This window comes from Hesperophylax consimilis, chromosome 18, assembly GCF_061612785.1.
Source record: "Hesperophylax consimilis isolate HC1 chromosome 18, BYU_Hcon_1.0, whole genome shotgun sequence".
Classification (NCBI taxonomy): Eukaryota; Metazoa; Arthropoda; class Insecta; order Trichoptera; family Limnephilidae; genus Hesperophylax; species Hesperophylax consimilis.
The window spans coordinates 22,338,736-22,482,914 of NC_142853.1; the positions used below are offsets into that span (position 1 = coordinate 22,338,736).

Below are 144,179 nucleotides of genomic sequence, written 5' to 3' on the forward strand. Positions count from 1 at the left end.
AAATCGCGATCTATTGATTCCGTCTCAGCCTGGAGAAACACAGGTTGTTAGTTATGACACGACTAAAGACCCGATGAACTAATTTACTCCCTTTTTAGTGTTAAAAAGTACAAGCGGACTGCCAATGTTTTAAAGTTATTATTTCAATTCGACACGGTCAGTTTTTTTTGCATGTTTAACTTTTACGTAGCCGACTGGAGCTTAGGAATATCAATTAATAGAAAATACCTCCAGTGTTGCCAGCGTTGTCGATTTACGATTTATTGCGTTATCAATATCGGTATGGCTATCAACAGCACGACCGTGCTCGGGAACTCAGTATAAAATCGTCGGTAGTTACGCCTATCGATCCGAAGTTATCGATTTCATAGTGTAAGACCCGCTGATCTCTTTAATTTGTTGACAAAAAAATAATCATACATTAAAGAAAATTAATAACATTTATTTTTGAAAGGCGATGAGCTAGTCATATAATGTTGATTTCTATCACACGAATTCGAATGTAACAAAGTTCACCACGATGTTAACATTTTTAAGCTTTTTAGTTTTATATCGTAAGGTGTAAGGGACAGTACTTTACTTGGCACTCGATGGGAAAACGAATGCAATATAAACCGTCCCAGTATTTATGACCGGTACAGATCACTTCTGACGGGAAGGTGAAAGATGTGACAGGTGATCTCAGAATATGGGGCTGATATCGCATCAATTCCTTTGGAGTGCTTTCGATAGAATTGTAAAACCAAAAAAATGTGATACCAATATGTTGCGTATTACGCACTGACATTTTCTATCGATTTGTCTAAGAAATTATTTAAAATGTTTCCGTTTCCATTGAAAATAGATATTTTATTTTTATTTTACTGCCTAAGAGTCTCAACTGCTCCCAACCATCCTGAGCCAATGAGACTAGGGAATGCTCACTTGGGGTATGTTGTGAGGCTGAAGATAATGGGGAGGGTAAGGAGACGGGAAGGAGGAAGATGGGGAATAACTGGCTATTCAAATGACATGATGTAACATAGCATAATTAATTTTATTTTTTTTATATTTTTCAATCATGTCTTTTGAATTGTAATTCAGTAAACACTGATTTTTTTTATTTTTTTTTTCAACTTTATTTTGTAATCTTCTACAAAGATAATGTATGTATGTGAGTAAAATTTTAACTGTTAATAAACACAAGTATACCCACGAACTGGCGATGCCTATGTTATATTTTTTTGATTAATCTGCTAAATGTATTATTCTTTAAATTTTAACTGTTTATATAAAAAAAAGTGTTTCCTTTATTGTAAAATTATACCAATGTATGTGCCAGAAAAATTATTAATAAAAAAAAATAAAAGAAATCACCAAATATGGCTAATGCCATTTCCAGCAACGTTTCAAATCCTTATCAGCAAATAAATAAATGATATCAGCAATGAACTTTCTATGTACTTCATGAGTTAGTCTCCTACTGGCGGCGATTCCGTTTTAGGAATGAATATTTTTTTATTATTAAAAGAAACACAAACATTCCCGGATTACGAATAACCTGACAATATTTGAAAATCTCCTACTACCACCACAGTAAGCTGAAAATGTTGCTTGTGTTGTGATGGAGGACTTAGCCAGCCGAGGAATTGAACACACTACGCCCGAATGGGACCCAAGCGCGATGTCAACTCGGCCACCGACCGGTCAAATATATTACAATAAGTGAAGAAAAGGTATTTTAAATAAGGGTTTAAGTAAGAACGTTGTTTGTTTTTGTTCGTGAATATGGCGTTGTTGACGTCGCACCGGCTAACTTCGTTGACATCCGTCTTATCAGCCAGTGGCCTTTTATACGTCATAATGACCTTGTACCCAGATGAAATGGTGCGGCTTTACATATTTTATTTTATTTTTATTTTATTTTATTGATTTATTGTGAAAAACAGTATAATCCATTTACATTTCACAAATAACAGTTTATAAATTACAGTTTATAATAAGTAAGTACATACATTTATTTGCATGGGTAAGTACATCAATACTATCTGATTAACCAGATTTGTTAAATAGTATGCTTATTGCCGTCTTAAATTCTCTTTGGTTCAAATTGAAAATGTCAATCACCGAAGAAATGTGATTTAACAAAGTAGTTATTCTCCCCAAAGGCATGATCATTGGTAGGTTGGTCCTGCCCCTTGGAAAAATAAATAATTTGTGCTGTCTAGCTCTGATGAAATTATCAGGGACATAAAAAAAAATTCGTTCCAGAATATCTGGATTGCAAATGTGCCCATTTAGCAGCTTGTGCGCCACTAACACCATTGCAATATTTCTCCTAACGTCTAGACGTTCTATCTCTATCCCCAGCATTCCGGCAAGAAAATCAGAGGGATACAAGCAATTTTTTAACAAGGGATTTTTTAGCACGATGACCAGAATCGGAAAAATAAAGTTTATACACGGTGTCCGGAAACTGGTAGTACAAGCGGGAAATTGGTGAATCTACATCACATTTGGAGTCGATTTTGTAGTATAATTGTTTTTTTTTTTGAGTTTTCGATTTCGAATAAATCGAGTTTCGAAGTTGATTTTTTTTATCAAATTCTTATAAATTATTACTGAAGATCAAAGTACCCAACTAATTAAAACTATTTAAAAGTAAAACAAATAAAGAAACCCGGATTTAAAACATTATTTTGAAATCATCCTTCATTTAATCCGGTGTAATCATAAAATATTTCTGCTCTGCAGGGTTAAAACATCTGTTGTTCTAAAATTCATACCTATCTCTGACATATTCGCAAAATATAGCTTTCTCTAGTATTCTGGGTTCAACTTACATATGAAGGAAAGAGACGCACGATAAGCAGATGTCACATTTCTGTTAAATCGTCAGTAGTAGGTAGGTCAGTTTTCGTTTATGGGTCGCCCCACGTGGCCGTATTTATGTTATTGTTTACATTGCATTTTGCTTTAAGAAGTTTTCTCGTTAATTTAAACATAAAAGCGAATTGTGGTCGAAATTTTTTCTGTTTTAATGCGCGTTGTTATTGTTTTGATAGTGATACTTTAAGATTTATCATCGACGTGTTTGAAAACAGTTGTACGTTTTTAATGTTTTGATTTTGAGACTTATCATCGATGCCTTCGACGAGGCAAAAATAAACTCCGACATGATTCAAATGTGCAATAATCAATCATCAGACGGACCCAACTGTGCTTGGAAGTTAACGGTGAACATTTAAAATAATTTATGTGACGTGTTTGTGTTTTGAATTGGAGATCGGAACATCGCTACATATTGTGAGTACCTACCTATGCTAATAATAATTCCTATCCGTTGCGTCGGTGTCTCAGATCGAATTACGAAAAAATTTTAACCCTGAAATAGCCGAAAAATATTTTTTTTTTGTTTTTTTTTTTTTTTGTGAAAATGCTCAAATCAAAATACTATATGTTTCTTTGGGTTCCCCATGTGGTGTAGATTCTCCAGTTTCCCGCTTGTACTACGAGTATCCGGACACCGTGTATAAAATAATCTAGCCTAATTTAAACTCATCGAAGTTTCATTTCTTTTTCAAAATTTTCTGGAGGCAGACTGGTAAAGAGTGCTGTGTGGAAGAGAAATGAAGCAGGATAGGAAGGCTCGAGGACTGGAGGTAAATGATTGATGAAGAACAATGGTTGTGGTGGAGAGTGGATAGTAAATGACTGTATATTCTTACCTTCTCCTCGTGGAGAGTTGTAGGGCCGGCTCTCTGGGCGGGGGCGCGCGCTGCATGCCCCCGCCAGCCCCCGCCTCCAGCAGCCCCGTGCTCCCCGCCCACTCCTCCCTCGGCCCCCCTGCCTCCCCGCCCAAGGGGCCCAACTCCGTTACACTGCGTTACAGGTAACGCCGCCCAACAGTAAGACAACTCTTCTTACTGTGGAGCTCGCTTGCTATGCTTTCTCAGTTTTCTGGTTAATCTAATGTGTTGAGATGATTTCTTAGGAAAGCATTTTCAGTAAATTGGTTGGTAACATATTTTAGGTTAATGCCAACCTTACTACAGTAACACCGCTCTCTTTGCTATGGTGACTGACTTAGATACTTTTCTTTCTGATTCTAGGCTAAATCTGATGCGTTGATATAATCGTTCAAAAAATCATTTTCAATATTCGACTAGTAGCGTCTGCCTCCGATTTCTGGAAAGAAAAAAAATTACACATAATATATTATAACGTATTAATAGCTGAAGCACCCGGCGATGGCCAGACTTGATTCTGTTTTAAGGGGGTGGGAAAAGGGGATGGGGTGGTTTTTAACATTCCTCTCGTTTTGAACGTCAAGTGTGCAAGATTTCATAAAATATCGGAATAAAACTGTAGATTTTATGAATAAAAAACCTGCGAACGCTCTTCTTTATTATAATATATACAAATACATGTAGATAGATTTGAAAAGATATTTATAAATAATATAATAAAATACGTATAAAGAATACAATAAGATATGTATATACAATATAATAAGATAAGTATAAATAATATAATAAAATATATATAAAGAATATAATTAGATTTGTATAAAGAATATAATAAGGTTTATATAACGACTATATTGAGATATGTACAAAGAATATAATAAGATTTATATCAAGAATATTATTAGATATGTATAAAGAATATTAAAAGATATGTATAAAGAATATATTAAGATATGTATGAAGAATACGAGTATAATAAGATATATATAAAGAATATAATAAGATATGTATAAAGAATATATTAAGATATCTATGAAGAATATAATAAGATATGTATAAAGAATATATTACGATATGTATGAAAAATACGAGTATAACAAGATATATATGTATAAAGAATTTATTAAGATATGTATGAAGAATATAATAAAATATGTATAAATAATATAATAAGTTATGAATAAAGAATATAATTAATATGTTTATATAGAATATAATAAGATATGTATAAAGAATATATTAAGATATGTATGAAGAATATACTTAATAAGTTATTTTTATTTTAAGTTTTTTTTATGTATTTATTTTTTTTAAATTAAACTTTTGAACATAATATTACAATTCAGGTTATAGCTTTTGTTTTCCATTTATACTACTTTTCCATTAAAAGCATTTACTTGTGGATGGAAGAGGAGTGTACATTTTCCAAAAAAATAATGCATTATTTGGTGAAATACGAAACATATTTTAAATTAAAGATTTATGTTACATTACAAAGTAAAAAATAATTACGAAATTAAAATCCATATAGATTGTTGTGTTTGGAAAGAAGAAATAAATATTATGGAGGATAAATAGAGTATTGCGATATTTTGTGGGATTTTAAAGTGAAACTAGGGGAAGCAGTTTTTTTGTTAATGATTTCAATAAAATATTTTTTTATATGGTTCAATATTTGTTTTTTATCATTAATGCTTCTGATTTATACTAAGAATATAATAAGATATGAAATACTAGTCCTTTTAAGGGTTAGTTCGAAGAAGTTAGTTGAAATATTAAATTTTTGCTGATTTTTTATTTACACTTGTCGGTTGGTGCACTAAGCAGAAAAAAGCTTCCAATGGCAAAAGTTTTTTTCGTCATGCGTAAAACTAATAAAATACAATATTAAACATAAAAATATTTTACGGTACCGGGAATCGAACCCGAGCCTCCTGGGTGAGAGCCAGGTATCCTAGCCACTAGACCATACCGGAGATAAGAACGAGTGTCAATGAGATAAATGAGTTAGTTGAAACCACTGGACAGAAACAGATAATTGACAGATACCTAATTTAGACGGTAATTTTTTATTTGAACACCGCACAAAAGTCCCAACAGCTCTCTTCCGTATGGAGTCAGTGAGACTATTGCATCCCCTTTTTTTACATTCACTGCACACAGGAGGCCTTGAGAAAAATAATTTCCCTTAGGGCCTATTTCATCTCTGAGGATGCTGTGTGAAGGGTCTTTTTGAGGAGAGGAACGAGTGCACATGGGTCTTGAAGAGATCCATGTTGTAGGAGGGAAGAAACACAGAGGCCGGCAAATCGTTCCACAGCCGAGCTGTTGAACTCAAGAACGAGCCGTAAAAGCGAGCCGTTCTCATGTGACAAATGTCAACCGTGTACAAATGTTGAGCGCCCGTTTGGCGTATTTCACGATTATGCACCGGTGCCGAAGGGGTCAATGACGCTAGTTCCTCGGAGCATCTTGCATTGTAATACCGGTAGAACAAGGACAGCATTCCTACCTGACGCCTGTGCACTAAAGATTGCAATCTGTTAAGATAGGAGAATCTATCAAACGGACCGCCTGTTTCTGCATAAGTCAAGGGTTTTTTCAGGAATTTTGGGGCTCCGGACCAGAGGTGGCTGCTTAATTCTACAAAGGTGCGAACTTGCGATTTGTACAGGGTCAGCAGTTGTGACGTTTATTTTATTTGTATTTTTTTATTTTCCGTTAATAAATTATAGAAATCTAAAATGACATTACTACCGTTTTTTTCTCGTAGAAAGATAAATATAATTATTATGAATCATTATTCCTATTTATGCTTGTTTTAGTGAGGAGTAATTAATAATAAAAGGTATTTATCATTTGACTGGAGTTGAACGTATTATTAATACTATAGCTTATTTGGTATTATCTACTCAGTGCCTAACCCTTAACATTTACCGGCTGCAAAAATCACACAATCCACAAAACTTATTATTATTATTTCGCATTATTAGCAATAATATTTCCCTCATATTGTGTATTTTTTTCTCCCTTGGGATTTGACCCCTTGCCCCTTTGCCCCCGAGGTCCCGAGGGCCCCACTAAATAACTTGCCCCTTTATCTGTTCACCCCTCGATGCATTTCGCGCCTGTCAATATTTTAGTGGAAATATCATTAATATTAAATCGATGTTTTATCGGCGCTGAATTTGCGAAAAAAATTCCGTGTTTTGGATGGAAATCTGAGAATTATGGAGAGATTTCTCATTGTGTGTTTGGTTTTATGGTAAGTGTATGAACACGTGGCAATATTCTCTATATGATACAATTATTAACCATTCATAAATTGCCAGTTAATCCTATTTCTGCGACCGTATAAAATATCTGAACTATACAAAGTAAAGAAAAAAATACACTCTTGCACAAGTTTTTGCTATTCTTTTCTTATTTAAGAAAAACATATTGAATAAACACTGTAATGGTAATGGTAACGGTAATGCATAAACACACTAATGGCCTTCTCTTAAATTCGATATTGAAAAATGTTCATAGGCCATGCACAAACAAACGTTGCGCCGACTTATCCATTGGTTTTATTTAAAAATATATATATATATATTTCAGATCGAATAGCTGCACTAATTTGATGACCCCAGCGATTATCGTTTTCTCACAGTTTTAAATAGGTACTTAGGTAGGTACTCAATTTGGGAAGCGGGTATGGGTACCGCCGCCCCGGGATCAATTTATTGGATAGCCAACAACTCTGCTATTGGTCACTCCAAGTGGTTCGCTACGTTTGGTGACTTAGCAGGGGTGCTCGGGTGCACGAAGTGAGGTTTTTCGAGGCGTCTGCCCATTTACTGCATGGCGGGACTGATCTGGAGAGGCTGGTTGAGATAGAGCCTTTGACCTCTCCAGCAGGACTCTCTTGACCCACTGGACACACTGACCCCAGATTCAAACCCACCGATCATACCTTTTTCCTTGGAAAGACCATTCACACAGCATCTTCAAAGATAATTCTTGTGCCTCCTGTGTGAAGCTAGAGTTAAAAAATGGTACTTCGTTAAATCAGATTTCTGCATTATTTTTATTTTTACGTCTTTTTTTTCTTCTTGCACAAAATAGTCACACTACAACAAAAAAACATCTCTCCAAAATAATAACATACAATCGATATGATGAAGATGCACAACTATTATTATTTAATTCCAAGTGTTTCTTGAACACCAATTTATTTGCACCCACACACATTTTAACCCACACAATGGCCAAAGTAAATACTCAAATACGCGCAAGGGTTGTTTATTACTTTCTGCCGACATTTATAACAAACTATATAACCACCTGTTTAAAGCAGAAGGGTGAAATAAATTAAGAGGAAACCCTGGCGCAGAGAAATTTTAGCGTTGGCGCTTTGCAGTAGCGCTATCGATGTTTGAGTGGGCTAACTAAGCGTGAGTTTCACTGCTTCATACATGTTGTGATATAGGTTAAAACTGACGATGAGTCGTTCTCGTGTTACAAGGCGGCGTAACAAGAGTCGTACGACAGTTCACGTGCTGGGAGCTGAGAGTCGTAGCGGGGGAGTCGTAGCGGGGGAGTCGTATCGGGCGAATCGTATCGGGCGAGTACAGCATTCTCATTGCTTATACGCTCTGAACACACGGCTCTCGTTCATTAGAGTTGACTTTTTGAGCCGTACAAAAATATTGAGCCGGTACAATGGCTCCCGCCCGTAGTTAAATGAGTTAGTTGAAACCGCTGGACAGAACCAGATACCTAATATAATGCACGTCTTATCGCCAGGCAGCATAGGCTCGGTGCATCTCGCCTTATTGTGGTTGTGTTTGTTTCATTTCTCGGCTGCTTCATTGAATTGAAACGAATACGGAACTCCAGTGAAAATAGTATATTAAAGTATAAGTGGGTAAACAGGTCTTTAAAACACGCGTGATTTTTCGAGCACGACGGCGTAGCCGAGTGCTCGAAATAAAGCAAGTGTTTTAAAGACCAGTTATCCACAAATACTTAACGCTATTTTTTTTTATTGGTACACTTTGAAAACATAAATATTGATATTATTATTAAAAATTTGGAAATAAGAACTATTAATGAATTCGTGATGTGACATCACAATATCTTGTTGTCATGGAAATGAAAAACACAAACATTAATTTGCAATCTGTCACATAAGATTAATAGTTGACATCACAGTTTTTACTAGTTATTGTGTGTTGTAAAATGAGTTCTAACATTCATAATTTATATACCAAAGCAGAATCAGACTTCACATTTTGTTGATTTGTTGATGTTGCCATGGTAACTTTAAAAAACGTGCGTTCCATAAAGTGCGATTTAAACACGCTAGAGCGTACTTTAAATGAGTAAAAAAGGGCACCAATAAAAAATAATATTATTACTTTAAAAAAATAAATTTCTATTTTGCACGCTGTTCTATTTTGGAACAACTTAGATATTTTGGATGACATTCGTTTTCAAATAGATTGCTGTATTTGAATGTATACCAAAATTAAATACTGTTTTTCTTATTTAAAGTAACTAAAATACTCTTTTAGATTTTAGGTTCAATGATATTTCATCAAAATGACAATTAAACACACATTTAAAAAGTGATACAGAGTCATTAAAAGTGATGAAACAAAAACTAGGTTAAATAGGTTACGTAGGTAGTTTTTGTTTCATCACTTTTCATGACTATATATCACTTTTTTTAGGTGTGTTTTGAATTGTCATTTTTATGAGATACCCGATCACCCCGTATACTATACTATACTATACTCGAAATGTGTCACCAAACAGAAGAAAATATTTTTACAAAAAAAAACACAGGTAACTCGGAACAAGACAACACTATAATATCGATACCGACTACATCACATCACTTCGCTGACTGTATACGTATTTAATAAAACTGAGAATACCTAAATAAAATCGTAAAAATCGAGGTTTTGTAATCCCCATTTTTCTTCTCCAAAACTGGACCGATTATTAAGATTTTTTTATCAACTGTATACTAGTCTGTAAACTTGTCTAGTTTGTATACTGAACGTTTTTTGATGGCGTTTAAACCAGGCAATTTTTAGGATTTTTGGAGGATCCAAATTCCCATATAAAGTAACTTATCAAAAATTCAAAACGGTCCGACATGCATTGGTCAATGTCTATATTATGATAAAGTCTATATCGTGTCAAAATCTGGAGAGGAAATTGAGGAATGCGTTCGTATGGACAAAACTGCGCCCGCTTTCCTCTTAAACGCTCTCCCGAGTCAACCCTTGGGGTGTTGGATTGGATTTGTATCTGAGGGGGGTGAGCCGCAGCGAATGGGTTAAATTAAGGGCGTTATGCTCCGGTGGATATAATTGTGTTAAACGGAATTAATCGGATTCTTTTTCAATTGACAAGGGTTCAATGTTAGGTACTTTTGACACATTTCTCATGCATTGTTAAGAGACTCTTTGACAAATTACATAAAGTTGAAATGGAAAGCAATTATTAGGTTACTTCTTCTTTAAAATAATCGCACAGTAAGATTGAACAATTTTAATTATTGAAGAACAAGATACTAATAAACCCAAACGAAACACGAAACTGAACAAGAGATTGAAATACAAAAAAGGGATCGATCCCAGGATCTTTATCTTACCGGGACAACGTCTTTATCCACACGACCATTGTAACATAATTATTATATGTCATTTTTGTCGATCTCATATTTAAAATTCAGAATCAACAATATTATTTTGCAACTAATTTTCCCACATTTTTGGCATATATCTTTTTGAATGATTATAAAGCTCTTAAGAATTGGTTTGTAACCTAAATAGTGACTAGGATTAACATGTCCGTTTTTTCATTTATATGTGATATCTATTGACAAAAATGACGTATAATAATTAGGTTTCAATGGTCGAGTTGTTATAGACGTTGTCCCTATAAGACAGAGATCCTGGGTTCGATTCCCAGTTGAGACCGTGGAAAAAATTCGGTTTATGGGCGAAATTCCTAAAAAATAAAACTAGTTATTTTTATACTAACTTTGGGCCGGGGAATCCGAATCTGGAAGAATTAGGTTGCGGCAAGCAATATTGACTGAATTACACGACTTTAAAATTTCGACGCACAAACAATTTAACTGGCCATTTTGAACGCTTTCTGACAATAAAACTAGTTATCTTTATACATCTTTATACTAACTTTGGGCCGGGAAATCCGAATCCGAAAGAATTAGGTTGGGGCAAGCAATATAAACTGAAATACACGACTTAAAAATTTTAGATGCAAACAATATACAACGCCATTTTCGATGCGCTTTTGACAATAAATCCATAGAAAAATAACCTGTATGTAATTGGGGATGCCATAGTCTCACTGGCTCCAGACGGGAGCAGTTGGGACTATTGTGAGGTATTCACTATAAAAAAAAAATCCAAGGCCCCGTGGATGACCAAACACCGTTGCACCAGATGTAGAAAGGCTATTTGTGGTCCACATAATGTTGACATGTGTGGTCACTGTGTAGACTGATATGTTGATATTAATTTGTTCATTATAAACCTTACTTTTGTGCCATGTAACAAGTTCCTATCTTAATTAAATATTTTTGATTTATTTCTAGTGTTTTATTGCGTAGTCCACTCGACGAAAGTGTAGTTACAATGAAACGATGAAAACAGTTTAGTTATCTAGGGTTAAGTAGGATAGTGAATTTATTGTAGACGTCAAACTACGGTCAACGCTGTTTTTGACTCCCTTTTTATGTTACATCTGTCAGATGCATAAAGTAGTTTTAGCGAATTCCTCCGAAAAATCAGATCTACTACACTAACATCTAACACCCCCCCCCACTCATCTTGGAAGCTGGCGTCGCCCCTGCTAGTATGTAAATAATATAAATAGAAAACAGAATCTATGTAAAACTTGAATGTTCAAAATTTTAATTAATAAATAAAAAAATATATTCGAATTCGCGAAGGTATATACAGAATACAAAAAAAATGAATAAAAAACCTTTTGCATCCAATTCCGGGAAACACTTACTTGCAAATAGAGTAGTAGATGTACGGAACAAACTTCCTCAACATGTCATCGATGCTACTAATATAAACTTACTTAAAGCTCGATTGGATTCTTATTTGGAGAGAAGGATTAAGTTATTTTAAATTAAAAAAAAAACTCAATGACAGTTCTTGTGAAATCAGATATGAGCGTATCAGCAGAATGCTGCCTGCTCATTAAACAATAATAATAATACAATGTAATATTTTATTTTATATTCTAACCATCTTACTAATTCGATTCTTACGCGCCCGTTCAAAGTTGGTGTGGTAAAGCCGGCCGTTAGCCTTGTTTAAGAGGAAGCTACAAGCCAAAAATGTGTATATTCTTGGTATACTTTATATCGTAGGTATTTGGCATTAAAATCGCTTGACAAACGGAGTCTAGAAACGTTCGATTTCAAGAAAAAAACTGGTTTTTATTTATTTTGTAAATAATTTTATAAGAAAGCAAAAAAGTTAATCTAGTGAAACTGTCACAGATAATCTTAGCTATAATACTGTATTTTTAAAAGTTGATCCTTTATGCGTTCATACATTTCTAACGAAAATTTTTTTTTATTATTTATTGGCATTTATATTTTTTATTGAGTAATTTATTTTTTATTTGTATTCTACTCAAGCGAAACGATAGGAAAACCTTCAAAGCATATTTTTTGGTATTCATAATGTACACCAATTCGTTCAATCAAAATCGTGATTTGGCATTAAGCTTCGCCTTAAGAAAAAAAATTTTCACTGTCCCGACCTTACGCGAGGCGTAATATTTACACTACATTTTTTCTAATAAGTCTGTAACCATGTATTTGTAATATTTTGACAATTGCAGTTACATTAAAGAGCGGGTACCACTGAAATTATTTTGTGATGGTAATACATTTACAAAGCGGCATAATATTAGTGATGCAACAGAGCTCTGCTTCCGCTTCCGCTTCTGCAGAAGTTCCGCAAGTTTTTCACCTCCGTTTCCGTTTCTGGTTCTGCAAACTTTATAACAGAACTCTAAACGGAGAATACAGCGAGGAGCGCGGAGGCGGGGGGCGCGGGGACGACTGGACAGGGGGCGGGACACAACGAGTTGGTTTGTTTATAGTTTATGTATTTTGGCAACACTGGGTTTATTTGCATTCTGCGCATCATCGCACCTCGTGACAGTCGTGACGTTTAGTAAATCTTCTGTTATTCTACTCTACTTATTAATGTTGTATTTAGTGCAATCGGAACTATTTCGTTGAGATTGATGACTCAAGTGCCAAATGCAAACTCTGTGAAAAAGTGTATTCGCAAAAAGGTCGCACGACTACGAGTCACCTAAAATCGATTCATGCCGAACAGTTTGCAGAGTATGAGAAGTTAGATGATGCTGTCAAACTTGGAAACAAATATTGGAATCGATGTTAAGTGTAAATGAAGACCAGAATGAGAACTCTTCTACAACTGACGATGGTGACAATTTATATTTAGAGATAAAGTCACATGTTCGTGATTACAAGAAAGAGAAGAGACTACCTCTCAATTAGGATCCCCTTATGTGGTGGAAAGTAAATGCGCACAAATACCCCCATCTGTTGCCAATAGTTCGCCAATACTTATCAGCTCCCCCCAGCAGTGTAGCCAGTGAGCAATTATTTAGTGCAGCTGGTTTAATATATGAAGAACACCGAAACAGACTCAAAGGTGAAAAGGCAGCCAAATTACTTTTTATAAAATATAATTTACCACTGTTTAATTTCGAGTACTAAAAGTACAAAATACAAATTTAATTAAACAAATCTTAAAATATAAAATTGTGCTTTTTCTTCATAGTATTAACACTTCCGCTTCTGCTTCCGCTTCCGCTTCCGCATCCGCTAAGATTTACTTTTGACATCTGTTTCCGTTTCTGCTTCCGTTAAGACACTTCCGTTGCATCACTACATAATATTTTAACAAGTTGATTCATATTTCGAGGGTATTAGTTTAAAAAAAAAACAACCAAAGTTAATAACAACTTAAACATCAAATGGGAGGATATTCTTTTATTCAACAATACAATTAAAAATACAGTTTAATACAATGAAAAAAAATGTAATAAAAAAATCCATGGAAAGGAGCATAATAAATGGAAAGCAATACAAACAAAATTAGTTGTAATTCGTTGGTTTGTTTTCTTCTACTCCTGCATATTTGTATTGCCTGTATACTAAATATATCTCAACAGTGTATAATATTCCGATAAATGTCATCACAGTAGTAGCTATATACAAGTAAACGAGTAAATCCACAGAGTCGATTACATGTTCGGAAAAGGCGAAATTACAGCCGATTTCGAAGCTGTTCCTCAAATTACAGGGCCGAGTGCGACAACAGGACTGGGTTAACCCAAATTCATAGTCTTTGGGACCTGTAAATCCACAACAAGATAAAGTTATTTCTGTGTGTATGACTTTCCTTACAGTAGCTTCGTCGTTTATTGTAAAAGCCATATTAAACGTATGCCTCAAGTGTCGCATAGCGATTATCGAAAATTTTGTAGTTAGATTTAAATTTATTTTCACAAACAGCAACACGATTATGGGCACTATTGTTAAAGTCGCGTAAAGATCCCAAGAATATCTTTTGTAATATGGTATTAAATACTTTCTCCAGTAAATTCCTAAGGTGAAAGCGAAGATGCACTTTGCAATAAGCAGGAATATATAATTCCAGAGGCGTGTTGCGAATATTGGAACGGAAACAAAACTATTCACTTCATAACAAGTGTTGAACATCTTTACGACGAGTGCCAAGGTGATGAGATGAATGCAACATAACGTTGCTATTTGTTTTTTAGCCAAGAACATGATTTTAATGAATTTTATGTAACTCGAAGAAGTAGCACTGTTCTTTATCTTTATCATTCTCGATCTGATATCAAATTTACGAATAATAAACAATAAAAATTGTCAGGTTCGTAGAGATCAATGAAGAAATCTTGAAAGAATATATTGTCACTATTTTTTATAGTTCTAGAAAATAAAAGAACTTCAATTATAATACTGTTTTTGAATAGATAACCTGGCAGAATAATGTTATTATCCAATAGGTAGCTACTACCTACCTAGGCATGAACGCAAATCAAACGGAATTTCTGTAGGATCTGTTCGAAGAATAATGTTATGCGGCCGGCATAGTCCAGTGGTAACGCATTGGACTGCCATTCCGAAGGTCATTCGGGAAGGACCCGGCGTGCGCAAATAAATTTTATTTGATTAATTTGTGTTATTTCACAATTAATTAATTAAAATAATATATAGTATATTTGCGGCACGTTCCAGAGTGGAAGATACTACCAGTATCGCCCTGGTGTGAGACCACCATTCAGAATTGAAACGTTGCTCCAAATGGCTTTAGCCGTGTTTAGTGACTAGATCTGAATAGCCAGGTACTTCCCCACCTTCCTCTTTCCCTTCCCCACTTACCTTCAGCCTCACAACATCCCCCAATCGGGGATGCCATAGTCTCACTGGCTCCAGACGGGAGCAGTTGGGACTCTTGTGAGGTATTCACTATAAAAAAAAAATATAAAAAAAGATACATGACTGGGGGCTAGTGCGGGACTAAGGGACGTTAGAAGTGAAGGGAATTGAGCTTTTAAATTGGAATAAGTACCCTGTTGACAGGGACAGGAAAATCAAAGAGAAAACCAAAAATTTCAATGTCCTAACCACGCGGGGTGAATATTTATCAAGGCGGTGCAAAAGATTGGACATATGTTGTTGAATGCCATGAATTATTCACGTGAAAACATCAGGTAAGGTGTGGAATTCTAAAATATATCGAGGGATCACAAAAAGAGTTTTTAAATTCTTAAAATAGATTCACAAGTCTGTAATTTATAGCTTTACTAGTGGATCCCCCGCAATGCTTCGCTATTGCTAATTTCTTTCTCGAGCGCCTCTGACTATTTCCACCATTCACTACTTTATACCACAATCTTGCTGTTAAAAAAAACTACATTATATCGGCTTTAATTCGACTCCGTATCTCATTACAGTGCAGAGATATTTCGTTAAGTATTCCTCGGGCGTCCCCAACTTTTTCTACTATTTACGCAACTCTAAACACTTCTGGCAGTAATAACAACAAACTTTGAAATCTTCAGCGATATCAGTGGAGTACTTTTCGAGTTTTTCGAGCACAAACATATGCAGGCTTAATTTTTATATATTAATATTAGAAATCAGTTAGAATTTAACTTAACTATTTGGAACGCATTTTATAATATACGACGTTGTCCTGACTGACATGTAGGGAAGTTAAAACTTGTGGTTGTAGATAAGTATTTTTGAATAAGAAATCTGAAAAAAAATAAAAAAATTTCGTTATTTTTTTTTTGGTTCCAAATTTATCTTATATTTCAAGCTGGAACCAACCATACACATTTACAAAATTTCATTGTAATCGGTTGGGTGGTTTCGGAGATAAGCGTGTACGAACACAGCGACACGTGATTTTTATATATTTTTAATCTACATTCAAAAGACAAGGCCAGAAAATTGGTTCATTGATGCCGATGCCTAATGAGGACCCGAAGTTTGAAGCAAGTACAATTTCATCGAACGCACAGAAGAGCGAGCAATTGTGGAATTGTTGGAAATTTATTCAATGGCTTAAAAGAATGTCACCACAATTGAGAAATGACAACTATCAAATCGACTTCAAGTCCGAAAAAATCGCACGTCGGGACAGATTTTTTGATTAATTTTTTAACATTCATGAAAACAGAAATCGTTCTGTTGCTACGTATCCCAGTGATAATGTCGGAAACTACAATACTATTCAAATGGCTTTAATTTCCGATTCGATTGGCATTCGCAATGACAATCAACAAATCACAATCGCAGACAATGTCCATTTGTTGTCTGGACATCAAAATTCAAATTTCTCACATGTCTAATTATACATTATATGCTCTCATTAACCATCGAATCTATTCAAATTAGCAAAAGATGGATTGACCAAAAATATTGTTCAACAAATCACACTACATTAAATTTTAATTAATTACTCTAATTTAAAACAAAAATATTGTTTAGACTTAAGGCGATGCCATACGTAGTAATACAAAATCATGTGTTTTTGGTTTGAAAATTTGGTCGCCTAGAAATGTTTCAGATGCTTTAATTAAATACTGCGAGTAGAATACATCTTGGCCTTTGAAATAGTCGAGCATTTTTTAGATAATTTTTTTTATAAGCCCAGAAAAAAATAATGTATAAGGCCTATGTTCAATTTTGCAGGCTACCGACATCTGTAGTCTAGAAATTTGAAGTTACTACGTTTAACCAAAATGGTGTGAGTCCTTGCTTAGAAAATAGTGTCAATTTGGTCGGTATAGCAGGTTTCATTTTTACTGCTAGACATCACAATGACAAGTGTTTTATTTACATGTAGTGGGTTTTGAAGTCTTTAAAAAGGCTCGCATTATGTATTTTTTCTTTTTTTTCTCAACAATAACTCGATAATAAACAAGCTCATAAGTCAGAGCGATCGTAGCAGTGTTATTCGCACAGTTTCCTTATAAATATTGTACCTGTTTCAACAGTTTGAAATAAATGTAAAGTGGTATCAAGAAAACCAGTTTTTATTCAAAAAGGATCATCCCCAATTTTTAACATTTGGTCCTTCGAGCCGGATTACGATCAGGAGATTGTATAAAAAAAAAAACAAAGAACCAGCAGCCAAAAGGATACAAAATTGATTGAAACTGGAAATCATTAAGGAAAGTGGACCACATCGCAAATCTGAGATAAGTATTCAGTGCTTTCCTTCCTATCATCCATTTTATGTTTATTCAGGTCTCATGTAATTTAAACGAGATTAATCTTAAATAGAGTCAATATTATAAATAAAATCACTACCCACTTGAAAATAAGAATATAATATTATTGAATAGTGTTCTCAAATAGTATTGTCAAGATTGTCGTGGTATTCTTTCAAACGGGTGTTTGCTAAAATAAAATAATTGTCAACCGATATTAACAAAATATAATTAAAAATGGAAAATATGAAGTCATTAATAAACAAACGCGGCGTAATCAAAGGAAAACTAACCCGATTCGCGGATTCCTTAAATGCATTGTCGGTAAATGAAATTAAATTAAGATATGAGCGGGTGAAATCATTGTTAGATGAATTCGAAGCAGTTCAACAGAAAATTGAAATGTTACCGGATTCAGACGAAATTGAAAATTATAGTCAACGAGAAGCTTTCGAAAACCAATATTTCTCAGTTTTGGCAACGGCCAAAGGCGCGATCGAATCCGTCGATCAAAGTAAGGTGGAAATTAAACTACCCAACCTCCAATTACGGGAATTTCATGGCGATCAGAAAAATTGGGTTAATTTCGTCGAAACCTTCAAGACTTTAGTCCATAGCAATAGTAATTTAAGCAACGTACAAAAATTCTTTTATTTGCAATCAACTTTAAAGGGAAACGCATTAAAGATAATTGCTAATCTAGAAATTTCTGAATTAAATTACATTTCCGCTTGGGAATTATTAAATGAACGTTATGCAAATTTAAGAACTACCGTTCATAAACACATCCAAGCTCTATTTTCATTAAAAGACATGAAACAAGAAGAGCCTGTAGCATTGAGGTATCTAATTGATGAAACAAACGTTAGTTTAAAGGCATTACAAAATATCGGGGTCAAGGTAGATCAATGGGATCCATTGGTTATTTATATAATATCAAATAAATTAGACGCAGCTACCCGAAAAAATTGGGAACAATATATATTACAAGACGAATTACCGACGTTAAAGGAATTCTTAAAATGTTTATCTGCTAGAGCCCAAGTATTGGAACTGATGAACGCTTCTGAGAAAAAATTTTCTAGCTTACATAAAACACAACTAGGCAACAATAATTGCAAAAAAGATTCATCAGTATTTTTAGCGGTAAAGGCTAACAACTGCATTTATTGTAACGAGAAAGGTCACCATATTTATTATTGTAAAAAATTTCTGAAATTAAAATTACATGAGAGGATTGATGCTACGAAATCAATCCAAGCTTGTTTTAAATGTTTAAAGGTGGGTCACCAGGCACAGAGTTGCAAGGCAACCTTTTCTTGCAGGCGTTGTGGCAAAGATAATCACAACACCTTACTACACAATGAGGTACCTCTGCGGGAGGCCTCCAATATGGATGCTGATAACGAGGTTTCAGTATCGAATTTTTCTGCATCGGATAAAGCAGAAAAAATAATATTATTGTCAACTGCCAACATAGGAGTTGTGGGTAGTAACAATAAAATTTTTAAAGCCCGCATTCTGATTGATTCAGGGGCCCAGTCAAATTTTATGAGAGCAGAATTTGCTAATAAATTAAATTTACCATGTGAATTGATAAACAAACCCGTTTCTGGGATCCATAATAACATCACTCACATAAAAAAGAGAATTTCAGTGGAGATGAATTCGCTTCATACTGATTATAAAAGTGAAATATCATGTCTGATTTTACAGGAGATTACAACAAATTTACCACAAGTGACAATGGCGAAAAAAGACTTCAAGTTACCACGAGGATTGGAGCTAGCTGACCCGAACTTCAATATAGCTGCACCCATCGACATCCTGTTGGGCGCGGAGAGTTTTTGGGAAATCCTAACCAACGATAGATTGAAACTCGAATCGGGACCAACACTTCAACGTACGCAACTGGGATGGATCATATCAGGACCAATCCACATGTACCCAAAGCAAAGGCCTGTATCAGATTGTTGTAATTTATCTATAAATAAAATAAGTCACCAAATAGAAAAATTTTGGAAATTGGAGGAGATTAATCCCACTAAGATTCTAAATCATGAAGAAAAGGCTTGTGAAGCCAGTTTTGCTAGTACTCATACTAGACAAGACGACGGTAGATACGTAGTAAGTTTACCGCGTCGAGCATGCATTGATCAGCTGGGAAGCTCATTGCTCACTGCTGAAAAAAGATTTAAAAATATAGAAAGAAAATTTGTGTCAAATCCCGAATTGAAGACACAATATATACAATTCATGCGTGAATATGAGGAATTAGGTCATATGGAGGTGTGTGACCAGTCAAAGGGGGATCGTGAATCCTATTTTTTACCTCATCACGCTGTAATAAAAGAATCAAGCACTACTACTAAAGTGAGGGTCGTTTTTGACGGCTCCGCCAAAACTTCAAATGGAATTTCTCTCAATGACGCCTTGATGACAGGACCTGTTATACAAAAGGACTTATACACCCAACTATTGCATTTCAGGAAACATCAAGTAGTACTGACGGCTGACATCGAGAAGATGTACCGCCAGATTAATGTGTGTGAAGCGGACCGTGACCTGCAGAAGATAGTGTGGCGCGAGTCGCCGCAGGAGGTGCTCAAGCATTACCGTCTGAAGACAGTCACATATGGTCTGGGGCCTTCCTCTTTCTTAGCCACTAGAAGTCTACGGCAAATTGGTATGGATAACAATATAAATTTTCCTAGAGCTAGTCAGGTCATAGAAAATGACTTCTATATGGATGACTTGTTAACCGGAGGAGATGACATGGAATCCTGTAGAGAATTAAAAGAGCAATTAATCAACATCTTTTTGTCTGCGGGGATGACCTTGAGGAAATGGAGGTCCAATGTCTTGGAGTTGTCAGCCGAGTCGGGCCAAGCTAAGATTGCCGAATCAGGCAATTCTGAAAAAATTATTACTGACAATCCAAAGACTGAGAAAATATTAGGATTAATATGGAATAATGAATCTGATTATTTTTCTTATGTAATAATGAAACCATCAAGTCGAACCGAGAGTAAAAGACAGATATTATCTTGCATCGCATCAACCTTCGATCCATTAGGTCTTCTAGGACCGATTATAGTTGTAGCCAAATTGATAATGCAGAAGTTATGGCAGTCTAAAGCAGCGTGGGATGATCCATTGCCTAATGAAATATTAGCACCCTGGAGGTCCTACCTTCAAGAATTAATTCAACTAAATGTGTTGAAAATACCAAGAAAAATTATTTGCAGGCAATCTACATATCTACAACTACACGGTTTTTGCGACTCATCTGAGAAAGCTTACGGAGCCTGCGTTTACATGGTGTCGGTGGACCATGTCGGTAAGCGGCATTCACATTTAATAACGTCCAAATCAAGAGTGGCGCCATTGAAGTGTATTTCCCTGCCCAAGTTGGAGCTTTGTAGTGCTGTGCTACTGGCTAAATTAATTAAAAACGTAAAACAAGCGTTAAATATAGTGGAGATCGACACACATTATTGGTGTGACTCCATGATAACGTTGTGCTGGCTGAAAGGTCAACCTACGAGATGGGCTACTTTCGTTGCAAACCGAGTAGCCGAAATACAAGAACTTAGTGATCCAGATCTATGGAGACATGTATCATCAGCCGACAATGCAGCAGATATACTTTCAAGAGGAACCACTACAGATAAATTGATAAATTCTGCAATATGGTGGAATGGACCAAGTTGGTTGACCGAGGGAGTCAACGCTTGGCCTATATCAAATATTTCGTGTTCAAACCCTCCTGAACTCAAAGGCAAAAATATTCTATTATCCACAGATATTCAAGAATGGGAGATATTTGAAAAATTCTCATCATTTATTAAATTGAAAAGAGTTACTGCGTATGTATTGCGATTTGTCAATAACTGCAGAAGTGTTAAGGGTAAAATTTCAGACAATTTAAGTGTGGCTGAATTGGAATCAGGCTTGAAATGTCTATTGAGATCAGCTCAAATACACGCCTTTCAAAAGGAATTGAAAGAATTAAAAAACCATGGCATCGTCAACAAGAAAAGTAATTTAAAATCTCTTAATCCCTTCTTACATGATGGTCTAATATATGTAGGCGGTAGGTTGAATTTGGCTACACATTTATCTTACCAACAAAAACACCCAGTTATCTTGCCGGCTAAACATAAGCTAACTGAATTGATAATACGTCACTACCATTATGTAAACCTACACGCAGGACCTCAAGCCTTGTTAGCTAAAATACGATTAAAATTTTGGCCCATCTTTGGTAAAAATACTATTAAAAAGATATTACATAAATGTGTTGTATGTTTTAGATGTCGTCCCCGAACCGGTCATCAAATCATGGGAAATTTGCCACCCGAAAGAATTACGCCGAGTCGTCCTTTTGCTATCACCGGAATAGATTACGCCGGACCAATTCTAATTAAAAGTGGGACGCTGAGGAAGGCTTCCCTCGCAAAATCGTATTTATGTATCTTTATTTGCTTCTCAACCAAGGCCGTTCACTTGGAATTAGTTTCGGATTTATCTAGCAATGCTTTTTTGAACAGTTTTAAAAGGTTTATATCCCGTAGGGGACAACCTGAAAAGATCTTTTCCGACAATGCTAGTAATTTTAAAGGAGCTAGCAGCAGACTCAAAGAGCTGTACACCAGCTTGAGGGAAAACAACGACAATATTCAAAATTATTTAGTGAACAGAGGTATTGAGTGGAAGTTCATAACCCCTCGAGCCCCTAATCAGGGAGGTTTGTGGGAAGCAGCAGTAAAATCAGCAAAATTCCATTTATATAGAATCACTAACAATTCTTCATTAACATTTGAACTCTTATATACCTTAATTTGTCAGATTGAGGCCTGTTTGAACTCCCGTCCATTAACTTCCTTATCCGACGACATCCATGATTACCAACCTCTTACCCCAAACCATTTCCTTATAGGCACTGAATCCTGTATCATTCCTGAGAGAGACGTCCGGGCGATACCGGACAACAGACTAACTCAATATCAGAGGATCAGTTCGCTAATTCAATCTTTTTGGTCTAGATGGAAGCAAGATTACCTGATGGAACTACAAAAGAGAACTAAATGGCAGACCAGCACTCAACGGGCACTGCAAAAAGACGATCTGGTGATTTTAAAGGAAGATCATTTACCTCCACCTTTATGGAAAATGGCCCGAATTCTGCATACACACCCTGGAGCGGATGGAGTAGTACGAGTTGTTACCCTAAAAACACCTCAAGGAGTCTTTGTGAGGCCCATCACAAAGATATGTCTGATGCCCCTGGATTCAGACACTAAACCTGTAATTGACGTCCCGGACCTTACCAAGGATTGATTATGTACATTACACTATGATGCTTATCTTCTCGACTCCACCTTGGATGGATCAAGCAGAAGACCTGAGAAGAAAGAAGAAAAAAAAGGAACAATAATTGTGTTGTGTTCAGTGTGAACTATATTATTTGTGTTATTGAACTATTTAAATATGTAAAAATTAGTATGCAGACGTGTGTAATTTAGTCATTTTTGAATTTTTTTTGGTTATTTAATAGGATTAATAATTTTCTAGTTATTTTTAGTTAATTAATAGAGTAATTCAACAGCATTTATACAGTTAAATTTATAAGTTTACCAGTAGGGCATAAAAAAAAAGGGGAGTTTTATTTTGTTAATTTCTGCTATTTTGAATTATTTTGTTAGTATTTTTGTGGTATATTTAGATTAAGAATTTTTAGTTTATTCTGTTTGGTTTATAGTTTATTTTTAAATAGATTATCATTCAAAAATTTAGTGCAATTTTTGAATCCCGCCCCCTGGCAATATGTTCAATTTTGCAGGCTACCGACATCTGTAGTCTAGAAATTTGAAGTTACTACGTTTAACCAAAATGGTGTGAGTCCTTGCTTAGAAAATAGTGTCAATTTGGTCGGTATAGCAGGTTTCATTTTTACTGCTAGACATCACAATGACAAGTGTTTTATTTACATGTAGTGGGTTTTGAAGTCTTTAAAAAGGCTCGCATTATGTATTTTTTCTTTTTTTTCTCAACAATAACTCGATAATAAACAAGCTCATAAGTCAGAGCGATCGTAGCAGTGTTATTCGCACAGTTTCCTTATAAATATTGTACCTGTTTCAACAGTTTGAAATAAATGTAAAGTGGTATCAAGAAAACCAGTTTTTATTCAAAAAGGATCATCCCCAATTTTTAACAGCCTATGAAAACTGCTTTAAAGTTCAAAATCTCCTACTTACGAACCCTTTTTCGGTTATGATTTTATTGTATGGCGTGGAAAATTATGTTATTTATAAAATGATTGAAAAAAAAAATATTTATGCCTGAACATCCACAAAATAAAATAAAATGCACTTTTTGGCCATGTTTTTTTCTTGCATAAATCAAAACAGGCTGATGGTGTTGAGCAGGAATTTAAACCTTATCGCCATCTACGTAACGGTTGTTATTGATAGCGGCTCAATTTAAAATATTACGTGACGTAGTGCATCGCCTTAATAATCACATTATAACAGGTATTTTGTATCCATTATCAATTAAGAATTTTCATTTTAGTTCACTTGAATATGAGATGAATAAAAAATGTATGTCTAAAGTGGTTTCTCTGGATCGTATTCGTACGGCAATCTGTTACACTGTCAATGACATATACTTCAAGGCAGTTTTAAAAGAATAGAACGGTCAGTACGCATTTTTACTTATTTTCCATCGCACTGAAAAATAATCACTGCTGAAATGATCGATACCAAATGAAACGGTAAAACAATATCTACGATGCAATTGACTTGCGCATGTATTCTATGTATGTCAAATGAATAAAATATCCGACAACTATATATTATACTAACAGTCTATATAAAATGCGGTCTGCATAGAAGGCGGTCTGTGGCAGGATATCGTCTACCCGGGCCCACTAGCCTATTAATAAAATACATTGTGTATAATTGACATTTACAATACATTGATACATTGAATCACCCTACTAGGCCTGCCAGTTACACGGTGACCAATACATTATAGTTACGTAATAATTTGTTATGTATAATCCGTTGGTTTTAAAACATGCTGATATTTACTATTGAAAACAGTTTTTTTTATCTATCTTATTTTATTTTATTTGGTTTTACGCCCAGCAAACTTTTTTACTTTTACAAAAACTTACTTTTAGTTTAAACATAGTTATTATTATTCAGTTTATTATCTAATGGTAGTCTACTATTTCTACATCTCTTTCTTATTTGAAATTAAAATATTACAATTTACACATATTAAAGTATATTTCATGTACAAAAAATTAAAACGTAGTTTTATCTAGTTTATAAAATGGGTTATTATTGAAGACAATATTAGCAATTTCTAAACGAAAATCTGAAACAGAAAAATCAGAAAAGGATACGGTCACATCTAGGACTCGAACCCAGGACCTTTGCCTTGCCGGGGCACAGAAGGCGATAGGGTCCCATTAGCTCAGTGGTAGAGCGTTGCCCCGGCAACGCTGGGTTCGAGTCCTAGATGTGACCGTATCCTTTTCTGATTTTTCTGTTTCAGATTTTCGTTTAGAAATTGCTAATATTGTCTTCAATAATTAAATATTACAATTTGAGGTTTTACTCAATAAAGTTATTCAAAAAAATTATAAAATGATTTTTTGTTTTTACGACGTGTTAAAATTAATAAATATACAGCACATTTAAAATACTTTGGAAATATTCCGAAATACGATGAGAAATTTCAATTTTATACAACAGATAAACAACCCTCTTTGGCTGGATAAATAATGTCCAAAAATCAAAAAAGTCAATTACTATTTTCATTTCAATTAGTGATTGTTTTGTGATTGTTAGTCTATAGTGACTCTAAGGTATTTTGTAATAATTATTATAAAAGGAAAATATAAAATTACCTTTACAAACGTCTTCACGTGCTTCTAAAATGAATAATACTAAAACACTTTTAATAAATTTGAGGCTTGGATAAAATCATATATTTAACTTCCTTGGTCGTAAGATATCATACTAACTTATCACAAGACACTGACTCAAACAAATACATTTATTTGTTAAAATTTTCACAGTGATTTGACACATCTCTTCAGGAAGGCTCGTGATGATGTCACGTGGACCACGAGATGAATACTGACGGGGGTGGGCGCAGCATCCGCCCTATTTATACGTGGGAAAATCCTCCCCTAGAAAGGGGAGGGTAACATGATAAAGGCTGCTGATATTTAAAAAAATATTAAATAAAGTTGAAAACATCACGGCTTTGAAATCATTACAAACACAAATAAAATAACACGTTTCAAAAAAATTCCAATACAGTGTTATTTTTTAATAAATCTACAAGGGCAATTTTTTCATGTTAGTAGGAATCTTCTTAGTTAGATATAAATTAATAAAATTTATCAGTTTCACGGCTCTGGTAGGGAAAAAAAAATTCTCGACACCAAAAAATTACTGATACAAAAAACTGTAAATTTATTAAAAATCTTATTATTCGTTTTCCTGTTGAAAACGAGACTGCAGGCCTTCATCGAATGAATTGACAGAGTTCCTAACAAAGTATCAGTTAAAAGCGAATGTTTTATGAGAACGGCGGAACACGTGTTCTACACATACTTATATTGATATTCTGATATGTCGCATTCATTATCATGTTGTTTATAGGAAAAGAACAAGTGTTCTCGATATATTCATCAATTTTTAACAGGATCATTTTTCTCCATCATAATGGTGATCTGACAAAAATAAATGTTAAGAATTCTGCCATGCGCGAATGCCATGTTGATGAAGAAGACTTCAATCACTTTTTTTAGTTGCCCTATAAACATTTCTTAAAAAAATTCATTCCTGACCTGCAGCGTTGTCAAATCAGCACCTTTAGAGATAGATCTAGCTCTAAATTGATGCCGTCAGCTCCAAGAAGTAGCTTAGCTTCCTAGTTCCTATTTTCAGAAAATCTAGCACCTTTTCAATACAAAATAGTGGAGAAAAATACTCAATTCGATATTTTTTCCCAAACTTTGTGGGAAATTATTTTTCCCTGAAATTCTCCAGCAAGCCCCCCCCCCCATCGATTCGGACAAAACATTGTGGGGATTCATACCTCATTCCTCGAAAGTCTTTTTGAAAATATTGTGGGGAATCATTTTATCTACCCAGACTTTTCGGGAGACGTCTCTGCGTTTATTTTGAAAATCGAATTGGCAACACTGCTGACCTGACCAGTTGGGTATTTTGCCCCCTACAACATGACATCTCTGTTGTCCTCTACCGACAAACGTGTACATAAAGTCTACTCTTCTTAAGATTAACGCTATCAATTTGTAATCGTAGTTGTGCATAGGTATTCATTTTTCCTCTAGTATTTTCTTGGTGTGTTTAGTTAAATGTATTTATTTTACTTGTTTTAAATGTACAATAAATTAAATCAACTTATTGACAAATTATTGCTTCAACTTATAAATAATGACAATTGTTATTAAAGCGATGCCATACGTACTAATGCAAAATCATGTGTTTTTGGTTTGAAAATTTGATGGCCTAGAAATGTTTCAGATGCTTTAATTAAATACTGCGAGTAGAATACATCTTGGCCTTTGAAATAATCGAGTATTTTTTATATTTTTTTATAAGCCCAGAAAAAAATAATGTAAAGGCCCATGAAAACTGCTTTACACTTTTTGGCCGTGTTTTTTTCTTGCATAAATCAAAACAGGTGGATGGTGAATTTAAACCTTATCGCCATCTACGTAAGGGTTGTTATTGATAGCGGCTCAATTTAAAATATTACACGACGTAGTGCATCGCCTTAATCGTAGAGATTTCCAAAATAAAAGTACTTTTACCTCTGTACTAAAAAAAATGACATATTGTATTTTGTGTGTTTTGCGTGTTTTATAAATATCGTCTAATGTAGGTATGTGTAATTAGTACAAAATTTTAACCGAAACTTACAAACCACCAACAATCATCTTACATAACTTGACACGGAACTAGAACATTCCTTATGGTGAAAAGACTGAAAAGGTTCTTCCTCGTTCTTTGTACTGATTACTCTTACTAAGGACGGGCTGTTTCGGAGAATTTTAACAATTCTTCAAATTTCAATGTTATTAATTAAAAAATTTATATTAACAAAAACATATCAGGGACTGTTTTTTGAACATTTATTATAAATTAAATTAAATCTATTTATATATTTTTCTCAATTACGATAATTTGTACTGAGCCATTTTAGTGAAAGATCACCTCAAGGGGTCTGTACAATATACCAGGAGCACAGAACTTTGACAAGGTGAAATTATAATAAAAATACATTTTGAACAATTCTTCAAATTTCAACGTTCATTTTCGGGTTCTGTGAAAGTCCTATTCAAGTCCTGTTTTTATATCATTATAGGCTAGTTGCTTGACAGAACTGAAATATTAACAGAACTTGAAAAAATCTTTCACAAAACTTTAAAATTAATTTTTAAATTTGAACAATTCATCAAATTTCAACGTTCATTTTCAAGTTCTGTGAAAGCTTTTTTCAAGTTCTGTTTTTATTTCAGTTTTGTCAAGCAACTAGCCTACAATGATATAATAACAGAACTTGAATAGGACTTTCACAGAACCCGAAAATGAACGTTGAAATTTGATGAATTGTTCAAATTCTCCGAAACAACCCGTCCTAAGTAAATTATGTCTTTTTATAATCGTGGCTAGGTAGGAATAGAATATATTTTTTATTTATTTATTGTTTTTGTGTAATTGAAGTTTTTTAAATAATTTTCTAAAATTGCAATTTTTAACTTGTGTTGGTAATAAATTCACGAAGCGACAAAATATTTTGGCCAGTTCATTCATATTTCGAGGCCATTATGGTATAAGATTTAAAAAAAAAAAAACTAATTTAAAAACAATAAATTTTATAAAATTAAACACGAATATTTGGGAGATTTGCTTTTATTCCACAATAAGATTATAAATATAGTTTGATTCGATGAAAAACAAATGTAATACGATAAATAAATAAATGAAAATGTTGCATAGGCAAAAATAAACAATATAAACTGAATCAGTTGTAATTCGTAAGATTGTTGTCTTCTGAATCTGCGTATTTGGATTGCTTATACGCTAAATATACCTCAACAGTGTATAAAAAACCGACAAGAGTCGACACAGTAGTAGCAATACCCAAGTAGAAGAGAAAATTCGCAGAGTCGAACACGTATTTAGAAAAAGCGTAATTACAGCCGAATTCGAATCTGAGATCACAGGGCCGAGTAAGGATACTGGAATCGTCAAGTCCAAATTCTATCCATAAATCTGGACTTTTAAAACCACAACAAGATAAAGTTTTTTCTGCGTACCCGAGATTTCTTACAGTCAGTTCGTCATGCATTGTAAGAGCCATATTAAATGTATGCTTCAAGTGACTTATAGCTATTATCAACAATTTTTCAGTTGTATTAAAACGCATTTTCACATACAGTAACACGATCACTGGTACTAGTGTTAAAGTTGCGTAAAGATCCCAAGTATATTTTTGGTAAAATGATATTAAGTTTCTTCTCCAGTATGTTCCTAAGGTGAAAACGAAGACTTTGATTGCAATATACAGTAGTATGTAATACCAAATGTTTATTGTGAATATTGGAACGGTAACATAACTGTTCACTTCATGACAAATGTTGAACATCTTTACGACGAGTGCGAAGGTCATCAGATGAATGCAACATAGTTTCGCTATTTGTTTTTTAGCCAAGTATATGATTTTTAAGAAATGTATGCAACTCGAAGAAATAACACAATACTTTCTATTTACCATTCTCGTTCTGATATCAAATTAGCGAATAAAAAGCAAACAGAATTGTCATATTTTTAGCAATCAATGCTAACCTTGAATATGTTATTATTTGTAGAAACTTCTCGAATAATAAAAGAACTTCAATTAAAATTATATTTTTGAATACATGAATAGGCAGAATAATATTATTATCTAATAGGTACCTACCTAGGTATGTGGTCAAATAAATCAACCGGAATTTCTGCAAGATCTGTTCGAAGAATAGCGTCTTAAATATTTTCCGGAAGGGTATTAAAAATGCAAACAAAATTAATAAAAATACTACAGTGAGCTTGTTTATAGTTGTTAAGCCTGATATATCATTCAGTTCTAAGCTCGGCTTGGTTTGAATATCGAGCTTAGCGTGACTTATATATATCAAGCGCATATTCCGTATATATATCGTAAGCATAGCTTTCACATATATTACACGTATTGTCTATGATATTTAATAGAGGAATGTGTTTTTTTCCTTCGGTAAACCAAACTACAGTCATCGCGATCTTTTAAAATTTCAACGACCGTAGTTAATTTTGTGCTATATACGAGGATACCAATCGTAGATAGTATTTTTTGCTGGAGTCAGTGCACTATTATATAAAGTTATGACGAAATAATCACTGAAAAAAAACCGTGTCACTGAAAAAAATATGTTCATAATGATAAAATTAAGCATTTTACGTATATTACGATGAGATCGAGATGAAAGTATTCAATGATTTACGTAAATGTCATTTTTACTTACAATTTTGACATGTGTCATTGCTAACGCCTCGGCGTCTAAAAAAAAACTGCTTTGCGGCTAATCTAGGATTGAACGATCGATTTAACCCGCTTAAACTTGAGCGAGGAATGTCGTTCATAGTGAGGTTACAGACCAACTGCTATACCGGGCCTTAGCAAAGTTGGATATTTAAAGTATTAAAAAAACAAAAATACTAATCAAATCGAAACGTCAAGCTTTAAAAACGTAAATAATAAAATATTATTTGATTATTTGATCCATCATTACGTACACCACTACACAAGCAAGAAACTCTCTAATCCGATTTACCTGTACCGATAAGGGTCACAATTGCCCCAAGCCAACAGAACTAAGGCACTTCCAATTTAGAAGAAAATAATAATATACCAACAATTTCATTTAGTTAAAAAATTTATCTGCATATTATCACAAACACTTTTAAATTACAGAAATTTAATATATTTTTTAGATGTCTATACATCCTGTATACAGATCATGGTCTAGGGTAGTGATGAGCAACCCGCGGACGTATGACAAATGCCGTAAAAAATATTCAACGTTTTTTGTTCTGTTTTGCAAAAGCGTTTCGTGGAATGCTTTTTTTAGCCTGTCTTTTTTTTGAACGCATATTAAAGATTTTCCGTTACATAAAATAAAAGTTTTTTTGAAAAAAAATTGTTTTGCATATTTTGACACTCTGAACGATAAAATCAACAGCATTCATAATATGTTTAACCTTAAACTTTTTCGAAATTTGACGCCTGCGGCGCTTTCTTTATGCAGGCTATGATTGATATTTTTAATGGATTTCGTTTTATAACAATGATGTTTCGGAAAAAAATATATGCAAAAGAAAAGAGTTTGATGTTAGCAACCGTTCGGATGCTGTGATCAAATACTCACCTTTTTAAAAAATATGTATTTGTATATTTTATGAAAGGGTTTCACGATAAACTTTTGTTTATCTATTTTGAATAACCCGTTTTTATTTTTAAATATTAATAATAATATTTCTGAAACACGGACAGCTTGAATCTATTTTTTTGGCCTTGGAGGTATCAAATATTCGCCTGCAGCTCTTTGTTTGAGGGTTCTATCATTGTTTTGTTAAAAAGTTTCCGTTTTAGAAAATACAAATAGATTTTCTAAAACGGAAAGCTCAATGAAAGCTCCCTGCAGCTCAATGAAAAAAATGGTCCTGCGACTAAAAAGGTTGATCATCACTGGTCTAGCGTCTCATCTGTTCTATTTTCGGATGCTGTGATTGTAGCAGGACCCGCCCTTCATCTCAGTCCGCCAATGCTGCGATGGGACGTCCATTTGCAGGACCCGCCCACCGATCGTTATAATTTCCATTTCACCAATTTCATACCAAAACATATACCTACTCAACTTAAACAATGTAAAATAATAGTAGTTATACGGTGCTTGCTAGAGAAATAGAAGAACGCCCTCTAAACGTGATGTTCTAAAAAAAATGTTAAAAATTGATTTTATGAAATGGGGTATTTTTACAAACTGTGAATACCGTTGAAAATGTGTTAAAGATTGTAAGTTTATTTTTCTGATTACGATTACCATACTAAAAATATGTTATTTAAATATTTTCATTAATAATTATTGATTTCATAAACCATCTAAAATCGCACAATCCTAAACGGTTCCAATTGGCAACAACATCATTATGATATAGAAACGCCAATATATGGCAAGACGGCTGTCACCAACGTCACGAATAAATACGAAAATGTTGTTTGGTCGGCAAATCGAAATTGCCACATTTTAAATCGTTACATAAAATTTATTCGTCAACACGAAAACAAAACAAAAATACTTTCACCAATCTAATTTTATTCGGGATTAATAAACACGGTGAAAAAAATTGTACTTATTTAGTTAACTTTATTCCCAAATTAATTAAGTCCTGTTTTAGCTCGACAATTTGTATCTTTATTTGATGTGTTCTGGTTACGGTATGAGATGGTTGCTGTTTTGAATACCTACTACCCTTTTTTCCATCGTGGTTCTGTCAAGTACCTACCGGCATAAAGAAATTTTGAAAAAGAATTGTCATTGCCTTTGGGACATCTCTTTGGACATATTACATAATTCCTTATTTGAAATTTTAAAAAAAGGTAATTAGATAGGTAGGTATTTAATGTAGGTGTTTGGTGACCATTTATGAATAGCCAGATACTTACCCCACCTTCCTTAACCCCGTCTCATTTCCCTCGCAACATACCCCAATTGGAAGCAGTCGGGACTCTTTTGCGGTACCCTTGCTGTTATTTTGTAGGTTACCGGGAAACGATATTAATAACGTGATTGTTATATCTTGTTTAACCTGATAACGATATTCGTGATTGATGAGAATCACTAATGCTTTCCTCGGTAATGAATTCAACTTAATTCGTTTAACGGTAACCGTTCGTGTAACAACATTATACTTATCCAAGTGACTGATGGCATTTGGCGATGAGTGAAAAGTTTTAGACACGACTCAGTACAATATAATTTACTAACAATTATAATTAAAATAAAACAAGAAAGGTATATACAATATACATAAACTTTGAATTATTATTATTTTGGACTTCTCATTGCTACGAGGGACGTTTCAATAAAATACAAATATACATAAACATTCTAAAACAAAGTCGTTATCCGCGTCTGTCTGTTTGTGCGTTTAGTTCTTCTAAACTAAGCAACGGATTTTGATAAGGTTTTTATCCATATATTTTATCTTTTCCGGAAGGTTTATTTATATGATACATGCACATTCACAGACATAGGAATTAATAGACGAGAAGATAATGGCGAGGGGTAAAATCAACTGTTGAAGAACGAAGGGGGTAAGGCTGACTGTGATTCGTCAATAAATCAATTTGACAGTAAATAGGCATCTCGCATTATAATATCACCATTTAGTTCTTAAAAGTAAAATCTGCTTTTGAATGAAAAGACATTTTTACATGGGAGCGCAAATTACTCGCCACGTTATGAACTAATTTGCGAAGTCCAAATTCGGCAAAGTAAATATCTTCTGTTTGCAGAGTCGTAGTTAGTTTCAGAGTATTTAGTTAAGACACTTTTACAAATGTTTCATAATTTACTTACCCCAGTAAACAACGATGAGCACACTTGAGAATCGCTACATTGTGATGTGATAGTATATGTTTCTAAAACTGATCCATATAATACGGTGTGAATAAGCTTAAAATAAAGTAAAATAATGCTTACTTATGGAATGTAATACGACAATTGGGTTTATTCTCTTTTTCACATCTATTTTTACAAGTTTTCATATCACAAGTCAACATTTTGCCGTGTTATTTCGTAAAATGAACCGATGATGCCTCGACCATAGTTCGCACAAGAATGATGACGTCACGTTTTCAAATTTCACTTGAGGCCATACGAGAGCCCAGCCGGCTCCAATGGAACCGGTATGGGGAGTGGGGATAATACGCTTTTAATCACTTGGGCAGGTCTACTAATATTCATATGTCTATGGTTTTATCTATATATTTTATCTTTTCCGGAAGGTTTATTTATATGATACATGCACATTATATTTATAGAAAGTAGAGAAGAGTCAATGGTTTAGTAATTAAGTCGTAAGAAAATATTTACGCGCGCTTACATTGCTAACGCTGGCTAAACCTTATAATATACATCAAAATAATGTACTACGGAATTGTATATCTTAAAAAGGCCTACAGAAAAGTCTACGATGGTATTTGTCTATCTCCTGAGGATAAACCCCAGTAACGCCGGGTAAATGTCAGCTAGTTTTAATATTATACAGAAATCGCTCTTTTTTATTATTCGTTTTTCGTTGAAGCAATGTGTCACTGATATATTTAGCATAACAAATGACTTCTTCCACGATTCTGTACGTGAAATGAATTTAAAATAATTTCGAGATTTTTAATAAACTCACTCCTTTGTATATAGTTGAAAATCTATTTCTGAACCTCACTAAATATCTCGAACAGGGAGTTCATGTGTAAAAAAAATTGTTCTGCTTGTTTTAAATTTGTAGATTTACTTAAATAAGATTTACCAAAATATCGACGAAAATGTAAAAAATAAGACAAAGCTTATTTATTTAATATCAATGGTATAAATATACCATAAGAATGGACAGAAACTCTGGAAGGATATAAAAGTAAGGGATTTAAATACATGTAAAACTTATGAGTAGAGTAATAGCGGGTTTTAGTTGATCAACAGAACTAGACACTTGCGATATGAACCTTCTTTCATCAAAGTCTCTCTAGTTTTTAGTTAGAAATTCTCACCATACATAAATCACGTTTTTTTTCATAAAAAATTAAGAAATGTAAAGTTGATCAACTTTACATTTTATCTAAAGTTGATCAACTAAAATTGAAACGTCTAAAGAAGGTATTTGGTTAAATTAATATTGATTGGAAATATTTGATAGAATGGCCTTCTTGTACCTATATCCCGTGCAGTTAAATAGATCCGCCACATTTGTGTACCTTCTTAACTTCTTGTAATATATATATATGAATTATTTTTTGTTCAATATGAACTAGTTGATACCACTAAAAACCCCAGTTAAGGGAGCTTTGTTGTTATGAAATTTGCTTTGATTAATTTATTTGTTCCTTAATAATAATAAAAATAATTCCAAAAAAAATTTTGAAACTCCTGCAAAGCCGGATAGTAACCACAAGCTGTTTATAAAAGTTGATCTTATCGATTTTCATTCACATATTCCTTTGTCATTTTTCCCGTTTGATTTGAACGGACGGTAAATTTATCCTGTAAGCTATTAAACCGGGAACTTCCTGCTAAAAGACTATTTTAGATTATTTGTCTGTAGCTTATATTATGGGGTAGTCATAGTTGCAAGTCCTGTTTGGCCGATACACGTGGAAAAGCTCGTTTATAATCCTTGTAGACGGAAAACCATTATTTAGTTCTCACTCAGTCCAGAAAACTGAAGCTTGAATATTGAACCATTATTTTCTCTGCGTGCAATTATTGAACATGCTAATTATTTATAACGTTTCAATATAGAACACGCAAATATTTTAAAACAAAAGAACGCTATTTTGCTGTCAGTTTTTTTTAAATAAAATCGTGCGTTGTGAGGTTTTACTATCGGAATAATTGAAATTAATTTTAAACGAATCATCGTTAAACGTTAAATGGAAATACACAGTTAAAGTATGATTTTATTCTTTGCTGATTGATGTTAATGGTACAATCTGTTTTTCTGTGATCACGAAGAATGTCGTATAACTTTCGTGCCGGTCAGGTGAGTTTATTTTTCAGTATTTATATTAAAAGAATGATTTTTTTTTAATCAGTTTGTTAGGTGAAATTTTTGGTAGGTACTACGTATCATTTGAATAAAGCGAAATTGTCAAAACCGTTTAAAGACGTATTGCAAACCATACGTTAAATTGTATTTAATTATTATTTCACATGGACTTCAACCAACTATTGATAAATTTAGACAAATTTTGGTTGGACAAGTTTACACACTAGACAAATAATGCAGTATTTTGAAATTTGAATTCAATTATATTTTAATTTATTTATATGCACTGTAGATGTAATGAAATTCTGCATACTTACCAAATTTTCGATAATACCTATAAATGAATCAGAATGTAATTGAATTTCAATTTCAAAATACTACATTATTTGTCTAATGTGTAAACTTGTCTAACCAAAATTTATCTAAACTGTAATAGTTGGTCGATGTCCCTTTGAAATATATAAATATAATGTACCGTAATATGGGGCAACATTTGAATCGGGAGTGACTTTGATCATAACGGATATTTGCATAATTCTCTCTACTTGATGCTTCGAAAATAAGTGCCACATTAATTGGTTTCTAGTTATATTCAAACATAGTGTCGGTTGAATTCGTTGTTTTTTAGACATTTTCAGATGACTATAATAGTTTTGCGTCATTTATATCGTAAAATATATCGGTGCCTATAAAATATATCGTTTTTGTTGGGATGGGCAAATCAATATAATTATATTGTTGGGATGGGAAAATCAATGTAATTATTTTGTTGGGATGGGCAAATCAATGTAATTATTTTGTTGGGATGGGCAAATCAATGTAATTATTTTGTTGGGATGGGCAAATCAATGTAATTACTATTTTTTTAAATGGCATGTAAAAGTTTCCCCTATCTGAAAGGTGACTTTCAAAAACTCAAAGTGTTTTTCTACACAAATAAGTACCTAATTTTTTTTTTAAATACGTTTATTAAAAAAAATAATCATATACATAAAATATGTTACAATTTACATAGTGATAATTTTACATATTGATATTTATAAGACATACCACTAAGGCCGCCCCTATGTGGGCACAATTGGAGCAGTCCGCTCCGGGCACCGAATTTCCAAGGCGCCAAGACGCTGAAAATACCTAAAACCGACAGTCTTAACACATCACCCTTGAGATTATTTTTCATAAAAATGGCGCTACACAAAAATACAAATCATCCAAATATTATTGATTATGGTGATCACCTACCTACTACCTACTATCCATATTACTTGCCCATACCCAACTATCAAAATATAAGTTTTAATGTAATAAAACATAACAAATTATTATAAGCAATAATTAGTATCCTGAAATATCCATACAAATTGAAAATATCTCCCGAGTAAAAATAAATGCCACCGACGGGAACACATCTAGTGGGAAATTTGGCACTAACAAAGCCTTTCCTACAAAAATAAAGTAGGTTGTTTACAGGTGAAAAAATATAATAAACAGTAATTGATGATTGTACTGGTACATATTGAATTATTTGGCGTGTTGGAAATAAGCCGACGTAACTCAGTGATCCAGAGCACCTGACCGGACATCAGAAGATGCGGGTTCAATTCTCAAATATATGTTGATAGTTGGATATGAGCAATAAAAAACAAATTCTCACAGAAATATTTTTATACGAAGTTTAGTTTCACTGTTCAAAATTGATAAAAAGTTACCCCATTTCACTGAATTAATTAGAACGAGGAATACAACTGAAATTATCCAACCCAATCTATTTATTTTAATTCAACCAGGTATAATTGGACATCAGAGAAAAATTGCTTCTACTTGAGTCTATACTAAAGAATATAGCTGTATGTTGATTATATTTTTAAACGCTTCAAACTGTGTCCTAGCTCAATATATATTTATTTATTATTGATACCCCAAACTAGGCAAATGAGCGTATTACGGTAATAACATAAATAAGAACATATAAAAATAAAAAATACAATGTTGGATATATATCGTAATACAAATGGTGAAAATATATATATGATAATAGGGATAAAGTGGGAATGATTTCACTTAAGGTTCAGACAATAATTTCAGTCAGACAATAATTTCATTCAGGAAGCTTTCCGATTTGGTTCTGCCACTTTCTATCAGCCATACGGTAATTTGCTTTTGAAGAGGGTCTGTTTTAACCTTACTGCATTGCTGCTTGAACCCATTATACACCTTAGGAGCCAGGAATACATGGAAACGTTGTTCAAACGATGTATTAATTTTTGGTACTATCATACTTTGTTCTGATCTTAGTTTTGTTGTGTATCTGTGATCTACAAGACTATGAAGCTTGGGATTTTTCGTATGGTACATTATTGCTTCATCCACATTCATAAATAATTTTATCATACATGCTACTGTATTATTGCTTGAAATAGTTTCATTTACTCATTTTACTTTAACTATTTCTACATTTATATGCGTGCATATCTAGTAACCGAATACGTAGGTATCTCCATAATAGACATAAAAAGTGAAACATGCAAAGTGCCCTCAAAATGCAAGTGGAGGTACTTGTGTATTGTATTTTTATTTGTTTGTCTATCAACTTGCGCAAAACATATTTTATGTCAAAGTTGCTTATAATCCGTGCGTAAAAGGTGTAATCCTTATAATAAATTATTTTCGTTTTGTTCAATGGAACACTTGTCTCGTTCAAATAGAGGGATGAATTGTATTTTTTTACATCGGGGAATATCTATTACGAACCGCCCAGTGGCAGGGTGGTTTTAAAATTTGTTCGAGGACTCATTTTTTCAGTCACAGGTTATCTGAAATTTCCCGATAGAATTAACTGGTAGACAGTTGATACATGGATTTGCCCGTGTTTCAATTTACAACAGTTACAACACCCTTTTTATAAATACAGAGATAAATACAGATGCAGCCGCAGAATCTGTCTGTTTTCCTGTAGCGGCAAAAGCTCTCGAATTGTGGGCTCTGGTATCGTGAAACTTGCACAGTTTTTTAGTTAATGGAATATCTAAGTTGATGTACGTAACTGGAACTTTCCCGCGTTGAAAATATATGTTATGGATAAAATTTTGCTGTATGTGATTCATTCAGACCACCATTTGCAATCGAAACTTTACTTGAAATGGCTCTGGTCGTGTTTGGTGTCGAGATCTGAATAACCATCCCAACCTTCCTCCTCTCCATCTCCTTCCCTTCTCCACTCCCTTCAGCTTCACAGCATACAACAATTATTAGGGATACCATAGATCCACGGCCTCAAAGTAGTAAAAATCAGTTGGGATTTTTTGCGGTATTTACATTTCAAAACGTTCGCGAGGCGCTTCTGATATTTGCATGATATCGACCCTAAAGTGTGACCCTCGGTTCCCAATTGTTAAAAAACTAAATGTTCCAGTAACAATACTTGTGGGATTAGTGACACTCGTAAATCATGACGTCTGCTCACATCACAACAGACACGGTGCGACATATTTACCATCATGTGTTGGTGTTGCGATCCTACTCTAATGGGGAACTTGTAAACATATCCATAATCCTGGATTAGTAGGTATTCTTTGACTAAAAACCTGCAGCGGCCATTAGCAAAGTATGCAAAAAATGTTTAAAGGTTGATTTATGATGTCAGATGGTATAAATTTAATATAACAATCAAAGCGATAGGTGCCACAGGGTTGTGGGCATGCATTATTGTTTTGAGATGCAAAACTACGTCATTTAATACGTCCTCTGTCAATGTTCCTCCGGATTATCAGTTCAAATTATCTAATTAACCCCTAAAGCCTTTAAATATTTTTGTTCAGTTTGCAATGATTTCGACGTATTTTGTGCACGATTACAATAATTTTTAAAATTAAATATGCCATAATCTTTTTTTTTTAATTTATCGTAAAAAAATTGTGTATATAATTAAAATAAACATAGTTTTTTCTAAATAATAAATTTCTGTTTCAAGCATGACACTCTTTTTTTACTCCAAATGTAGAAAAAATTGACAGAACACGATATTTCGAAAACGTTTTCCTTTTGGTTAGAGATTTTGTAAGACACTTTTTTATTTAATTTTTTATCGCGTTCATAGAATAAAAAAAAAAAATTTTTTTTAAGTTACAGAGATTGTTTATCAAAATAAAGTGATGTAAACAAAGTTTGTTAATTAATTAAATAAATAATACCCTCACAAAGAGAAAACCATTTAGAAGGACTTTTCTTCGAAAAATTAAATTATCATTAAAGTTTCCACTTTTCAAATGTTCTCATTTTTTAATGCAAAAATATTAAACGAAAGGATTATTATCATTTGCGTGTTTTTAAACGGTATGTAAGAAAATCTTGACGTAATCATATTTTACATATAAATGTATTGGTTAATTTAGTACGGAATGGACAGCAAACTCTTTTCTGATATTTTAATATTAGATAATATTTTCTTAGAAATTTAAGGAAAAATTCAACGGTTGACTTTTGACACGCACGCACGATTGTATTTTTTTATTGTCGAGATTTATATTTGTCGTATTTTTTAGCAATTTGCAGAATATTGAAAATTTCCGAAATGCGAATAGAAACGACAAGCGACGTTTTGTTTTAGACTTTGATATTTATGTCGAAAATACTTTGTATTGATGTTAATAATAGTCTGCATATAATATATATTCCAACCCATACAATACACTATTTTTCTTCAAGTAAAGTATGTCTTGACATAAATAATGGTATTTTGTAATTGTTGTTGAACAAGCCTTCAGAACTAACAAACACGATGCAGTAAATTAGTAGGTAGGTTTGCCTGATGTAAACATATTAAAAATGTTGTACAATATACAAGAAAGAAAAAAATAAAATTTAATGGGTACATGGTAGAAAGTAATTTAAAGTATCAATACAATTTGATATCTTCAGCCATTATGCGGGAAAAAACAGGTAAATGATGACCTAAATAAGTGATTTTCCTCGTTGGGTTAGGTTAGATTAGGTTAGGTTTCAGCCGTCAAAATAATGTTATAGTAGTTTTTTGTGACTTAGAAAACTTTGTAGTTAACGCTTTTATTATAAAACACTTGTTTTGTCGATTTAGTCGGGTCCTTCAAAAGAGCAGATGTTGATATTGTCAGGTCCATTGATGGCCAAGTGGACTCGAGTCATCTCCTCACAGTGTCCCGTGTGCACAGGGCTTTAAAGGGATTACAGGATTAGGGGTGAAATATGGCAGGGCGATACTGTAGTAGTGGGGCTCTGGAAGGACATGCTGAAAGGGGAGGGTAAACTATGCACTGGTACCAACAACCATCACCCCCCTCTTATTGCTATCAATGACAAGTTATTCAATTGTGTTTTTTGTATCGTTTGGCCTACAGTTATTGGGCATTGTTCGATTGTCATCGGAAAATAATGTGCTACGTATTTATGAATCTTCTTAACGTAATATAAAAATAATGTGCTATGTATATGAATCTTCTCAACGTAATATAAAAATAATGTGCCATGTATTTATGAATCTTCTCAACGGAATATAAAAATAATGTGCTATGTACATATGAATCTTCTCAACGTAATATAAAAATAATGTGCTATGTATATGAATCTTCTCAACGTAATATAAAAATAATGTGCCATGTATTTATGAATCTTCTCAACGGAATATAAAAATAATGTGCTATGTACATATGAATCTTCTCAACGTAATATAAAAATGATGTGTTAGGTATTTATGAATCTTCACAACGTAATATAAAAATAATGTGCTATGTATTTATGAATCTTGTCAACGTAATATAAAAATAATGTGCTATGTATTTTTGAATCTTTACAACGTAATATAAAAATAATGTGCTATGTATTTATGAATCTTCTTAACGTAATATAAAAATAATGTGTTAGGTATTTATGAATCTTCACAACGTAATATAAAAATAATGTGCTATGTATTTATGAATCTTCTCAACGTAATATAAAAATAAATAAAAAACGGAAAATTAAGACTATTTAAATTGCTCAAAACGCTAGTTTGATAATCACTGCTTTTCTCACAAATTTCATACATAATTCTTGTGATAATTCACGGTGATTGTGCATCGTGTGGGGATTAATACTTGCTCCGTTGATAAATTCATTTCGGTTGCAAAGAATTCAATTGTCCAACTAACTATTTAAATATAGTAAAATATAAAATAAATTAATTACAGCGTAAAAAGGCGTTTTCAGTTCGAAATTTTGTATGAAGGTGTATACGAAAAATTTGAGTTCCAATGCAAATCGGTCGTTTGTAATTAAAATTTAAACCTATCAAAATGCTTATTTATTTATTTATTTATTTATTCATTTTTGGGAAAATCAACAGTTTACATTTTTACAGATTGTACATAAGTAAAATAGCCAAAATAAAACCAATTACGGATTTCCTCCTTGTGATTTTACGTAAGACAGCATTAGAAGAAATAATTAAATTTATGAGAAATGTGAAGTTATAATTATATAAAATAAAAGAATTGTATAAAATAATAGAACAAAATAATACAACAAAAATAAAAATAAAGGGGAAAAAAAACTAAAATTTATATAAAATAAAAGATTATCGATACATTGGTAACCATAAGAATACAAACAATATTGTGCATATAAATCATATCATAACCATAACCATTTTGATTGAGGTTATGATAATCTCTATCTCGTCTGTAAATATGGTACCGTGGATCGAAAAGTTCCTCATTAAAGATTGAATTGTTAAGCCATGTTTCACTGAGACATATAATGTCATAGTTGTTTAATAATACATTTTGAAGAAAAATATGTGTCTTGGTTCTGAGACCTCTTAAGTTTTGATAGTATAATTCTAAAGATTCCATTGTATTAAGTATATAGTGCAGTTAATATAAAGTTGCTGGAAAGTTAGTTGATGGAAATATTGTATGTTTTTAGTTTTTCTAGATCATTATAATTATTTATGCAATGGTGATTTGTGTTTTCATTAAGTCTTACATAAATTTTACAATTTTTGATCCAACAGAATTTGAATTTATTAATTTTGGTAAACTCTCTGACCTTTTTGTAGAGTACTTTGTTTTTATGAGTTAAATGTTCATTTATATAGATCCGTTGTTTTCCATTAAAGTTAATATCCTCTGCTGTTAGGCCCCTTCTTGTCCGGATTGCTGCTATGATTTCGTCTTTCTGTTTCCTGCCCTTTAGTTTTACTATAATATTCCGCGGTCTTCCTTCAATCTTCTCCTTGGGGGTGACTCGGGTGGCGTATTCAATGTCGTCGCTTACTATATTTAATTCTGAATAGATCCTTTTGATAATCTCCGTCAGGTTCTCTTGTTTTTTTTCTGGTATCCCAATGATCTCTATGTTATTAATGCGTGCGTGTTGTTCGTTAGCATCCAATTGTTTTTGTAATTCTTTAAATTCACTTTGTATTACGGCGTTTTGTTCCAGAGTTTTTTCAAGGTTGTTGTTTTTTTTGTATGAATTTTTTTTTCTAGAGTTAATATTTTATTTTTTAATTCCTCGATTTCTTCTTTATACTCGTTTCTGATGATTTCCAGAAATTGTACCTTAAATTCTTCAAACTTTTTGTCAAGAAGTTGGAGGAGTTGGGTGTCCGTAGTATTTAGTGTTTTTGCAGTTGCTCGTGTAGTCATTTTGGCACGAAATATTAATTAGTATAACTTCACTTTACTATTAAAGCTATTAAAATATAGATATTTAGATTTTAGCTAGAATTTTTTATTTTATTTTGAGATATTTCAAGAGTGAAATAAAAACACGACAGCTGTCATTGAATGTTATTGTTGTATTTTTTTTATAATAAATTCTTAATAATGTGTTTTATTGTTATTTAATTAACTCACAAATAATTGCCGAAGTTACCTCTAAGATCGTGAAAAATCTGTTCAATTAATGACCTATATATAAATTGAAACACAAATAAAATATTGCTACACTTTTTGATAATAGCAAAAAGTATTCAGTTTGGTTAAGTATTTTGGCCTCAAATCCAAATGTAAGTTTTATACGAAAAAGGCCGCGAAACCGTTCATATATATCATAACAAATATCTTAAAAGCAACTACTATTCATGCAAGGCCCCGAAGTAAGCGTTCAAAGGTGGTTTGAAAGGGAGATATGTAAATGCGAATGTTAGAGGGAGCGCGCTAATATAAAAAAAACGATAATAAAATTAAGCATACATTGTGAAATTATTTAATAAAACACGACTCGTTTTAAATACAGCAAAAATCTCTCGAAAATGCTTTAGTTGCATTTAAAGATACACTGTGATTTTTTTTCATGCCAATAACATATTAAATAACAGAAAAAAACGTGTTTAATTGCGATTTTTTTCTATCAAAGGTTTTTCACAAAGATATTAAGAAGTTGGTTTTTCATATAATTAACGCTTTGGCATAACAAATGTATAGAAATAATAATAATAATCTTCAAAAATATATTTCTTAATTTTTTTTGGAGTTAACGAGAAGCTTGTTATAAATCGGTAAAAATTGGGTATGCCTGTCTGGTTCCATGCTAACTCAACACAGTGACTATTCAACACACTTTTAAAAAGTGATATAAAGTCATTAAAAACGATGAAAAAAAATTTTTTTTAACCTAACTTAACCTACTTAATCCAGTTAATAAAGTTTTTGTTTCATCACTTCCCATGACTATATAACTTTTTAAAGATGTGATGAATTATCATTTTGATGATTTATCCGGTCACCGCCTGTCTATCTACTTGTATGCATGTAAAAGCCAAAAAGATTAAAACATTATTTCGTGATGTAGACGCTTTATTAATCTACATTGTATTTTAAAACCGTTTCGAGGAATAAACTTTAAGACGTCATAAAATTTTCTAGTATAGGTTAAATACATATGATTATTGATACATTGAAGTCAGTTACTGTTCGATTTTTGATTTGTTCTGATTGAATCCTGTTGCGCAACCTCCCCAAAGCATATTATTTGCAAATTGAAACACATCACGGACTTTATGTTTTCGTGCCTGCGGGCAATAGTATCCCATTCGCTTCCGAGCTGCGCGCAACGATCGAAACTGATTTCTGTGACAATCGAAAAACAATGTCGTCGCGTGCTACGAGATCATTTTTTCCCTCGGCCCGCTTCCGCCGAGTCACGAACTGGGACATAGGAATCGTTTGTCGTTAAAATGTAGACTGAAGATATCTTCTACATAGTCAGCCTTAAAAGCAGTGCCGGCTCTAAGATGGGCCCAGTAGAACGTATAACCGGGCGGAGTAATATAAAGGGCGCGAGAAAATAATACAGGCTTTTCCAATAAGAGGTGTTATTTTGATATTCTATCGTAAAAAAAATCAATGGTTTCGTTGCTTGTGTGGCTTGTAGCGCCGTCTTGTTGAAATTAAACGCTGTCCAAATCAATACCATCCAATTCCGGCCATAAAAAATCATTAATCATCTCTCGAAAGCGCAATCCATTCACCGTAACTGTTGCTCAAGCCTCATTTTCGAAAAAGTAAGGTCTAATGACTCCACCGGACCATAAACCGCACCAAAAGTCATACGTTGAAGATAGAGAGGCTTTTAAACAATAATTCTTGGGTTTTCCGAGCCCTAGATGCTACAATTTTGCTTGTTGACGAAGCCACCGAGGTGGAAATTGGCCTCATCACTCAAGATGATTTGCATTTGATTCACTCAAGTGAATTTTAATAATTTCAATGCATTGTTGAAGCGTGTATCGTTCCATTTTTATTAATGGCGTAGTTTCTACTTGTCAAATGTTAAAAAATGTCAGCTTCAAAAGTAACATCTACCGAAATAGCGGGCTATTCAAAATCACACCTCTTATTGGATAACCCTGTAGATTTTATTGCTATGTAAGCGGGCAATCGCATAAATTTTATTTTTCGTTAATTTTACCAATGTATCATCATGTAATCTGTTGAATCTTTTATTTTTAAATTTATTTATCATTTTACTGTTTGTTTACGGACTTATAATCCAGGACTTATTATACACAATAAAAATCATATAATTCGAACTGAATAACAGTAGAAAGTAAAATTTAAAATATATATATATTTATCAAAGCCACTATCTAGATTGCATTAAGTTCGGGAAGAGTCTTGTAATCATACCGTAAAGTAAAAATATGCGCTAAGAAAATAAATATAATGTTGGTAGTTCTTAGTTGAAGCATGATAAAGTTTAGATTTTTATTTATATAATTGTTAATGGTATTATGGACAGCCATGATTTATTAAGTCTAATTACCTTCCATGTACCTATAAGCAGAGGCGGATTGGCCCTTAGGCCTATGTAGGCCCGGGCCTAGGGCGGCCAGATATTAGGGGCGGCCAATCGTGACAAAAAAGTCACAGATGATAACAAGAAATTACTTCCTAAGTACCTAAATATTCTACGTACGAAATAGCGATATGCAAGAGCGTGTTCACACACAGCACACAGCGCGCCCCCACGCCCCGCAGCCGACCTCGCCACACCTATCATGCTCCGTCGCTCGCCCGCTCGCGTATTTCCAATCCCTACCGTGATTCAGTTGCGCTAGTGACTGAACCGCGTAAGGGCCCGTTCCCACTTCCGTTTTCAAATCGGGGGCGGGTCCCGTTTTCAAAACGGATGCCCTAGTGGCTGTAGTGGATGTATGGAGCTGTTCACACTTGTCCGACACGATTTGAAAACGGATCCGACATTTTTTGTCGGATGGCTCGCCTACGCAGCGCGTCCGTTTTCAAATCGTGTCGGAACACGCTCGCTCATAGTGTTGTATGGAGCTGTTCACACTTGCCGTCCAGTCGTTCCGGCAGAGTCCCCGCCAAACCCCGACCCCTCCCCGCCCGCTCCCTGTCGCAAGGAAGCAGGCACGCTGCGTGCTTGTATTTGGTTATTTTGTTAAGTAAATAAATCAAAACTACAATAATGGATAAGGAAAAAAATCCCGAAAATTTAATACCACTGGTCGAAGAAAGAGTATGGTAATATTTTATCTTTAACTAAATAAAAACAAAACACTCGGTGTACACAACTTTTGTACATCAAAATTTTTATTTTTATTTTTTTAAGTTTACTTTTTTAAAATTTTAAATCTTTAATGAGATGCACGGAAGAGCGTATTAGTTTAATAAACACATAATAAAAAATATTTGAGTTGTTATTGTTTTCTTACTTTAAAATATCGATAGCCTTTCTTCAGGACAAATGCACTTTCTCAATTTTGTATTTTGATATGTTAAGCTCTCTGAAACTCATTCCAGTAGATGGTTAAAGGAAGTGATAGACATTCTCTTAAGCCATTAAGCGCCCTTGAGGTGATTTTTCATGGTGAAAACGGCGCTATATAAATAATCCAATCATTATTATTCTAAAATAATTAAAGAACTTTAGTTCATCACTTCTCAACTCACCAATTAACACTTGGAAAATTCCTACAGAAAATCATTCGGCTATGATTGGGTGTACCCAAAATTTTCTTTTCACTTTTTTTCCTTCTTTTTAATAAGTACAACATGACAACAAGAGCTTCATCGTCGTCCATTGCGCACCATTACTGAAGAATGAGCAAATAACATGTTTTTGTTGAATCGACAATTATTTTTTTTCGTAGAGTATGGTCCGTTTTTAAAACGGTAGTGTGAACAGGGCCATTGGCCATCCGTTTTTAAAACGGGACCCGCCCCCGATTTGAAAACGGAAGTGGGAACGGGCCCTTAGGTATTGTTATGCATAATAGCGTGTTCACACACAGAGCTATAATATGCGTGGGATGGCGTATTTCAGCATATCGCTCGCCATACTTTCCGATTTGGAATGAATGGACATACGTATGAATACATCCCTCCAACTGCGGTGCAAGGCGATGGGTCAAGATAGTCCGGCTAGAAAGGTCAAAAGGCCTCCCTCACCCAGTCTCTCTCGAACCGGCCCGCCACGCAGCAGGTGGGCAGACGTATCCGCCGCCAAGACCTGGACAAATCTCACCTCATGAACCATGAATGATAATGGCAGGAAAATTAAAACGGTTTTGACCCTAGGAACTTACTGAAAAGTTTGGATACTCCTGGTCAATATGATGGGTACTGAGAAAGGGGCGGCTACATGGTCTGGGGCCTAGGGCGGCCAAGACTGCAAATCCGCCTCTGCCTATAAGAACTAGTCGATACAAAATTCTTTTTAATTGCAACAAAAATATCAGGACTGAGCCATTTAGATACTCGCTTTGGCAATGTTTTCTCAGAAGTAGTAGATGTGTTCAACTGCATGGAATAAAGTTATAAGAAAGCTATAATTACATACCTCAAACACAATAATCAATGTCAGGAATGATAATATTCTTCTGCATGGCTCCTATATCATATTTTACTACATATAAATTATGTAATAACAGATATCTTATAGTGTTAGCTAACATATGTATTATTTTATTAAAAAATATTTCTTATCTGAGAATGACTAGTTGCAATTCCTACTCAGCTATTCCAAGTATGTACAATTAATTTTGTGGGTAACAATAAACTCAATACTGACTATTATCATAGACACCTCTTACTGGTTTATGACAGTTCTTATACAAGCCTAGTATACATCACTTCAATTATTGTTACACTGGTATATATTGCTTTTGAATTATGCATTGTCTTACTGCACTTATATTAATAACTGCATCACTTGCAATAGTGTTTTTGTGTACACATTAATTTTTCTTGAATTTATTGCTATTATTATCCTGTTTACCACTGTACGCTTGTAATCCGATTATCGCTGCATTGTAAAAGCCATTTTATGGCGTTTGAATAAATAAATATGACCAAAGTTGATAGGGTCGAATTAGTCTTTGGTTCAATTCTTAGATGTGACCAAATCTTTTTATGATTTTTCTGCTACACATTTGCCGTTTGAGAGTCGGAAAACGTAATTGTAGGCTCAAAATTGTATATATATATATATATATTTGGGAACTTGGCCCAAATCTCATAGCTCCGGTCCTTCATGCAGTCAGCCTTAAAGGTTTGTCAGAAAATACCCAAAATGTACACAACTGCAGGTACGATTCATAAAACATACATAAAACGTATATAGGTAGGTACACCCTACAGTTAAGGCTATTTATAAAATGCTACCAACATGTGTTTTCGATTCTCTTACTAGTCCAACTAGGGGTAACATGTCAATTTAAATCGTACTTCAAAGGAAATTGTCAATTCACTCTAACGTAATGAAACAGTTTTACTTTTAAAATTGGCCTACAAAGAACGCGTAAAACACAAAGCTGGATTCAGACTGACGTTTTCTTTATTTGAATTTTGGAAACCAAGTTTTACTTTCATACACGGTTGCGTTCATGTTCTTTACTCTTTTTACCAGTAGTAGAAGTGGTATCACGTAGCGTTGGCGTATATGAGGGGGAGTTTAGCGGGTTCAAACCTCCCCCATCGGCATTAGTATTGGTAATAAAAAAATGAAATAGTACTTGTAGATTACATTCCTGGAAAATACAACAATATTGTTTGCACCATCTCTTTTATCAATGTGATGTAAATAATAAGTTGTGGTAAGTGCGACCAAAGAAACTTTCCTTCTTTCCTATGGTATAGCTAAGCTACTGTTAAGCAGTTATGTGAGGTGACCTATTTACAGATTTTTTAATAGCTAAAGTTTGGGATTTTGAAGAGTAGTTAGGGCCGCAAAGGAATGGTATGCTTGCTAAAAAAAAATTAAATTAAAGTGTTTTATTTTTATGGCGCAGATTTTTCCCATGTAGTGTTTTTTCGGTCGGGAGGCTCTGAGGAAAATATTTTACCTCAGGGTTTTATGTCATCTTTGGGGACTTGAAGAGATCCATGTTGTAGGAGGGAGGAAATACAGAGTTCGGCAAATCGTTCCACAGCCGAGTTGTTTAACTCAAGAACGAGTCGTAGAAACGACCCGTTCTCATGTGACAAACGTTAACCGTGTTCAAATGTTCATGAGCCTTTGGCGTGTTTCCTGACTATGCACCGGTGCCGAAGGGATCAATGACGCTAGTTCCTCGGAGCATCTTCCATTGATATACCAGATGAACAAGGACAATCTCGTCTGACGCCTGTGCTCTAAAGATTAGATCTAGATACATAGTAGTTGATACATTAAATATTTGAACGCTATGATGACAAAACTGAAAAATTCACCAGATTTTCAGAGATTCTGAGTAGACGCAAGCCGCACCATCGAATATCCGGACTGCAGCAATCTGCCGACACTTCAAATAATACCTATTAAGCTACAAACGGGAAAAACAATTTTACTCTAATGTGTCACCGCTCATACCCCTGGTAATTTCGCCTAAATAAAATATAATATGCGAATATGTAAACAGACGATAATGATGTTAATTTAAGAATCGCTGCTCCAAGACTTTAGGTACCGGAGCAGAGGCAAGCTCGCTGTGGTAAGTTTTCTGCTTGCTCGGTCTTCGTGACATCATGAACAAATTCGATTACATCTCATTATTCGTGTATCGGCACGCGAGGCAGAGCGGGCGGCAGTTGGTAGTAGTTGTAGTCGGTATACGGAAGGAGGGTACGCGGTGCCGCGTGAGGCACGGGGCACCGCGTACCCGCCCGCTTGCGATTTGACAATATTCCGATACAATTATTAATACAGGTTTATTGTTAATTTTATGCCATCATTACGTAAATATGTTTTTATCGATTGAAGGATGTATTGGCGAGGTACAAAGCAAATACCGTCACTGGGATGTTCTGAAGATAGTATATATATATGACATTATTTCTTGTTTGGATTATTTACTTTCACAATAAACAACTGCGAGCATGAATGTTAGCGCTTTTTGATATTTAAACAAACATTGCAATGAGACATTGTAATTTAAATACGTATTATACGTGCTTTATTATAGTATATCGTAAAATATAACAAAAGTATAGATAATGAAAATAAACTACAATAGCTGTTACTAAATTAGATACACAGTAAATGTAAACAAACATAAGAATATATTTATTTACATTGAACATTTATTTAAGAATAAAAATAATATTATTACATTTCGATTAATAAGTAGGTAGTAGGTGGTATAAGTACATGGAGTTATTTTTATTCATTTGGAGTAAACAGAGCTGATAATATTGCAAGCGAAGGTACATAATAAATTGCGACAATAATCTGTTGGTGGCTCGAATGCTGATATAATATTTTAAGAGGATATGGTAAAATTTGAATTTGATGTATTGTTATGTAATATTATTGTACAAAATGTCAACACTGTTCACAAATTCTCTTCGTTTCCCCATTTTCTTCGTTGTACCGTTTCATTCAGCATCATTATTAATAATTTTCTTGTGCTAATATAATGTTAGATAGATTTATTTTTATTTTTTATAGTGAATACCTCACAAGAGTCCCAACTGCTCCCGTCTGGAGCCAGTGAGACTATGGCATCCCCTATTGGGGGATGTTGTGAAGATGAAGGTAAGTGGGGAAGGGAAAGAGGAAGGTGGGGAAGTACCTGGCTATTCAGATCTAGTCACTAAACACGGCTAAAGCCATTTGGAGCAACGTTTCAATTCTGAATGGTGGTCTTACACCAGGGCGATACCGGTAGTATCTTCCACTCTGGAACGTGCCGCAAATATACTATATATTATTTTAATTAATTAATTGTGAAATATCACAAATTAATCAAATAAAATTTATTTGCGCACGCCGGGTTCGAACCCGCGACCTTCGGAATGGCAGTCCAATGCGTTACCACTGGACTATGCCGGCCGTCAAATGACAAACTAAAGATGGTACCTAGACACAAGGTTAGGCGCTCGCTGGTCGATGCAAGCTGTAGGTATATTATTGTTCGGAAAGAATGTAAGAGGTGTTACAAGTAATAGGTAGACGTAGATAAATACAAGGACTACCTGAAACTGACACATATTGAATAAAATCATTCGCACCATTGATGTCATGTCTATGTTCGCACCGCAAATAACTGTCAATAGTACCTACATTCTAACTTCATTCATCTACAAATTACAACTTGACATCTATCCACACCCCAAAATCCCACAGTTATATTATTGCAGTATTTTTTTAATCACAATATGATAATAATAGCTTGTGACTCGTGGTGAAATAATTACAACAATCGTAACATCACCATTTCGTCTTTCAACTTTGCTTGTCCCATCATGTTTAGAGGCGTGATGAATCTCCGCCCATCGCATAAGGGTGGTTTTAATTTTAATAACACTAGAAGGCAGCCACGGAAGGGATGTCGACTCAGGACCGCCGCGAGGGGGTGCAGCCGCCTATTTGCCAAAACTGTATTTTTATTCGGAAACGGCGTACATACAAAAGATATATATCTATGGTCCTGGTTACGATATATATCCATGAGTGAGATAGCTATCGTGTAACAGTATGTAAACGTCGTGCAGGTCAGTTATAAAACTTTAATTTGTTATTTTTGTTCACTGCATTAGTTATTTTTTACTAAAATATTTTTAGCGTTTCTTTCTTGATCTTGCTAATTGCGCTCAACTCTGTCCTGCATTTCAGTTTATATTTTCGTAATTCTGTAATAGGTAATTTTACAATATTTGCACATAGGCTAAACTGCTTGTTGACTACCACACGTGAAAAAAAGCGTCTTGTTGTGGATTCAACTATTAAATTTCCAGACTTCTCTCCCCCTCGGAAGATGCGTGCCTCACTAAACCTCATACGATGCAGCCATTTTCGACGTGCTTATCTGACTCACAAACAGGGACTTAAGGTTTCTGAATGTGTGAATATGAAGATAGGCAAACTGTGGGAAACTTCATAGAAAAATATCCACTCTCCATTTAAACTGGGCACAACTGTGCTGAATCAAGAGACTTCCGATGTTGCCGACTGGCTAAATAACCCCAGCATCCCAAGTATCCTCCATCATATAAATAAGAACAGTATTCATTTTAAATTTATTTATTTCATGTTCAAACGATGGACTTGTAGTTCCCAGATACCTGAATAAATACGGTCAAAGAACTCTTGATTACCTCGTTCCAATAATTTACAACATGTTACCCAACTCAATAAATAGCTGTGAATTGACTCTCAGAAGTAAATGTATGTTAAAAAATGGTTATGTGAAAGATTTTTTCTGTTCTAGTGTAACTATGTGTATATTTTATGTACTTGTTAATCTCATTTCAGTTATCGTCTGCATTCACCATTGCACGAAGACTCGTGCTTAAGATTGTATCTGAAATTAACGTTAACAAATAAATCGGTCATAAATATCGTCGGATTAAGTTGCGGCCTGTGCAGATACGTTGAATCATAAGGCCTCCCCTCAGTTCAGCCGCCCGTGTGCGCCGCGCGGATTGCACAAGGGATTCGGCGCCCCTGTAGACATCGCGGAGTCAGTAAACAACCGCCACGCGGCCAAAGGGTTGCCCACGCACTTACTAAATACGCGTGCTCGCTTTGTAGTGACGTAACCCACTGGAGAATAATTCCTAATGAAAAACATGCGAACATAATCATTATTTGCATAAAATTAATATAAATCAAAATGTATGGCGTGTGATAAATAAATTATACTCTGCGTAAGCAAGCACCTAGGTAGGTACTTTATCAAGCAAATATAATCTTTCACAACTGGGTAGGAACTGCATCTCTCCAACTTCTTGAGTGCTATATCTATGTTCATGCATAACACGACCTACATAGCTCTCTATTCAACTTCAATATTTTTATAAACTCTGTACCGTCCCGTTCCCACAGCATTGGTGAAAGAAATAAAATTAAAATCCACATTTTTTACTCCAAATAAACACAGGAATAGCTGGTTAAAGTTTGTCGAGTACGTCCATAAGCCCTATATGTATACTATTATAACAATAATACATCATAATAAACAACTAAAATATGCCTATTTCTTTGAATAATATAAAATAATTCGCAAGGTCGATTGTCAAAAATGTCACGTGATGTCAATCAAATACAATATTTTTACGTCGCTAACCGTCTGAAATTGATCGGAACGGCTAATGATATTTAAATGGGCGATCGCTTGCGAATCTATTAGCATTTTCTGAATGGCGAAATTAAGCTGGAAGATTGGCAAACAGCGAGTTTCCGGATTTACACTCGAGCAGTTTGCGAGAAAGCCTTTGTTGGGGAGGTTGTGCCTTCGAACAATAGCGTTTTTTTCTAGTGCACAATAATTCTGCTTTGCTTGGTAAAGATATAGAAATACGCGTAGGTACCTACCTACTTCCCAATTACTGTTTGCGGAACGTTATAAAGAGTGTCAAATGTATTTATTGTAATTAAGTTTAATTTGTAGAACTCCATTTTATTTTTTTATTTTTTTATATATACAATAATATTATTATTGGGTTTATAAAAACAGTTTATTTTTAAACAAGTTCTGCTGTGTAATTATTATTACGCGTGACAGCTGTTTCGCCCTCTAAAGGCATTATCAAACTGTGGGTAGCCCACTTACAGACGATACATTTATATTATTTCTAGGTAGGTATTTTAATTTCAATTACTGATTTCTTAATTGCTTTCTGTGTAAAAATGTTAGAAATTATTGATGGTTATTACCCTAGTAAAGTTTCCCCAATTAGTGTAATGTTTAAATTTGACTGAATGTCTTAATGTTAGTTTTTCCCCAACGATGACTCATAGGGTTATTTTAATAGTATAATTAAGTACTTCAATGTGCACTCGTATTTGCACTAGGTTTGAAGATATCTAGTAGGGGTGAACGAATTATATTGGTTTGTTCATTAATTAGAATAGCTTTCGGATTATTTTTGCTAACTCCATCAACCGTAAAATCTGCTTTACGGTTGAAAGAGAGTGTAATAAGAAAATTAATTTTTTAGACCTAACAATCGGTAGAGAAAATAATAAACATACGTTCGAAATTTTCCGTAAGCCTACGTTTACAGATACGACCATTAATTATAAATCTTTACATCCATGGTCACATAAATTATCTGCCTACCACTCAATGGTGCATAGGCTTACTAACATCCCACTCGACAAGAAAGCATACGAGAAGGAAAAAAATACAATCCTAACTATTGCTAAAAATAACGGCTTCAAGGGTAGAGACATCGAAAAAATAATTAATAATAATAAACACAAAAATAACCTTAAATTAATTTACCCAGCGACTAATAATAAGACGAATAATAAATTCGGGTGTTTAGAATTCATCGGACAGACATCTAATAAAATTGCCAAAGTCCTCAAAAAATGTGGCTTAGATATTGCCTTCCGCACAAATAACAACTTAGGATCATCTCTTAAAAACTCAAAAAGTAAGGTACTCAAATTACAAAATAGTGGCATTTATAAACTCCAGTGTGACGAATGCAACGCTGTTTATGTTGGACAAACGGGCCGGTCCTTTAACACTAGATTCAAAGAACATATAAGATCTTTTAAAAATAATAATAAAATACAATCTCAATTTGCCAAACATCTCCTAGATGAAAATCACTCACTTAATGATAATAATAAACCAACTCCGTTGCACATACAAAATAAAGGCCGTAAACTGAATCTTTTAGAGCAGTTAGAAATTAACAAAAATTCTAATAATCCGAAAGCTATTCTAATTAATGAACAAACCAATATAATTCGTTCACCCCTACTAGATATCTTCAAACCTAGTGCAAATACGAGTGCACATTGAAGTACTTAATTATACTATTAAAATAACCCTATGAGTCATCGTTGGGGAAAAACTAACATTAAGACATTCAGTCAAATTTAAACATTACACTAATTGGGGAAACTTTACTAGGGTAATAACCATCAATAATTTCTAACATTTTTACACAGAAAGCAATTAAGAAATCAGTAATTGAAATTAAAATACCTACCTAGAAATAATATAAATGTATCGTCTGTAAGTGGGCTACCCACAGTTTGATAATGCCTTTAGAGGGCGAAACAGCTGTCACGCGTAATAATAATTACACAGCAGAACTTGTTTAAAAATAAACTGTTTTTATAAACCCAATAATAATATTATTGTATATATAAAAAAAAAATAAATAAAAAAAAAAAAAAAAAAAAAAAAAAAAAAAAAAAAAAAAAAATTAAAAAAAAAAAAAGTGTCAAATGTTTTATTTGTATATAAAAGCATTTAATTTGGCGTAATTTTTTTAAACTTTGATATTTCTTTGAAGCAATGTGATATTGTTGATCCAAAGGATGTTGATTGATGGTGCTGTAAAATTTAAGTACTACCTTTTTAACGCAACTTTGAGGTTAATGTAAAGTTTTTATTACTGTAGCACTTACCTACCTATTTTTAGAATAATTAACGAATACGAGTCATTGCTTTCTGAAAGCGTAAAACATTTCGTGCATGGTTGGTGAAATGGATATATAATTGAAAGAAGAGCTATTTAAATGAACCCGATTTACTAAATAGGCCCAATAAAATATTATTATAATTTTTTAATTTAATAGAATTTACAGAATAGTAAATCTTTGACTGTCCAACTGGGAAAATCAAATTGATAGGTTTAATTCGTATGAAGTAGGAAATGTAACACAAATACATAAAAATAAATTCAATCATTGTTGAAATTACTTTTTAAACAACATTCAATTCATAACGTTGTGGAAATTACTTTCATGTTTATAATATAAGAGTTAAGTTAGATAAGTATATTATTTTTTTTCATTGACAAGTAATAATATAATATATGTGTAAGAATTATCATTTTAAATAGTACATATTATTTGAGTTTGTGAAGTGTGGTTAGAATTTTAGGTCTAGAGGCCAAAAATATTAAATAATTATATGTTATTGATAAATTATTTTATAATTATATAATATTGATAAATTATAAAATAATTATACGAAATTGACGAATTATTAAATAACTATATGATATTGATAAATTATTCAATAGGTAACTATATGATATTGATAAATTATTAGATAATTATATGATATTGATAAATTATTAAATAATTGTATGATGTTGATAAATTACTAAATAATTATTGATATCATTTTGTTAGAAACTTATATTAATTATTTTCTTACATAGTTTCATGGTAGCCAACATGTTTCAAAATTTTATTTTCTTCCGGTTGAAAGCGAAAATATTTTTGACGTAAATAAAATTTTAAAAAATAGCGCCGTTCTGAGAAGTGATACGTTTAAATTTTGATGTTCAACTTTTTTTATCAGTTTGTTTAATTTCAACTTCGTTCGACTGCTGCAGAGTTCTGCTGGTCCTATTATTAAATGTTGATTCTGCATTCTTTATTCAGTGATCTAAGCGAACTTATGAGTTTGTACGAATGTTGAAGAAGTGAGTAAGTTCTAAGTTCTTACCTCTATGCCAGCACCTTCGTAAGTTCCCTTGTGAGTTATTGGTTATTGGGATAATATCAGTTAAAAGTTAAATGTTTACATTTATGATGTGTGACATTTATAGATAACCTGCAGGTTGCCTTCAGAGACTGTAAAGCCGTGCATTGTGCATACAGTAAAAAAATAAGAAAAATAAAATCCGTCGACTAACGAAAATACTCAAATAAAGCCATAAATTTATAAATATGTGATATTTGAACCAATAAATCAATCTATTGTTTTAATAGTTATATGGTGTAAATGGCATTAAAAATTAAAAACCAAATAGCATTCAATATATATTTATTTGTGAAAAATCATTTAATGATTTAAAAAAAATTTAATATATAGTTTTAGTGACATTTAATTATACTTTTAAACCTAGTTTTAAAATGGCTTTCGAGTCAATAATAATTTTACAAGGGTCGTACTTAATTTTAAAAAAAGAATAATAATCATTAACTAGCGGATAAAAGTCCGCTTCCGCGGTTCGAAAACTCTAAGGCTAAGGACTCACGGAGCGATTTTTACCCGCGCCCGCCGCGGTTGCGGGCCCGCAGCCTTTGTAGAATGCAGATATTTATGTAAAAAATTAAAGCACATTTCACGACGCGTTTTACGCCCGCGGCGTGTGCGATTGTTTGCGGGGCGGGCAAAAAAGAGCGGTCTCGTGAGTTTTGAAAATAAAACTCCATTCCGCCACCGCAGCGGGCGCGGGTAAAAATGATCCTTAGGCCCAGGCTACACGAGCGGTTCTCCCGCCGCGGGAGAACCGCTGTAAACCGCTCCAGACACAATTTACTATGAACGTTGTATGGCCCAGGCTACACGAGCGGTTCTCCCGCCGCGGGAGAACCGCTGTAAACCGCTCCAGACACAATTTACTATGAACGTTGTATGGCCCAGGCTACACGAGCGGTTCTCCCGCCGCGGCCGCTCGCGGTTCACGGGCGGGAGAAATTCGACCGCCGCATGCAGCGGTTCTCCCGCAGCGGATAACCGCCACGTTCATACTACACGAGCGGTTTCCCCGCTTTTGCTCATTCCCTGCGAGAGAGCGTTGTTGGTCGGTCGTGCGCGTGAAGGATTCATGTTACAACATGTTTGATACGGAGCGATTCATAATAGAAATACAAGATCGGCCTGCTTTATATGATGTAAAGTTAAATGATTACGCCAATCGAGAATTAAAAGCAAAGTTATGGATGGAGATAGGACAACAAATGATGGATCATTGGGATGATTTAGGACCAGAAGATAAAAACAGATCTAGTGAGTATACTTTTTATTCTTATACAGGGTGACCTCAAAAATGTTAGAGAAACTTTATAGGATGGTTTTGTATCGATAATGAACATTCTAGATCAGTTCCTATTAATTGAAATATGCTTGAAATTGTTTGGTTTTGCGATGCAGTTAACGTGAGTATGAATAAATGCACGCGAATTTGACGATTATAATGAACGCTTCTCCATCTTGAAAAGTTTCACCAATATTTTTGGGATCACAGGGTAACCATATGGCATTTACGAATATACAGTTTTTTTTAAATCATAAACGCTAAATAATAATGTTATAATAATTGAAATTTAATGTTAGTAACCAGCGTCTGAATCATCCTGTTTTGCCAAGGAACGGCACCAGGACCATTGAAGTATCGAATAAACGAATCTCTTACTGTAATGCCAGTAGATCGGCCTGCAACTGCCTGAACTACATCGTATTCTTCGAAATCACATTCAATCGTGTCTTCAAATCGATACCCATCTCTGCGTCTTACAAAGTTGTGTAGCACACAAGCTGCTTTTATAATGGGTATGGCACTCGGTGGATTGATCATGATGCTTGAATGAAAAATTCTCCACTTTGCGCTGAGAATACCAAACGCACATTCGACAAAACGGCGAGCTCTTGATAATCGATAGTTATAAATTTTCTTGGGCAATGTTATATTTCGTAAAGAAAATGGTCTCATAACATTTTTGTTTAGACCAAACGCAGCGTCACCTACAAATACAAAAGGCACAGGTGGTTGTCCTATATTGTCAGGAAGATAAGCGGGCTCTGGTAGATCTAACTGAGAATTTATTAACTTTTGCCCAAAATTTGAACTTTTGAAGATTGATGAGTCAGCTTCTCGACCTGGAGCACCAATATCAATGGATATAAAACAGTAGTCTGCGTCCACCACTCTTGTAGCTGTTTATTTGTTGTAAAAAAAACATGTCACTAGCTTGACATGTTTCTTTTACAATAAATGGTATGGTTTTTCGTGAAATTTGAAAATCGTATTCCAAATCTGTGAATGTTCCTCCTGAAGCCAAATATCTGAAAAAATAAATCATTGTCATCATCAGCCAATATTGTCTACTGCTGAACATAGGCCTGTCTCAGAGCTCGCCACAACGTAAAAAATAATAGATGCATTATAAATATAATATATTTCTTTTTTTACAGTAAAAGATCTCATGAAGAAGTGGAAGAACATCAAAGACAGTTATATGAAAGAAGTAAAGTCAGAAACCAACACAGTGTCGGGACAATCAGCACAAAAAAAAAAAAAAAAATTATTTTGACCTCTTGTCCTTTTTACGCCCTACTGCTGCCAGTACTTCAGACGAACGTGAGTCTAATATTTCTCCTGTGGTTTTAACACAAAATCAGGAGATAGAAGCAGATGTTCTAATTGAGACCACCTCAAGAAAGACAAGTTTCTATGAAGAAAAACCAAAAAGAAAAAAATGCAATTCCTCAAATAACCAAAATTTTGAACGAAAGTTTGCAATTGCAAAAAGATAACAAGGATAAGGATGAAAAGGGAAATCGTGCATTTCTTATGACGTTTGTACCCATTATGAATTCGATGACACCAGATTTGGCTATGGAAACCAGATATCAAATCACCAGTTTATTCAGAAATATACAAAGAAAGCAAACAACCTACGCAAATAATGAAAATACAAATCCCGATATTCCCAGCAACTTGTCTGAATTTATTTACCGCAGAAACCAGGATGGGAGCTCAGGCTCAAGAACATATTCTGAAGCATTTTCTACAATAAGCAGAGTAGCATCGCCACAAAATGAGACTGCTTCTGACACATCACAAGAAAATGATGATTATTATAATATTATATCTTACCTACCTCTTCAATAAATTACTCTGGTCTACTTTTTATTAATAATTTTTTTTTAAATAAAATAATAAATAATATTATGTGATTTTATTTACCTGAGTGTGATAGCCAAGCGTTCTGCAGGTTTGATGGATCGTCGCATGTTTGTATCTTGTTTGTTAATACTATGGCTCACAATTGATAGAAGTTCATCAAACGAGTTCACAGACATTCTGTAGTATGTGAAGAACTTTTGAGGATTATCTCGGTGTACACTAAACATTAAATGAAATATTCCGGAATTTAAACGATTACTTAATATTGGTGCCACCCAAACACTTCGTCGTTTTTTTTTTTTAATAACTCTATTAAAATAAGCGCTGCAAGGCCTGCAAGAGCAGTAATCATTGGCGGATCCATTTTGAAGAATGAACCAAATAATGTCCGCGGTCGCTTTCTCGAGCGGTTTCCCGCGGCGGGAGAACCGCTCGTGTAGCCTGGGCCCGTCTGTAGCGGTTTACAAGCGGTTCTCCCGCGGCAGGAGAACCGCTCGTGTAGCCTGGGCCTTAGTCCTTAGCCTCAAGGTTCTTTTTGAAAAGAACAGATGGCGCCTCTTCCGTTTACAACAATTCTAAACTTTACAGTCATTAAGATAATAATACATCAGATGGGCGTTTTTAGATTTAGATGTTTGTCATTGTGAAAGAATAGCGCTTCAAAATTTAGTTGGAGTCAAACTTATTTTTCAAACATCTCATCAATCAAGGCTTTCATTGTTTGAACACAGATCTCCTGTTCATTTCCAAAATATCAATTAATGTTAATTTTCATAATTTATCAAGTTATAGTTTGAGAGATATGTAGTAATTCAGAGGAAAATATTAGTATTTAGTAATAATGGTCATGTATGCAATGTGTCCAGTACGAGCGCCCCTTCGCCCCCAAGAGCCTGCGCAACTGGGAGGTGCCGCGCTGGTTCCCCGCGCGCCCCCGCTCCCCCTCCGCGCAGCCGCCCCCGCGCTTCCTGTGCGACAGCCGGGGCCGCCTGCTGCCGCGTGCTACTCGCGGGGCCCCCGCCTGGAGACACTACCCCACCGCGTGGGACTACCCGGACAAGATCACCCGGGAGCAAGGTGGGCCATTGTATTATTGCACAATAATAATTACCCTAAAAACTCTTTTCTGTTTCTTGGTTCGCCCTAATCTAGAATATGCCTGCGTTATTTGATCTCCATTCTATGGTGTTCATATTAATCATACTGAATCCGTACAGCATGGCTTCTTAAGGCGATGCACTACGTCGTGTAATATTTTAAATTGAGCCGCTATCAATAACAACCCTTACGTAGATGGCGATAAGGTTTAAATTCCCGCTTATCACCATCCGCCTGTTTTGATTTATGCAAGAAAAAAACATGGCCAAAAAGTGCCTTTTATTTTATTTTGTGGATGTTCAGGCACAAATATTTATTTTTTTTTCGATCATTTTATAAATAACTTAATTTGTCACAATTTGCAATAAAATCATAACCGAAAATGGGTTCGTAAGTGGGAGATTTTGAACTTACTAATGCTTACAATAATTTGTTAAGGCGATGCACTACGTCGTATAACATTTTAAATCGAGCCGCCATCAATAACACTCCTTATGTTGATGGCGATAAGGCTTAAATTCCCGCTTAACACCATCCAGCTATTTTGATTTAGGCAAGAAAAAAACATGGCCAAAACTGCCTTTTATTTTATTTTGTGGATGTTCTGGTATAAATATTTAAATGTTTTCAGGTCATTTTATAAATAACTTAATTTGCCACATTATAACCATAACCGAAAATGGGTTCGTAAGTAGGACATTTTGAACTTTAAAGCAGTTTTCATAGGCCTTTACATTATTTTTTTCTGGGCTTATAAAAATACTTATCTAAAAAATACTCGATTATTTCAAAGGCCAAGATGTATTCTACTCGCAGTATTTAATTAAACCATCTGAAACATTTCTAGGCGACCAAATTTTCAAACCAAAAACGCATGATTTTGCATTACTACGTATGGCATCGCCTTAAGGTGAAACAGAAGCGACAATTTTCATTTGATTATATATTCTTGATTTTTTTGGTGAAAGCTTTAATGTTTTTTGTCAGTCATTATGCAAGTAATATTTTGTATTCATGTGGCAAAATTCGTACAAGGTTTTCCATCAAAACCTTGTTCCTTCATTATTTTTATTGTTTTTGTGCCTTTTTTTGTCATAGCTGTAATTTTTTATTTATCCCATATTGTAACAATTCTTCTTGTATTAATGTAACTGGACATGGTGTGTTCGTAAGTAAATAAATAATCATTATTTTACAGATCAGAGAGTGACTCATCACAGATTATTCTATTTTCCTGTAGGACCAACCTTCCAATGGTTCTGCCAGAGGGGAGGAATATGTTATTGCTAGGAACATATAAATATATGTATATTTTTTTTTTTTAAAAGAAAGACAAACATTCCCGGGTTACGAATAACCAGAAAACGTTTGAAAATCTCCTACTACCACCACAGTAAGCGGAAAATGTTGCTTGTGTTGTGATGGAGGACTTAGCCAGCCGAGGAATTAAAGACACTACGCCTGGGTTGGACCCAAGCGCGATGTCAACTGAGCCACCGACCGGTCATTCAACTAATACTTTAGTGCATATTTTTTAGAGATTCAGAAGGAAAATCCTATTGATTCTTGAAAGAATCTCTCCTTATTGACGTGATCTTCACCACTGTCTGAAATTTTTTGTTCTGCATTTCTATTAAGTTTGTAAATTTATCATGTTCTTTTGAAAATATTGTGTATATCTAATTTCTTCTACATATTAAATTAATAACACATTGTCATGTATAAGAAATTTAATAAATACATTATTATTATAGCACAGATTATAGAAATAAGAGAGATGCATCATGAACCATTCATTATAAATATGAAATCGCTTGTACGCACAGCGGCATCCCGCCTTTGTTTCTACCTGCACACTAAACGCATAACTTTCTATGCTTAGCGTTTTTGACAGTGCGTACAGTTTGGCTGTGGCTCGGCAGACATAAATAAAATCATCGTTTACCACCCCCGATACCCCAAAAATATTTATATTCCATGGTTTAACTTCTCGAATGCCAAAATTCCGCATGTGTGTACATTAGGGTGTATCGATTTTTAACTTTTTTTGTTGTTTTCTAATTCCAAGTTGAAAAAAAGTTGCTACTAGGTACCACAACTTACCACAAAAAGTTTTGGATTTTTAAAAAAATGTTTAGGTCTCCCGCACACGTTTCTTTCAATACCTTTCTCATACAATTTACACCGTCCAACTATCTTTTTTCAGGTATAAAACATATTATATATATAGTATATACGTGGTATATATTTTTACTATATGTATATATGAATTATGTATATATATATATTGTCTCATTTTATGCTTTCTGTAAGAAAAGTACAATTAATTCCGGTGGTTTAAACTTTTAAAAAAACATGGTTCATATATGTGAACAAAATTACAAAATTTCATCAAAATTAACAAACTTTAGGGCTTATGCGGGAGACATAAAATCCATTTTTTATTAAAAAAAAATCGTTTCTTAATTATTTTTATGCCCTAATATTACTGTTTTTTTAACTTGGAATAAACACAAAAGTTACGATTTTATTTTTTTAAATTAAAATTTGATATTTTTTGAAAAAAAAATAAACTTTAGGCCTTGTGCGGGAGACCTAAACATTTTTTTAAAAATCCAATACTTTTTGTGGTAAGTTGTGGTACCTAGTAGCAACTTTATTTTAACTTGGATTTGAAAACAAAAAAAAAGTTAAAAATCGATACACCCTAGTGTACATGACTGCCACCAAAATTTGATAGAATGCATTATCAATGACAACGATTCTGTCTGCCGAGTTTCAGCTCAATCGAATGTCGTGAAGTGGGTTAGTTTGCGCTTGCAAGATTTGCATTAATTCATTACCAAAAGCAAATGTAAAATTCATATAGATGTATTTAAAAAGAGAAGGAAGTCACCTCCGCACTGTTTTCCCAAAGGAAAATGACATGGATTAAAAAATAAGTTAGCATTATTGCTTTGATTGTCCATATTTCCAGCTGCTGAATTGAGTAAAGAACCTCCTCCCGGACGATATTTAGACTGGCTCCCTCCGGCTTCGTCTCCTGACATTGGGAAAACCCCCTCACTGCTTGATGTTCATAAACCGCAGTCAGCTCAGGTAATTAACTCCCTTCCATTAGCTGGACTTGTTGCATAAGTTCAAACCTTTTATTAAGTAGGTAAGTACCTATTAACTACTTAATACCTACTAGAATTTTTAAACACCTCTCGCATATTTTGACACATTTAAATTTTTAAGTTTTAATCGAGTAGGAACATATTTACCACCATATAACATAGGTGCGCATGCTTTTATTGAATGAATTTTGTTTAAAAACCATTGACAAATCTACAAAAAAGATGGCAAGCATTTAAATTTTAATTGGCAGAATATTTTTTAGCAATGCTGACAACCGCAAACGTTTTTATTCTAATTCAGTCGTTTCCGCATAATTGGTGTTCCGGTTTGTAGGGACAGCCGGTTATTTTTGTAAAAACCCAAGGAACAGAAATCAAATAAAGAAACTAATACTAATTTAGTTTAGTTATCTTGGACACCATTCCGTTTAATTGGGACAAATTCCCATATGATGCAAAACGTGTCTCACTAAACGAAAATGTATACTTTGCCCTTGCCGACTGTTTGCCGTCCGCCGACATTCGTCAACGTAAAGATGTCCAGTTCGCAGTTGCTGCGCATATAAGAAATGTTTTGGTATTTTTTTTATTCATACATATTTTTGGTTATTTTTTTTTCTCATATTATCTTTATTTAGTAAGTATGTACATAATTATTTTTCTAGAATAATTTTTTTTTTTTCAAAATTTATCATACTTATGAACCTTTTTAAAACTTCACTTATTTGGGACAGCTGCTTATTTGGGACAGCAGCTTAATTGGGACAAAATGTTTGGGCCCAGTGTTTTTTTTTTTTATGTTAACCCCTCACAGGAAGCCCTGAGGAAAATAATTTCCCTGAGGGCTTGTCATATTTTGGGATGCTGTGTCTAGGTTCTCTTTTAAGGAAAGGAAGGAGAGGAAGTTCTGGGAAGGTAAAGGGTACGAGTGTTGGTAGGAATCTAAGGATCAGTCTGTCCAGAAGTGACGGACATATGATTATATCCCTCCCTATGTGACAAAAGACGATGGGTCGAGAGACCAGTTGGAGCTACTAAACCAGACTCTCGCGATCTGGCACGCCACACAGTTGTTGGGCAGGCGCATCCTGAACACACCTCACCTGACGAACCCAAGCACCCTTGATAAAACATCAAAAGTAGCGAACAACTTGGGGTGACCTATGGCAGAGGTTATGATACCCAAACCCGCCTCCTAAATTGGTATGTCCCAACTAAGTGGAATTGACTGTACATGTCTTTAGAATCTCTAAGATTATTTTTACCTCTTTACATCAGAACAAATTTCACAGCAAAACACTAAAATAGGCAGCTTTTGTTTGCATTTATGAACACAATCACATGTTTTCTCTCTCTTTTGTTGCAGAGCTCTTGAAGTATGATGAAATATATTTATTTTTGCTGGAAAATTATTAGCTTCTGAATAAAATGTCTGTTTTATAGCTATTTGTTTTATTTCTGTGTAAAAAATAATGGAATAGCATTATTTAGACCTGCTGCACTGCATTTTTTTATTCAGAAGTAAATCCTGTTTTCATGGCACAGGACACTTAAATTTGCCTAGTTAACCCACTTATAGAAACATTATTTATAATGAACCAAATACTCTTTAGGAGAAAGGTATAAATCGATGGACAAAAGTCAAGATTGTTCTTAGTGAACAATTTGAGAGAATTTTGGGTAAGTAACTGCAATCTTTACTTGAAGTACGGTACATAATAATACATATATGCACTATACATGGTATCTGGAAAGTCGTAGTACAAGCGGGAAACTGGTGCGTCGATTTTTACATACAACAATTTGATTTGGGCTTTCGTTTTCGAGTAAATCAGGTGCAAAGTTTGAATTTTTTAGGTTAAATTTGAAAAAAAATTATCATTTTGGGGATTGATATCAGCTATTTATTGTCTTTTAAAATGATTTCAAAGTTTTTTTAAACCTTTAATTGGCGAAAAAAATAGAAAAAGTTTAAAAAAAATAAATGCTCAGATTGAAAAAATAAAGGATTTTTTTTTTTTGGTTTTCCTTGTGTTGTAGAATCACCAGTTTCCCGCTTGTACTACGAATTTCCGGTTACCATGTATATATTATTAATTTATTTTAGCTTACATTTCATTTGTTTTTATACAGGCTTATGAAGGTGGAGAAAACTTAGACAAAGAATACCAGCCAGGCAGCCTGACCGATCCGAGGAAGAGAGTAGAAGTCCCCCCATTGTTCACCAAGGAAAAATCTCTCCAAGAATTGACAGATGAGATTGAAATAAAAGAAGAACTGAGCCAAGGTGAAATAATGAGAAATATCCACCTGCATGAGAAAAGCTATTACTCCAATAATGATAAAAGAACAGAGGAAAGTAAGCCGTTACCAGTTGTTGATACAGTGACTGGATTCCACTATGCAAGGAAGATGCACATGGATTTTCTGCTTCACCACCCTCTTCCAGATGCCACAGCCACCAAAAGTACAAGGAAACAATCAAAGTATCAGAAGGACCAAGGACAAGACTTGGACATCAAACCTTACTCTCTCGGGTGGAAAGGATCTTCCAACAGCATCCACACAGAGCGACCCCTCACCAGCGGTGCCATGGGAATAAACACCAACCACAATTTGGAACACATTCTTTCAATTCGACCAGCCACTTCTGGCGGAGACCCCGACATCTCAGGCAAAACCGCAACAGCTATGGACCTCGCCATCCGTTGGGATTACAGAACAAAAAACCCAAGAGACGAACCCAAAAGACCCAAACATATAGACGGCTCAAATGGATCCGTGGCGCCTGCCGTATTTTCAATGGTGCACTCTCCTAAACAAAATGCCATGCCGGAAACAGGACGATCAAATGCACTGTTCTCTTACAATATTCAGCCAGAAGACACAGAATGCGACAGAGTGATCCCCTGCTTCGAAAAAGATATGTCAAAGTATAGAAGGAAAGAATGCTGCGATGTACCAAAATGCGAAAAGCATTCGCGTTATGAAAAGCCGAGATCTCCGAGTGTGGATCACAGCTTGAAAAGAAGGGAAGGTAAACATCAATCTGAAGAAAAGAAATCGGCGAGAGCTCAGAGTGAAAAGCGGATTAAGAGTGGATCTAGTGACGGCATTCACGGTTGTGGAACTTCAGACGGACAATCATCACGGAGCTCCAGACATTCCACCAGGAAAAGTGATAGAATAGAAAACCACAAGCCTTTGAAAAACGCATGGGTTGATGTATCGCACACTACATATGATGCAAAAGATAACAGCTCGGCAAATTTAGCGGCAAAATATAAACAAGACGAAAAGATTCACAGAAATCAACGAATTTTAGATGAACTTAATAATAACACGAGCCCTACAGAAATAATGAAAAAGAATCAAGCGTGCCAAAGTTCTCCGAAATCATCCAAAATTAGCTCAGAAAAATCTAGGGACAGTGTTTTATCGATTCAAGAATACCCTAAACTTACAGTTAAGAACGGCAAGAACCTTCGCTCTTGCTTAGCGTGTCACGACCATAATACAAATCATGACAAAAATCAGTTTGGCAACGAAGTGAAGAAGCCTGAATACAAGATGGCTTTTAAGGCGGGGAAACCAAATTCCACAGGCAGTTTCGACAGCAAAGACATTGAGAATTCAAGTAGCAATACCAATTCAAAGAATTCTTTCAAGATTCCCAAGATGAGAGATCCGTACAGCAAGAAATCTTACGCCATTCCTACGCTAGCTCCGCCATTCAGTCGGTGGAGGGACACAACGGGATATCCGGAGCACTGGAGGTTGGCGAGTGTTTACCAGCACGCTTACAAACATCCCGAGGCCCGACGGCATCCTTTACTCCCGGCAGTTTATCGGTGAACTTCTGTTGATCCCGACAAACTTGCCAATGAATCTTAATCCGATGAAGATATTAAATTCTGGGCTGGCAGACAACAAATAATAATGACATGTACTTGTGCCAAATTGGTAAAGTAAACCATAATTTATTTCCTTAAACATTATTATTTAGCAATTCGTCTTTAAAAAAATATAATAAAAATACTATAAAATTTTGTAAATACGTAAACTTTATTTAAATGAGACATAAAAACATGTAATATGAAATAAAGAATGGTAAATATTTCAAATCGCTATTGTATTATGGTATTCGTCAGTTTCATTGAAATAAAATTCACAATATTCACTTAAACCTGATTGCCCTTCATTATATCACTGTCAGGATGTCATAGAGAATTCAGAATATTCTCAAATTTGTTGAGAATTCCATCCAAATTCGAGGAATTCAGATTTCTGGTAAATTTCGTGCCTTATTCACGTTCCTAAAGTTGTTGAGAATTTCAAAAATGTTTTTGAAAATAATTACATACATCAAAGAGATTTTGTATGTTTTTTTATGATTTTCTGGTTAGGTTCTTTATCTAACCGTTATCGTCACCTTATCGACACGTCCGTTGTCACCTAAGGTCATTGGATTAGCTCCGAAATAGTGGTCTGGTGGACATCTTCAAGGCAGAAGTCGGCCGTACTCGATGAAGAAGGTGCTCTTACGGATGTTGTCCCAGGCCTTGCTGCAGTACTGGAGCCAACTGCGCTCCGTCAGCTGCACGCTTGTCAGCTGGTTCCTGGTGACTCCAAACACTTGCCAGCGCAGCCTGTTGGCTAACTCCTCGATGGTGGGGTGGCCTCTGTATGCACCGGTGCTTTCTGCAAAGGAATAACAGAAACCTTAAAGTAAGCTATTGAATATGGGAAGAGAATCTTACTCATTGCAGGATTTAGATTTTTTAGAGATAATTGATAACTGTTGATAAACGACTGTTCTTGTTCTTTATCCAGTTACTTTTGGAACCAGTGCCTCAAAAATATAACCATAGGAAGGGGTGGTTACTAGAGAATCTATGAGAATGGAAAAATTTACATTCCTGAGTGGGGAGGAAGTGACCATTTCTTAAAAAAATTCATGATATATTGTTGTTTTTACAATTTTTATAATATTTTTCATCTTTGAAAAATATCCCAAAAGGAACAGTATCTAAACATAATTGGTTCCTCAGAAAAATAATATCGACGGTTCCAGTGACAAAGTAATGGATTCCAAGTTATTACATGTATTGTAATATGTTGCAAAACTGTTTTGAGCTTGAGCAACAACTCAAACACAGACTGCTCTAAATGGGTACCTATCTAAAAGAGTTACTCTGTAGCACATAGCAAAGTATGGTTCCATGAAAAAACCAGTGTCAAAACAAAATATTGAAGAAAAGTAAAGTAGAGAAAAACACCAAAGAAATAAACATAACCTAACCTATTATTTTATAATTTTTTGTTTAGTCACCATTCTGTTTTATCCGGTTACCACTTCATGGAACATACTCGTATATTATGTGACATTCGTAAGAGGATAGCCACCGATGGTTGGTTAGAATGTTAAAAAATGGCTGCGAAATATCAAATAGTTGTTGATCACCTTGATTTTCTTCCACCGAAGGCAACAAGAACAAGTTGACCGGCTTCCCGCATCTGTCGGTGTTCAAATTGTGGAACAGTCCATCGATGGAGCAAGAGTTATCATTGGAGTCATTATCATAGAGGTGCATCCCGCTCTCAATGTGCATCTTGGACTTGTGGAATGCCTTCCTGTAAAGGTCTTGCATCATCTTGACTGAGGCCGGCTTGAAGTCCTCGGCGGAGCACTTATTCTGCAGGAAGAGCAGGTGAGGGTAGTACTCCCGGTGGAGCGGCGAGTCTCCAGATTCAGATATGGAGGTGGAACCGGTTGCGGAACTCTGGTGGCTCGACGACTGATTGGAGTTGGAAGCTGTCGGGATGGCCGGCTTTACCATTTCAGCTGACTGTATAAATCTATGGAAAATACAAATTTTTGGGTGAGGAACCGCTTTTTAAATCTTAAGAATGCCGGATCTTTTTTATACAACCAGCGTATTTCAAACTTCATTTCAATATTAACCTATCATTCAATATTAATCTATATATTTAGTAAATCATTGAAGATGTGAAACAAAAAAGATTAGGTTGCATCTGGAAATTGAACCCAGGACCTCTGCCATGCCAGAGAAGTACTCTGATCACTGAGCTAATTCGACCATAATAGCTTCTGTCAATTTTAACAGTATCACACTTCGACAGAGAGCTACCAACATTACTATATCATTTATTTATTCTTCGGAATAACTTTATTGAGTAAAACCTCAAATTGTAATATTTAATTATTGAAGACAATATTAGCGATTTCTAAACGAAAATCTGAAACAGAAAAATCAGAAAATGATACGGTCACATCTAGGACTCGAACCCTATTACTATATCATTTTCTTAATGCACGTTTTCGTTTGATAGTGGATAATATTGTCTTTAATGATTAAATTGTGACATTTTTCATTATACTTTTTGGAACGCATAGAATTGATACAGCATGTTCTCACACGGGGCACAAATAAACTAAATTTATATTAATTTTTTACTGTTTACCAACTGGGAGGGTGGTATATAGGCAATCACCATGCAGTAACCACAGAATATATTTTCTCCTACGGTATCCCAGCGAAAGGAAAGCAGCGCCCTACTTACCTACTGAGTGCAATTTCTGTGGCCGCCATTCCCTGTTGAGTACTGGTCTGGGCTAGCCGCTCGCGTGCGTGATTCCCCTATATATCTTCTGATTTTAGTGTCATGTGAATATGTTACGTTAACTCAATAACCATAAATTGCGTGAAATATAACCATCTTTATTTTATTCAACATGACTCCCAATAGTATGCTTGGTGGATAAGGTAAGCGTCTATCCCAGCATACTATAAAATATTACAATTTGAGATTTAAAAATACTGAATACTAATTGACCCTACAGTGCTTCGCTATTGCTAATGTCTTTCTCGGGCGTCCATTCACTACTTTATACCTTTTAAAAAACTACATTATCTCATTCCGGTGCAGAGATATTGCGCTAAGTATTCTTTGTGCGTCCCCGACTTTTGCGTGCACAAACATACGCAGGCTAAATTTTTATATATTAAGATATATCCTAATCTATCAATCAAGAAATAACTTAACCGTTTGTTCGGCAGCGTATCTTTAAAGATATTATTAAAAAATCATTTTTCTGAATATGTATAACTAGCTATTCTGGATAAACCACTTATTGTAAATATATACTGCTTTTATTGACATATGAATACATATTCTGGTAAGATGGTATTATTTACAAAAATATAATTTTGTAAAAAGCAAGTACTTAATTATGAAAATAGAATTAGCTGGTGCACGGTGAAGATTTAGTATCGGCGATCAAGAAGTTAAACCAAGTGAGCTTTGTAAAATTGCTTGATAGAAAAAAATAGACTATGAGAATGTATTCAAAACATTATGAAGACCCCAAGAAAAATGTATTCCAAACAAAAATCTCTTCCGTGTAAAACATCACAATATGTAAAATGGAAGCTACCTCAGCATGTTGACATCGGTGAACCAGTCCTGCACCAGTATGACCACGTGGCAGACGGCCAGCAGCAGGGCTGCGGACTCCAGCCCAGCGCCGCCCCCGGCCGCTCTGCCGCCCCCGCCCGGGGACACGCCGGACCCGGGGCCTGGCCGTGACAGCCCACAGCCCCCCGAGGCGGCTGCGTCCAGTAGGATCACCCGTGAGTCCGTGATGTAGATGTCTATTCCTGCGAAGAAAATACTTTGAATTAATTCAATAATGCAGTTGGAATGTTTGTTACATAATGAAATTACTGGCTACAGACAAAAAGATATAGCATACAACACAATAGTGCAGTCAGCGAAAACTGTTCTGAATGCAGCTATTAAAAACAATGGTATTTGCGAAGGGTCGATTTAGACGAGCTACATGTATTCACTGTGTTAGTTATTCTTTATGTTACACAAATTACAAATTGTGAGGCACAAACCCAGGGCTTAATGTCGAACAAGGTTATCTACAAAAAAACATAAATAATTTGAGGTCTTAATGTCAAATAAGATTATCCTCAAAAAAATATACCAACACTAAGGATTATTATTGTTTTTTTTTTTTTGTAAAGAGGTTAAAACGAGCACGAGGTGACCTACTAAATTTGCTCCTAATAGCCATTAATCATAATATTCAAAATAGGTTTTTTAAAAGTCATATGTAACAGTAATAAAGAACATTTTTTAATTTAAACCTTAATTTTTGAACTTTCGCTGTCAACGAAAACAAAACAAAAAATCCGCTTGAAAAATAGGCAAAGTGGCCCCTGTGTGGAAAAACGTGTGCATCACTGTCATAAATGTACCCCTTGCAGAGATGTAGGTACTCATAACTAGGTACCTTCATAAACATATTTAGTGATTTTTAACACAAAATTGACGATGAGTTGTAATACAAAAGAAGACTTTATTATTGATTTTATGACAATTTTACATAGTACCCGATGGATAGCAATGGTTCACATAGCCGACAATCTTATACAGGTAGTGCCATAAAAATATGAATCCGTCCTTAACGAGATAGGTAATTCCCGCCACCCGCCATTGTGCGCTGGGCAACTAACCGCGGAACTATGCCGCCCCTTTGATTGTTACTATTTACTTCGAGAATAATTCCCAACTATTTTTTCAGACCCAACGACTCATTAATGCATTTAGAAATTGTGTTGACAAAATTATTTGCACGGTATATCAATTAATCGACCTCGTTATAACAGTCAACAATTATATGAAGATAAACCTGAACTAAAATATGTAATTGCTCATTATAGCCGCGAACTCGCTAGTGCCGTGATCGTTGTAACCAAGTTCGATTGAATTGTTATTTTATTTTAACTTTTTGGAGAGTATGGCGGCACCATGTGCGTCCGTAAAAAAAATGCATAAAGGAGTATGGACGAACATACACCGTGCGGCAGTGTTTGTAAGAATCCTCCTAATAATAATATTAAATACTTTCATTATTATTAACATTGGATTAATTCTGTTATTTTGATATTATGTATTGATTTTAAATTTTCTTATTTATTTATTATAATACATAAGTACTATGTTTACAATTTTTTTTAAAGTAATAAAATCTCACTCTTTTGAACACCTTAGGGTACGTATACATTTGTGAACCGAAACGGTGAATCATTTCATTTGGAAATCAGATCTAAATAGTCAGGTACTTTGCAACCTTCACCTCCCACTCCCTACAACCTGTATCTAATTAAATACATCTATAATAATTATAATGGGGTAAAATATAATCAATCAAAAATAACAGAAGAAAATAAAAAAAGGAATTTAATGCCTCGGGCTAATTTGTTCACTTTTAGGAACAACTCGTGTAGGTCTCATAGAAATAGTTGCATCTCCCTTACTGTCATAGTGAGAAATAAATATGATCTAAACGGCGTCAGAAAGAAAAAGCACCACGCTTTATATTCAAATATAGAAGTATTAAAAAGTACACCTATATGAAACCAAAGTTTCCGACTGCAATTTGAGAAAAAGTTTTGAAACTTTGTGAATTTTTGACTAATTATTTTTATATGAAATGACAAAAAAGTGAGGTGATAATAAGGTTTATTATAGATTTGTATAATAAAATGTTCGTTTTCAGTAATTTTAGTAAAAAAAACGTAAGGTGAGCCATTTTTAAAACTTTGTATGCTACTAGAATCTTCGGGAACGTTTGTCACCGGACGCTATAAAACGGGCGCGTCAAGATGTACTCAGTCAGTCAGTAATTAGCAGTTTTACAAGTGAGCAACCTGCGGAACCCTGCGAACGCCCGCTGCCTACTGAGCAGCCACTTGGCCGGTCCCCCGCGTCTCGCCCCCCCCATTACTTCAACGCGCCACTACAGGCCACGGACCTACTCACCTATGCCCTGCTCTACACGGACATTTAAGATAGGCTACGGATTACCATGGACTCCTCGGGATTACATCAGCACCCTGGCCTGCGGTCCTCCTGCTCCTAGACCCTGCGACACCTTCGCCGGTCTGCGCCTCGGCCCCACGATATCTTCGCCAGCCTGCATCTCCCGCAGATCTACCGACCAGGTCCATCACACCTTGGGCTATCCTGTTTTACGCTGGAGCACCCGGAAGACGTGACGTCAACCCCAGTGGTGAACACATCCTCGAGTCCGGTCTCCACCAACGCGGTGTCGCCCACTGACTTTACCGCCTCGACCACTCTACCGCCGTCATTGCCGCTTACACCTGGTATCTTCGCCATCGGTCCGGAGTCATCTCACAACTGTGCTACTGACTCACCTCAAATAAACGCTGTGACATCACAACCTTCCTCTTTCATTGTCTCACTGCCAGATCCCCAATTTTATGTTTGCATTAAAAATTATTTGTTTATTTTTAATAATAAAATTTGATACCTTTCGAAAACAGTTTTAGTTTTCGGATACATTCATTAAAGTATTGCATTTATTTGGATTTTATTGCAAAGCTGAAATACTCCCACCTTCTGATATAATATGCCACGGTCTGAAGGGTTAAGATTTAAAAAAATAAATATATATTTTTGAATACCTGAAGTACAAGCCTCTCCCCTTTCGATTTGATCCATATTCTGACACTTGAAAACAAAGGATTCCTTCGAAGAGAGATCCTCCTTTTTATTGGAAGATTCCAGACTGAAGGACTTGAAGTCATCCTCCAGAGACTTGTATCCTGCTGCATCTCCCTGACTGTACTGCGACATGTCGGAATCTACCAGGTTGGAATTGTGAATGTCTTCGTCTTGCGATCTAAGAATCTTTTCTCCAATGTCCGATACGTCATGGCTATTGGCTAATATATTCAAAATGGTGGATTTTCCGACTCCTTGCGATCCTGAAATAATAATGTTAACATAAATAAATAATTGGTACGTAATTTTATTGATGTTTTTGATGAAGGGATAAGCCAATAGAAATAATATGTTATGGGCGATTTCACGACATAACAGAGAATTAAAGAAAAAAAACAAACCTAACCCTAATTTATTATTTTATAATGTTGTTTTGTTTAGTTACCACACCATTTTTTTTTACAACTCCACACAGGAGGCTCTGGGGAAAATAATTTCCCCCAGAGTATACGTCATCTTTAGGGATGTTGTGGAGTGTCATTTTATGGACAGAGAGGAGAGGATGATCTGGGAAGGAAAATGGTATGAGGGGTGGGTAGGAATCTGTCAGTGTGTCTAGTGACGCACATTTGAATCTATCCCTTCCACTGTGGTGCAAGGCAATGGACGAAGAGGCCCCTCCCGATCTCTCCCACCATGCAGCTGGTGGACAAATGCATCCGCCGTCAAGACCCGGACAAACCTCACCCTACGAACCCGCCCACTCCTGCTAAGTCACCAAACTTTACAAAAACGAACCACTTGGGGTGACCTATGGAAGAGGTGTTGGTTATCCAATGAGTGGTTCTCAGGGCAGCGGTACCCACACCCGCCTCCCAAATCGGTGGAGCTACCTGAGGCCTAGGAGTTAAGTTTTATTAAACTTGGTAATCAGTATAGATGAATCAAGGCCAACAGATTAAATCTATTAATATAAAGAAGAGTGTCTGTGGCAAGCAGCGTGGATATGATTTTTATACAAATCTACAGTTTTATTCCGGGATTGATGAAATTTTGCGTACTTGATCTTCAAAACAAGAGGAAGGTCACTGTAATAGGAGATTTAAAAAAACCAGACCCATTCCTTTATCTCATCACTTAAAGCAGAATTTTGATACTCCTTGATGAAATTTTGCACACTTGATAATCAAAATAAGAAGAAAATTACTGTCTACAACTCTATGTAAAGCCCGGGCAATGCCGGGCACTTTTACTAGTCAATAATATTAAATAAAAATGCCTCTATGTTCATAAAATATTATCTGAACTTATCGTAATTCCAGGGAATAATATCAAGTCCACCCAAGATTTACGACAAGTGAAAAGCTTTTCAATCCATATTTTAAATTTGTTCTTAGGTTTTTAAATTTTTTTATAGGTAAATTTTCAGAATAATCAACAACTTATTGTAAAGTGTTAAAAAAATAAACGAGTATTAAAACATGTTGAACCATTATTAGGAAAGGTTGTGATGGTGTTGATTAACATCTATAGTGCGGCTGGCTACGTTTGCAGTCCAGTGAAATTTTTACTACCTTGAGGTGCACTGCAGTGGGCAGAGTTTAGACGTTTAGACGTTTTTAATGTATTTAATTACTGTATTTCATTACTGTCAATGAAAATTCCAAACTAAAAAAGTTGATATTGTATTATTGTAAGTGAGCCTATTATTTCAATTACAATTTTAAATATCATATTTGGATTAGAGAAATTTACTAAATTTCACCGATAAGTTAAAAAAATAAATATTCCTAAAAAATTTGAGGAGAGCAAATGGATATAAAAAAAAATAAAATTATATAGGCTGATTATTAACTGTTTAGTTACCAATGACTCCAACAACCAAGAATCCTGAATTAGTATCCTGCAAGTAATCAGCCACACTGGTACTGAAGTCATGCGATTCATCTATCAGCTTCAGTGGATGTGGCATTGGAGTGGGTGGGATGAGATTGTTTACCTCCGAAACTGTAAGACAAATAAAATGATTACGCATTTTTGCACTCTTTAACTGCAAATAACGTGCATAGACAGGTGCCGATGCTGTTTTACTTTATTTTGTGAATAGAGATAATGTCTAAATAGTAAAAAATAAAGTCACTATCCATGTTTGTCTGTGCACTTAGTTCTTCTAAACTACGCAACAGATTATGATAGGGTTGTAAGTATCATTTAGAGAATTTCTTCCGGAAGGTTTATATATATATAAAATACTCTAGAATAGAGATAATCTCTAAATAATATATAATATAGTCACTATCCACGTCTGTCCGTTTGTGTGCTTAGTTCTTCTAAACGATACAACAAATTTTGATAGGGTTGTAACAATCATTTAGAAAATTTCTTCCGTAAGGTTTATATATATATATATTTTTTAATTTAAAAATATATTTCTTTTATATAAAAACATAAATATGTTATACAAAAATAATTAATTACAATTACAATGTTTTCTTTTTAACGTAACTACCCAATTCAGTAGAGAAAAACGTTTCTCGTGTTTGAGTTGGGGAGTAATGCCATTACATTATACATATTTATTTTATTTATTTATTTTTTCATGTTCTCCATGAAACGGTTATACACCAATATATCACGGAGAAGATTACAAATTAAAAGATTTACACAGGCAGTTTTACTATTTTGTCACATGTGTTATAAGATAGTTACTTAATTGTCTGTAGGTGACATTGAAAATGTCGATGGCTAATGCAGAATCGTTAAGCAGTTGAGTCGCTCTGTTTATTGACGCGTTCTGATAGGCAGAAGTCCTCGCTTTCGGAGCATATAAGAGTGCATGGGATCTCCCTCGAGTATAATTGTTAGGGACATAAAAGTTAACCTCTTTCAACATAGGCGGATTGTGTATTGTACCAGAGATTAAATTAAAAAAGTGATAGGGTAAAGAAAAGAAAGAATTTTTTTATTTATAAAGTAAGAAATAAACCAAGTGTAACAAAATTATAGATAATGAAAATTAACTAAAATAGCAGTTACTAAATTAGATACACGGTAAATGTAAATAAATTTAAGATATACACGGTGTCCGGAAACTCGTAGTACAAGCGGGAAACTGGAGAATCTGCACCACATGGGGAACCCAAAAAAACATAAAGTTTTTTGATTTGAGCATTTTCAAAAAAAAAAAAAAAAACCAAAAAAAAATATTTTTCGGCTATTTTAGGGTAAAAGTTTTTTCTGGTGTTTAGGGTTGAATAACAGATGTTTTAACCCTGCAGAGCAGAAATATTTTATGATTACACCGGGTTAAATGAAGGGTGATTTCAAAATAATGCTTCAAATCCGAGTTTCTTCATTTGTTTTACTTTCAAATACTTTTAATTAGTTGGGTACTTTGATCTTCAGTAATAATTTATAAGAATTTGATTAAAAAAAAAAAAAAAAAAAAAAAAAAAAAAATCAACTTCAAACTCGATTTACTCGATAACGAAAGCTCAAATAAAAAAAAAATATACTACAAAATCGACTCCAAATGTGATGTAGATTCACCAGTTTCCCGCTTGTACTACGAGTTTCCGGACACGCTGTATATAATACATGCATATTATATTTATAGAAAGTAGAGAAAAGTCAATGTTTTGTAATCAAGTCGTAAAAAATTGCTAACGCTGGCTAAACCTTCTGAGATACATCAAAATAATGTACTACGGAATTGTAAATCTTAAAAAGGCCTACAGAAAAGTATGCTATGATACATGTTTATCTTCAAAGGATAACCCCCAACAACACCGGGTACACATCAGCTAGTACCTCTTAATTCTGTCATTTCCCATACATTCTGATTAGTAGTATTCTACACATCTTCAGGTTGGTTTTTATTCATTTATTTTAATGGATTTTATGTGAAATATTATCTTTATTTGACACAATATGAAAAAATTAATATTAGGTAACCTACATATGACCTTCCTGCTTTTTTAAAACATATTTTTTTTATCAATATTGATCAAAATACAAATTAGAAAGCACAAAACACCGCCACCAAGTGCCATATAAATTCAATTATATGCCGCCATTGTCTGGAAAGAATGTCAATATGCTACACCAGCGCCTCTAGTGGCCAGAGTGGCCAGGCAATACAAGTAAATATAGCAGCCTCAATAATCAGAACTAATCAAAAACAACACCTGTTCGGACTCGCGAAGCATTCGGTACAAAGCAAAACAAAAGCGTGCTCCAGCATCTACTATGTCTTCTGGTTTGCATCCTGATGTTTGAAAATGTCAATCATGGCATTGAGTTAGTTGAAGATGGACGATGATGTTTCTCAGCCACTAAAGACTCGGAAAAAGACAATGTTCTCAGCTATTTATTTATATTTTAAACTATTCGCGAAATACAGTATTTCAGCAGTTTTTACTTTCCCTGTATTTGTTGCTTTAAGATGGTGCTAATGCGGTCAGCAGAACTAAGAGATGTATGTCTTCGCCAATGACGAAAACTGCATCAAATGATGAGCACAAAGAAATCGCAGTGTTGACAATCAACTCATCAGCATCTTCTTCAGCCTGTTTAACTGTGAATTACTTTGTCAGCATCGAAATCAGACGGACTTATTATTTTTATTGGCTAAAAATCGTTCTTGGGAAACTTGAACTGGCATAGTTTCATCGAAAAGATCATCCGCAAAAGAATGCTGCTTCGATCGGTGGAGTTCTTCTACAGTTAATAAACTTATAAACAATACAAATCAAATCTAATGATTTTCATACAAACATAAAATTATAACAAAAAACTAAGGGTCCAGTACCCGTGGGCTAAAATATTTTAAATTGTAAATAATAAAATATGATATAAATATACAAATAATTAAAAAATATGAAGAAAATATCAATTATTATTAATCATCATTCGTTAGCTTAGGAAAATTATATTTAATGAAGTTCTTACTTTGTCAAGTGAAGTTACACACTTCATCTTTTAAACTATCCAATATGGCACACTTTTGCACTTATGGTTAAAGTTTTATGTTTTTGCTCTGGCGCAGGAACCATGTTTATAACCTAAAACACCACATAACGCATATGCAGCACAGAGTAGCGTAGACACGGGGCAAGTACTCTCACGTAAATACGGAAAACATAGCGTTAGCGGCCTGTTTGGCAGTTCGGATTACAGTGACATTTGGTAGTCTGGGTACGGACTATCGAGGCTCTTCTGTACTGCCAATATTTTACTAGAGTTGGGCGTATTATTATTATTTTAGGCTATTTGGTGAATTTCATGCACAAGTATTAAAATGTTTTCCGATCGTACTCCATAGAATTTAATTTTTCACATTAAACAATAAAATGAAATCTGTAAAAGGGTATATAGGTAGGATATTTTAAACTTCAAAGCATTTTTTATATGCCTGATATTTTGTCTATTTTTAGACTGTTAATATAAAATGTACAGAAAATAGGGACACAATACGCTTACACTTCTAATAGAAAAATGTTAACTGTTTAAGAGTTAGATAACAATGAGAAGTAAGTTTTCCAGTGTCTGAAAATGGAGAATAATACATTTTAGCAGCTATTTCGCAAAAGAAAAGATGATTTGACGTCTTTTCTTCATGCCATGTGTTGACATTGTAATTTTAAGCTAGTTTTTTCCTTTATGTTTTAATTTGTCTGGTCAGTAGCTGAACAATGGCTGCCAAGTAACAATCGGTTTTAATTTTAACGAAATAACTATTAAAATGCATTATTTACCAATTCCAGAAAATGAAATACTTATTCTCATTATTATTATACTACAACATATTATTAAATTAAAATTTGCACATGAAGCATGTCCCTATTATCTGTATATTTACCAAAAGACTTGTTAACAAATAGAAGAAATTTTGTCTTAAACCCACCTTGCGGTTTCTTCTTATCCTTGTTTTCATTCTGCGCTATCTTTGTGGGCTGGATTATTTGTGATTCTATTTCTACGTCAGTTTCGGCGCTTTTCTTGGGGCTATGTGGTCTCACATCAGGCTCTTTGGTCGTGGATGGTTCCCTTTCTCTAGCCTTTATAAGTATCACTGGTTGTTTTTCTTTCTCAGCTAGAACCACTCTTTCTCTTGGTTGCTTTTCTCTGTCCAAATCCCTCCCTTCCCTGTCACTTTTTACTAAGATTACGGGCCTCCGGAGAAAGGACTCTTTTTCCTGCACAAAACAAAAAATATACAAAAATTGGGTGTCACGACTGATTTACATTTAAATTTCTGGGCAAATTTCTCTCTGAATACCTACTTTTTGGGAGGAAAAGAACTTTTTCTTTCCCCTATTTTTATCGTACTCTGACATTTTAATATTTAAAAGAGATGATGCATAAAATATCCCGTAATTGTTTATTTGACTCTCACAAATAATAGCAATACACAGGAATAAACTATTATTGCACAAATGTCAAATTTGACAACGAGTTGTGAGTGTAGCCAGCGAAAAAATATATGTTCGTTAAAAGAGTGACCAAATGTTGCCAATTAAACAATCCCTAAAATAGACCTTAACCTAAGGCGTTTAGGTACTAATATTGCTTATGGTAAACAAAGTATGACAAACGGACGAACAAAAACGATTACAACTTATGCATGTAAGTTTTTATCGAATGAAGGGAGAAAGTCTAAAATAAAATATAAATATATCCAGTTTTTTACCAGTCACTTGTTTAATTTTTGAAAACAAACATCGCCGAAATTCATGTTATATTTTATTTTGTCAATCATAATCTTAATTTGACACCTTACACAATAAAATTATTTACGAAAAAGAATTCGTAAATAAAAGATTTTTCACTTCAAAGTATTTTTATAGGCCTGATACTTTATTTATTTCTAGGTTTATAAAAATCTCTTAGCATTAATTTAATTAAAGCATCTTCAATATCAAAATGCGATCCGAAGAAAAAAAATATTTGGTTAAAAATATATTATGTAATAAAATATAATTAATTCAATCTAGATTGTAGGAGCCATATTAATCAAAAAAAAATGTTTTAATATACGCATATAAAAATTAGACTATTTGTAAACTTGTGTGCACAAATTGATAAAAAATAAAATGTATTCTAGCCGTAAGTTCGACAGCAGATAAAATAAAAATAGACATTTTAAAATTTTCATAAGGCAACACCAGAATTTATTGTCATTGTCAAAATCGCAATTTTTTGGAAAACAATGGCGCATCTCGTAAATGTCAAGATGTGGTCACCATTGCATTGTTTATTTTTAATTGTGTGTTTGGTTTCTGTAAATGCGGACACTTGTGTTAAAAAAGGCCCATGCCGATGCGAATTCGAAAACGGGACGGCTATTGATCTGAGCGCAGCAAACGATGCATTTTTCACGACGTCCATGAATGTGCCTCTGACAGCACCAGAGTCTGGCTGGTTGTTGCTATCATATTATTTCCACCCATGCAAAAATGGCAAACTACCTGATGACAATCCAAAAAGTAATTGCACGGCGTCATCGGTGAGTAATACGATATCATACTTGCATAGGTATCATATTATTATGGTAGGTAATGCAATATTATTGTCAGCATAATTGGTATTATTTATTTGTCCATAAAAAAATATTTGAGCAGGGCACATTCATCATTGGGTTGTGTTAATAGTAGCAGTAACAAGGGGAATAATAATAATGGGTAATTGTGCAGAAGACGGCCTCAGCGTAAACACATGAATATCTGAACGGCGCATATTCATCATTGCGTTGTGTAATAGTAGCAGTAACAGGGGGAATAATGGGTAATTGTGCAGAAGACCGCCTCAGCGTAAACACATGAATATCTAAATGGCGCATATTCATCATTGCATTGTGTAATAGTAGCAGTAACAAGGGGAATAATGGGTAATTGTGCAGAAGACCGCCTCAGCGTAAACACACATATTTTCAGTGGGAATATTTATTGATTTTAAAAAAAATATATTTATGGGATTACTTAAAAGAATAAACTTGTCCAGTTCCGCTGCATGCAAAAGATCTTTATAAAAAAAAACATATTTTAACTTAAATATCTAATGGAGACAAATTTTAAGTTGGGGGTTTGAGTAAACACGCACAACATAGGTTTTTAGTGTGTTAGTTTGGGTTATTTTAACACACTTTGATTGGGTTATTTTTTTGCCGGCAGACCGCTGAAAACGGGCGAAAATAAAGGTTCCGCGCGAGTTTCTTTAATTTGTTTTAAATCGCTATATCTTCGAAAATAATGGAAATATTTTAATAAAATTTTCTACATAGGTACTAACTCAGCATACCCAAGCTATAAAATTCCAAGCCGAAAACCAAGTATTATTTCTAATGCAACTTAATAAATCGTAAACAAAGTCAATGTTGGGTCATTAGGGTTCAATTTTTAAAGTATAAACTAGGTTTCAATTTTATAAAATTACGAATTATTATATTTTCACCAAGCCCAAATCATTATAAAAACAAAAAAAATTGCCACATCTCTAGTATCGTTAGAGTAACACATTATTACCCATTCAAATACCACGTGTGCAATTGCCCCTCGCACGGTATAGCGGACCAAAACCATCGGAACGTGCTAATAATATTGGTTATTTTTTAAAATGAAATTTAAAATAATCACTTAGCGTAGAATGCTTCTGGTATTGCTCACGTAATATTGTTTATTGTTTTTCACCATACACTATTAGGTTTAAGTTTCTAATCACCTTTATATAATCAGTTATAGTTCACGTCTATAAATTGTTCATCTAATATTTTATTGTTCTTCTTCCATATCACTTTCTTCAGAATCACTGAACTGTAATGGCATCACTGACATTCTTCTCCTACAAGAAATTTCTTCAATTCCACTAGATTCTTCACTTTCACTATGGAATTCAGGCAAATAATTACTAGAACAGGCAGATAAATTATCTGCGACGATTTCGTCATCACTTTCGCAATTTTCAGAATCCATTTTGAAAGGTTTGAAAAGGCAAATATAAATATTATCTTCTCGGAACACAACCGTAGGACAATTTGCTTTTTAAAAACTGACATGCACTTGTAAATATTTATTATGGTCCGCCTAACTGTGCTTGCCGATACCTGCTTTTGTTAGATGCGCCAGACACTCTCCGCTCGCTCGCACCTAGAAGTTGAGTGGGTGCGGAACAGAGATAGAGAGATTTGTTTCGGGGTTCAGGGTCATAAAAACTCTCGTTCCAGGAATTGAACTATTATAATAACAGAATATGTTATCTAAATTACTTATTTCGTTGATCTTCAAACGCAATACCTATCAAGTGTCAGGCGTTCAATAATATAGGTCATTTTAGTTGAAATATCGATGTACACAAAAGACTCCAAGATAAATACTAAAAAAAGACTTGCATTACAATTTGATAATTATGTACGTATAGTTGGGACCTTTACAAAGAGATTGGTATATACTCTGATGGGCTAGACTAGACCTATTTGGTCGATCTTTTCATTATATAAAAATTACTCCGAGATGTTAAAAGATAAAACACACTATTATTTATTCCTACCTTATTATTCCCTCATATCGCTCCGTACGCTGGGGAGTGTGGAATTCTAAAAGTGGACAGTTGAAATAATCAAATTATTGTATTTTTCCAGCTTTGCAAACGCAATATCAGTTTAAGGAAGGGTGTTAATGAGACATATTTAGCAGACGACAGCGGTTATGTAGATCTTGGCTCCTTAGAGACTGTGACTTTCAATTCTGGACAGTCAGGAAACTCTATTGTCTATGAAAAAACTGGGAATATGTAAGTATATCTCTGCTATTTCAACATGTACATTCATATATTTCAAAATCAAACAATCGGTTAGTTGATCGAATCAAATATCCTAGAATATTAATAATTTGCCCAACTCCAGTAAAATATTGGCAGTATTTACTTGTATTGGATGGTAACTAGTAAAAATATGTGGGGGTTCACCAGAGTCAAACAATAAATTTAATATTTGGTTCATACCTATTTATAAAGAAGCTCTATTTTCCTCTCCTTTGTTTAGCGATCTCTTGTTGAAATATCGACACTGAACAAAATGTATGATTATATTATTGCTCAAAATTCCCTACATTTCTTACCTTTTTCCAAAAAAACTACCTTTATCCCTTTAAAATTCGAAAACCCCAGATTTGGGGACTTGTCCCCAGACGTAGTATCACTGCGAGACAATGATACTTGACAATAACTAATTACTCATCATAATGACATGTTGTATCTTGTATCAAAGAAAGTTGTAAGCGGAACATTGGCTGAAAAAGAGTAGATATTAAGTTGAAGACACAATATTGACAACAATACCACACAAACGCGTTACTGTTTAACATCCTACTGAACAAACGTTCCTTCCGATGTGGCGGTAAAAGTTAGTAATACGCTTATACAGGGAAATAATCGTATGTACCTAAGCTTTCGACTGATCAACAAGACACGTTCAACTGACAAGGCCTGTTCCAAGACAAACCTCAACCATTCCACGAATGTCGGAAGTTGGAGGTATTATTACTATTCTACAGTATTTGGTCAACTTGTCCAAAGCTTTCGGTTCTCACTCAGTCTTTGCGGGTTTAATCCTCTGCTATCTAAGTCCTCCATCATTGCACAATCAACATTTTTCACTTATAACGATGGTGGTGGGAGGATTTAAAATATTGTCAGGTTATTTGTAACCATTGACATAAATACAAAGACGCGTTATGTTCATACTATTCTAACTAAAAATATGGCACGTTCATGTTTCTAGATTGAAATCTAATAATTAATGCACGAGAAAAGCCACAACGAATTTGTGTGAATATATGAAATGGCTACAGATAACCCTATATATACATAGCTAAATGAATGGAACCCATTAGAAAGAGATAGTGATTTAAAGAATATGTCTACGGGAGAAACAGCTATATCATTATGAACGCTCCTCGTTTCTCTTGCCTCCTCGTGACACAAGTTGCAAGCTTAAAGCAGCCCACTCATGGGCGAGCATGACATCGCAGGCGTGCTACGATTATTTTTGTATCAATGTCATGCTCAAACTGCTCGCTGCGAACATGCTTGCCCGTCAGTGGGCCGCTTTTACCCTCATTCTTACTCTCAAGCGAGCGAGCAGAGTAGTAGAATACAACGTACTGTCACTAGGTTTTCCTTCATACTCTTATGTGCTTCTGCGTTCACTGTCTCACTTTATTTTATTAAAAAATAATTGTATTTATTGCAATAATAAGTGATTTTTGAGTGCATGCAAATGGAAAGAAACTCGCATCAGATTGTAGTTTTTTGCTTGAATGATTTGTGCACGTCTCAAAAGCACAGGAAGGTAGTTTTTTTCATTAAAAAGAGCTTAGAGCGATGTGTTTGTGGCAGCCGGTGACAGCTTGTCTGACCGACGGACTTATGTGCAATACTAAACACAAATCACCAGTTTGTCCACTGGACTCAGTTCAGTGAAATCAATTAATTCATCCAAGTGTGTAACCCATAAATGTTTGTTTTAATTTGTTTTATTATTAAATCAGTATATCCATACAATTTTTTTTACATCTCCCTATAATTATGTAACCTCGCACTGCTTTGTAAGCTTTCTATGTTTGTCTGTCTATTTTGTTACAGAAAAACAACAATTTTGTTAGAATGTGTTCGAGGCGACAATACTTTGGTGCTAAAAGTTACGGACCCCACACTCACGGTAATAATAATAACTTTTATTTATTTATTTAATTTATAATATAGGTATTTATTTTATAATATTATTTACTTTAAGGATATTGTACCAAAAGATTGGAAGCCGCCATCCCACTAACTATCTATTATTTTATAACTACATTCTCTGAACATCAGACTTTGCATAATGTTGATGACTTGACAGCTCGCAAAAGTCGCATTGTTCTTGCGGTATAAAAAGATACTATCAAACATGGTTACCATCTTAAGAAGATTGTCCGTACACGGAACATACAAACAACTTTACAGACAGATGAAATGCAAAGTGGTGGAGTTAAAACAGGTCTTTGCTCAGTCCCATTTTATATTAACGTATAAAGTTTCTTTAATCATTTATGCAATAATATTCACGCATTCGAACATTATGTAGATTCAAATCATTACTCTTCATGTTTCCTTTTACTGATAATCTTGAGTCTTTTTTATTCATTATATATTTTTTAGTAACATAATTATTATATTTTCACTGTTTTTTTATTCTCGTAAAAAATTACAATAATGACGGTATTTTAGTATGGATAATATTTCTATAACGATTTAAGAGGTGTTATTTTCGATTTGCCGCCACAACGACATGTTCGTTTTTATTCCTGAATATGGAGGCGTTGACGTCAAGCCAGGCAACGCTGGTGCCAGCCGTCTTATCATCCAGTGGCGTTTTCTGTGTCATAATGCCATTGCAGCGAGTTGGACCTTTTTCACAATGTTTATTTTTAGATCACTTTTAAAATCAATAATTATGAATGAAAATATTAAAAAAACACATTTTTAGTACAATGATCAGAATCAGAAAAATATACTTTAAATCTTCCACGCATGTTTATCGTTTATGAAAATACTCCATTATTTTGATTACAGATTATGACATTTTATTCGCCGCTGGCATGTCCCTTCGGCGGCAGCTCCTCAACGCACTCCTTCGGCACGACGCTGCTCATCATCGTGCTGGTGATGGCGCTGGCGTACATGATCATCGGGTGCCTGGTGAAGCGGTTCCTCATGGGCGCACAGGGCGTTGAGATTATTCCTAACTACAGCTTCTGGAGGGAGCTGCCTGCTCTTGTTAAGGTGTGCATTCTTTTTTTTTCTTACAAGGGTTACTTAAACGTCCAAATTGATAGACTTGCCCCAATATAAAATCTGGGGATCATTTCGACGAGCTGGAGGCAGAGCATGTGACCATATTTTTGGCACCAGGAGGGTTTGAGAACGCTTTGAATAAACTACGACATCAGTCTTATGTTGACCGCCGTAGAGAGCTCAATTAAATAACCAGACCTTTCACAGAAAAGTAAAGTTCGCTAAAGTATGGCAACGGTTTGCCGCGCAATTCTATGCCAATCACACATAGAATACGGAATTTCAGCTTCTAGTGCCCTATACCCCATTATTAAAGCACAAAAATTAATCATAAAAATAATTCTCAAACTTCCTCTTTCTACCAGCACTGATATTATCTTCAATACTATCAACGTTATGGACATAAAATAGCTCTTTGCAAGATCCATTTTGATTAATTTACACCAAAACACTATACAAACCAACTCAAACGATACACAATACCCGAGCCAAAAACAAAGAACTTATCCAAACTCCTTTTGCCAAAACCACCTTTGGGCAAAGACATTTTAAATACATAGCTTGCAAACTATACAATATACTACCAGCCACTATTAGACAAACAGAGTCAACCAAATTCAAACATGAAATGGATAACAAGTATTGGGCGTCCCACTATCACAAACATATGTAAACCAAATTTCACGTAAATAGTAACAACAATTCACATACAAAATAAAATAATAGATTCAATAATTTCATAATAGCCCCTTTGTAAGTAATCTTTAAGTACCTGAATACGTCTGTCTCGACACAGGTGTACCCTAGTGAGACAGATGTCGAAAATTTTATGTAATAAAACTCTATATTGATAAATAAATAAAAAAAAAATTAAAAAAATTGTGCATCCATTATGGGACTTTTCTGCGTTTATTCGTTTTTAACTGAACCGTCTACAAATTGGGTTGCACTGTGGCAAAAAAATGATTGAGGTGAGTAAATTATAACACATTTGTAGAAGTGTCTAACTAAATAGTGTAAAAAATATTCGATTTTGGAAACAAGCACAAAATTTTGGCTAACCCGATTTGGGATTTGCGCATTGTAAAAAAGGACTAGTAATTCATAAGCAGATTTTATTTTCGAGAACTAAATAGTGATATGTATTACAATGCGAGTTGGCTGTTTACTGTCAGATTCATTTATTGACAAATCACAGAAAGGGAGACGGTCTTGCCACCTCCTCTCTCCGCGCTACTTGGTTTGTTCCCCCCTTTTCCTGATGGGCTAGTCTATCAATTTGGATGGGTATGACAACAACTTAGGGCCAATCGGTTACATAGAGACATCATGGGCTTCAACATTACAAGCGCTCGCCGTGAACGGGTCTCCAGCGATACCTGCAAAATGCCTTCATGTGTGCTAAGATACTGCTTAAGTCGTTTTGGAAAAGGTAGAAAAAGCTATGGTGTTACTTTCATTGGTAAATAGGGTTTTACAATAATAAATATTTACGTAAATTGGCGATATTATATTATTTTATGACCATCGATGTACCATGGCACAGACCGCTAGTAAGCAGTGAGCTATCTCTGTCGTGCTCAGTTGATCGAGCTTAGAGTAAATGAGACAGCCAGAAACTAGTTCGCGTAAAGCTCGTGTTATCTTAGCGATTGGCCGAACAACATGACAGGCGAGTTCGGCAGTCGCTCCTTCTAAAAAAATCTGTTCTAAGAAAAAATTTGGATATATGTTATCGATGTGAAAATGATTGATCAATTTCACCCAAATTAAAATTAAATTGATCTTACTTCGAGCAAAGAGACACGGCAAACACATATATATATTTTTTTTTTCAAAAAGAAAAACAAATATTAATAACCTTATAGTATTCGAAAATCTACTATTACCACCACAGTAAGTGGAAAATTTTGCTTGTGTCGTGATGGAGGATTTGGCCAGCCGAGGAATTGAACTCATGACGCCTGGGTGGGACCAAAACCCTGTTCCAACTCAGCAACTAACCGGTGTATTCACCAATCTACTCTTCAATCGATTTATCTCTTCAGTGATTCTTGCTAATGTTGTAATTAAATTTGTTGTTAATATTTCAGGATGGAATAGCTTTCATAGCCAATGGGTTCCGGCCGCCGCCGCAAGCCTCCTCATCTAAAACTCCCCCCGGCCCCCCGCCCAACTCCAACAGCTACGACAGCATATAGCCACCCCTCGCCTCTGCATATTCTACATACAATATATACAAATATACCACGGATTCAAGTGGATATACATAACCATACCTCCAATACCGTTTGGATCTGCTTTTGACTGTTAAAAATCCCAGCTCTTCATTTGACTTAGGTTTGTCTGTTTCAAACTCTGGTCACATTCGTTAAAATTCAGCACAATTTTGATTTTTCGAAACTTGCACAACTCCCTATAATCATGCCCCGTAAAATATTGATTCTCGGCCAGTTTAAGCTTTCAATCAAATTGTAATCGGTCGTTAAGCATAACTGATTGTGCAACAGCAGATTAACAAATCTTGTCAGTTGATTAAAAGCTGAATCGAGCCTAGAATTTGCGACCAACAGAAACCATTCAAATGTAAAAATTGACAATTTTATGATGGAGTTTGCAACACCTCAGACTTAAATATTGGAATCGTTGTTTTTAAAGTGTTTTGGAAGTTTATTATGTATAAATAATTATAGCCGCACACGATTTGTCTGTCTTTTATATAAATAATGATTGTATGCTGATAAAGAGGCTTTTTGTGTGTTTCAGCAATCCTTTGGACCAAAGTTGCACAAATTTATTTCTCCCTTCTTCGTGTAAATCCGGTCTATAGATGTCATTTTCTTCAAACTTAAATTGACTCAAGTCATACCGTGGAACTCTGACATCGACTTTAAATGTGCATATCGACTGAAGTCATTAATTTCTGTTGAACACGCTAATCGACTGGAGTCAGTACCGTTGAACCTGCAAATAGAATGAAGTTATTACCTACTTTTAAATGCGCAAATCAAATGAAGTTATTACCTACTGTTAAATGCGCAAAATCGAATGAAGTTATTACCTACTGTTAAATGCGCAAATTGAATGAAGTCATTAATTGTCGTTGAATGCGCAAATCAACAGAAATTATTATCGTTGAACATGCAAATCGACTAAAGCTTACCATTGAATACATACTTAAATCGGTTGAAGTAGTTACTGTTAAACGCACAAATAACAGCCATTACTGTTGGATGCTTAAATCGACTAGAGTCATTACTGTTAGACGTGTAAATTTACTTAGGACGAGACAATATCCTAAAATAAAGCCAGAATCTTAACGACGTAAGTGAACCAGATGTACATAATATCGACGCGTGGCCCTGGTGTATTAGACAGACCTGCGGTTGAATTTGCCCTACCAAATCTCTGAAATAAAATGGGAATCTTACCGACATAATTGGTGAAGTCATGTAAAAACAAAATTCAGCCGCGGCCCGGCATAATGGACGGCTTTGCCCTAGCAGGCCTTGAAAATCGATCTTTCTGAGGAGTTTATTTTAATTATTTCTGATGAACGTAATACTAAAATCTCAAATGTTTCTAATTCATCATCTAGAAAAGTAATATCTGGCGCCAACTTTTTTATAAAATTTTAAAACTGTTTACATTAAGTATTTTAACTGTAAGATTCGGTTTTTATTAATCTTAAATATATATAACTTACATCCGTAGGGATCCCTCTAAAAACATTTGAGATTTTAGTAATACGTTCATCAGAAATAATTAAAATGTGACGATCGAACCCCCGTTATTAAAGTCTTCTATCGCCTTAAGTCAGTCAATGCTTAAGACATCCCTCAGATGTAGCAAATGCATTCTTTGTAGTTTTGGCATTGCATAAAGTACGCGAGGAATTTTTTCGTTGTTTAGAACATCTAAAAAGTTGCAGTTGATTTCTTGAGAATGCTTTAAATGCTTGATTCCAATGTTTACTACGAACGAAAGATTCAAAAATTTTCTGTTTAATATTTCTAATATTTATGTGCTGTAAATGTTTGCTGTAAATTGCAACAATGTGCATGTTGTAAATTTGCGATTGTAATGTGTATTCTCATAAAATAAATAATATAAATGAATGAATGAATCTAATGTTTACCGTAACTACATTAAAATTTCTCATTTTTCTTTTAACGTTTATTGAAAAAGGTCCATTTTGAGGTTGCTATGTATAAAACTAATGTTTTTTTATTGCTGAAAATGTATGATTCTAGTGTTTTCTGTTGATATAAGAAATAAATCATACTTACCAAATGACTGATGTTAAAGGTTTTTTGAATATTCATGTTTTAATGTTAATTAAAATAATGTTATTGAACTGTCAAAGGATATGAATGTAAAATGTATATTGGAAATGAGGTTATGAGATAATAAGTGAAAACATTATAGTTTGTTTTAATAATATATCTTTCGTTTGTTTAAGTTTTTTTTGTTTTGTTTTGCCCAGTTTAACATGATCGCCAGATCATTTTTGTCTAAAGCCTTTCTTTCTATATGAAGAAAATATTCTGTAAATTTTACAAGCTCGTTTTATCCAGAATGATGGAATAATTCATTTTTATTAATTATATCATTGTTTGGCATGCAATACTGCAAATGTGACACGAAAAAAATTGTTCAGAAGAGAGAAAAAACTACGACAAATATTCGGTATTGCCTTTGGAAGCGGTGTTACATATTGTAAAAAATATCGAATATTTTGACAAATATTCGGCATTCTGTGGATTCGAATGTCAAAAATATCATTTTTGGGAAAATTGTCACATATTTAAATAAAGAAGAGTGTCTTTAGTAGGCAGGTGGCATGGATTCGATTTTTGTACAAATCTACAGTTTTATTATGAGATTGATGAAATTTTGCACACTTGACCTTCAACACAAGAGGAAGGTCACTGTCTACATCTGATTTTGATAAATTCTGTGTAAACCCCGCGCAAAAACTGAGGACTTCAGGTAATATAATTTAAATTAATATAACATTTCTGATTTTAATGTCACCTTGACATTATACATCACACCGGTGTTTGAGAACCACTGGTTTCCCCAGGGTTAGGTTATAGTCTGAGTAATGTATGCACCGTGGGGTATTTTTTTTGGATTATTTTTTCAATGAGTGTTTCGGTTTGACTGCACAACTTAGCTGTACAATATATTATTTAGAATTACAGTGAAACTCTCTTGAGAAGTTTTCCAAGGGACCGGACAAATAAAACTTCAAATAGGATAAAATTTAAAAAAAAATTAAATTATGTTTTTTTCTAGTATTGTTCACATAGTTATTTGTATTACGTAATATGTGAATTTAGAATTCACAAGTACAAATACAACAACATAGTAACGGTAGGTAATTATCAGAAACGACAAAACCAATTTACGATGTTCGTATGTTACATGGTGTATTTGTATTCTCTTTTCTTTCGAAAATGGTCCAAAAATAACTGTCCAATATCTCGATTTCGCGCGTAAAGTGGCAGAACTTGAATGCACACGCGGCTCTTTGTCGAAATTCGCGTACTTAATTACGCGACCAAATGTTCAGTAAATAAATCAACAAAAAAACCAGCGGTAAAATAATAATCACCAAACGAGCAATTGCAATGCAGAATACCTAAATGATGACATTATTAAACACAGCGTCTTTGTTTGCAAAATTCCACTTGTCATATATATTATATACACTGGGTAGGGTAGGTGGTGGATTTACCGCTGAACTTTAAAAACTTTCAAGGGACCAAAATACAAAACTTTTTAAGAGGGAAAACTTTTTAAGTGGGAACTTCTCAAGCGAGTTTGACTGTTCAATTTTTCATTGCTTTCTTTTTAGTTGTCGAGCCGTTTGCACTCCCAACTGGAGTTGAGACAGTGCATCCGCTCTGATGATGAACACTGCAAGACTGTCTAAAATGTTGACTCAAGAAGGGAGAGGAAGCGCAACAAAAATAACCAAATTAACATGAGACTATTGGCCGTATCGAATCTTAAATTAAAAAGTGGTAATGCAGTTGTTTTTTTGGCGAAAATATGTGTATTAATTTACTATTCGCTATTAATTTTAAACCCAGGGCCAGCCATGTGCAGGCACAATTGGATCAGTCCGCTCCGGGAACTGAGAAGCCAAGGCGCTGATAATATTTAACACATAATACATCACCCTTGAGATTTTAACCAACACCTTAATACTAACTTTTTATTGATTACCGCCGGCCCTGTGCAAACTGGAACAGAGTGTTGTTTATTTTTCATTTTTGTATTCCTCCAACGAAATACAGTTTTCTTTGGATTGCTAGTAATTCAAAATTGAAAACAAATATCATTGCTTAAGGAATAAAAGGACATTATTAGAAAAATACAACGGACCAACTTTAGTTTTGTATGTTTGTTTGGACTCTGGACGCCGGAGGTCCAAGTTTGAATATAATTTCTTTTTAAACTATGAACTTGTGTTTAAATTTAAGATAACAATTCAAAGTGTGGAATTTACTTATTGGTACTTGTAAATAAATATGGATATCAAAATGTTTGTGCCCATTTATTAACAAAACATGTAGGGGATGACGTTAATTCCTAATATCTATATAATATACTGACGCTACATTTTGTTTTTTTCACAATGTTAGTCTAGTCGACAATTTTTTGTTCTATTTATTTAAAATATTTAAACCTTTTTTCTTAATCTATACCAAGGGAATGTACCTGTTAAAACTACAATAACTGTCTTACTTTCAATTTCAATTGATGGTTAAAACTATGGTACTATCTTTCTATTATTTCTAATTGAAACTCGAATCTACGATTTTCATGGTTTTGTAACATTGGCAATTCAGTGCTGTGTTGTTTTTTTGACAGTTGAAAACTCCCCTTTAAATGCCGATTATATGTCCGTTTACGCTTTTGAACAAATTGTGATCAGCAGAAGAGGACACCTATCATGTTGTTAGGCTTTTCAGCTTATTATAATTTTATAGAACGCGTTGAATAACCATTTGATGACAATGTTACATTTGAATGTCTATGCAACAACCCAATCTTAATATTAAACTTATTTTTTCTTTAATTTTGAATCCACTGATAACCTTTGCTCATTGAAAGTCAATAACGGCAAAACTTAGTGCCATTTAGATTGTTGAAACTGTAGAACAAAATTTGGCCATTTAAGTCCTACTTTTTTTAAAGACATCTCAAAAACTTTGTTTCTCAAATTTTATGGAACTTGATTTAGATTTATTGTTTTTTTTATATTTATTTTCAAATATTAGTCTGTGGTCTATGATATAAATAATGACGAACATTATTACGTATTAATAATGTTATGCATACCAAAATTAAGCGATTGTATCTAATATTCTCTATATCAATAAAATAATCAGTACATAAAATTATTCTTGTGTTACTAAATCCCTTAGTTTTGGTATAATTTGCCAAATATAATTCTTCCTGTGTTTCTAATTTTTGTTACCTACAGAATATATTTACCAACATATATTATAAAAAATTATAAAATGTATCATTGGAATGAACAGTTTTTGAATTATGTACACAGTGTCCGGAAAATTGTTTGGAAACTGACATTGAGAGTCAATTTTGTGATGTAATTTTTTTTCATTTAAGCTATTGTTTTCCAGTAAATCGAGTCCGCATTTGAAATTTTAAAGGTCAAATTTGAAAAAAATCTGTCGCTATGGATTTAATATCGGTGGTTTAATATTTGTCCCCCTAATAAGACCCGGCTCCCAAGTTTTTTGCCTATGATCAAATTGAAATTTTTTTTTGCGTTCTCTGTGTTATGTAGATTTATCATTTTCCCTCTTATACTACGAGTTTCCGTGCACCATGTATACATAATGATGATAGTTAACTCTGTAAGTACATCTGTTTATGAAATACGTCTGTACTTACCATAATGTAATCATATTTTATTTTGTTTTGCTCCTGGGTGATTTTGGTTACAAGTTATTTAGCTGTAAAAGTTTTTGTCAGATGTTTGAGAATCTGTTATTTTTTTCCCTGTAGAACAGATTTAATATTTTTTATATTTCCTATATTAAAATACTATGTATGTTTTATGAACCTATACATTATAATAATAAAATGAGTTTTGAAATAAAAATAGCACGGTCTTTCTATTTTCTACTTCGTAAAATGTTTATTGCGTGTTTACAATGCGTAATTAATTTTTAAGATATATTTGTTTATAGCTTTCTGTGAAGAATTTTTGTACTTTTTGAGGTCATTGTACATTTGTCGTGATAAGTTTGGTAACTGATTGATTTCTACAAATGTAGGACTATTGCGCTGCCATCAAATTGCGGTATTTCAGAATATTGCAGTGACCATCTGCTATGGGAATATTGTGGCGATGGAAAATATTCTCTTTCGGTCAGTGGTCTATGGCTCATAATCTTCGACAACACTTTCAGAATCCGAATAATCCTCCAAAGGTTCCTGGAAAAAATCAGAATTAATGTCATTGGAAATATGTTGTAATTTTTCAAGTTTATTAATGTCATTGGATACATGATGTAATTTTCTAAGTTTATTAACGTCATTGGATAAATTTTGTAATTTTCCAAGTTTATTAATGTCATTGGATATATGTCGCCCTTTTCCAAGTTTATTAATGTCATTGGATATATGATGTAATTTTCCAAGTTTATTAATGTCATTGGATATATGTCGTCATTTTCCAAGTTTATTAATGTCATTGGATATATGTTGTCATTTTCCAAGTTTATTAATGTTCGATAGGTAAATTTCTTCTTTTGAAAGACGATGATTCTGAGGTAACAATTTATTCTATAATTACTAGCTCCTAAATCCCTTGATTTTTCATAGGCTAGCGCTAGTAATATATAAAGTTATGATAATTTATGTCAAACATTTCGATTGCAAATTAAGAAATTTAAAAAACGTATTTGTGAAAATAAAATTATTTGCTGAAAATGCATTTAAATATGGCCAGAGAATAACAGGAAAAATATTCCCATAATATTTCCAAATTTCTAATGATTTTAGTACTTTTTCCCTTTTCTCTAAAAGAAGTTTTTTCTCCTCTAGATCTAGGGAAATTTTCCTAGACATACCACCACTGTGATTATTAGTGAAACCGCGAATCGTAGCACGCTGAACGAATCCCTTTACCCCTCTCGCTCACTACCGCACCACTTGGCAAGTTATCAACGCAAGGATACATACATATGTATTACATATAGTTTCTTTTCCCGATTCTTCAACAAAGAAAAAATTCTATTTTTTCCAATATATGTATTTTATATTATGTTAAGTACAGTGAAACTCATTTATAAGGTTCCCACTTAGATAGAAAGTTTTGTTTTCGGTCCCTTGAAGATTGGAATTGGAAAAATGTCCGTTTATAAGGGGATAATTTTTCTGGTACATTTGAAAACCTTATAAGAGAGTTTCACCGTCTATTTGAATATTTACTAATTCTCCTCTCCTTGCGACGCAGGCAAATAAAGCTGCAGCCACCTCACATCCTTCCTCGTCGTCCTGAATGTTCTCCACTGAAATTATTACCAAAAAATAATGTACCGTATTATTAACGATGTCTGCATAATTCTCGATACCACTCAGAATTACTAATCACTTCTTTTAAATTATTTTTTCGGGCAACATGGATACAACGACGCTTCGAAAATAGGTGTCAAATTATTTGTTTTCATAGACGTACAAACTGATAGACTTGCCCTAACAAGAAATCTGGATATCATTTCGACAAGCTGGAGGCATATCGTGTGACCATAAACTATGACATCAGTCGTAAGCTGATAGCCGAAAAGAGCGCACATTGAAATAACCAGACCCTGCGCAGAAAAGTAAGTTCGCTAATAAGGCAACGGTTTTGCAGCGCAGTCCATTGTGGGAGTATTCTGCGCTGGAGGAGAATGTTAATTTTTAACCGAACCGAACTGAGTAAGGTACCTTAATTATAAAACACTTTTTTCTAAAAGTGGCTAATTAAATAGTGTAATAAAATATTCAATTTTGGAAACAAGTCCGAACCCGATTTGGAATTAATAGTTATTTTTTTTACGCCGCCATCAATTTGCGCGCAATTGTAAAAAAGGACTGGTAATTTGTAAGCAGATTTTGTTTTCGCGTACTAAATAGTGATATTACCAGAGATGTGCTTTATTTCAAATAAATCCATTTCAAATGGAAATGCAAAATGGGTATTTTCCATTTTGCTTTTTAAATGCTTTTCTCAATACATTTTCCATTTTAAATGCTTTTTTGCAACATTCTTCCTACTATCTCCTCTCATCTTTTTTTCATAAGCCCCAAATATCAGTCGGTCCTCAACCTCGCTATGAGAGATAATTTACATTTGTCAAGTTGCTCCCTGGTAGGAGCCCTGACAATTGAGTGATACCATTACAAAAAATACTTATTCAAATACTGAACATGGGGCCATGACGCTGTAATATTAAATGTTAGATAGCTGTTTCTATGTTTTTACGTTGGTAACATTAGTCCTGCGCAAATTTTTTGTGGTTTCATAATCTGTAGTTGTGGTGTTTTTGGATTTATCATCATGTAATATGTTTGTTCTACATTGTTGTCCATTATTAAATGACAAAAAATTTTAAATTTCCATAATTATTTTAATTGTTTGACCTGAGAAACCATTTTGCATTTTCAATGCATTTTAAAATAGGTATTTTGCATTTTGCATTTGAAAAACTTTTCTAAAACCATTTTGCATTTTCAAATGTAAAAGTTTTGACCCATTTCTTGGCTTGTTCCCCTTTCCCTGATAGGCTAATCTGTCAATTTGGATGTCATGATTGGTTCTCGCATTTTTTGGTATTGGTGTTTCCATGGAGGAATAATTTTTTATTATATATTTAATAATTAAGGGCGTATCATTGTAATAAAAAAATTGTATATCAATGAAGCCCCACTCCCAGAGGTGATTTTGATCACCATGTTTTTTTTCTCACGAAAATCAAAATAATATTACTTATTAATGAATTAAATTGGTATACATAAAATAATTAAACATGTGCGATAAATATGACATAAAATTTTCCATCAAAAATTATTTAATAAAAATAGTTATTTAGTTTGAAAGTTGATCAAAGTTACTATATTTTACGGTAGCTACAGAAGAAGTTATATAATACTTTGTAAGATTATGTACTTCATTGTGTGAAAATCTGATATACAGGTAATAATATTATATTATAGGCTTATTACATATTTGTACAGCGCCTTTGGGGTGATTTTGCATAAAAACGGCGCTATACAAATCATCCAAATATTATTAATATGTTATGCTTTTCGTTATTTGAAACTAGCTGTATGTTGCCACGCATTGCTGTAGCTCAGTCTGTCTGTGCAGATAGAGAAACAATAGCGCGTGTTGTTTTTACGTCCAACAGATGGCGCTGTGATGAAGAACTTTCGGAGATTTAAGATTTTGAACAAACGAACATTTATATTTTAATTTATATAGATATATGGATATTTAAAAAAACTCAAACCTTCAAGTTTGCAGAATTCCACGATCTGGGTAACTCTCTGCATGGCCTTAGGGCGACGGGAGAGAGTTTCTTGGGCCGCTTCTAAATCTGCTTGCGGACTGTACCGACCCTCTGGGGTCATCTACAAAACTCAATATATTTGTATACATTACATAACCTACACAATTTACATAGTTTCCTAATGGAAAGCTTTTAAACCTTATTTGTGCAAGCAGTTTACTTGAACGATAGGAATTATGGTCAGAAATAGAGAAAATTGGGGTTAAACCAGGAAGGCGTAGCACGATCGACTGAATCAGATTCTTCAGTCAGTTCATATAAAGCAGATGTTCCCAAAGTGGTATATATCGACCCCCAGGGGTCTATATCGGCTTGCTGGGGGTCTATGTCAGCGAGAAAAAAATTTGGGGGTCCACGAGATTCAAATGGGGGTTCATATGACCGGACCCCCATTTACCTCAGGTCAACATTTAAGAGTTCCGTAAATGACACAATAGACCTAACACAAATATAATAGACTGCGAAATTAGTTATTTGATATTTGTATTTTTATATTTCGTAAAATTGTTAATTGAGGTATATAAATAGAGTCTACGTTCCTTTTCTCGTCAGAATTAATATATTCAAGCAAAAAATTGCACATTGGAAGCCGCGAATTTTCCTAGTTCCCCAACTTGTTTTTGAAAAACGTCCAGGGTAATAATGACGTTCAACATTTAAATGCACTTCACACAGACTTAAAAACTAAGTTTGAGGACATTTTGACTATGGAAATGCAACGTTGAAGAATCGGATATCATGTGACAAGAAGAACTGACCGGAATAAGCACTAAAAAAGAACTTAAGGGGCAGTTCTGTAGGGCTAGCTACAGAAAGAAATTCCTGTTGCTTATCCTGCTTCATTTTCATTTGGTGTAATACCTCACAAGGGTGCCCCTGTCTGCACAATGTAAAAACAGTGCAACCATACCGCCACCCGGTTGTTGGGCAGGCTAGGGAAGGGAATATTCTTACTAAAAAAATAAATGATTATCACATGGTACGTTGATAGTTTTAGGAAAATTCAATATTTGGCAGGCAGAGGGTCTACGGAAAAAAAAAATTTGGCAAGTGGTCTTACGGGGCAAAAATGTTTGGGAACCTCTGATATAAAATGTAAATGTAAGAATGTTAATATTCATACCGACTAACTATTCTAACTCTTGACACCAGATATAACATAACAGAACAGTATGTGAACAGAATCATAACAGAAGAGTGTGACGTATGAGAAATGGTAAGAAAAACAGATCGTTCCCTATATTCAAATTACTGATTCTAAGTAAAGAATTGGGAAAAAATGTTTACGACCAATTAAATTCTACTATTTCACCTTCACTCGTAAATAATTAACATGGCATCATGAAAATTGCTCCACAACTTCAAATCTTGCTTTTTTTATAAATCACGGTCAAATGATGCCACGCCAAGAAGATGCCATTTTTTAATATGGATTACTCCAAAGCATTTGACCGTCAAAATCACTGTATTATTTTACAGAAGTTGTTAGCTCAACAAATTCACGATGATCTCGATAGACAGATCGCATCATATGTCAGTAATCGGCACCATCGCGGTTGTCAATAGTTTGCTTCTTAGCGGAAGTGTGCCCCAGGGGTCGCACCTCGGAGCACTCTTATTTAATATTTACATAAATTACTTTTATGTACCTATGCCTTTAAAATTAGTTACTTCGTATGTACGCGGATGATATGAATTTAATGCGATATTGAACATATGTGCTCACATAATGAATCAAACGTATTGTCCTTCTAAAGATCTTGGTGGATTTAAACAAACTATATCAAAATCCTGCAAGATGCTAGGTCTCCTATTAAGAATAAGTGAAGTTTTCAATCGTACTAATATTCACGAAATGTTGTTTTGTTCATTGGTCAGGAGTCCACTGGAGTATGCTTCCACAATATGGAATCCTCAATATAAAATAAACATAGATTTAGTAGAAAGTATACATTTTTTATATATTTACGTAAGAAATACAATAAACTTAAAAATAATATGACAACTTTACAAAAAGACGTACATTGTCAGATCTATTGTTTATGCATAATCTGCCAAACAATAAAATATCCCAAATTGTTATCCGTTTCTTCTAGAAAACAACAATTATGCAGCAAATCACTCACCAATTATTCGCGCAATCACAACACGAACTACGAAAAATTACTACACTTTTTTTCATGATTCTTGCTAATTTACAAAACTAATTTTATTTATTTTTATTTTTAGCGTGATTATTATTTATCATTATTTTAAAATTACCAACACTTAGTTTTTCATTTAGCTTTAATTGGCAGTCATTTACAATTCGTGAGCATATATTGAAAATTCAAAATTTCTTAATCTCTCCACGAACTTTCTTCCTTTTTTTAGTATTACTCATTATTATTCACATCTTAGCCGAAATTACTGATATTGTATGGACCTACGTGATAGGTACTAAACATATATAATTTAATACAGGTAGGTACCTTACTACTTTTATCATAATGATCTGTGCACCTGTGTACGTCTTAATAAACAAATGAAATAATGTAGGTTGTAGGTATGAATGTAAATTAATGCAAATTAACGTAGTAATGCAAAATCATGGTTTGAAAATTTGGTCGCCTAGAAATGTTTCAGATGCTTTAATTAAATATTGCGAATTGAATACATCTTGGCCTTTGAAATAATCGAGTATTTTTTAGTATTTTTAGGCTGGCCGCATACATACGTTTTCCGTATTCGATTTCCGAATTCGTTTTCCGTATTCGGACATCCGAATGCACTGAATCAGTAGAAAATACATTAACTGCCGCACACGTTCGTTTTAGTTCCGAACGGAACAAATTCCTTACGCACGTTCCGAATGCAAGCCGGCGCGTTCGGAGAAACCGAATGGAAAAAACCTAATGACGTCATGTGGAACGCAGCTCTTGCATACATTTTGTTTGTGCCGACGCAAACGTTCGGAAATTTCCGTTCAGTAATTCAGTGTTGCCAACGGATCTTGACCTAATATCGCCGTTTCTCATACACAAGGTAGCGTAAAGTAGCCGAATTTGCTGTTAGGTGGGACAGTAACCTAAATGACGATATATCGCCCCTGTTGGCAACACTGGTACTGACATTTATACTGACGTTTACACTGGTACGGAAAACGAATTCGGAAATCGAATACGGAAAACGTATGTATGCGGCCAGCCTTATAAGCCCAGAAAAAAATAATGTATAAGGCCTATGAAAACTGCTTTAAAGTTAAAAATCTCCTACTTACGAACCCATTTTCGGTTATGATTTTATTGTATAATGTGGCAAATTAAGTTATTTATAAAATGATCGAAAAAAAATTAAATATTTATGCCTGAACATCCACAAAATAAAATAAATGGCACTTTTTGGCCATGTTTTTTTCTTGCATAAATCAAAACAGGCGGATGGTGTTAAGCGGGAATTTTAACCTTATCGCCATCTACTTAAGGGTTATTATTGATAGCGGCTCAATTTAAAATATTACACGACGTAGTGAAAGCGTTGGCCAAGACAAGGGTGTTTGACTTTCACACACCTTTGTGTCAATCACTCTCTCAACCTACCCGAATGATTTTTTTAAAATCTTTATTTAAACGTCAGGTTTTCTCCATTCTCACTCATTGAGATATTTTCAGAATAAACCTTAAATTTATTCTGTTATTCTGATAACTATACAATACTGTAATGCGATGATGTTGGTACTACTGTGACTACTCACAATATCGATTTTCTTGTACATGCAAGCGAGTAGGCACTTCCCTTCCCTGGTCTCCGGAAGTCGAAGATCCCTGATCAGCTCCACATCCTTGATGGGCACCTTCATTAGCTCCAGGCATTCCTCGTTCACGTCTGCGCTGGGCTTTAGAGTCTCGTACTCCAGAATATCCTGCAACAAACACACACCTTTTTTTAATTCGTTCATCTGGGAAACTACAGATAAAGAAATACCAAAAGAAGAATTGTTGTAAAATAGAAGATAAATGGAACAAAATGAACAAAATAAAATATTATATTATAAATAGGAACTTACCTGGTAATTAAAATACAATAAAATGATACAGGTAATTCAATAGAAGTGAAGCAAATAGGCAGAGGTAAGTAGGTACTTCACAGGCGGTAAATTATGAAATATTCATGCCCCAAAGAATTCATACATTTACGAGAATATTAACGATATTAAAAATAAAATATTCGAATAAAAGTATTAGATAAATGAAATCATCGTACAGCGTGGGTACCCAATGATTAGTGTTTTACATAAAAACGTACAAAAGGTACAGTGTAAAAAAAAAAAACAATAAATACATTTTTAAAAATATTTGGACATTTCCTAAAATAATTAATAATTAACATGAGCATAACTATTTTTTGTTGAAAATCTCTTAAAATTATTTTGGAATCCGGTTAAAAACGGGATTGCAGCCCATTTTCTGATAAACTTTAAGTAAATTCATAGTATATCGGAACAAGTGTTCATGTACCTCCATCTGTCTTGATTAAAATACAATCAAAATATTAAATGTTTTATGGACACATGTTCTGACATCTTGATAATACATTCGTATTTAAATCTAACATTTCATTCGTCAAGGGCCTGCAATCCCATTTTTAACCAGTTTAGGAATAAATTGAAGATATTCTTATTAAATTAGCAATATTCAATCACACAGCGTGAGTACAATTAAATCAAATAAAAAGGTGTCAGAAAGTAGTGTACTTTCATTTTCACTACATTTGGGCAGATTGGAATACATTTCCACCAGGCAATAAAGTCACCCTTTTTCGCCTTTAAACTTTTAAGTACTAATTTAAGAATTTAGCTAAATGTTGTCCCACAAATCCACAAAGTGATATAATAAAAACAAATATCTGTGTATTGAATTGATTGGTTTACCTCATAACACGCAATTTTTTCACACATCGTGAGTGCAATAATTATTAAACCAAATATAAGGTATTTAGCCATGTTTTCAAATAATGCTCACGTATTTATTTAGTAGTTTGTGCATTAACTAGGTTGGGTAGCAAGTCGCATAAAAATAACGACACTTATTAAATATGCGAAGCACGTAAAGTTATATTATAATTATTATTTCCAGAAAAGTTGCTGAACAGAACAGCGAATGGACACTATCCGTTTGGCAATCTGATTCGTTTTATTGTGCATTTGAAGGGTATTGTTGATTTATTGAGGTGTCTATTCAGCGTGTTCAATGGCGTACGAATCTAAATAACATATAATTTATAGTAACATATTACATCAGTATTGTGTAGTATGTATCATTTCATTAAAAAATATATATTATGTGAGTATTGTGTAGTACGTATCATTTCAACAATAAAAACATATAATGTGAGTATCGTGTAGTATGTATCATTTCATCAATAAAAATATTTTACGTTAGTATTGTTATTGATTAACAATAAACATACACAAAAACTTAAAATACATTAGATTATTAATATAGCGCCCTCGAGGTGCCTTTTCGCAAAAACAGTGCAACAAAAATGATCAATTTATTATTATTAATAACCTTCCCAACTTAAACATTCACTTAAGTCAGAATTTTTTACACACACTAAATAGCGTAAAGCGTAACCAAACGATGTACTAATTTATTTGTACTATCACTCTTTGTTCTGCTCTTAGTCTTGTCGTGTGACTGTGATCCATAAGACTGTGAAGCTTAAGGTTGTTCGTATAATACATTATAAGTGCGTGTTTATAGATCTGCCTTACATCCAATAATTTTGTTTGCTTGAATAAGGCTGTCTATGGATACATGTAAGGTTTTTTACCCATGACTCTTACTACAGCTTTTTGCGCCTTAGCTAATTGATCTACGTAGAATGGTTTTCGCTGCACAGCCCAGCTTAGTATGGCACACATATCTAATAATTAAATGGCACAATTCGTAGTACACAATTATAATTACTTTCTTTTCAACAATTTTTCGTATATCTTTCAGGAAGAATATCAGTTTTCCTATTCGTTTGGCCATATTTTTAATGTGCGCTCTCCGGGTTAAAGAGTCGTCTATAAAAGATTCCAGATATTTTACTAATTCCACCTTTTCAAGGTCTTGGCATGCGCATGGATGTGGTATTTGTGCTCCTGAGGGTACAAGTATCATTTACATGTACTTTTATTTTCATGTCACTGCTAGGCAGTCTCTTGTTGTTTATAGAAAATCTCTGTCTCTTTTGTTTATTAAAAACAATGAATTTGTTCTTTTGCATTTAATGTTACGAGGTTGCATTCTAGCCACTTTGATACTCTTACTAGACCTGTTTCAGATTTTGATTTTATATCCTCTGTATCATCGTAATGTAAAACTGTATCAACGGCAAATGATATAATTTTTTTCCGTTTTCAAGGTCTATTTGGCATAATTCGCTTATATAAGCAAGAATAAGTATTGGTCCAAGCTTACTGCCTTGGGGTACTCCGAATGATTTTTTTTTTGCGAGTTTCTTTATTTATTATCGTTCTTTCCGAGAGGTACTCATTAAACCATGCGAGTGGGACACCCCTCACACCCATCATCTCTAGTTTCCTCAATTGAATTATTTGTGATATTGAGTGAAAATTTCAAATCGTTTTCAATGGAATCTTCAAATGACCAAATTCCGGGTTCGATGCGAAGTTTCGTTCTAACTAGTAGGATTCTGACTGCATCGAACTTCAAAATTATGTTCCATCCGTATAATATTAAACGTATATTATGATTTTATAATACATGCATAACTTCAAAATCACGCAGCTCTCTCTAGGTCGTCAGCCCATGTCAGCTGTAGGCGACTTCTGTTCTCTTTCGATTTTAATGTAGATTTTTCACCCACCGCCAATGTAATTTGATTCAACGTGTGTTGACTCGACCTCCTAATTGTCCTAACTCGCTTGAATGAGGTTTTTATACCTCTTTATCCCCAGCGTTCAGTTCGCTTTTGCAAAATGATATCGTGCTGAGCCTAGCTAACTCTGAACATCCCCCGCCCCTGCGATATTACACACAGTAAAATAAGGCCTTCGCTTTGGGGTTGATCTACAATAAATCCCTTAACTTCACGTTGTGTGATTTGTTAATTCGAAGCCCCCCCCGCTATGGGGTGGTAGGTATTTAATGTCTCCTTTCTGTGGTAACTCCCGGTTCTTTTTAGCCAAAGCGTGGGGAAAACGTCCATCGACCCTCAGCGAGTTCTACAAGGAACGAGTACGTGTCTCACCTAACTTTCGAATACTGGACCCTATTACTAATCGACCTAACAGCTTATATCATATCTTTACAATTTCCTTGTATCCCCGCCCTTACCTAATGTCCCCGTGTTTATAAATTCTAGATTGTGACATAGAACCGTACCCCCCCCCCCTCTTGTGTACGGGCTATTAAACCCTTCGTTGAATAGTGTGTTGTTTCCGCATAAGTACTGGGACTCTCTCGTCGACCTCTGTAACGATGTACTGAAACTAGATAAATGGATTTAGCTGTGGTTAGTAAACTTTGGGTGTTGCGGATGGAAGTGGAAACGAGAGAAAAGGAGATGGGAACGGATTAAATGACGAGAAAAAAAGGTTTTTTTTTGCAAACTGGGTCGGCACCTCACTGCCCCAAATGAAATGGTCGCTATTCTTCCAAATGCAAAACCCCAAGAACCAATACGTGTCTGGCTTTCCCCGAGGTCTGGTCTAACTTCTTCTTATAGTCGCCTTGACACCTCCGGACCGCTCACGTCAGAGGGAGAGATAATGCACCTGTTGGAATATCCCAAATCACCCCGCCCCGCTTCCTCCAACGGACTACTTTACTGACTGTAAAAGGGGAATTTTCATTGCGTCCCTTATCATGATGCTAAACGCGTGCATGTTTCAAATAGGTTTGTTCTGGTGAGGCTTTCAACGTCCACTAGCCGCCAGGCCTACTATCCACCTCACGAAGGTTGCTGCAAAGGATCTCGAGGGTTTTCCAGTCGAGTTGCATCAACCTCCGGGTAAACCCCGCTTTAGTATGTGTTCGTCCTCCGATTTTGAACCCTCATTCATCACGCCGACGTCCCCTCCACGCGATTTTGAAAGACTTGGAGCCCGTTCAATTAAACGCCTTCGCAGCGAACCAAGGCCCAAACATTCCAACTTGACATTAATTTTCATACTGCCTTCTCGTGTCCTCTCATCCGACCCGGCTCCGCGAAAAGGGATGACCTCCCGAACTCTTCGTGATTCTCCATACAACGTTGACGCCCCGAAATCGCGTGATGAGGAAAGTAGAAAATCTTCTGAGCCGAGGAAGTTGTGTGCTTTCCCAAGACAGCTTACGGACAACATACTCCAACGGTGAGTTCTAAGCCGAGGCCAAAGGTATTTAGGAATTTGTTAGTGAACATATAAGGTTATACAAATATTATTAATTTTATTTTTTTATTTGTTTTGAGCATGAGTTGGTTGCAGCTAGTCGCTTCCATGTTGATTCGAGGTGCCTCTGCGCGGCTGCCAACTCGGTAGAATGTACGACTTTTGTCGTCAGGCACGGACGTCGAGTGATTTATGGGGTCCCTTTTTTTTCCTTTTGGGTCGTGTGTCGCCACTAACTGCTTACAAATAAGTGGGTCATTGGCCTCGTGCTAAACACAGCTGTTAGAAGCAAGCAAACAGTTCTAAATGTGATACTATTTTATCAGTTGCAGCCCCATCTTCGTCGCAATTTTAACGTTCTGGAAATATATATTCATGCAAGATCACTCACCCAAAATCGTAATATTACCAGTCCAGTCGGGATATCGACGACATGTACATTAATCCACGTCCAGGGGCTGTAGGTAGGATGTAGAAGCCCCTAAGCCGTTAAGGGTTCGTATTAAATTCGAAATCGATTATCTATGTCACCCGTCTACTCGCCAGTAGGAACTATAACCATATTTTATCTAATTTTTCTAGCTAAAATTTCTATTTTCATACGCCGCCCCGTAGATAGCACATAAATTACCGAATACTAGATTTCGGAATGTTTAAGCGGATCATTTCTTTCAATAGAATATCTCTTCCTCCCTAACCGTAAGTTGATAGTTGACATGCATAGGTATTTGTTGGCCTCCACTGTACCTAGTCTAGATATCTCTCCCTATCGACTATTTTAGAGTATCTAAGTAAGTATTTGCCGAGATCTACCCAAAACCCCCTTCCCCTCCCTAGAACCTTTCATATATTATCTGCCACGTTCACTTCGATTTTTTTCACTCAATTCTTATATCGTGTAGACCGTTAAAATCCTTCCCGGGTTCGCAAGGAAAACACTGTCTATACCCCCAATTCAAATGAGCAATTTACTCTACGTTTTATATATTGGAAATTAATTATTATTAATTTTGACCAGAAGGTCCACATGTGATTTACGAATGATGTATTTAGCTCTTATTAAATTCTACTCTCCGAGTAAATTCATTCGCCGCGTTTCTACACGATTTTTATTATTATTTTTTGATTAATGTACGCTGTCTCTTCAATTTCACAAAAATTTTAGAACTTTGTCTTAGCCGTTTTCGTCAGGGTCATTTGATAATTATTATGGTTCTCTACTTTTTCCTCCTCTAATGGCACACGCGTTATTATTAAACATTACTGCAGTTGAGTTTCATCGTTCTATATTAGTCCAAACCAAGAGGCTCCAACCCGTGAATTTAGTATCGTCTAATTATGAGTTTACCCTTTTTTTTTGGTTGAATCTAATTAAATTTTAAAACACTTCAATTATTTCAATTAATATTAAAACCACAACTTCACTATATTTAAAACTCTATCAGTTTAGTTTAAAGATAGCACACCAAACTGTCGCGACGTTAAGTTATCGAAGCCCGACTCCAACCAAGTTAAAACGAAAAAGCCCCGATTTCCTCCAAACAACGCTATTTAATAATGTTTTTTCGAATAAATCGACTTAAAATTTGTGCGACTTTCGCCTTTATGAATCCGAGGTTTCACTTCCCGTTAAGTTTAGAATTGCATCACCCCGTTTCAGGGTTTTTGGTTAACGCCTGCCGAGTTGAGGTAGACACCTACCCTCTGCCGAGACGGGTACAGGCGCGTACTCGGTGACCTGACTTTCGGGCGCCCTCTCGTACATGATTTTCGGCGATGTAGATTATTGCGCAAAATTATTTGATTATTTTTCCTCGTACACGTGTTGTGTCTGTAATATTGGTTGATTTCCGGCCTATAGACTAGGTGTAGCTCATTTCTATATCGTTGTTTTTGAAATCTTTCCGAGAAATTCGCTATTGATATCGATAATATAATCGATAAATTATCCCAACTAACGGAAGCTTTTCACCTATTATGTCCAGCGCTTGCGCAATCCAGTATCCTTCCTTGTGTGCTGCCTTCTAGCATTTGATTGGTGTCTACACGATCCGTGGGTGATCCCAGGACACATATACCTTCCTCTCGGTGATGACATACGTAGGCATTCGTTCCAAAATTTGATTCGACACGTTTTTATAATTTCGCCTACCTGTTTTGACTCTTTTCGTGATATCCGCCGCATATCTTCTGGTAATCTTTCGTAACCCAACGCTGTCCACTACCCGAGTCGTCGAAACCCCTTCCATCATGAGCTAAACTACTTTTCGGGTTTCTTTTCGATTTCCGGTCCTTTCTTTTCGGCGATCTACGCCCAGTACATCCCTGTTTTTACAGTTTTTTGCGTCTAGTTTTAGCCCAACCCATATACTCCTTTCTCGCTTTATCTAGGAATTTCAATATATTATCCTCGTAACTTTGTTTACGCGCAAAAAGGTCGTAAAATTTTGATCGTTAATCAAAGACTTCGTGACCCATTAACTTTTATGTCTTTTCTTAATTACCCAACTTGCATCTCCCCCGTGTTAATATAATTAGGCAATTTCGGCCAAACGTCCTATCTTAAGTTAAAATTCGTGTCCATTGTCAACACTTGAAATAACACTCAGAACTTCAGCGATCGTAAACAATTCTCTCTACGAGGATCAGCTCGTAATATGTCTTCTGGACCAAAACATTCTAAAAAACCATCTTCTTTCACCAAACCGTCACCCCCCTGTTTCGTTATCGATGGTTGGGTATCGCTTCGTTTCTACCTTAGAATGCAAATTTATCGTCGTTCTCCAAGTGCCCTTACACGCATCGTGAGACCGGATCCCAAGGTTAGCTCAACAGTAAATCAACCTAGAGTGTTTCGTGTCTTTAGACCGCCCTTAGTCTCCGTGATTGGCGAAAAATTATTTAATTGATTTTGGGAATGATCTGATTCGTTGAGCTCCATCACGCCTCTTTTCAATTATTACGTGGTTAACACCTATTACCGACGTAGCTTTCTATAATAAAGCTTCTAGGATGTCCCAGAGATGTCCATAGTCTGTTCGTTTCTCCCTATTCTCTGAACGTATTTTAATTTATATAAAAAAAAAATCTTTACGTTCCTTTACCCCAAACAGGTCCATTACAGCCTCCCTTTAGTAAGGATTACAGCGGATAAACACGTTTTGGTGTTTAGTTGGTGAAATCATTACTAACAATAGTTTTAGATTACTCATTTTCCTTCCTTTTCAAATTTTTTTTTTTCGTACTCCAAAGGTTGCGTACCCCTTACCTCCCTAAGAGGAGATGTTCCTATTTTCCCTAAATGCAAAATAAATTCTAGAATGGGTCTTTTCCTTTTTTTTTTCTTTCCAATCTTCCGTTAATTTTTGGCTTATCTGCTTCCCACGAAGTTCGCCCCTGTACGTGTCTTAACTCAAATGCCTTTAAACAAAACGTAAGGCACAATGCCATTCATAAATCTGCCGCCTCCTACCACTCGTGATTTCATTAAGACGAAACACGGTTTCATTTGTCACAAAACTCGTAACTTTGCTTTATATTCTAGGCGCTTCGTCAGTAGACGTGTTTCCTCTTAACTACACATTTATGGCTAAGTTTTTGTTGCACCCCCAAAGGGTCGAAGCAAAGTTCTATGGGTACCTGACTGAAGTCTCGGTTGTATTGTTTTTTTTTCCATGATGGTATGCACGCAACATGAATCTATTTAAAACGCGTAGCTATTTTGCATGTGGGTTTTTTTTTCCTGTTTTTTTTTTGAATTCTCGCGTGACTATAATTTTTTCGTTTTCTTTAATAAATAATAATCCGTATGTGTGGCCGGTTATCAATAAGCCTTGATAAAACTTGAATTGGATTAAATCTGGTTTATTGAATTGGACACGCAACCTCCCTAAAACTGCACTTACGTGTCCTAGATGTTCATCGAAATTTCCGCACAAATATATGACTAAGTCATCCAAGTAGTAGCTTTGCGAGACTACCTATCTTTTGTTTTAATATTCGTATTGTACCGAACGTGTTTTGTTTACTTGTTGAACTAATTGAAACGGATTTATTTATTCTTATTCACAGAATTTAGTCACTATTTCACGCTGTAGTTTTTCTCACAATATCACTGTTTTCACTTTATTCAAATATTAAGTTAGATTATATCCAATGGTTGTAACTATTCACTTCACAAGAACACTGCATTTATTTCACCGAAAAACATCCGTTACGTAACGAACTTAAGTATTTGATAGTAATCACCGGTAATGTTCACTGTAGGTTCAATGAACTCGTCGTGGTACGCAAACGTATTGTATCCCTGCTTGTACTCACTACGTTTAATTTAAACCTTTACGAAAACATAACAAAATAATTATTATCTCCCCTCTCTCACTATCCCGGCTGTCCCGATTCGTAACCAAGTCAAATCTCACTAGTCTTCGGTTTACCTTATTATTATTACCATCTCACACTTTCTCCCTCTTTATATTGCTTGCTAGGTATCGAAAAACCGTTGTCTACCGACCATTTTGTAATATACACATTCCGAGACTACCGATGTCTGCACGCATAACGTTTCCAAACTACGTCGTACAAAAGCTCATACATTATCTGTTATCTGTTATCACCACCCATTGCGAAGTTTAACTCTATATTAAGAGGATAGACGGATCCCTTTTGTATGAAAGCTTGTATTTTCGAAGCTGTTTCCTTCAAAATGTTCACCGGTTAGGTTTCCCCTTAATATCACGCTATCCAAAGATAACAAACCGTTTTTATGTACTACAAATCGTCTCGCAAATGCTCGGTGGATATTTTTTTCTTTCTAAGATTTATGACCCGACCGTTGTAAATCATGAAAAGGTCTATTAGTTCCTTTTAGCTTGCAATAATTTTCAAGTGACCATCGATAGGTCTCTTCGAAACGACAAACCGATATTAGTACGGTTTTTACCCACTTTCGTAAGGCATTTAAAATGTTTGAATAATATTCATTTCATATTATTTTTTTTTTTCAAGCGGTCTACAAAATACTAGTCAGATGCTTTACGTTTCACCATCTAAATGCGAGCCCTTCTCAAATTATGATCATTTAACTGATTTGTATATTTTTTCCTTATCGAAGGTTGGCGTACATTTCGCAATATCAACTAATACAAATCTCCACTCAAATAAAGATTCCGTAATTAACTTGTCTATTTATTTATTTTCTCTTTTTTTTTCTCATGAAATGTTGATTAACATCAGCTTACGTTTTTTTTTCTTTCCACTTAACTGTGTAACCTTTCCCTTTTATTATTAGTCTCGTGAAAGTACTCAATTTATATTATTCATTACTAACTACCGTATTGTGTATTAATTCTCTTTATTCATTTGTACGGCGCGCCTGAGGCGACTTTACCCAAAACGGCGCCACACGAGTCCCAACAAACAGCCGACCGACATCCCTGCCGTGTTCAGAGCGATAAATCTACCACCGGCTGTAGATACGTAAGAGTAGGTAACCTTTTTTTTTTCCACTATTGTCCGGCGCCTCGCCGTCTCCATCGTAAGTAATTAAATCATAAGTGACACTAGAGTCTAACAGTGCGTCCAGCTTAATTTTTGTTCACCTGTCTAGACTATTTTACAACTGACCCACATTCGTTTCGACCTATTTTTTTTCTATTCGCTCCTGACATGTTTTTTTTTCTTGAGACACCATACTCGTACCTCTATCGCTTATAAGGTCAATGAAGCCACCCCAACTTGTAAAACTCTCGGCTCCTGGTTCTCAAGGCACCAAATGTGTTGACTCGACCTCCTAATTGTCCTAACTCGCTTGAATGAGGTTTTTATACCTCTTTATCCCCAGCGTTCAGTTCGCTTTTGCAAAATGATATCGTGCTGAGCCTAGCTAACTCTGAACATCCCCCGCCCCTGCGATATTACACACAGTAAAATAAGGCCTTCGCTTTGGGGTTGATCTACAATAAATCCCTTAACTTCACGTTGTGTGATTTGTTAATTCGAAGCCCCCCCCGCTATGGGGTGGTAGGTATTTAATGTCTCCTTTCTGTGGTAACTCCCGGTTCTTTTTAGCCAAAGCGTGGGGAAAACGTCCATCGACCCTCAGCGAGTTCTACAAGGAACGAGTACGTGTCTCACCTAACTTTCGAATACTGGACCCTATTACTAATCGACCTAACAGCTTATATCATATCTTTACAATTTCCTTGTATCCCCGCCCTTACCTAATGTCCCCGTGTTTATAAATTCTAGATTGTGACATAGAACCGTACCCCCCCCCCTCTTGTGTACGGGCTATTAAACCCTTCGTTGAATAGTGTGTTGTTTCCGCATAAGTACTGGGACTCTCTCGTCGACCTCTGTAACGATGTACTGAAACTAGATAAATGGATTTAGCTGTGGTTAGTAAACTTTGGGTGTTGCGGATGGAAGTGGAAACGAGAGAAAAGGAGATGGGAACGGATTAAATGACGAGAAAAAAAGGTTTTTTTTTGCAAACTGGGTCGGCACCTCACTGCCCCAAATGAAATGGTCGCTATTCTTCCAAATGCAAAACCCCAAGAACCAATACGTGTCTGGCTTTCCCCGAGGTCTGGTCTAACTTCTTCTTATAGTCGCCTTGACACCTCCGGACCGCTCACGTCAGAGGGAGAGATAATGCACCTGTTGGAATATCCCAAATCACCCCGCCCCGCTTCCTCCAACGGACTACTTTACTGACTGTAAAAGGGGAATTTTCATTGCGTCCCTTATCATGATGCTAAACGCGTGCATGTTTCAAATAGGTTTGTTCTGGTGAGGCTTTCAACGTCCACTAGCCGCCAGGCCTACTATCCACCTCACGAAGGTTGCTGCAAAGGATCTCGAGGGTTTTCCAGTCGAGTTGCATCAACCTCCGGGTAAACCCCGCTTTAGTATGTGTTCGTCCTCCGATTTTGAACCCTCATTCATCACGCCGACGTCCCCTCCACGCGATTTTGAAAGACTTGGAGCCCGTTCAATTAAACGCCTTCGCAGCGAACCAAGGCCCAAACATTCCAACTTGACATTAATTTTCATACTGCCTTCTCGTGTCCTCTCATCCGACCCGGCTCCGCGAAAAGGGATGACCTCCCGAACTCTTCGTGATTCTCCATACAACGTTGACGCCCCGAAATCGCGTGATGAGGAAAGTAGAAAATCTTCTGAGCCGAGGAAGTTGTGTGCTTTCCCAAGACAGCTTACGGACAACATACTCCAACGGTGAGTTCTAAGCCGAGGCCAAAGGTATTTAGGAATTTGTTAGTGAACATATAAGGTTATACAAATATTATTAATTTTATTTTTTTATTTGTTTTGAGCATGAGTTGGTTGCAGCTAGTCGCTTCCATGTTGATTCGAGGTGCCTCTGCGCGGCTGCCAACTCGGTAGAATGTACGACTTTTGTCGTCAGGCACGGACGTCGAGTGATTTATGGGGTCCCTTTTTTTTCCTTTTGGGTCGTGTGTCGCCACTAACTGCTTACAAATAAGTGGGTCATTGGCCTCGTGCTAAACACAGCTGTTAGAAGCAAGCAAACAGTTCTAAATGTGATACTATTTTATCAGTTGCAGCCCCATCTTCGTCGCAATTTTAACGTTCTGGAAATATATATTCATGCAAGATCACTCACCCAAAATCGTAATATTACCAGTCCAGTCGGGATATCGACGACATGTACATTAATCCACGTCCAGGGGCTGTAGGTAGGATGTAGAAGCCCCTAAGCCGTTAAGGGTTCGTATTAAATTCGAAATCGATTATCTATGTCACCCGTCTACTCGCCAGTAGGAACTATAACCATATTTTATCTAATTTTTCTAGCTAAAATTTCTATTTTCATACGCCGCCCCGTAGATAGCACATAAATTACCGAATACTAGATTTCGGAATGTTTAAGCGGATCATTTCTTTCAATAGAATATCTCTTCCTCCCTAACCGTAAGTTGATAGTTGACATGCATAGGTATTTGTTGGCCTCCACTGTACCTAGTCTAGATATCTCTCCCTATCGACTATTTTAGAGTATCTAAGTAAGTATTTGCCGAGATCTACCCAAAACCCCCTTCCCCTCCCTAGAACCTTTCATATATTATCTGCCACGTTCACTTCGATTTTTTTCACTCAATTCTTATATCGTGTAGACCGTTAAAATCCTTCCCGGGTTCGCAAGGAAAACACTGTCTATACCCCCAATTCAAATGAGCAATTTACTCTACGTTTTATATATTGGAAATTAATTATTATTAATTTTGACCAGAAGGTCCACATGTGATTTACGAATGATGTATTTAGCTCTTATTAAATTCTACTCTCCGAGTAAATTCATTCGCCGCGTTTCTACACGATTTTTATTATTATTTTTTGATTAATGTACGCTGTCTCTTCAATTTCACAAAAATTTTAGAACTTTGTCTTAGCCGTTTTCGTCAGGGTCATTTGATAATTATTATGGTTCTCTACTTTTTCCTCCTCTAATGGCACACGCGTTATTATTAAACATTACTGCAGTTGAGTTTCATCGTTCTATATTAGTCCAAACCAAGAGGCTCCAACCCGTGAATTTAGTATCGTCTAATTATGAGTTTACCCTTTTTTTTTGGTTGAATCTAATTAAATTTTAAAACACTTCAATTATTTCAATTAATATTAAAACCACAACTTCACTATATTTAAAACTCTATCAGTTTAGTTTAAAGATAGCACACCAAACTGTCGCGACGTTAAGTTATCGAAGCCCGACTCCAACCAAGTTAAAACGAAAAAGCCCCGATTTCCTCCAAACAACGCTATTTAATAATGTTTTTTCGAATAAATCGACTTAAAATTTGTGCGACTTTCGCCTTTATGAATCCGAGGTTTCACTTCCCGTTAAGTTTAGAATTGCATCACCCCGTTTCAGGGTTTTTGGTTAACGCCTGCCGAGTTGAGGTAGACACCTACCCTCTGCCGAGACGGGTACAGGCGCGTACTCGGTGACCTGACTTTCGGGCGCCCTCTCGTACATGATTTTCGGCGATGTAGATTATTGCGCAAAATTATTTGATTATTTTTCCTCGTACACGTGTTGTGTCTGTAATATTGGTTGATTTCCGGCCTATAGACTAGGTGTAGCTCATTTCTATATCGTTGTTTTTGAAATCTTTCCGAGAAATTCGCTATTGATATCGATAATATAATCGATAAATTATCCCAACTAACGGAAGCTTTTCACCTATTATGTCCAGCGCTTGCGCAATCCAGTATCCTTCCTTGTGTGCTGCCTTCTAGCATTTGATTGGTGTCTACACGATCCGTGGGTGATCCCAGGACACATATACCTTCCTCTCGGTGATGACATACGTAGGCATTCGTTCCAAAATTTGATTCGACACGTTTTTATAATTTCGCCTACCTGTTTTGACTCTTTTCGTGATATCCGCCGCATATCTTCTGGTAATCTTTCGTAACCCAACGCTGTCCACTACCCGAGTCGTCGAAACCCCTTCCATCATGAGCTAAACTACTTTTCGGGTTTCTTTTCGATTTCCGGTCCTTTCTTTTCGGCGATCTACGCCCAGTACATCCCTGTTTTTACAGTTTTTTGCGTCTAGTTTTAGCCCAACCCATATACTCCTTTCTCGCTTTATCTAGGAATTTCAATATATTATCCTCGTAACTTTGTTTACGCGCAAAAAGGTCGTAAAATTTTGATCGTTAATCAAAGACTTCGTGACCCATTAACTTTTATGTCTTTTCTTAATTACCCAACTTGCATCTCCCCCGTGTTAATATAATTAGGCAATTTCGGCCAAACGTCCTATCTTAAGTTAAAATTCGTGTCCATTGTCAACACTTGAAATAACACTCAGAACTTCAGCGATCGTAAACAATTCTCTCTACGAGGATCAGCTCGTAATATGTCTTCTGGACCAAAACATTCTAAAAAACCATCTTCTTTCACCAAACCGTCACCCCCCTGTTTCGTTATCGATGGTTGGGTATCGCTTCGTTTCTACCTTAGAATGCAAATTTATCGTCGTTCTCCAAGTGCCCTTACACGCATCGTGAGACCGGATCCCAAGGTTAGCTCAACAGTAAATCAACCTAGAGTGTTTCGTGTCTTTAGACCGCCCTTAGTCTCCGTGATTGGCGAAAAATTATTTAATTGATTTTGGGAATGATCTGATTCGTTGAGCTCCATCACGCCTCTTTTCAATTATTACGTGGTTAACACCTATTACCGACGTAGCTTTCTATAATAAAGCTTCTAGGATGTCCCAGAGATGTCCATAGTCTGTTCGTTTCTCCCTATTCTCTGAACGTATTTTAATTTATATAAAAAAAAAATCTTTACGTTCCTTTACCCCAAACAGGTCCATTACAAACGGAAAGAGGAAGTATGGATTAACAGGCGCGATGGATTCTTTTCAGATGCAATTCGATTTGCACTAATTTACCAGATGCACATCTCCAGTCATTCCATAATACCCTAATTACCTGGTTCTGGCTATACGATGACTGCATAATGCTAAATATATTAAATTACCTTCGTGTACTTTTATCTGGGATTGGCGTCATTGTGAAAAGGCTTCAAAAGCGCGGGAAATAATCCGGAAAAATAATTTATTCATTTTACCCGCTAATCAAAGTTTGATTTTGCTGTGAAACGTCGCATCGGAAGTTCTACCATAATAATGTTTTTTTTTTAAACCTAAGAATGTAATATCTATATGTCAAACTATGGCTAGGACCTGAACCAAATGACTACTAGACTGACTAGGAGATAGATTGTGGCGCAGATAGATAATTTATTTTATATACTGTAAAGATAATTTTGTCAGAAATCCTTTCGCTATTTGTTGACAAATCTATCTATCTATTCTACAGGGTTTTCCAATAAGAGGTGTTATTTTGAATAGCCCGCTATTTCATTAGATGTTACTTTTGAAGCTGTCATTTTTTGACATTTGACAAGTAGAAACTACGCCATTAATAAAAATGGAACGATACACGCTTCAATAATGCATTTAAATTATTAAAATTCACTTGAGTGAATCAAATGCAAATCATCTTGAGTGATGAAGCCCATTTCCACCTCGGTGGCTTCGTCAACAAGCAAAATTGTAGCATCTGAGGCTCGGAAAACCCAAGAGTTATTGTTGAAAAGCCTCTCTATCCTCAACATGTGACTGTTTGGTGCGGTTTATGGTCCGGTGGAGTCATTGGACCTTACTTTTTCGAAAATGAGGCTGGAGCAATAGTTATGGTGAATTGATTGCGCTATCGAGAGATGATTGATATCGCTATCGAGAGATGATGATGGGAAAACCCTGTACTATCCATCAAAAAGTTGGTGCCAATATATATTTTTAATTAACTCCTCTACAATATACTTTACAAAAACATGTCTTATTTCACCAAATATTGATACTATCGGCTTTGGAGTGATCGCATTCGATTCAACCTGAATGAAAACACTGTAAAAGATACCTCACTCGACCTAATTTGTAAGCAAATATATTTTTTTTAAATTCATTCAATAAATATCATCTTTTTTTTGAATAACTTAATGAGTAAAACCTCAAATTGTAATATTTAATTATTGAAGACAATATTAGCGATTCCTAAACGAAAATCTGAAATAGAGAAATCAGAAAAAGATACGGTCATATCTAGGACTCGAACCCAGGATCATTTCCTTGCTGGGCACGCTCTACCAACAGAGCTAATTGGACCCTATCTCCTTCGGTCATATTTGGCTGTATCAGACTTCGAATAAGAACAACATTGTCAGCATTTTTATTTGCAGCTATCATTATGTATGATCGTAAGATTCAACAAGAACTAAATGGAATCTAGACAGTGTCTTAGATAAACATATCTTATTTTATTTTAATGTGCGACATCTATTGACTTTTCTGCAAGTCTAGGATGAATATTTTATTTTTTGGAATAACTTAATGAGTAAAACCTCAAATTGTAATATTTAATTATTGAAGACAATATTAGCAATGCCCCGGCGGTGCCCCGGCAAGGGAAGGGTCCTGGGTTCGAGTGCTAGATGTGGCCGTATCTTTTACTGATTTTTTTGGTTCAGATTTTCGTTTAGGAATCGCCAATATTGTCTTCAATAATTAAATATCATCTTATTATTCATTCATTCTTATCTTAAATTTCCACCACTCAATTACAAAATCCTAACTTGTCTCCAATTATACATAACATAATATTATAAGAATATATAAGTCCTTAGAGGTGTATAGTAGGGTTTTCCAATAAGAGGTGTTATTTTGATATTCAAAGAAACTTTTCCCGTAAAAGATCAATGGTTTCGTTGCTTGTGTGGCACGTAGCGCCGTCTTGTTGAAAGTAAACGCTGTCCAGATCAATACCATCCAATTCCGGCCATAAAAAATCATTAATCATCTCTCGATAGCGCAATCCATTCACCGTAACTGTTGCTCCAGCCTGATTTTCGAAAAAGTAAGGTCCAATGACTCCGCCGGACCATAAACCGCACCAAACAGTATCACGTTGAAGATAGAGAGGTTTTTCAAGAATAACTCTTGGGTTTTCCGAGCCCCAGATGCGACAATTTTGCTTGATAACGAAGCCACCGAGGTGGAAATGGGCCTAATCACACAAGATGATTTTTCGATGGAATTCTAATAATTAATAATAGTGAATTTTAATAATTTCAATGCGTTGTTGAAGCGTGTATCGTTCCATTTTTATTAATGGCGTAGTTTCTACTTGTCAAATGTTAAAAATGACAGCTTCAAAAGTAACATCTACCGAAATAGCGGGCTATTCAAAATAACACCTCTTATTGGAAAACCATGTATAATAAATAAATATTATTTTGAAATATATGAAATTAAATATTATTATACATTTTATAAATTCCCCTCCCCTTTAATAATGGCCAGTGACGTCCTCCATGGTCGAGGGGTAAGGCTCTCAACTAGCGTTCCGGAGATCGCGGGTTCAATTCAAAGTAAATTAAATTTAATTAATTTGTGTGTTTCATTACTAAATCATTAAAAATAATACATAGCATATTTGCTCTCAGCATCACTCTGGTGAAAGACCACCGTTGAGAATAGAAATGTTGTTTGAAATGGCTTTAGCCGTGTTTGGTGACCAGATCTGAATAACCACCTATTCCCACTACCTTCAGCCTCACAGCATACACCAGTTGGATGCCGTAGACTGGCTCTAGACCAGTGATGGGCAAAGTACGGCCCGCGGGCCAAGTCCGGCCCGCCAGGCTAGTCAATCCGGCCCGCGACATTGTTTTGAATAACCCTACCACAATTTACAAATTGAACAAAATGTATTTTCTACGTAGATAGAATAGAATACTTAACGGTTTCCTTCTCATTGTGTTTTAAGTACGGTATTATTGCATCTAATATTAGTTTGCACACAACCTCGCGCTTTGCAGATCGGTAGCATGGCGAATGCATGGCGATGTGAAGTGCAATGCGTGTGTTGCTCGGCTAAGTTCGGGACGAATCGGGCGCTACCATTGACTGACTACCATTTAGCTTCACTACTGCGAATCAGCTCATCCCAGTTGTTATCAGATTATGATAAACTTTTAGAAGCTCAGCCACAGTTTCATCTGTCACATACGCCTTCATACTCTTCTAAAGAATAATCAATTTTTGTTACTTTTTTACCATTTTAGCATATAATGTACTCAATATTATGCATGATGTAAAAATTAAAAAATAAAGTACTTCTATCACTTATAAAAAAATATTTTATTAAATTTTTTTTCCGGCCCGCCTGGATAATTTTTTATTTTATCTGGCCCTTTCCTTAAAAAGTTTGCCCATCTCTGCTCTAGACGATTGAGAGCAGTTGGGACTCTGGTGCTGTACTCACATTAAATACTTTGATAAGTGAAAGCCAGATACGTTAAAAACCTATTTATATTGAATTATTAATTTGTTGTAATGCGGTTCCGTCAAATTCATGTAATTTTTAACTTACTGGTTATTCTAAAAGACTTTTTCAATGATTTGTTTCTTATTTTATTCGCGGTTTATGATTGTTATAACTTATAAATGACGTGATATTAGCGCTGTTTTCGTGCCGTGAGGCTAACAGTGGGTTAATGTTATATGTTCATACGCCACTGACCATAGATCATTGACCTCCAAGCACTCATTGAAATACATATATAATTAAAAAATATAATAATTTGTTCCAAATCCGATGCCGCTCGACAACTTTAATATTTATCGGGCAGTACTATTGTACTGTGCTGTAGGTTGGTAGGTGCCTACATAATAATATATGACGCAAAAAGTATGTCAGATCAAAACATTATACTCACAAAACTTTTCACATTTATAATTCAAAAAGCCTATTGAAACATGTACCTACGGAATTAGTTAGGTGAATAATTTTTTTTTCAGTGAAACATTTTATAATTGTGCAAACATTGCTGCAGTCATCGACCAACAAAGTCTAAAAAGGGCGTGTGGATGTTAAAAATGACACAGAAGCAAAAAAATATTTGTTGCAAAAATCCATTATCCCCATACCCATTATTATCTCGCAGTAAAAAAAAAACCCAGACATATTGCTTTTTACCTGTTGTTACAGGGAGCAAATATGTAATCCTATATATTATGACTTCGATGGAATTAGACGGGGAGTTTCATTATGATATAACACATTGTTGGGTTAATTTATTCTACTAAATTTGTAAGACAAGCAGTATCTAGAGTTGATATATCGATGGCTGCAGTCAGCTCAATTGGAGCAATCCGCTCCAGGTACCGAATTGCCAAGGCCCAGACAAAACCTAACAACGAACATATTGTGATTATTTTTCATAAAACGGCGCTTCACAAACATACAAATCATTAAAATATTATTTAATACAGTTATCACCTACCTACTACCCACTACAACTAAACCCTTGGCGTCTGCTGGTTTTGAGATGGCGCTTAAATTTTACTCGATCTAGGCGCCGCACAGTGGCCAACTTTGATGATTTGGCGCGACATTGCTCTCGTCGTTCGACCATTTGGCATCATTGATGTTTTTTTTAAGTATTAATAAGAAATACCACTTATTTTTTCTTAATTCTTATTAGTTGAAATGATTTTAATGCTTTTATAAAAAGTAGCGTGTTACTTGGGCGCTAAGTTTGTATTTTATAGATTATAATTCTTTAAGAAAACAGATAATAAAAATACAGTGAACAATTTTGTACATTATAATACTCTAAAAAACCAGATAATAACATTTTTAAATAATTATTTTTTAGATTATAATTCTCTATGAAACAGATTATAAAAACACAGTGAAAACTAAATAATTTTATGGATTATAATTCTTTGAAAAAACAGATAAATTATATATTGAAAACTAAATATAATTTAACATAAATACAAAATGTGATTTCCAGTAGTAACCATGTGTTTATAATTATTTGGGTAAATTGTTTAGGTGATTAACGTTAACTTACTATCATTGAAATCTCTAATGACACCGAACCTGATAAAAATTGAAGGAGAAACCCGCGTGAAGACTCGTGAAGATTTTTATTCCTAGTCAATGGAGTAGGAATAAAAATGTTATTTATTATTTTATTTTCTTTATTAATAAATCCTTTAATGAAAGGCAAAAAATTGGAAAAAAGGTAAACTTTGCACCAAGGCAAGAGTTATAATTTATAAAAAAAAAATTTTTTTCAGGTATTCAAATAAATCACGTATCTTAAAGAATATCTCATATTATCATAGATTTATGATAAAAATGCATTATTAATATTATTTGGAAATCTTATACAGCGTAATTTTTTATGAAATACTTCCTCAAGGACGCAAACAAACCTCCAAATTCCGTTTTTTATAATTTAAATTTCCTAACCAGAATATTCACAGTATCAAAGCCACTTCAGGATCCGTAGTCGGCGATCAAAATGAAGAAGATTGCTGAATATGGTTTAAAAGGGAGATATTTGTATATGCGAATGTTAGAGGGAGTGCGCTAATATTTAAATATTTATATATATAAATTATAATTAAAGAAAAGGCTTAAGCGACTGCTTGTAAATATATTTAGTAAAACATGAGTTTTCAGCAAAAATCTTTGGGTAAATGTCGTAAATAACAGAGCCAGACGTGTTTTTACAATTTTCGAAGCATTCCTACTCTGCGATTTTTTTATTATGGAAGGAATTGCTTCTAATTACTTTCTTGAAATCTAAATAGAGATTAACTTATAAAATGAAATTTGTTTTATTAAGATAGTAAAAACTTTTAACTGTTTCAGGGATGTATTGTTATTATTCGGTAGGAAATAGGAATGATGTTCATTAAGGAGACATATTATAAGTAATACTCACATTTTAATTATTTCTGATGAACGAATTACATAAATCTCAAATGTTTCTAGAGGGGTCCCTACGGATGTAATTTATTTATATATTTAAGATAAATAAAAATAGGACCTTGCCATTAAAATATTTTATGAAAATGGTAAAAAAAATGATTATAAAACGTTTTTCAAGTATAAAATTAGCCGTAAGTACCAGATTTTATTTTTCTAGACGATGAATTAATAACTTCCCGAGGGATTCTTTTAGAAATTTTTCAGATTTTAGTAACACGTTCATCAGAAAAAGTATAAAAAAAACCCCGCTCAAAGTCTGCTACGGCAAAGCCGACTTTATGTCCGTACTTTACGCCGGGCAGCGCACCAAATATTGTTTTACGCGACTTCATCACTTAAGTCATTGATTCCCATTTTATATTAGAGATATGATAGGGAAAATTCAACCGAGGGTCTGTCCAATGTATACCAGGGCCGCGCGTCGATACTTTTGTGCACGGGTGCTTCACGACGATTCTGATTTTATTTCAGGGTATTGTCTCATCCTAAGACAGATCAAGTTAGGTTAGGATATAGTAGTTTTATTTATAGTTCTCTCCGTTGACATTTTAAAGATTTCAATTATTACAATGAAGACAATAAATTAAAACAGATTAAAATTTTATGTTTTTTTTATTGACTAATAAAATTATATTTTGACACAGCTAATACTTCATCCAAACCAATTCTTTACAGGGACGTGAAAACTTGTTAAATAAATAAAATGATCACAAATAGTTCTTTAGATCGTGTTAAAAATAATAAAAGCAAGCATTTGAAAAAGTTGGGAAGGGAAGGAGATGGGGAAGAGGAATGTTGGTAAAAGTTTGTTAGCTTTTTTATACAAACATAGTGAATAATATTTACATGATAAATTAATACAGTTTTTTAGTCTGGTTTGGTTCTGGCTAGACTGCAGTTACAAATTGTGTTTGGTAATAATCTTATATACCTCATATCCTCTATACACCCTTATATATTAAAATGTCTTCGTTTTTTTCTTTTCTAATCGTCCATCTCGTACCCGAACTGAAAAGAGAAAAAAATAACCCATTAAGAATATTATTTTTATTAATTAAACATGTATACTAATTTCAGTTGTCGGCGCATGGGTGTATGCGTGCTTTGAAATTGTATTAATTTGTAATTAAATAATGTAAATATATTGGAGTTCAACTTTAAATTTTTGAAATTGGAACTGATAAACATAAATCGTACGAGATAAGCGATAAATTCTTTCAGCGCAAATCCTACATTTATAACATAAATAACAATTATTCAATAATCGCATCACCAATTTTATTTGATTACTAGCGTAGACTCTTGGAAAATCAAGGTATATTATAATTTAAGGATTAAGAATTGCATGAACGTACTAAAACTGACTTTATTTGACCCTAAGAAATTTAAACAAAATAAATAACACATTTCAAACACAGAATTGAAATAATTTTTGCAAAAATATTATATTGTAGGTACCTACTTGATCACTTGTCTAAATTTTTATCTCAACAGTTCCAATTTTGAAAACGACAGTTAAATTAAAAGAAATCCGAGTTCATTGAACCAGAGTTACATCACAGACAGATCCACAACCGAATTGAATATGTTTGATGATGAAAATGAAATTATTTTTCTTTGAAGGGAGAACTAATATGTAGGAACAGTAGGTAATGATCAAACACAATTTTTTCGTATAGTTTTCACCTCTTTGGCTTTCTCCATCCCGCAGATGTGTAATTCTACAGCTCTCTCACATGCCTTGACGTCATCAGCTATGTTGTTGACTGGGAAAACAAAAAAAAATGTTAAAAATCATTAAAATTATTCAACAACTTCGGTATAATATAAAGATTCAACAAATTATTGGTGTTGATGGAAGGAAAATAATTGATTTGAGACTACCAGAAAAAAATGTGGGAGTTCCCTATCTGAACCAAAACGAATCGATAAGGGTGTTCCGCAAGGCTCAGTTTTGAAGCCCGTACTATTTAAATTTTGATTTTATCATTGATATTATGAAAAACGTTTAATTCCATGAAGTTAAACACTTTGGACGAAAGTCTTTCTAAAAAGGACACAAATTATGGCATAAAGAAATTGTTAATGGAGTTCAAAATTTTAATGGCATTGTTATTAAGTGAAGTCAATTCCTGCTAAAAGTCATTTCTTAATTGTGGGTGCACAAGGTGAACATCAAAGTATTATTGCACCGTAAATATAAAAAACATTTAAAAAGTTAGCAAATATTTTTTTTTATTAAGTAAAACACTTCGTTTATCATTTTTTTGAAAGGGTAGAGAAACCTATCTGAATGTGTGACGAAATGGCGAATAAAGTTGAATTCCTAAAAATAATCTAAAAAACTTTGAATTGAAAGTACCACATGAGTAGAAGATACTCTCAGCATCACTCTGGTAAAAGAACACAATTCAGAATTGAAACGTTGCTTGAAATTGCTAATAAATATATAGCTGAGAAAACGTATGTATGTAGGTAAGTGCAGAAAAAGGCTTACTTCGATCTTTGCATCCAGCGATAAAGGCTTTGGTCTTCTCAATTTTCTCTGGCTTGTCCTTGAAGCTTTCCTCCGCCAGTTTCATATTAGCATCACCATCGAACATGCCTTTATCATCCAACTGAAAACAATAATTAATATAGATTTAAGGCTATTATCATAATACATATTCACTACCCAAACTCACTTTTCAAAGCCTGCTGATAGTCGAAGCATGTCACAAGTTTACATTTTCACAGCGCATCGGGCATGTTGACCTTTAGTCCCATTTTATTGCGTGGGGTGAATTTTCCTATGGGAAGATTTGTCTTCCTGTAAACTTAACCTAACGTAACCTATTTTACCTAGTTTTTACGTCACTTTTCATGATTTTATATCACTTTTCGAGAGTGTTGGGATATGCCGATAGATGGCGCTAGTTCATTTTACGGAGATAGACGAATACTACCGAGTGCCTCCGAACACAAGCAATAAGCTTTCAAACTGAAGAATAGACGAGTCGCCGCTCATAGTGTCGTAGACGTCTCACTCTTATATCATTATATTTAATAAATAAGTATTGTAATTGGAACTACGCGTATAATTGAGATCAATCATTTACATCTGAAGACAATTCCTTGCTCTAACACAAAAAAAGAACATTACAGAGAGTGCGTTGAATTGCCCGGTTATCATCTTTGGCAAACAAACTCTTTGCACGTGTGCTAGTAAGGTTCAATAACAATTATTGTCTCTGTCCTTGCGTTTAATTACATTCTGGCAAACAAGGACCAATAATAAAATTTAATTATAATTTTGGCCAAATATAAAGTAGATGGATGTCTGTCTCAATATTCAGTAACAATAATAACTACGTAGTAGTTCTGTCAACTGAAGGCCTCACGTCCAAAATGGCATGTTTCTAATTTTCTCTTATTTAATAAATCAAAACAAAATTTCCACCAAAATCATTAGATTTTTAAGTAGGTACTTAAATACATACCAACATGATTATAAACCTTTTTTTGTTTAATTTCAAATAAAGAAACACACAATTTGTCCAAAGAGACCTCAGAGTAGGTACGATACATTGAAAAAATGCAAATAAAGAGTCAAAATAAAAACAGTGATTTCAAATTTATAAAATGTGAATTCAATACGTATTTACTGAACAATTAAAGCGGCCACCATCTTCAATCGGGAACGGGATGTACAAATAAATTTACAGATATACGAAATACAAAACGATCGAGTTACAACATTCAATGAAGTTCGCAAGGAGTGAAGATTGGATTAAAGATTGAATTAAATATAGCTAAATTCAAATAGAAGAAGGCTAGATGAAGAAAAACAGAGGTATTAATGATATTACCACTCCAAGGGTTTTAAAGATGCAGGCCATCATGCACTTGGCAGGTTGGGTGGTGGGCGTCTCCCTGTTCATGATTTTCTCCACCTCTTCATCTGTGGCCAGCGACTCGTCCTTGCATTTCTTGCCTATCTCCATCATCTTTTCTTTGTCCATTTCTCCCATCTGCGAAAAACAAAACAAAATATGTAGATCAGTGTCCCTGTTAGATCGAGTCGATTCTTTGCCATCTGCATTCTCTGCGATCTGCCATCTGTTTCACCGTGACAACATCATATATTATTATACTTTGTTTTTGATATTCTTAAATATTGTGTATCCTTTTTAATACGGGTACATAATTATTTTTTGCACATGTGCATGCAACTGAATATTGCATGTCAATATAATCCAGTACAATCTGCACTTGAAAGGGTTTTCAATTTCCGCCCAGCATTGATTCATTGATGTGATTGATGTTTCGATGTTTTGACGTTCGGTCCAGTCAGGATGTGTTTTAATCAAAATGTCAAATAGACACAAAAGGGGAATTCCGAAGGTCTGACCAAATTGGATTTGAATTTGAATGAATGAGAATTTTCAGCCACAGAGATTTTATAAATTGGCTCATCACGGACGATTGTATAATTGGACACAATGGTGTTTGAAATAATTTACTCAAAAATGAAGCATTTTCATGAAATTTTTATTATTTTTATTTATTTTATTAGATACTAAAAAAATACAATTACATAATAATGAAGCTTTGACTGTCCAACTTGGAAGGTTTCCCGTTTCAGAACAAACAAATTGATAGGTTTAGATCTTATTAAGTAGGTAATGTAACACAAATACATAACATTGGAGAAATTACTTTTTACAAAACATTAAATTGATAGCAATGTGGAAATTACTTTCGTGTTACAGAAGAGATAAGTTAAGTAAGGATCTTCATTTTTTTTCACTGTTTCTATGTTATATAATAATAAATGTGTGAATTTTTTTTTAAAGAAAGACAAACATTCCCGAATAACGAATAATCTGATAATATTTGAAAATCTCCTACTGCCACCACAGTAAGCGGAAAATGTTGATTGGATTCTATGTGATTCATCAGTTTACTGCTTGTGCTAAGAGTGTGTTCGCGTTTATTTTTTATTATTTTGGAATTTTATTTTACTTAGTTTCTGCCCTGCAAAAAACATGCCAATTGTTACGGGGGAAGTATTTGTCCTGTAGACTGTAGGTAGGTGTTAATGATTTAATGAAGAAAAAAATACTAACGTCCTAATCACTTTTGTTGAACATTTTAACCACTAAAAACTAATTTTACACTAATTTAAACTTCACCTTCGACTGTCAAAGTTAATTGAAATACTGGATAAGAAATCAAACTGACATGTACCCTGTTTTAAACGACTAGAAAAATACATTAATTCGACATTATGAATCGATCTTAAGATCTAAAGCCTCTATGAGGGGTAAGGCTCTCGACTAGCAAGCTGGAGGTCGCAGGTTCGAATCCCGGCAGTGCACAAGAAAATTCTATTTCATTAATTTGTGTTATTTCACAAATTACTCATTTAAAATAATATATAGTATATTAGCGGCAGTCCCAATTTGGAAGATACAGTCAGTATTGCCCTGGTGTAAGACCACTATTCAGAATTGAAAAGTTGCTTTAAATGGCTCTGGCCGTGTTTAATGAACAAATATCAATAGCCAGGTACTTCCCAACTTCCTTTTCCCCATATCCTTCCCTTCTTCACTACCTTAAGCCTCACAACATACCCCAATTGGGGATGCGATAGTCTCACTGGCTCCAGACGGATGGGAGCAGTTGAGATCTTATGCGGTTTCACATTAAAAAATATATATATTGCGAACCCTACACGGGAATAGTAATGACTTTGAAAACGGTTTGCTCTGTCTATAATCAAATGAATCTAAATATAAATACAACAATTATTTATAAACATAGGCAAATTTGATTTTTATAATATTATTTATATTCGACATAAAAAGTGTTAAGAAACATTAAAATGTGAGCAATTTACTGAAAAACTGAAGAAATATCGTAGTAAGATTAGGCGTAGCACGACGGCACGTAGCATGACTGTCCGTAGCAAGGCAGCGTAGCTAATTGTACGAAAATACCATAGTTATGTTATTTGTTTTGTTACTCAAAGCAAATCAGAAAGAATTTTCATCAACATTATCTTTTCCGCGTTTTAAAACTATACGATGAATATAAATTGTACACAAAGTCTTGGATCAAAGTCAACAATTTAAATCTCCTTACAATTATTGAGAAGGTAACGATTTTTAGTGTCTTTTAATTTTTTGTTAAAATATAAATGTAATATTAATTTGTACTATGATGGTGATTGACTTTTTAAATTTGATATGATAATATTGTGTCGTAAACCGCACCTCCTCTCAACACAGGATTCCTAGCCAGACAGGTGTAGTTCGTCACACATTTACTAAATAAGGATATATAAAAATAATAACAAATAAAAAGGATATTATGAACATTCACGCTACGAAAACTGTTTCAATGTGAAAATTAAGAGAGTAAAATAATGGCTCACATTTAATAATGGTTCCGTGGCAGAACAGGATAGTGGCAATTCAACACAATTTTGCAAAGTGATATAAAGTCATGAACGTAAGCTATTTAACCTAGTTTTTGTGACTCGTGACTTTATATCATAAGAGTATATTGGAATTGGCAGTGTCTTGGGTTGCCCGATTACATTTAATAAGATATCCATTCGTGCCGTCAAAGAGAGAATTCTCTCAATTTCTCAAAAATTAATAAGTTTAAAAAATGTGGTTCCACGGCAGCTCGGGACAGTAGCAATTCAACACACGTTTGAAAAGTCATTCAAAGTATTTAAAGTGATGAAAAAACTTGTCATAAACCTAACTTAAGAGGATGCTACAAGCCAAAAATGTGTATATTCTTGGTATACCTTATATTGTAGGTAATAGGCATTAAAATCTCTTGACAAACGGAGTCTAGAAACGTTCGATTTCAAGCAGAAAACTGGTTTTTATTTATTTTGTAAATATTTTTATAAGAAAACAAAAAAGTTAATCAAGTGAAACTGTCACAGATAATCTTTGCTTTAATTCTGTATTTTTGCAAAGTTGTTTCCTTTACGCGTTCATACATTTCTATTGAAAAAAAAATTTTTAGTAGTTTAGATTTATATTTTTTATTGAGTAATTTATTATTTTATTTGTATTCTACTCAAGCGAAACGATAGAAAAACCTACAATTTATCTAACGCATATTTTTTGGTATTCATATTGTACACCAATTCGTTATGAAGAATCAAAATAGTGATTTAACATTACGCTTCGCCTTAATGTAACCTATTTAACCTAGTTTTTTCTACACTTTTCAAGACTTTATAGCAATTTTCGAGAGTGTGTTGAATCTCCACTGTCCCGAGTTTAAAAATCTACGACGTGAAAAAACATGTTTTCATTGTGATACCGTAAGAAAAAGTCAATTATTGTCCGTATGGCTTTCCATTTGAGGGATGTTGTGAATATGAAGGATCACCAGGGCTATTCTTTGAGTATATTTGATTACAAAAATGCTCAGGAAATTGATTTTTAAAATATGAAATGTAATTCACTCACCGCGGACACGGCGAGGGTAATACAAACAAAGGCAATCGTCAAAGCGTTCATCTTGAGTGCTATATGTGATTCCGGCTCTGTTGATATAATATTAGTTGTCAGGAGTTGGAACGGTTTGATAGGCGTGCGACAGACTGATTGTTCCGCGGCTGACATCCTTATTTATACCTGTGCATGACCATTATCGTCAACACAAAACAGCGCGGTTCTATCAACAGATTCGATGTTAATCCAACTTCAATCGACAGTGACGTAGGGAGCAGATTTTATTTAATTTTATTTTCATTACTCGTCTTAATTCACTGAGTGAGAAATGTGGAGATCCGCATAGAATGCAAGACTGAGTAAGCGTAATGAGTAAGATTAAGAAAGGGACGCTTAGATGATTTGGGCATGTAGAGCGAATTAGCGAAGAAAGGAGTGTAAGGAGAATATATGACTCAAATGCGAATGGTAGCAGAAGTCGGGGACGCCCGAGGAAGACATGGCACAACCAAGTGAATCAGATACTTGAGTCGGGCCATGTCAAGAGTCAAGAATAATAGAAGAGTATGTATAAATGTGAATGAGGCAAGGAGTGAATGCCAAGACCGAGTTGTTTGGCAGTCCGTCCTCTCTGCCAACCCCTTCGGGAAAAGTGTAAAAATGTGTAATCTAATGCGTTAGAAATGTGTAAATATTACATTTTTATGAACACGTAATTACTAAAAGTTTATGAGAAAACCCATCAATTTATTAGTTAAGTGCCTGCAATCCAGTTTTTAGCAGGAGTACGAAAAAAATGAAGAGATTCTTCATATATTAGCAAATATTATTAATTTTCTCCGTGTATCCGTATTCTTGACCGCATTAGCCCTGCTTTGTAGACATTAAGCATCTGCTAGTAACTTTTAAGCCCTTATGTATTCCGGATTAGAGTTATTAATTTAATGTCCACACCTCCTACACTTATATCATAGTTGGTTTTGCTGCATTAATGTTCAATGCATTAATCGATGCGTCCCGTGCATTGGTGGTAATGATGTTACCAATAATCTCAGTAAAAAAGCCACAACATTTCGCTTTAATTACACACAATTGTTATTAAAATCAGGCATTGTGCGACTTTCTTGTTATATGAAAAAAAGCTAAATATTATGCATCCATGACACCGTTTGTATTGTGTGGGTTAAAGAGAGAACATTACCGTACAATGGGGATACTATAAATCCTGGGCCTAACTTGATCAACACTTTTTTTTTTTTTTTTTTTTGGTTTTAGGCATTTCACCCTGAAAAGAGTGCTTTGTGCCGGTAACAGTTAAAGTGGATAAAAAAATTCGGTTAATCTATTGGGAGAATAATAAAACAAATTAAACATTGGACACATTTAGATCGCTAAAACAAATTAAATGTTGAATTCATTCAGGTTAATAAACTTACATAAAGCTGTATGAACACGAGAATTGTTAAGAGATAAAAGGTATGAAATGTTAAGGGGGGACTGGTGTGTGATTTTAATAAGACGGCGGTATATGTTCTTGAAAGATGAATGATTTTCACAGTTAAAGAAAACGTGGTCGAGGGTTTCCTCTTCCACACCGCACTGGCAGACCGGATCATCCAAAACTCTAATTCTAGCCAAGTGGGATGCAATTGAACAGTGACCAATTCTCATTCTCGAAATACATGAAATGAATCGTTTTGACAGTTTTTTACCGTGAAACCATGGCTTAGCAGGGATATGGTTTTGAATTCCAGCATAGAAAGATCCAGTTCTTATTTTGGAGACTGCCCAATTTTCTTCCCAGGCACGAGTCATGTTGGATTTAAGAATCGGGAAGACATCGGAGATAGGGATTCTAAAGTTTAGTGGGATAGTTCCGGAATCTGAACCAGATTTGGCGAGAGAATCGGCCATCTCATTACCCTCTATACCCAAATGGGCAGGGACCCAGGCCAATATCGTCTCAAACCCAGATTCACTTAGAGAATTGAGAAGATTTTTTATTTTACATATAATATTATCTTCCGGATGACATAGAATATTTGACATAATTTTAGTTAGAGCACTTAGCGAATCAGTACATAGTAAGGCTCGATGAATGTTGAGAACCTGGATTTGATTTAGCGCTTGTTCAATTGCAAAGCATTCAGCTGTAAATATGGAAACTTCTTTCGGTAATTTATAAGTGAGATTGATGTTGAATTCTGGACTATATATCGATGCTCCACATCTTTTATTTTCAAATTTGGAACCATCAGTGTAAAGGATGGAAAATCCAGGGAATTTTGAAGCCACAATGCTTTTAAAACAGTCATCCACATTATGAAATTTATTTGGGGAAGATAAAATATTCTTCCGAAAGTCTGATGTTATTGTGTTCGGCATAAAAGTGATTGCCTTAAATGGAATATTGTATATAGGGAGATTGGGAACTTCTTGAAGACATTGGAGGGAAGATGACAGAGAATTATAGAGATGAAAACTTTTAATTAGGAGAGGAAAACATTTTTTTTCACTCAATCTTTTGTTACAATTCAAATTAACACTTAGCCGATTAAGACTTTGTTTAAGAGGATGATGTGATAAAGATAAAGCCTTGAAAATATATTTATTGGCAAGGAATTGCCTTCTGAAATATAATGGAGGCTCCCCACATTCCACCTGAAGCGCATTAATTGGAGAAGACTTCATAGCTCCAATAATCATTCTGAGGGCTTTTGATTGAATTCTTTCCATTTTCTTATCTAAATATTTAGGGAGGGGGTCAAAAAGGAATGTGCCGTAATCCAAGTGGCTCCGAACTAGGGAATTATACATTAATTTAAGAGTGGTAGGATGAGATCCCCACCATACTCTGGAAACTGCTCGCATCATATTAAGTCCCTTTTCACACTTTGTAGAAATTATCTGAATGTGTGGAAGCCAGGAAAGTTTATGGTTCAAAAGAAGACCAAGGAATTTGATTTGAGTAGCGGTTTGTAGAGGAACATTATCAAAAAAGATTGAGAAGTGGGGAATTTTTCTTTTGCGCGTGAAAGCTACGACCCTTGTTTTAGATGCCGCCAGATTCATCCCATTTATTGACAACCAGCTTTTAATATATTGTAAAGCCAAATTCATTTCCTTAGCTGCAAGAATAATATTTTTATGTAACAAATATATAAGGAAATCATCCGCAAAGTAAAGTCGCTTGATAGAAAAAGGAATTACTGAGTCTAGGTCGCTTATATAAATATTAAACAACAGAGGACTGATAACAGAACCCCTGGGGTAAACCTCTCCATAGTTTGCGCTTTAAGCATTTAGAGGAAGACTCAATAATAATGGACCTATCTGTGAGCAAATTAATAATAAATTGGACTAGTTTCGGGGATATTTGTTTTTTAATTAGCTTTTCTTTCAAAACATTCAGTAAAACATCATCGTAAGCTGATGAAAGGTCAAGGAATGAGGCCAATGTATAAGAATTTAGGGATTGAGAAACTCGGATATCAGTTGTGAACAAACTTAAATTATCCATTGTAGATTTCTTTTTCCGAAAACCATACTGATTTGGTGAGATAATATCTTGACTTTCAACAAACCACTCCAGTCTGTTTTTTATCAAACGCTCCGCTACTTTCATCAAACATGATGAAAGAGCAATAGGCCGATAAGACGAAATTTCAGATGGATTTTTTCCAGGTTTTAAAATGGGAATGATTTTTTGAGTTTTCCAAACATCCGGAATTAGTCCTGTTTCAAACATATTATTAATAAGAGATAAGAAATATTCAACCGCCATATCAGAAAATGATTTAATGAAACTATAAAATATTCCATCGGGACCCGGAGCAGAGTCAGAAAGGGCTCTTATCACTCGTTTCATCTCATCAATGGAGAAAGGAGCATCTAGCCAGTTAGAGTGAGATGGATACGGCTTAATAGAAGGCATTTCTTCACATCCGGCAACTGATGGGGGGGCTATTTTATCCGCAAATCCTATAAGAATTTCTTCTGATATATGTTTGATTCTTGGCGGAGAATACGATGATCCAAATTTTTTTAAGCTAGACCAAACTGAAGACTGGGGAGTTTCCGGAGACAGGTTCTCACAGAACTTCCGCCATCCAGCGCGCTTCTTATTTTTCAAAATTCGTTTGGTTTCTGCCTGGGCTTTTTTAACTGATAAAAAATTTTCTAGTGACATACACTTACGAAAAGAGGAAATTGCCATTTTTCGAGAGTTGACGGAGCGAGTGCATTCCTCGTCCCACCACGGAGTAGAGTGTTTTATTTTAATGTTCGCATTGCGTTTCGGGATGGATTTTGCTGCATTTATAACCATAGAAGGAAACGTCTCACATTGCATTCTGATGTCTCCCGGGGACGATTTTGTTAAATTAATAAGGTTATCTAGTTCAGAAGAGAAAGTGCTCCAATTAGCATCTTTCGTTCTAAATTTGAGATTACTTTTAACTGGGGGGGAATAAGTGTTAAATTGATGGTGGAAGCGGATTATAATTGGGAAATGGTCACTAGAAAGGGGATCGTTTAGGATGTCCCAAGAGCATTTAGATGCTAACGAATACGAACAAAGAGATATATCAACAGCACTTTTCCGTTGATGAGGGGGGGGGGTGAATCTGGTTAGAGATCCGTCATTTAAAAAACATAGTTTATGGGTATCAATAAAATCTAAAAGATTGCGGCCAGAACGATTTGTTATTTAGCTACCCCAAGAAGGGGAATGTGCATTAAAATCTCCAAGGATCATATAAGGGGAACAAATCTGGGTTAAGATTGGTGCCCATTCATTTTCAATAAAAGTCGTAGAGTGAGGAATATATATTGACAATATTGTGATATCAGATAAGACAGCTGCTATTATCTGGATATCGTCGGAGGGAGTATGAATATTAATTTCTTTAAACGGGATAGAATTATGGATTATCAGAGCCGAGCCGCCTTTACCATCCGGTCTGTCGTGTCTGAGACAATAATAACCTGGAATTCTTAAGTGAAAGGAGGGTTTTAACCACGTTTCAGAAATGGCGGCTACTGAAACGTCGTGTTCGTCGAGTAATTGAATTAGGTCAGATTTGTTAGCGAAGAGGCTTCTACTGTTCCACTGAAGGATTTTGTTCAGTTTCGAAGCCATTGGGGAGGCAAGATAATAAAGATTTAATGTAATCGGCAGCGTTGGACGGTACAGTATTGTTGTTTGTAAGGATAGAAAGGGTAATTAAAGTGTGTATAAAAGAATTATTATTCATTATTTCGGGGAGAGCAGGAGGGGAAGAATTACCATTAATGGCACACCCATTGGGCGTCTGGGATTTGGCATTCCCATTCGGGCTGGCCAAAATATTATTCAATTGTTTTTTATCAAGGTAAGGTGTATATTTTGGATTGGGTTTGACTGGCTTGAGAATGGTTTCTCTGTGAGAAGATGACGTTGAATTTAAAAAGGTGGTTGTTTGGAAAGGAGCTGAGGACGATGTCATCTCTGCGAATGATTTTTTCGCAGGAGAGATTAACTTTGAGGCCTGGAAGTACGAAATGTTGTCGGTAGCCATTTTATGTTTTATGTTCTTCTGTCTTGTTAATTCCGGACAGGCTAGACTGACCGCGGTATGTGCACCCGAACAGTTAATGCAAATGGGATCATTGGAAGATTTCGGACATTGATCAAATGGGTGAGCTTCTCCGCAATAGTAACAACGTGGGGGGGAGCGGCATACGGATTTCGAATGTCCGAACCGGCAGCAGTTGAAACATTGAATTGTTGGAAATTTATAAACTTCGACGGGAAGCGAGGAATAATAAATTAACACACGAGACGGTAGGGATTGTCCCTCAAATGTAACAACAAGAGACTGGGAAGGTTTCCAGATCGTGTTTTCGTCAGTAGAATCCTTGTAGTTCAGTCGACGTACTTTTAATACTTTCGGGGTTCCGTGAGAATTATTCAAAGCATCAACAATTTCAGCCTCTGGGATAACCGCGGGAATTCCTCGCACAAGACCCATTCTCGAAAGATTAAATGTAGGGATGAACGATTTATATTTATGATTTGAGAGCGAGTCAATTTTTTTTTACAAATCCATTTGCGGAAGCGGCAGTGTTAAACTCGATAGATAATTTATATCGCCCTTCCGGTTTAATTGAACCGTTAACAATACCAAGGTTATTGTTTTTTGGGTCAAATACGAATTTTCCAAAATCTAAAGGATGAATAAGTTTTCCCTGTTCAGTTCTCTGAACATTAACGGTAAATGGACCGGAAGCTGAAGCAGGATAAAATAATGCAGTACTTTTTGCATTATCGCTAGTTAAAGTACTTGGCTGGATGTTACTATTGGTGTTAAGGTCGTTAGGGGTCGAGGTTTGTTGAATCGGCGGTATAGATTTAACTTTCGATGGAATGTGAAGGCTATCCGATGGTCGTCGTTTACGAGATGGGAGCGTAATAGAAACCTGGCTCGTATTAGATTCCGAATCAGAAAAATCCAATATCGACCCTGGGTTAGGAGGTCTATCTTCATCTTCCTCCATTATATAAAAAAAACTTAACTTTTAAAAATTAAACTGAAAAAATAATACGCAGTCTATTTCATTGACTGTACAAACAAAAACGGATTAGCCGTAAGCAGGAATGCAAACAAATAGGTAAACGATAAACAATATTAAATAAAATGTAACAATAATCTCTTATCTGTACGCAGCGCAGGAACGGGCGAACGGCACTCAGCAATAGTAAGGTACACACAACCACTGTTGACTCCTTGATCAACACTTCAAATAATCTTTAAAATATCAGCTGTTCGAACTTCCAATGTGCACGCGCAATTTTTTCATTCGCATTGAAATAGTAAAACTATACAGTGACAATATTTTGCGATAATTGGAAAAATTTCCACCGACTGGGCATAATTATTTTCCTCCTTTAGAATTTTGGGCAATCAGGTACGTATCACTACAAGCAGTTCTGGACTATTAAATGCATCGTTTAGAATTTTATATAGAAATACCAAGTCAGTGAAAATCCTTCTGTCAATTTAAGCATTTCCAGATCATAAAATTGTTGATTTAAATACACGTGATTTCAATTTTTATTTTTCAGAAATTATATATTTTTTTTTCACATTTATCGAATATAAAGGTTAGGCAAAATCGATATTTCAGATTATTTCAAATACTTTTTTAGAAAAAAATGTTAATCCATAAATATACCATGCACACAGAAGTATCATTAAATAAATATACTATTCTCTGAATGTTTTACCTGTTGTAGAAGATTATTATTGTATTGTAAGTCAACATGTCATATTTTCTGATTCCTTGTATAGATTCATAATAATACAAGATTCACTCAAAATAAAGAATTGGTGGTTCCGAAACGTAATAATAAATACAGCGAAAGAACGCTAACTATATTGCACCCGAAATATTTAATAAACTGCCAATGAAAATAAAAATGTATTAGCATTTGTACACAACATAAAAATAATAATAAATATACAGAAACAAATAGAAAAAGAGAAAAAAGTAAAAATTAAATTAATAATTCTTCAACATTTGCATTGTACAGCCACAACTTTAATTCTTTTTGGTATTGCGCTAGTTTAGTTATTACTTGAATTTTTTTGGGTAATAGATTAAGGACGGGTTGTTTCGGAGAATTTGAACAATTCATCAAATTTCAAAGTTAATTTTCAAGTTCTGCGAAAGATTTTTCGAAGTTTTGTTTTTATTTCAGTTTTGTCAAGCAACTAGCCTATAATGATATAATAACAGAACTTGAATAGGACTTTCACAGAACCCGAAAACTAACGTTGAAATTTGATGAATTATTCATATTCTCCGAAACAACCCGTCCTTAGTGCGAGGTCCAATAAAGCTACTGTGAGTTTGCATTATTTTGGTATTGGTTTGTGGGTTATAAAATACATGATTTCTCCAAAGTTGATTTTGGGTTCATATTTTTGAAATTTGTTTTGGTTTTTCCAGACATATTTCAGGCTTTGAAGTAAAAATAGTTTACGGAGATTGAATAGTTGAGATTCCTTGTACAATTGATCAGTCGAAAATGTTCTCTTTTTATTATATATAATCTTGATAATATGATTTTGTACTATTTGTAGTGGTTTTATAAATGTATCTAGTGCGCCACCCCATCCTAATATACCGTACATAATTTATGATTGCACTAGAGAAAAATAAATCATTTTCAATTTGTCAACATTGAGTACTTCTTTAATTCTATAAAATATGTACGTCAGATATCTTAATTTAGAAACGGTGTTATTAATTTGTCGTTGCCAGTTTAAATTTGTGTCAATATATATACCCAAATATTTGATCTTTTCAATTTTTCCAAGTTCAAAGCAAAAGGTGCATGTTACTTTATTACAGTTAGCATTATGCAATCTAATTTTAAGGTTATTGGGAGGTTTGTTTTTACTGTTTTTATGAAAAGTTAGGTAAAATGTTTTATTATAGAAAAGTCTATTACAAGTTAGCCATGATAAGACATGCGAAATACATTTTGTTGGGAAAGTTTTTAGATTCTCACGGCCAAAAGCATTTTTGTTGTTTGTTTTTGGGGTGTTATGCCGTGTTGCGCTAACTCCTTCTTTAGCCGACATTTCGGACAGTGTTGCAGTGTCCATCATCAGGGCAGATCCGGTAGATCCGAAGATGTTTGAAGATGTGTTCACATCTTCGGATCTACCGGATCTGCCCTGATGATGGACACTGCAACGCTGTCCGAAACGTCGGCTAAAGAAGGAGTTAGCGCAACACGGCATAACACCCCAAAAACAAACAACAAAAATACATTTTGTTGCATTTAAAAAAGTTTCAGGCCAGGATTTTCCATTTACTATTTATTATTGCTGTATCATCAGCGTAAGATAAAATTTTACCAGGGATTACAACATTAAATAAATCATTAATATATATTAGAAACAAAATTGGGCCAAGCACAGTCCCCTGTGGTACTCCATTTTTTATCACTGTTGCTGTGCTATAAAAATTCCCTATTTTTGTTTTTTGTAATCTGTCTTTGAGATAGTTAGTGAGAATTTTTAGTGCATCTTTTTTGAAACCTATTTGATTAATTTAGTTTATGAGTAGATTGTGATTTACACTATCAAACGCTTTTCTTAAGTCTAAAAATATAGCTAGACTTTTTTATTTTGATCAACAGATGTGTATAAAATTTTTGTCAGATCAAATATTGCATCTTCAGTGCTTAATTTACTTCTGAAGCCATATTGATTTTCGGACAGAATATTATTTTGTTCTAGGTGTTTCATAACTCTATTTTTGATACATTTTTCAAATATTTTTGAAAGGTTTGAAACTAAGGAGATAGGTCTGTAATTGTCTAATATGTGCGTGTCACCCGATTTGTGAATTGATATTATCGTGGAGATTTTAAATTGTTCTGGGAAATACCCCTCTTTTAGGGATATATTATAAATATGTTGCAAAGGAGTTCAAATATATTGTTTTATTTTTTTTAGTGTATTACCTGATAAATTATCAATTCCTGAAGAATTAGTTGGTTTTAGACTGTCAATGTGTTTTTCAATTTCATTTGTTGTGATAGGTGTAAAATATTCTAATGAGTTAATTGAATTGTTTGTTGGTACCAAAGGCAGAGATGACTAGATGAGTCAACGGGCGCTGTATTAGCAATCTTACTGGATGATTCAAGTACTTGGTCTACTACATTTGTGAAGAAGTTGTTAAAGTTATTTGCATAATATTCCACGTTTTTTTGGTATCATTATTTGCATTATCAATTTGTTCACCATAGCATTTTTTTACAACTTCTTACTAACCTATTTAGTAAATTTCTATACAGTAAATATTTTGTTCATGAAGGACATTGTTCTGACATTGTTTTTTTTGACAGGCTCTTTGATAATTTAGCATCTCTCTGTATAGTTTATCTCTTTGTTTAATGGAGACTATTATTCCTACAGTTATCCAAGGTTTAATTTTTTTATATTTTCTCTTAGATATAACAATTTTATTTGTACTTTTTGAAATATATTCTTGGAGAGTTTTATAAAACGATTCTAATGCTGAATGTGGGTTTGATATTGATAGAAATTAGTCCCAATTTTCCAAAAGAAGTAGATTATTTAATGTGAGGTAATTAATATTATTTTTTTCAACTGTTTCAGAATTTTCTTTTAAATTTGCAGTTAAGATGTTGTATCCGTAAAATGTTGGGTAATGATCAATAATGTTTGTTATTAGAGTTGAAGATGTTGTTTTAACGTGTTTGTGTGATTTAACAAATATGTGATCTAGAGTCGTGAAGTTATTCAGATTTTCTCTAGTTGGTGAGTTTATGTAATTGTAATTAAGTTTTAAGTTTTGTATTTAAATACTGTCATTATTTTACATGTTTGCTTATGTGAATGTGCAAATGTGATTGCTGCAGACACATTAGTCTAGGGATATTTATAATTGTACTTTTTTATTTTGTAATCCATTATTAATGTTTTTATAAATATCCTGTTTGTGTCTCGAATAAATAAATAAAATAAAATAAAATGTAAGACTGATATACAGCACACGACAAACAATCTAAGTACTCATTTATACAGTTTGTTCTTTTGTTATTTTCATTTATGTTTATATTGATATCACCTGTTAATATTGCAAAGTTGAAGTTATTTCTGTTAGTCATTTTTAAAAACGAATTAAGTTCGTTAGTGAAGAGAGATTCATTCAGTGAAGGTGATCTATAGATAGCTAATAGCAGATAATTTTAATTGTTATTGTTAAATGTTAATTTAATTGCATTTGCTGTTTTAAAATCTAAAATTTCGAAAGCAGTTTTCATGAGACAATTTTTCCTAAACACAGTAATTCCATCGTGTCCAGTATGTTTGCATTTGTACTAGTTTGTTATATAATGCTTATGTACCCAAGTATGTATCTGTGAAACTATTGATATGAATCCTGATTTGTACTTGTTTGTTATATAATACTTATGTATCCAAGTATGTATCTGTGAAACGGTGATGTGAATCTTCATTTGTACTTGTTTGTTTTATAATGCTTATTTGCCCAAGTATGTATCTGTGAAACATTGATGTGAATCTTCATTTGGACTTTTTTGTTATATAATGCTTATGTACCCAAGTATGTATCTGTGAAATATTGATGTGAATCTTCATTTGTACTTGTTTGTTGTATATTGTTTATACTGCTGCTTTTAAATTTATACTATTTCTGTTAATTTAACCCATTGATCAATAAGAGACATTTTTCAGCATAAACCAGCATTCCTTGGGCAATTTAATTAGTGTTTTAATTCCTTTTAAATCTTTTGAGATGACATTTCACAAAAAGTGGTATAAAATTTCCAAATTATCGCAAGAGTCCCAACTGCTCCCAACATTCTGGAGCCAGTGAGGGTATGGCATCTTCAATTGGGGTATACTATGAGGCAGATATTGGTGGGGAGTGGATGGCTGGTGCCAATTAAAACAAAACTTCAATTCTGAATGGTGATATTTCACCACGACGTTACTGAGAGTATCTTCCATTCTGAAACGTGCAGCAAATAAATTATATATTATTTTTAAAATGACCTCCAGATTCGTATTTATTGTGTATATTCAATTGCAACTTCATTTCAAATTCAAGGAATATAATTATACAACGATTATCTCAAAATAATCTACTTAAATTCTGTTACACTAAAACAAAATAAAACCTTTGATTATTTTGAAACTGGTTTAAAATTGATTCGAAGTACAGGTTAGGCTTCAAAGGAGCGGACCTCACTGACTGGCATTACATCCCATTAAAAATCGATTGCACCGTTTTTTCTTTCAGTTTGGATTTATAATCTGTATAAGAAAGGTTTGGACACGTCTTTCTGATCGGAACACACGTTTAAGATAATGATAAGGGATAACATAAAAAAATCTTAAATCACATTAGGCGGGTTGAATCAAAACCTCCTAGATCATTAGGCCGGGACACTGAATCAAATCAGCCTGCTGACTTGTATGAGGACTCCCAAAAAACGTATTTTTATTTATTTTTTAAAATTGACTAAAACGTTTCAAGATGTTTTAGTAAATAAGAATATATTGAAAACAAAAATTAAAACCATTTATTAGTAAAATCACATACAAGTTGTAACATAATTTGAGAACAAAGCTAATATTAACAGAGTAATTGTAATAAGAGATAATTACCGTTAATGAGATGACAAAACCGCGATTGCGGTATCATTTTAACAGATTATTTTTTTTATAAGAAAGGATTGCATTGTTAAAGAATAAAAGAATGTAAAGTTTACAATTTTTTATTAATTAACAATTAGAAACATGAGACTCGATAATATTGATAAACGGTTATAATAACTAAATGCCGTGTGCCAGGTCGAAGATCGCTAGCAAATAGGAATTTAAGATGTAACATTATGAATTCGCAAAAGTGACATAAAATACCAGGAGATTAACTAACCTGTAATAAAGTATACGTTGCCATGATTAATCTCTACAAAATTTAGTAGTAATTTTAATAAGACAGTGTCCAGTCAAATAAAAGTGAAACCAACTAACGCGACCGTTTCCGTCCAAGATCCCACGTCCAGTCCTTCCACAATGTCTTCTCCAGCCGCTTACCCGCTTGAAACTCAAGTTGC

At 34.5% G+C, this 144,179-nt stretch overlaps 6 protein-coding genes across 6 annotated transcripts; 3 read left to right on the forward strand and 3 right to left on the reverse strand.

Annotated features, from left to right (window-relative positions):
• Window positions 1-19,207: 19,207 nt before the first annotated feature.
• On the forward strand, window positions 19,208-23,539 carry LOC149415517 (uncharacterized). The gene is made up of 2 exons (XM_089642443.1): window positions 19,208-20,259; window positions 22,622-23,539. The coding sequence occupies exons 1-2, from the start codon at window positions 19,236-19,238 to the stop codon at window positions 22,639-22,641; spliced, it is 1,044 nt and encodes a 347-aa protein (XP_089498569.1). The 5' UTR covers window positions 19,208-19,235; the 3' UTR covers window positions 22,642-23,539.
• An 11,760-nt stretch (window positions 23,540-35,299) lies between these two features.
• On the forward strand, window positions 35,300-68,173 carry LOC149415518 (uncharacterized). The gene is made up of 4 exons (XM_089642232.1): window positions 35,300-35,467; window positions 60,915-61,125; window positions 64,124-64,245; window positions 66,399-68,173. The coding sequence occupies exons 1-4, from the start codon at window positions 35,441-35,443 to the stop codon at window positions 68,118-68,120; spliced, it is 2,082 nt and encodes a 693-aa protein (XP_089498358.1). The 5' UTR covers window positions 35,300-35,440; the 3' UTR covers window positions 68,121-68,173.
• Window positions 68,174-68,321: 148 nt separating this feature from the next.
• On the reverse strand, window positions 68,322-81,257 carry LOC149415519 (nonsense-mediated mRNA decay factor SMG9). The gene is made up of 7 exons (XM_089642695.1): window positions 81,116-81,257; window positions 80,737-81,028; window positions 76,698-76,838; window positions 74,792-75,094; window positions 71,725-71,947; window positions 69,730-70,124; window positions 68,322-68,966 (listed from the first exon to the last, which is right to left on the reverse strand). The coding sequence occupies exons 1-7, from the start codon at window positions 81,167-81,169 to the stop codon at window positions 68,767-68,769; spliced, it is 1,608 nt and encodes a 535-aa protein (XP_089498821.1). The 5' UTR covers window positions 81,170-81,257; the 3' UTR covers window positions 68,322-68,766.
• A 727-nt stretch (window positions 81,258-81,984) lies between these two features.
• Window positions 81,985-95,785, forward strand: LOC149415520 (uncharacterized). The gene is made up of 5 exons (XM_089642696.1): window positions 81,985-82,338; window positions 84,466-84,617; window positions 86,469-86,544; window positions 87,438-87,647; window positions 89,753-95,785. Exons 1-5 carry the CDS (start codon window positions 82,042-82,044, stop codon window positions 89,858-89,860), a joined length of 843 nt encoding a protein of 280 aa, XP_089498822.1. The 5' UTR covers window positions 81,985-82,041; the 3' UTR covers window positions 89,861-95,785.
• A 229-nt stretch (window positions 95,786-96,014) lies between these two features.
• LOC149415521 (general odorant-binding protein 19d-like) lies at window positions 96,015-104,291 on the reverse strand. The gene is made up of 5 exons (XM_089642304.1): window positions 104,172-104,291; window positions 102,996-103,163; window positions 99,203-99,323; window positions 97,140-97,219; window positions 96,015-96,140 (listed from the first exon to the last, which is right to left on the reverse strand). The coding sequence occupies exons 1-5, from the start codon at window positions 104,241-104,243 to the stop codon at window positions 96,084-96,086; spliced, it is 498 nt and encodes a 165-aa protein (XP_089498430.1). The 5' UTR covers window positions 104,244-104,291; the 3' UTR covers window positions 96,015-96,083.
• Window positions 104,292-124,668: 20,377 nt separating this feature from the next.
• On the reverse strand, window positions 124,669-131,649 carry LOC149415522 (general odorant-binding protein 19d-like). The gene is made up of 5 exons (XM_089642444.1): window positions 131,525-131,649; window positions 127,892-128,053; window positions 126,541-126,661; window positions 125,730-125,809; window positions 124,669-125,051 (listed from the first exon to the last, which is right to left on the reverse strand). The coding sequence occupies exons 1-5, from the start codon at window positions 131,573-131,575 to the stop codon at window positions 125,028-125,030; spliced, it is 438 nt and encodes a 145-aa protein (XP_089498570.1). The 5' UTR covers window positions 131,576-131,649; the 3' UTR covers window positions 124,669-125,027.
• Window positions 131,650-144,179: the final 12,530 nt, after the last annotated feature.

Bases quoted from the DNA above. Each gene is read 5' to 3' on its own strand.
- LOC149415522 (XM_089642444.1), bottom strand. From the start codon at position 131,575: ATGAACGCTTTGACGATTGCCTTTGTTTGTATTACCCTCGCCGTGTCC. The intron at 128,054-131,524 runs GTGAGTGAATTA...TGTTTTTCGCAG, and splicing joins TTACCCTCGCCGTGTCCGCG to ATGGGAGAAATGGACAAAGA. The intron at 125,052-125,729 runs GTGAAAACTATA...TTCTCTTTTCAG, and splicing joins GGATGGAGAAAGCCAAAGAG to TTCGGGTACGAGATGGACGA.
- LOC149415517 (XM_089642443.1), top strand. From the start codon at position 19,236: ATGAATTCGCTTCATACTGATTATAAAAGTGAAATATCATGTCTGATT. The intron at 20,260-22,621 runs GTATGGATAACA...TTTTTGGTCTAG, and splicing joins TAGAAGTCTACGGCAAATTG to ATGGAAGCAAGATTACCTGA.
- LOC149415519 (XM_089642695.1), bottom strand. From the start codon at position 81,169: ATGTCAGAGTACGATAAAAATAGGGGAAAGAAAAAGTTCTTTTCCTCC. The intron at 76,839-80,736 runs GTGGGTTTAAGA...TTTGTCTTACAG, and splicing joins GGATAAGAAGAAACCGCAAG to TTTCGGAGGTAAACAATCTC. The intron at 71,948-74,791 runs GTATTCAAAAAT...TTTTCTTCGCAG, and splicing joins GGGAGAGGCTTGTACTTCAG to GAATAGACATCTACATCACG.
- LOC149415518 (XM_089642232.1), top strand. From the start codon at position 35,441: ATGTCGTATAACTTTCGTGCCGGTCAG. The intron at 35,468-60,914 runs GTGAGTTTATTT...CAATGTGTCCAG, and splicing joins ATAACTTTCGTGCCGGTCAG to TACGAGCGCCCCTTCGCCCC. The intron at 64,246-66,398 runs GTAATTAACTCC...GTTTTTATACAG, and splicing joins ATAAACCGCAGTCAGCTCAG to GCTTATGAAGGTGGAGAAAA.
- LOC149415521 (XM_089642304.1), bottom strand. From the start codon at position 104,243: ATGGCTAAATACCTTATATTTGGTTTAATAATTATTGCACTCACGATG. The intron at 103,164-104,171 runs GTAAACCAATCA...TGTTTGTTGCAG, and splicing joins AAAAAATTGCGTGTTATGAG to GATATTCTGGAGTACGAGAC. The intron at 96,141-97,139 runs GTAAATATTCAA...GATTTTTTCCAG, and splicing joins TCGCAAGGAGAGGAGAATTA to GAACCTTTGGAGGATTATTC.
- LOC149415520 (XM_089642696.1), top strand. From the start codon at position 82,042: ATGGCGCATCTCGTAAATGTCAAGATGTGGTCACCATTGCATTGTTTA. The intron at 82,339-84,465 runs GTGAGTAATACG...GTATTTTTCCAG, and splicing joins GTAATTGCACGGCGTCATCG to CTTTGCAAACGCAATATCAG. The intron at 87,648-89,752 runs GTGTGCATTCTT...TTAATATTTCAG, and splicing joins AGCTGCCTGCTCTTGTTAAG to GATGGAATAGCTTTCATAGC.